This window comes from Taudactylus pleione, unplaced genomic scaffold, assembly GCF_031769625.1.
Source record: "Taudactylus pleione unplaced genomic scaffold, aTauple2 ptg000256l, whole genome shotgun sequence".
NCBI classification, from domain to species: domain Eukaryota; kingdom Metazoa; phylum Chordata; class Amphibia; order Anura; family Myobatrachidae; genus Taudactylus; species Taudactylus pleione.
Genome location: NW_028284658.1, coordinates 21525510 through 21645895, shown reverse-complemented (window position 1 = coordinate 21645895; position 120386 = coordinate 21525510). Strand labels below are relative to the sequence as shown.

Sequence of the window (120386 nt, the reverse complement as noted above, 5' to 3'; positions counted from 1 at the left end):
CTGTTTAGCTGAAATCAGGGCTCTTCTCTGCTTTGTGCTATTCATGGAGCTAATATACAGTGGAGAAGTGTGTTACTTCTCCAGAGGCACCCCCGCTCCATGCCTGCAGGGCATCCCCATACTATTGTATGGTGAGTGCGATTCATGAAGGAACCCGCTCCTGCGGTACAGATTTGCCATCTGAGGATACTTCTTGCTGTCTGCCCGGCACTGGCTCCGCCCCCTTTTCCCAGCGTCCATTGCAGCAGGTCTGACCTGCTGCTCTCAGACACCGGGGCATGCGCAGTGAGGAGCAGCACCCGATATTTCTTTTCTGTTTTCTCATTGCATACAGGAGATCGTGGAGTACCCGGACAGGTAAGTCTACATGAATGGCTACTAAATATCACTATATGTCGCATCGATGTGATGCGATATATAGTTAAATCTGTTGGTAGCCACTTCATGTTGTACATGAATAGACACCTAAATCTCTGTCCATTTTAGCTCTCTTCAAGGCTTAGGGCCTGATTCAGAGCCGGTCGCTATTTGCGCTCGCTCGTCCAGAAAATAGGGGTGGCTATTCAAATGAACCGTTCGCTGTTTTCGGTCTGTTCACGCCTCTAGGTCTGAACGAGCGAACAAAACTTGCGTTCGTTTTTTGGGAAAATACGCCCCCTGGCCACTCGCATCCTACGTCATGTCCGCTATTTATTAGATTAATCGAGTACATCAAACAGGGTATGAGCTGCTTGCTATTCTTGTGGTTGGTTTTTGCTACCACAATTTTGCGAGCAGTTCTGGCTCTAAAATAACCCAGTGACGTGGTCAATGACGCTGCTGTTTTAAATATGCACACCCATAAAACGCTCGTTTTGACCTTTAAACACGCCTGCGATCGGATCTCCACTCCCCGTTTTCAAGCACCTTCCCCTGTTACCACCCACATACGCCTCATCCTGTCACTCAAATTATCAGGCATTCCCAGGCAGTCACCCACAGCTATGCGAGCGGCCAAGAGGCCGATCCAAAGATCCAAAAAAAAAAAAAGCCCGGCCCTGATTCAGAGCGAGCGCTCTGTCAGAGTGAGCGGCTCTGAATCAGGCCCTATGTTAGGAAAAAGTCTACTGAGGTGACAAATCACAACCTCAGTCTCTAATCACAACTGATATCTATCTATTATTCTATTTTGGTTAAAATAAGCTTTCCTTACACTGTGAGATATGATAGCAGCAAAAACAGCTGATGAATGACAGATCTATGGATTTTTTTTATTTTAATACCAAAGCTGAGTGACATCACAAAACCTGTTTATAATATTAAAAAAGTCACATGATCATCCTACGTAGGTGATAAATCTCAACCTGCCTGCATTTCACCAAGGCTATTAATCATTTTATTTATCTAACGTTATTTTTCATAAAACATTTCAATAAAGAAATAAGCATACTTTACTCTGTAAAATATCATGTCATAACAGTACATACAACTGTGTGACATCACAAATGTTGTTTTTGATATTAAACAGTAGCATGATCATTCTAATGCGGAGGTAAAACTCAACCTGCCTACTATATACCCATCTCTATACATCTAACACTATATATAACATTTGTTTTAAATACACCTACCTTACACTGTGAGAATATACAGCTGGTAAATTACAAATTTATAATCAACAGTGTGTCATGATCCTGACTTATTTCCCTCATATTCTACTAGTATGTCCTGTGACTTACCTCTGCCACCTGTTCTGCAGGTTATTAGGATATCCAGATTTTCCCTGCGAGATCTGTTCAGCATACAAGCTGCAGTATGCATTAAGATGGGCATACACGGCCAGATAAAATGCCTGTCAGACCGACAGACATTTTATCTGGTAGCATGCCAGCCGCAGATGTCCGCGGCATATACTGTGAGATCACTCACAGTGTATCAGCCCGACATCTGCACTCCGCCCCCTTCCAGGAAATGTCTGTCTGTCGGCCGCGGCTGGACATACACTGCCCGATGCGGCCGACAGTTTACCCTATAAATATTGCATCGGACGGGCATGCTAGACAATCCGGCATGCCCAACCGAGCAAAAATGGCCAGCTTAACTAATTGTTGGATTTCCTTCTAGACTGACTATGCACCTAAGAGTCTCTTTGTGTGAGGTCTGCAGGTTCTCTTGATTACAGTAGAGTTTGCAGTCCAGCTGGTATGCTGGGCCTGAACTGAAGAGATCATGTGGATGTATTGTTTCCAGTCCTTTAGTGCTTGCCATTCTCTCTGCATGTCCACAGTGTGCTCCACGCCTAAGTTCTCTCCAAAATCAGAGATGGGCACATCCATGACAGTCTGGATCAGGTGATTAGCTAAACACCAACCAGAAGCCAGGCTGCAATCACATGATACTCTTGGCCAGTCCCTGGACAGCCATGAGTATATAGGGAGCTTCTAGGAAACTCCCAATCTGCCAGTGTTTTGTTGTCTGTACAGGGCTGGCCCTAGCCCAAATTTTTTGGTAAGCGAGTCTATTTTTTGGCGCCCCCCTATGCAGTGCCCCTTTTACAGTGCCACCGGTATTGGTCCCCCCTGTGCAGTGCCCCTTGTGCCCCCAGTAGTATTCCCCTTATATAGTGCCCCCAGTAGTAGTCCCCCTATACAGTGCCCCTTTTACAGCACCACCGGTGGTTCCCCATGTGCAGTGCCCCTTGTGCCCCCAGTACTATTCCCCTTATATAGTGCCCCCAGTAGTATACCCCCCCTTGTAGTGCCCCAGTAGTATTCCCCCCCTTGTAGTGCCCCCAGTAGTAATCCCCCCTTGTAGTGCCCCAGTAGTAATCCCCCCTTGTAGTGCCCCCAGTAGTAGCCCCCCTTGTAGTGCCCCCAGTAGTAATCCCCCCCTTGTAGTGCCCCCAGTAGTATTTCTCCCCCCTTGTAGTGCCCCCAGTAGTACTCCCCCTCCTTTTAGTGCCCCAAGTAGTATTCCCCCCCTTGTAGTGCCCCCAGTAGTAATCCTCCCTTGTAGTGCCCCCAGTAGTAATCCCCCCTTGTAGTGCCCCCAGTAGTAGCCCCCCCATAGTGCTCCCAGTAGTAGCCCCCCTTGTAGTGCCCCCAGTAGTAGTCCCCCCCTTGTAGTGCCCCCAGTAGTAGCCCCCCCTTGTGGTGCCACCAGTAGTAATCCACCTCCCCCCACCCGCAGTAGAGACGTAATAAAAAAATACAAAAAAAACCCCACTTACCTGAAACCCGCTCCTGCTCCTGGTCCCGCTGCCGATATCAGCTCCTCCGTCCGCCGCTTTGCATTATGGGAGTGACGTCATGACGTCACTCCCATTACCCACTGCGGGAGCCGGAAGATGTCCGGCTCTGGCAGTGGGAGCAGCAGCCGATGAGAGTCTGTCTGACTCTCATCAGCTGCTAAAGCAAACACACAGCTGCCTGCGCCGGTGGCTGTGTGTTTGTGCTGTGTAGCGCTGACCGAACTCCGTCTGGTCAGCGCTACACACGCGGTGCAGCTGTGTCACAGAGACACAGTCTGCCCGCGGTCCGCATGGTACGCAGCTGAGGCGCCCTTCACTATGTGGCGCCTTACGCAGCTGCGTACCATGCGTAACGGGAGAACCGGCCCTGTTTCTGTATCATGCTGTAAGCCAATAGAGGATTTGTGAAGGTTCTTCAGCACAGTGACTTCCAGCGTAGTTTCCATCTCCAACACTCCTGGCTCCAGTATTCCGGTTCAATTGCGGTGTCCAGTGTCCCGGTTCAATCCCGGTGTCCAGTATTCTGGTTTAATCCCAGTGTCCAGCATTCTGGTACAATCCTGGTGTCCATTATTCCAGTTCAATCCCGGTGTCCAGCATTATGGTTCAATCCCGGTGTCCAGCTTTCTAGCTCAATCCCAGTGTCCAGCTTTCTGGTTCAATCCCAGTGTCCAGCATTCCGGCTCAATCCCAGTGTCCAGCATTCTGGTTCAATCCCAGTGACAGCATCCTCATCGATTTTATCTCGGAAACTCACCAGTCCGCAATCCTGATCTGTTTCAGTGCATCACAAACCCTGAGTCCCCAGCGTCTGCAAACCTAGAACTGTCTCGTCTATGTATCCCCAGATAGCTATTCGTACAGTTCTTCATTATCCATCTCTCTCTCTCTCTAATCTCTTCACTGCATGTAGAAGAGTTATAATTGATTGCCCAGTTTCCGTCCAAAGCCTCCAGGACCACATTCCAGCTACAACACCTAGTCCGGATCCACAGCCAAACACATCCATGACACAGTGATTTTTATGGTATGCAGTCGGGATGCCGACCATTGGCATCCCGACTGTCTAATCCCGGCAAGGGTCTAATGACAGGCATCGAAATCCCGACGGCTGTCATTTTACGTACACCGGGAGCCCGACGCCCGGCATCCCAATCGAAGGTAAGCTGGGCGTCGGGCATGGTCAGCCGCGGGGGGGATGGTTAGGTTAGGGGCTCCCGGTGGGGGACTTAGGGTTAGGCAGCCCCCCGGGAGGGTTAGGGTTAGGCTAGGGGAAGGGGGGGTTATGGTTAGGCACCCCGGGGGGAGGTTAGGGTTAGGCACCCGGGGGGAGGTTGGGGTTAGGCTGCGGGGAAGGGGGGGTTAAGTTTAGGCACTTAGAGGGGGGTTAGGTTTAGGCACTTAGAGGGGGGTTAGGGTTAGGCACTTGGCGGGGAGGTTAGGGTTAGGCACCCCTAAGGGAGGGTTTTTTCACTAAAGCTAAAGGACATTACAAAGGATGTTTTTGATGTAAGACAGTTACATGATAAGCCTATTAAGGTGATAAATTACAACCTGTCTGCATTTTACCAGTGATATATATCTATACATCTAACATTTTTTATATAACATTTATTTAAAATTTGCCTAAGTTACACTATGAGATGTCAAATAGTCAAATACAGCTGATCATTGACAGTTGACACTATATGTGTAATTTTAAATAACATTAATATTGGTTTATAAGTGAGTGTATAACAATTTATCAATAAAAAAAACAAATGACTTAGAGTGTTGCAGACAGCTGTTTTATTTTATTTCTTGTGTACACAGTTAAGAGTTCCGATATAATTTACTTAGCATGTTCATGCGGGGACCATTTATTTAAAAAAATAAATACATTTGTGGGTTTAATGGTGATCTCTGGCTAGTGGTCTTGCATCCACCATCTATAGGCTATGTTGTGGCAGGTCTTCGTCCAGCTCATTGTTACGGACACCTAGTAGATACAAGACATCCAACCAAAGGAAAACACCACATGAATCCAGGGATATATTAAACCCATAGCTCCACAGCTACAGCAATCGCAGTATTACTAGGTGGAGAACTACCATGTTTCTAGCATGCACAACACATAGGCAGAGAATATAGATGATTCCAATTGCTGTATTCCAAAAAGGATTTATATGTTCTCTGAGCACCAGGGAAAATGTCCTGTTTTCATTCTTCACCACTGCTGGCTATACTGCACAGACTGTAAAAAAACAAACAAACATATTGAAATGTAAAAATTAAACCACCAGGACTCCTGTCTTTATTTACCCTACATGCAAAAAAAAGTTTGTCTTTGCACCCCTTGCATTGCAAAATGGTTTGTCCAGCCAGGTCGACAGTTACATAACCACTCAGGTTGGATTTGGTATTTGACTCTTTCTCAATATACTTATAATATTTTGTTATTTTTTAATATATATTTTTCCTATCTGCAATTTAGGTTTTTAAATTGTTAACCATGTAGCTGAGTATGAGTGTGAGTGAGTGCATGTGAAATAAAATATTACAACCTTCGGTGTCCATATAATATTTATTTTGCAAGTGAACTAGATGTATCAGCAAGCCCTTAATGCCTCGCATGCTGGTACTTGCTGGGACCTCTAATTCTACTGTAAAAGACAATATTTTTTATTCTATTTTTTACACAATCAACCTGGCAACCACCGCCCTGGGGTGCAGGGGATAACACCGGGTTATCAGCACAGGCCTGTGGTGCCCTGGAGAGAGGGGACCCCTTTATTGGGGGTTCCCTACCTCCCCAGGGATCCCCAGCCTGAGCTGACTAGCAGTCAGGTATAATGCTTTGGCCGGGGGACCGGTAAAAGGGTACCCCGGCTGTGACATTACAACCCTGCTAGAAAGAGTTCAGTGCTGGCTGTGGAAAATACAGGGGACCCCTACTCATTTTGTCCCCAGTATTTCCACAACCAGGACTGGCTCACTGAGCCCGGTGCAGGTTGATGAAAATACAGGGGAACCCTATGTTTTTTTCTCCTGTATTTTCACAAGTAGGACCTTCTCAAAATAGCCTGATGCTGTTTGTGCTTTTAGGGAGGAACCCAACGTCGATTTTTTACATTTGACTATTTTTTACATTTTACACAGAAGCATGCAATGATCTGTGCATGTTTCTGTGTAACTCGCACCTGCTCAGGCTATATTTGCTAGCCTGAAACAGGTCTATTTTTTATGCAAATGTTATTATGTGCAAGTTAAAACCATGCACGTATTTTTTACACAATCAACCCGCCACCCTCCGCCCTGGGGTGCCGGTGATAACAAAGGGCTATCAGCCCGGGCCTGTGGTGCCCGGGAGAGGAGGAACCCCTTTATTGGGGGGTCCCCATCTCCACAGGGATCCCCAGCCTGGACTGACTAGCAGTGCTTTGGCCAGGGGACCGGTGAAAGGGTACCTTGCCTCTGACATTACACCAATGCTAGCCTGAAACATGTCTTTTTTATGCAAGTTTTATTATGTGCAAGTTAAAACCATATACTATATTACATTGCCCGAGTTGTATCCTCACAATTGCAAAACACTGTGAGAAAACATGCGAGTTTGCATGTTCTTGCACCCTATTACATAGCGTGAGTTCTAAAAATGTGCGAGTATAGCTCTATACTGGCACATTTTCCATACTCAGTCCCTATTACATTTTGTCCTATATGTATCTTTTCCACCTTTTGCTATTTATAATTTACATCTATTTCTGATAAAATGTACTTTCTATACTAAAGACTTGTTTTTAATTTGCACGCATACTAACAATTTAAGTTGAATTCTGAGTATCAATTATAGATGTGTGTGTGTATGTATGTGTGTGTATATATATATATATATATATATATACATACAGTATACATCTATATATATGTATTTATGTATCCTGTTATATTTACTCCTATTTATATCTGATACCATGGGTTTTGTATACAGAATGATGCATAGGTTTTCCATATTTATATGCTCGGCTAAACTGAACAGAGATTTGTCTCATTTTGCATTTCACATCTATTGTTTACGCACATATGAATTTGTATCTGCAGTAAGTAGTACCTTCAGGTTGGGTAGCTGATACTTGCTTGTTATCTATAGTATCTTACATGCCCAATATTAATACACGGAGGTAATTTTGGTAGTTATAGCACTATTAGATTGGTTACCTAATTAGGCACATTGCTTGAGTTTATGGGGCTATGGGCCTGATTCAGAGCCGCTCGTAAGCAGCCGCTCGTTCGTTCCGAGCGATGTTCGCACATCTGCGCATGCGTATGGGTTGTAATTAGGGGTGAGCGGGTTCGGATTTCTGAAATCCGAACCCCCCCGAGCCCCCCCGATCCGAGTCCGATCCGAATCAGGCTCGACTTTTCCCGCCTGACTCGGATCTGAAATCGAGGCAAAACGTCATCATCCCGCCTTCCGAGTCTCGCGGGTTTTGGATCCTATATAAGGTACCCACGTCGGCGCCATTTTCTCACTCGGCTGTGGACAGTGAAGAGGGAGGGTGGGAGTTAGGGCTGTGTAGTGTAGTGTAGTGTAGTGCTGCTGTTGTCCACTACTTCAAAGTCCATAGGGGCTGGCTGTGTTGTGCTGTGCTGCTGTTGTTAATAGGGGCTGTGTCCACTACTTCAAAGTCCATAGGGGCTGGCTGGACTGTGTTGTGCAGTCAGTTCTCCATAGGGGCTGTGTCCACTCCAAAGTCCTGTGCAGTGTCCCAGTCCTAAAGGAGTGCTGCAGTGTTTTCCAGGGGGTGCTCTGTCCATCAGGGGTGCTCCCCCCAAGTGCTAAAAAAATAATATATTTTCTGTGTTTGTGAATTGTGTGCGCAGTAGCCGCACATGCATCAACAAAGTAGTGCCAAGCGTGCGCCTGTGTCATAAGTAAAGGGCCGGCTGGCTTGACCGTTAAGGGTGCTGTAACCCCCGAAAGTACACTCCAGTCCAAACCAAAAAAAAAATTATTTTCTGTGTTTGTGAATTGTGTGCGCAGTAGCCGCACGTGCATCAACAAAGTAGTGCCAAGCGTGCGCCTGTGTCATAAGTAAAGGGCCGGCTGGCTTGACCGTTAAGGGTGCTGTAACCCCCGAAAGTACACTCCAGTCCAAACCAAAAAAAAAATTATTTTCTGTGTTTGTGAATTGTGTGCGCAGTAGCCGCACGTGCATCAACAAAGTAGTGCCAAGCGTGCGCCTGTGTCATAAGTAAAGGGCCGGCTGGCTTGACCGTTAAGGGTGCTGTAACCCCCGAAAGTACACTCCAGTCCAAACCAAAAAAAAAATTATTTTCTGTGTTTGTGAATTGTGTGCGCAGTAGCCGCACGTGCATCAACAAAGTAGTGCCAAGCGTGCGCCTGTGTCATAAGTAAAGGGCCGGCTGGCTTGACCGTTAAGGGTGCTGTAACCCCCGAAAGTACACTCCAGTCCAAACCAAAAAAAAAATTATTTTCTGTGTTTGTGAATTGTGTGCGCAGTAGCCGCACGTGCATCAACAAAGTAGTGCCAAGCGTGCGCCTGTGTCATAAGTAAAGGGCCGGCTGGCTTGACCGTTAAGGGTGCTGTAACCCCCGAAAGTACACTCCAGTCCAAACCAAAAAAAAAATTATTTTCTGTGTTTGTGAATTGTGTGCGCAGTAGCCGCACGTGCATCAACAAAGTAGAGCCAAGCGTGCGCCTGTGTCATAAGTAAAGGGCCGGATGGCTTGACCGTTAAAGGGTGCTGTAACCCCCGAAAGTACACTCCAGTCCAAACCAAAAAAAAATTATTTTCTGTGTTTGTGAATTGTGTGCGCAGTAGCCGCACGTGCATCAACAAAGTAGTGCCAAGCGTGCGCCTGTATCATAAGTAAAGGGCCGGCTGGCTTGACCGTTAAGGGTGCTGTAACCCCCGAAAGTACACTCCAGTCCAAACCAAAAAAAAATTATTTTCTGTGTTTGTGAATTGTGTGCGCAGTAGCCGCACGTGCATCAACAAAGTAGTGCCAAGCGTGCGCCTGTGTCATAAGTAAAGGGCCGGCTGACTTGACCGTTAAGGGTGCTGTAACCCCCGAAAGTACACTCCAGTCCAAACCAAAAAAAAAATTATTTTCTGTGTTTGTGAATTGTGTGCGCAGTAGCCGCACGTGCATCAACAAAGTAGTGCCAAGCGTGCGCCTGTGTCATAAGTAAAGGGCCGGCTGGCTTGACCGTTAAGGGTGCTGTAACCCCCGAAAGTACACTCCAGTCCAAACCAAAAAAAAAATTATTTTCTGTGTTTGTGAATTGTGTGCGCAGTAGCCGCACGTGCATCAACAAAGTAGAGCCAAGCGTGCGCCTGTGTCATAAGTAAAGGGCCGGATGGCTTGACCGTTAAAGGGTGCTGTAACCCCCGAAAGTACACTCCAGTCCAAACCAAAAAAAAATTATTTTCTGTGTTTGTGAATTGTGTGCGCAGTAGCCGCACGTGCATCAACAAAGTAGTGCCAAGCGTGCGCCTGTGTCATAAGTAAAGGGCCGGCTGGCTTGACCGTTAAGGGTGCTGTAACCCCCGAAAGTACACTCCAGTCCAAACCAAAAAAAAATTATTTTCTGTGTTTGTGAATTGTGTGCGCAGTAGCCGCACGTGCATCAACAAAGTAGTGCCAAGAGTGCGCCTGTGTCATAAGTAAAGGGCCGGCTGGCTTGACCGTTAAAGGGTGCTGTAACCCCCGAAAGTACACTCCAGTCCAAACCAAAAAAAAATTATTTTCTGTGTTTGTGAATTGTGTGCGCAGTAGCCGCACGTGCATCAACAAAGTAGTGCCAAGCGTGCGCCTGTGTCATAAGTAAAGGGCCGGCTGGCTTGACCGTTAAGGGTGCTGTAACCCCCGAAAGTACACTCCAGTCCAAACCAAAAAAAAAATTATTTTCTGTGTTTGTGAATTGTGTGCGCAGTAGCCGCACGTGCATCAACAAAGTAGTGCCAAGAGTGCGCCTGTGTCATAAGTAAAGGGCCGGCTGGCTTGACCGTTAAAGGGTGCTGTAACCCACAAAGTACACTCCAGTCCAAACCAAAAAAAAAATTATTTTCTGTGTTTAGCCGCACGTATATATCAAATCGATATAACATAAATGGAGGACCAAACTTTCTCCGATAAAAATAAAATAGAGAAAGATCAAGAACCACTTCCTACTAGTGCTGAAGCTGCTGCCACTAGTCATGACATAGACGATAACATGCCATCAACGTCGTCTGCCAAGGCCGATGCCCAATGTCATAGTAGAGGGCACATACAATCCCAAATGGCAAAGTTCAGGAAAATGACCTTGAAAAAGACATTTAAATCAGCTGAAGAGAAACGTAAACTTGCCAATATGCCATTTACGACACGGAGTGGCAAGGAACGGCTAAGGTCGATCCCTAGTATGTTCATGACTAGTGGTTCAGCTTCACATGACGATGGAAGCCCTCCTCCCACTAAAAAAATCAAAAGAGTTAAGCTGGCAAAAGCACAGCGAAGAACTGTGCTTTCTAAGAAGATATCACAAATCCCCAAGGAGAGTCCAAGTGTGGTGGTGGTTGCGATGCCTGACCTTCCCAGCACTGGACGTGAAGAGGTGGCTCTTTCCACCATTTGCACGCCCCCTGCAAGTGCTGAAAGGAGCACCCACAGTCCACTTGCTGATATGCAAATTGAAGATGTCACTGTTGAAGTACAACAGGATGAGGATACTGGTGTAGCTGGCGCTGAGGAGGAAGTTGGCGAGGAGGATTCTGATGGTGATGTGGTTTGTTTAAATCAGGCTCCGGGGGAGACAGTTGTTGTCCGTGGGATGAAAAAGCCCATCACGGTCATGCCTGGGCAGAAGACCAAACATTCCACCTCTTTGGTCTGGCAATATTTCTATCCAAATCCGGACAACAACTGTCTTGCCATATGTACCATATGTAAAGGTGAAATAAGTAGGGGTAGGGACGTCAACCACCTAGGAACATCCTCCCTTATACGGCACCTGCAGCGCGTTCATAAAAAGTTACTGTCAAGTTCAGAAACTTTGGCTAAGACCGTAAGCAGTCCAGGGACACCTAAATCCCGTTGTCCTGTTGTATCCAAGCGCCTGCAAACCACACCGTCAACTCCCTCCTCGTCAATTTCCTCCTTAGTCAGGATCGGAAGTAGTCCTGCAGGCCATGTCACTGGCATGACTGACTCTCCTATCCGGGATTCCTCTGGAGGATCCTGCATTGCTACGCCTACTGCTGCCGCTGCTGCTGTTGCTGCTGCTGGGAGTCGTTCATCATCCCAGAGAGGAAGTAGGAACACCACTACTTTTACTAAACAATTGACCCTCCAACAGTCCTTAGCGAGGAGGATGAAGTACGACAGCAGTCATCCTGAAGCAAAACGTATAACTGAGGCCTTGACTGCTATGTTGGTGTTAGACGTGCGTCCGGTATCCGCCATTAGTGCAGTGGGATTTAGACAATTGATGGAGGTAGTGTGTCCCCGGTTCCAAATCCCGTCTAGATTCCACTTCACTAGGCAGGCGATACCGAGACTGTACAGAAACGTCAGAAAAAGTGTCCTCAGTGTCCTGAAAAATGCCATTGTACACAATGTCCACTTAACCACGGACATGTGGACAAGTGGAACAGGGCAGACTAAGGACTATATGACTGTGACAGCCCACTGGGTAGATGTATCACCTTACGCAGCAACAGCAGCAGCGTCACCAGTAGCAGCATCTCAGAAACGCCAGCTCGTTACAAGGCAGGCTACGCTGTGTATCACCGGTTTCAGTAAGAGGCACACCGCCGACAACCTCTTGGAGAAACTGAGGGAAATCATCGCCCAGTGGCTTACCCCACTTAGACTCTCCTGGGGATTTGTGATATCTGACAACGCCACCAATATTGTGCGGGCATTACATCTGGGCAAATTCCAGCACGTCCCATGTTTTGCTCACACAATAAACTTGGTGGTGCAGAATTTTCTGAAAAGCGACAGGGGCGTGCAGGAGACGCTTTGGGTGGCCCGAAAAATTTCTGGCCACTTTCGCCATTCAGCGACTGCGTGCCGAAGACTGGAGCGCCAGCAAACACTCTTGAACCTGCCCCGCCATCACCTGAAGCAAGAGGTTGTGACGCTGTGGAACTCAACCCTCTATATGCTTCAGAGGATGGAGGAGCAGCAAAAGGCCATACAAGCCTATACATCCACCTATGACATAGGCAAAGGAGGGGGTATGCACCTGACTCAAGCGCAGTGGAGAATGATTTCCGTGTTGTGCAAGGTTCTCCAGCCCTTCGAACTTGCCACACGTGAAGTCAGTTCAGACACAGCCAGCTTGAGTCAGGTAATTCCCCTCATCAGGCTTTTGCAGAAGCAGCTGGAGAAAGTGAAGGAGGAGCTAAGACGGAGCGATTCCGCTCGGCATGTGGGACTTGTGGATGAAGCCCTTCATTCGCTTTGCCAGGATTCCAGGGTGGTCAATCTGTTGAAATCAGACCACTACATTTTGGCCACCGTGCTTGATCCTAGGTTTAAAGCCTATGTGGTGTCTCTCTTTCCGGCCGACACAAGCCTGCAGAGGTGCAAAGACCTGCTGGTGAACACACTGTCAGCTGAAGCGGAACGTGACACGTCAACGGCTCCTTCTTCATTTTCTCCCGCAACTGGGGCTGCCAGGAAAAAACTTAGGTATCCTAAGCAACCCGCTGGCGGTGATGCAGGGCAGGCAGGACCAAGTTTGGACATCTGGTCCGGACTGAAGGACCTGGCAACAATTTCTGACATGTCTACTGTCACTGCATATGATACTGTCACCATTGACAGAATGGTGGAGGATTACATCGGTGACAGCATCCAAGTAGGCATGTCAGACAGTCCATACCTGTACTGGCAGGAAAAAGAGGCAATTTGGAGGCCCCTGTACAAGCTGGCTCTATTTTACCTGAGTTGCCCCCCCTCCAGTGTGTACTCCGAAAGAGTGTTTAGTGCAGCCGGGAACCTTGTCAGCGAAAGGCGTAGGAGGTTGCTTCCACAGAATGTGGAGAAGATGATGTTCATCAAAATGAATTATCAGCTCTTCCAGGCAGACCAGCCTCCAGAAGGTACAGAGGGACCTGTGGTGGTGGATTCAAGTGGGGACGAGTTAATACTTTGTGAGGATGAGGATGTACACACTGAAGAGGGTGAGGAATCGGTGGATGAGGAGGATGAGGATGACATCTTGCCTCCGTAGAGCCAGTTTGTGCAGGGACACATTAATTGCCAGCTTGTTTTGTGGGGGCCCAAACGAACCAATCATTTCAGCCACAGTTGTGTGGCAGACCCTGGCGCTGAAATGATTGATTTGTTAAAGTGTGCATGTCCTGTTTATACAACATAAGGGTGGGTGGGAGGGCCCAAGGACAATTCCATCTTGCACTTCTTTTTTTTCTTTGCATTATGTACAGTTTGGGGCCTAGTTTTTCTAACTGCCATCCTGTCTGCCACTGCAGTGTCACTCCTAGATGGGTCACGTGTTTGTGCCGCCCACTCGTGTCGCTTAGCATAGTCATCCAGCTACCTCGGTGCAACCTTTTGGACATGAAAACACTATTGTGAGGTGTGAGGTGTTCAGAATAGACTGGAAATGAGTGGAAATTAAGGTTATTGAGGTTAATAATAGCATAGGAGCAGAGAAACCAACAAATTCTGTGATTTTAGCTGTTTTTATGCTTTTTAAAAAAAAAATACAGATCCAAAACACAAAACCCAGAACCCAAAACACGGAAGGGTGGTTTTGGCAAAACCAATCCAGATCCAAAACACGAAGAAAGATCCAGATCCAAAACCAAAACACAAAACACGAAAAGTGGCCGGTGCACACCCCTAGTTGTAATGCGCATGCACGAACCAGTCAGTGCGGTCGGAAATCGTGTGCTCACAAAATAGCGAATGCCTGCTAATTTGAGTGACAGAATGAGGCGTTTGTGGGTCGTAACAGGGGAAGGTGCTTGAAAACGGGGAGTGGAAATCCGAACGCAGGCGTGCCCAACGGTCAAAACGGGCGTTTTAAGGGTGTGCATAATTAACAAAGCAGCGTCATCGACCACGTCACTTGGTTGTTATGTAGCCTGAACTGCTCGCATGATTGCGGTAGGAAAATGCTACCACAAGAATAGCGAGCAGTTCATACGCCTTTTGATGTACTCGATTAATCTAATAAATAGCGGAGATGACGTATGATGCGAGCGGCCAGGGGGCGTCTTTACAAAATAACGAGCGCATGTTTCGTTCGCTCGTTCAGACATAGAGGCGTCAACAGACCGCAAAGAGCGAGCGCTCTATTTAAATATCCGGCCCCTTTTTCTGAACGAGCGAGCGCAAATAGCGTCTAGCTCTGAATCAGGCCCTATGTACTAAGCAGTGATAAGTGACAGAGTGAAAAGTGATGTCTGTGATAAGGTGCCAGCCAATCAGCTCCCAACTGTCATTTTTCAAACACAGCCTGTGAGATGACAGTTGGAAGCTGATTGGCTGGCACTTATCACAGACTTATCACTTTTCACTCTGTCACTTATCACTGCTTAGTACATAGACCCCTGTGTGTCTTTTGTGTGTTTGTTTTGGGAGTCTTTATTGAATTAAGTAACTTTTTATTCATAGTGTAAGAGTGCCTCAGAAAAAGAGTTCTCTTTTTTTCTTGTACTATAAATCTTATGTTAGTCAGGAATCATATAAAATGAGATATTTTCTCAACTGTGGTATTAATCAATACGTGGGCCGACTATTCACCCAGTTGAAGCTAAGTTCCTGGAATGTCATAGGAAAATTCTAAATATGTTTCCTGTACACAATGTTTCATGACATTTTCATCATTCCCTTCCCAAAAATCTAAAAATTAGAGGCAGAGGTTGTTTAGAAGATTATCTATTAGAGAGAAATGTATGTTTTTTTATGGAAAATGTTAGTTAAATGCAGACATATGAAGACTATTAAAAATGCATGTTTTTTCTAGGATAGTCATATTTGAGAATCAGTTTGAAACTATTTGTTTCATGTCAAATTAAGGCCATACAGGCACAGTTTAATTTGCATATTTTGGATCATGTTGACATGCCATGCCATGGTTTGCATATTGGTTTCTTATTTTTGCTTATTTTTCCTTTTTATTTGCAAGTTTAAGAAATATATTTTAAAAGATAATATGCCATTTTCATCTTTTGCTGGTTTTCACAAAGAAAGCATGCATGCTAGCCTTGAGGCAGTAGCGTAACTAGGGCAGGGCCGCAGGGGATTGTGCTGTGGGTGCCGTGGGACTGGCAGCGTGGGGGGGGGGGGCGCCGCCGGCCGCGGTACAGGCCCACCCTAGTCAGCCAGTGTAGTGCAGACTGCAGTGAGTGCGGTCCGCACTACACAGTTACACACACATCGCCGCCGGCGCTGCGGCGATGTGTGTGTTTCAGAAGCCAATGAGAGTCAGACAGACTCTCATTGGCTGCTGCGCCCACTGCCAGAGCTGGGCTGGAGCTCACTCATGAGCTCCGCCTTCCAGCTCCTGCAGTGGGTGATGGGAGAGACGTCAAGACGTCTCTCCCATAGTACCGTGAGGGACCGAGTGGGAGGACGGAGGAGCAGACAGCGGCAGGAGTGGGGATTCAAGTAAGTCAGTGTCAGCATATTCTGTTTTTTGTGTTTATGTCTGTGTGTGTTATGTAAGGGGCACTACTGGCACTGTACCCCTACTGGGGGCACTGAATAGGGAAGACCACTACAGGGGCACTGTATAAGGGGCACTGCATAGGTGGGATCACTGCTGGGGGCCTGCATAAGGGGAACAACTACTGGGGGCACTGTATAAGGGCCACTAATGGGGGCCTGCATAAGGGGCACTACTACTGGGGGCACTGTATAAGGGGTAATAATGGGGGCCTGCATAAGGGGGACCACTACTGAGGGCACTGTATACGGGGTAATAATGGGGTCTGCATAAGGGGGACCACTACTGGGTGCACTGTATAAGGGGCACTACTGGGGGCTTGCAAGGGAGCACTGTATAAGGGGCACTAATGGGGGCCTGCATAAGGGGGACCACTACTGGGGGTACTGTATAAAGGGCACTACTGGGGGCCTGTATAAGGGGGACCACTACTGGGGGCACTGCTTTAAGGTACATATGGAAAGGAATGTTCCCAGAGTGACGAGAAAGGGGTGTGTATCAAATTTAATGCCCCATTTTTCAGTGACCACGCCCCTTGTGGCATGTGACCACGGCAATTTTGGGGGGCGCACGCATATAGGGAGTGGACTCCATTTTTCAACTTGCCCTGGGCTCCAAATACCCTAGTTATGCCACTGCCAGGACATTCTAACGTCATATCTGCCAGTGAGAAAGTAGCTGAGTGGGTGTATTACCGGTGTATGACTGTAGATGACACTGTAAACAAATAAAGTCAGAGTCAGATGCACTGGTGCTAAGCGATTTTTTTCTTCTGCATGTGTCTAAGTCGCACTGCACAGTTGTAATTCAGATGCATGGGAGACACGCACCGGAGACGGTCTCAGAAATACGTACTGATTGCTCCTGTGTGCTGACAGGGAGGTGGCTAAGAGGCGCATGGATATGGTCCACTTTATGGACACGTTATACAGTTTTCGCAGGTGTGTCTGTGTAGTGGTTGTGAATTCAGATGCACAAACGTTCACATTGGAGGCCATACTTTGACGGACACGATGTACCTATCGTGGGTTTGGTGCAAGTTTTGATGGTGCGAGCGGTGGTTACGTCTAAATTTGCACCAAGCAGTATTTGAGCATCTAAAGCGTGGATGGGGAACCTCAGGCCCAGGGGCCGTATAAGGCCCCCGGAGTCAGTTGGTCTGGCCCTCAGAGCTTTTTTCTGCTAGCCTCACCTGGCTAACAGGGTGCCTAGAATGGTGCCCTGCGACCAGAATCTATGCAGCAGTGCCGTGTGGAGCGTCCTTAGGATGCTTCAGGCGGTCACACCGCTGCCCTTACAGCTCCCCGTAGCATGCTCAGGATGCTTCGGGCATTGCTGTAATCACCGGCAATTGTGTCCCCGTCCGACATCACACGGAGGGGGCGTGGCCTGCACCAGGCCCGCAAATAATGTTATATATATCAAAATGGCTCTCTGCAGAAAAAAGGTTCCCCACCCCTGATCTAAAGGCACACAAAGTGGCATCTCAGTCCTTGAACATGCAGTCACATATATATTTACAAGGGGTGGGTCTATATCAGTATTTGCATAAAGTCACAGAAGCAATACCAGCAAAAGATACACACATGGACACTGCAGTGTCTGGCTCAGAATCAGAATGCTTCTCAGTGTGGAACTTCATGTTGAATAAACTGTGTTGGATCAGCCTGGCTTCTGTACAGCACTGAGATATGGCTAAACGCATGCCCAGGCTTCTGAAGAGGTGGTCTCATTTGTTTTAAGTGAAATAGCCCTATTTTATGAGTGGATAACACTATTCCAGCACAGTACACACAGAAGCGTACTCACATTGTATCTGCTATGCAGTTTTGCTGTGTAGTCCTCTTCATTACAGGTTTTTGGTGGGTAGTATGTTCCCTGAGCGCAATGCTTGCAAATCTTATCTGGTGGAAAAGTCAGCACAGAAATTCTGTTAGGTGTAGACTATCATATTTGGGGGGTAATCCAATTACAATAGGTGCGAGCTGGCTTGTGCCAGCGGTTCTCACGGACTTGCAGTTGCAACCACATTCCAAACTCGCATTTTTTTTTTAGGGGAAAATCGGATCCCTGAGGGTGTGAAAAGGTAGGGAAAATCTCTATTTTAATATTTTATTATATTATTGTAAAAATGTTGGGACACAGTGCAGGACCCAATGGACACCCCCTCCCCTATTAACTAATTAATCATTTGGAAGTTTTCTATTAGCTTAATTGGGTCAATAACTATATGTAATTTTTGGGTGTTAAAAAAAATGGCCTCAAATTACCACCAAATCAACTTTTTCACTAGTTTAGGCACCTCAAATTTAATTAAAGTATATTTTTTTCTGAAACATTTAGTGGCCTCAAAATAATACAAAATCACAGCATTTTTCTGTTTCATTTGCTTGTGATTAAACAAAAATTTAGCTTTTTATAATTATTATTTTTTTTTTATAAATGCACAAATCAGCCATTTTACACTGTTTAAAAGCCTCTAGTACTCTCCTTATGCCCACTAACAGCCTTCTATATGATTCTGTTAAAGTTGTCACTTTTTGGGGGTCCAGGCTGGTTTCCCCACTTTTCATGCCCTTTTCCCAAGTCACATGTTATAGTAAATTTGCACACCCTCTCTGTGTGTAGCGCAAATAGGCATTTCTAATTGTATCTCGCATTTCTAGGGAGTACACATTTGTGTGATGTTTGCAAATTTCATATAACATACTCACTTTTGCAAACACACCTAATTGGATTGCCCCCTTAGTATCTTGTTAATACTGATCTTGGTGGTGCTGGGTAAGGACTACTGACAAAATGTAAGCACTTCTCACCTGGCATTGGCTTGGAGAGTTCCGCAAACTTGCTCATTTGTTTGGAGGAGTGTGCAGGGGGCTGAACTGTATTTTCCAGCTGTCAAAATAAATTATTATATGTCACTTCTCTAAAGCAAGTGCATATTATTTACTAACAGGCACTGAAAAACTGGTACTATGCAATAGCATGGGAACACATGAAAACTCACACTACACAAAATAAAGATCATATCAGATGCTTTCAGACATGGATTCTACATTAAAATAATACATTCAAATTCTCATTGTTCCTAAAATGTTCGGATTAATTAGTCTAAGTTACTCATATTTCTTAGGAAGGTAGCCTACTGACTGGATATGGGGGGAATTATATCAAATTGGCAGAAAACATTTTGCAAATTCCAAAATTTCCAAATCTATAGAAGTGGTGAGATGATCAGAGACAATCATATCATTAAAAAAGGTACAAGCTCATTAAAATGATGAGGTGTTAATATACATAATGAAAGACAATGCTCTTTAGAGGTTAATTCAATAGAAATTTTTCCTTTTAATCTCCTGTTATGTATTGTATAGAGCTCAGCATGCATTGCTAGTTGCATCATATTGGAAGACGTACCATAGTGATAAAGTCTGGTGGCACTCTCAAAGTACGCTTTCTGTTGATAACCATTTTCACTGTTACACCTTCCTGACAGGACCATGCTTGGAAGGAAGGGGGGTGGGGGGCTTTCTGTTGGCCAGTAACTTTCCCTGGCTACTTTTTATAGCATGTATTAAGAAGCTGCATTTATGAATGGCTAGGGCAGTCTGTGACTCTGCCAATGTTTCAGCCCAGTTATATGAAAAATGAGCCGGCAGTTCGTAGAAAGAGCAGAGATAAAATCAACTTCCTCTCTTATAGCAACAGGTAAGAAACTTCTCTATTGACTGTTTTACACAGGATAAACATGAAGGGGACAGTCAAGTTCTCTATGCCGGAGGTTCCCAGACGTGTTCCTCAAAGTTCTCCAACAGTTCAGGTTTTAGAGATATCCATGGTTGAGCACAGGTGGTTGAATCAAATTGACTGAGGTACTAATTAATTCACCTGTGGTCAACCATGGATATATCTAAAACCTGCACTGTTGGGGGGCCTTGAGGACCGTGTTTGGGAACCTCTGGCCTAAGCATTTGTTTTTATAGTGCATTTGTAATACCCGGGCCGCAACTATTGGTGTGCAATTGGTGCCGCTGCTCATTGTGCAAGGCCAAGGTGGTGGCACTGTCACTGCCCCGGTGGCACCTGTATTTGACTTCCCGGTGGAATTGTACCCTACAGCCTGGAGAGCTGCAGAAGAGCCACTCAATGAGTCCTTAGTATGTATCCAGTGCTCAGCTTCCTATTTCAGCTTCCTCTTCCATGATATCATGATGTCACATGTATAGAGGGCGTAGGGTTACCACTCATCCAGTATTCCTGCGTTGGAAAATCATCAACACTGTCCGAAGTTTGGAGGCTGTCCAATCCTGGATGGGTGGTGTCCAGAATTCTTAAAGCAGCCAGGGCTGGATCAGCACAGTGGGCCAGTCGGTAACAACCTTACAGTAACATTATCAGCCAGTCCCCTGTGCTGGTCCAACCCACCCCTTGGCCTGTCTCCTCCTCTGTGTTGTGGCACAGCAAAAGTGATGTCATGATGTCATGCCATGCCTCTGAAACTCAGAGGACTGTTCAAAGAAGAGCCATGAGGAAATGCAGAGGGCTGGAGCTTTAGAGACAGAGGGAGGCTGGAGCTGGAGAGACACAGGGGAGCTATAGCGACACAGGGTGGCTGGAGCTGGAGAGATACAGGGGGCTGGAGCTGGAGAGACACAGGGTCTGGAGCCAGAGAGATATAGGGGAATGGTTCTGGAAAGACATGGGACTGGGACAGGAGAGACACAGGGGTGCTTTGAGGCATATAATAGGTCATGAGAGGACTCTGGGCTGGCATGTAAGGGCATTAGGAGCCTGCAGGAAAGAAAAAAATATGCAGTGCAAACTCTAAACACTAAGAATACTGATAGTCAAAACAATTATGATAAAGGATACAATTAACATGGTGTACAAAAGAGGGTGGTAACACGTTTGCCCAAAAATACAGGCCCATCTACTACATCAAGGTGAACCCTAGCAGATGGGTCCGTAACATCCCTAACACTAACACATTATGTGAAGTTATCAAATACTTACTATAATAGTGCCTGTTCTAATTAGAGATGTTTTGGATCTGGATTTACCCTGGTATTGGATCTGGATTGGTTTGCTAAAACCTCATCTCCATGTTTTGATTTTCGGTTTTTTTTTGGGATCTGGATTTTTTCTTAAAAAATCATAAAAATAGCTAAAATCACATAAAATGGGCCTGTTTTTGTTCTTACAGTATTATTAACCTCAATAACATTTATTTCCACTCATTTCAAGACAATTTTGATCACCTCACCTCACAGCTCATAATATTGATTTTTTTTCATCTAATTAAGGGCCAAAAGGTCGCATCCAGCTAGCTGGCTCAAAACTGAGTGATAAATAGAGTTGAGGACGTGCAAAGATGATGGTTGGGGTACCCCTTGAGGATTGAAGAATTGATAGTTGATAATTAATACAGTCACTGACTGAAGGAGGAATTGATAGTTGATAATTGGTGCAGCCACTGGCTGAAGTAAGAATTGATAGTTGGTGCAGCCACTGGCTGAAGTAAGAATAGTTGATACTTGAAAATTGGTGAATTGGTGCAGCCACTGGCTGTAGTAAGAATAGTTGATACTTGATTATTGGTGGCGCCACTAGCTGAAGAATTGATAGTTGGCACAGCCACTAGCTGAAGTAAGAAGAGTTGATACTTGATAATTGGTGCAGCCACTGGCTGAAGTAAGAATTGATAATTGATATTTAATTGTTGATGCAGCCTTCGGGCAGAGTACTACTGGAATACAGAGTTATGATTAGGAACCAGTCCTGCAACAGCCTTGAGGGCTGGAACTCTTGGCAAGTTGCAGCCATTACAGCCTTGAGGGCTAGTGAGGAGTGACGACAGGTAGCCTTTGGGCCATAAAGCAGGACGTGGCCTTTGGGCCGTGTAGCAGCTTTGAAGAATTTTCTTTCAAAAAAATGAATGGGGCATGCAGGAGATGCTGTCTGTGGCCATTACAATTTCTGGACATTCATAAACCAGAACATTAAAAATGTCAGGCAGCAATGCCCCAAACAGCACATAATGGAAAGGAAAAAAGTGCAAGAAGGAATTGTCTTTGGGCCCTCCCACCCACCCCACTAAACAAGCTGCCAATGCGCAGTGGACATTGGTGGCAATGATCCCATACACAAAATTGCTTTACAACATGGGTAAGATCAGATGTCGTCATTGTCATAGTCATTCCCATCAGTGTGTACATCCTCATCTTCACACAATATTAATTTGTCCCCGCTGGAATCCACCATTACAGACACTTCTGCAGTTTTTTTACTTAATTGCTGATAAAGGTCTTCCTCATGGAATTTGTAATTCATTTTGATGAATATCATCTTTTCCACAGTTTGGGGAAGTAATCTCCTACGCCGATCACTGACAAGGTTCACGGCTGTGCTAAAAACTCTTTCAGAGTACACACTGGAGAAGTGAGTGAAGGGCTTGATCTACCAGTCCGACATATCTAGCAGAATCACTCTGTTTCAGCTACTCCTTCAGTTTCTCCAGCTGCTTTTGCAAAAGTGTGATTAGAGGAATGACCTAACTCAAGCTGGCAGTGTCTGAACTAACTTCACATGTGGTAAGTTCAAAAAGTTTGAGAACCTTGCACTACACGGCAATTATTCTCCTGTGCACTTGACTAAGGTTCATTCCCACTCCTCTCCCTATGTCATAGGCCATAGTGTAGCCTTGGATGGCCTTTTCCTGCTCCTCCATCTGCTCAAGCATATAGAGGGTACAATTCCACCTAGTTACTAACTCTTGCTTCAGCTGATGGCAGCACAAATTCAACAGTTCTTGCTGGTTCTGCAATCTTCAACATGCATTTGCTGAATGTCGAAAATGTCCAGAAATCTTACGGGCCACCAAGAGCATCTCCTGCACGCCCCTGTCATTTTTAAAAAAATGTTGCACCACCAAATTAATTGTGTGAGCAAAACATGGGATGTGTTCGAATTCGCACAATATTGCTGGCATTGTCACAAATCACAAAATCCTGAGGAGAGTCCAAGTATGGTAAGCCATTTTGCAATGATAAGTTTTTCTAAGAGGTTCTCTTATTTAAACCGGTGATACACAGAGTAGCCTGCCTCTGAATGAGCTGGCATTTATTAGATGCTGCTGCTGCTGTTTGCACTGTTGGAGGCAATACACCTACCCAGTGGGCTGTCACAGTCATGTAATCTTTAGTTTGCCCTGTCCCACTTGTCCACATATCTGTGGTTAAGTGAACAGTGGGCACAACGGCATTTCGGAGGACATTAATAAGGTTTTTTTTAATGTCCTTGTACAGATTGGGAATTTCTAATCTAGAGAAGTGGAATCTAGAAGGGACATGGTAGCAGGGACACAGGACCTCCTTTAACTGTCTAAAACCCACTGCATTAATGGCGTAGCTGTTATGGCATCAGTAATCCGCTGTGCAACTGGGTGTTTGCTGTCATACTTGCTCGCAAATGCAAAGGATTGTTTGACAGTTAATTGGTTGAACTACTAATTGTAGTCTTCTTCCTGGTCCCTTTCTGAGATGAAGATCCACTGACAGCAGCAGCAGACATAGCACTGAAGGATCCTTCTGAGGAACAATGGATAGGAGAGGAGTCAGTTCTTATGAAACTGGATGCAGAACTACTACCTATCACAAATGAGGATGTTGATGATGATGCAGGTGTTGGTGGTGGAGATTGCAGGCACTTGGATCCAGATAGAAGGGAACAGCTAGGTGACACTGGACTGATTGTTGTTCAGTTTTTTTATCCCCAAAGTTTCAGAATTTTAAATACCCTTTCCAATTTGATGAATGCGCTGTAAGTGACATAACAGGGAGGAGGTTCCAAGATGGTTAAGGTCCTTACCTCTACTCAGTGTTACATGGCAAAGGTTGTCTGGATTTGGGTGGAAATGATTCCACACATGAGAAGTGGATTTTTTGGTCCTTTTCCCAGGCATGGCAACAATGGGATGTTTCCCACCATGGGCAACAACTGTTGCCTGATTTACAGTTTTTACACAAACATCCTCGGCATCAACATCCTCATCATCAACATCTTCATCATCATCCTTGTTGTTATCGCCAACTATATAAATATCCTCCTCATCCTCCTGGTGCAATTCCACAGAAGCATCCTCGATTTCTACGTCAGCATGTTGACTTGTGCTGCTCATCCCCACATTTGCAGAGGGCACACAAATGGTGGAAGGAGGATCCTTTTCAAGTACATTATTAGAAAGGTCAGGCTTACACATGGCAACCGCAGACACACTTGGACTCTCCTGAGGGATCTGTGACTTTTGGAGACAATTTAAAAAAAAATTTGTACCTATTCTACAAGCAGAAGGCTTAAATCATCACAACTAGGGCCAGCTGTCATAAATAAAGGCCCAAGCCTTATCCTTTCCTTGCCACATCATGTAGTGAATGGCATATTGCCAATTTTTTGTTTCTCTAAAGCTGACTTAGCTTTAGATTTTTTTTCTTTAACAGGGTAAAAGTTGAATTTTTTACATGGCCTGACTTAAGCCCTGGTGCATCGGCGTTCATAGATGACATTGACGGCCTTGCATCGTCATCATGACTACTGCCGCCAGCTACAAGACTGGTATGTGGATCCTGCTCTCCTGTCATGTGACTGTCCTCCATACTCACTGCGGTCTTACAGCAGTGTCACCAAGCAATTATAGCGCAGCTAACGCACACGACTACATACACCCCTGAACGAGGCAGCAGCCCCTTCGTATATGACACAGGCAGCACCCCTGCGCATCTACATTACTGATAAGTGTGGCTAATGCTTACATATACACAGAAAAAATAGTTTTTATATTTTTTTCACACTGGGGGTGAAGAGCACCCCTGAAAGAGGCAGCAGCCCCTTGATAAATGACACAGGCAGCACAGCACCTCTGCGCACTTACGTTGCTGATAAGTGTGGCTAACACGCACACACATAGAAAAAATTGTTTTTATTTTTTTTACACTGGGGGTAAGAGTAGTCCTGAAAGAGGCAGCAGCCCCTTGATAAATGACACCGGCAGCACCCCTGCGCACCTACCTTGCTGATAAGTGTGGCTAACGCACACGCACACACAGAAATAAAATACTTAATTTTTTTCACACAGGGAGCACCCCTGAACGAGACAGCAGCCCCATAATAAATGACACAGGCAGCACCCCTGCGCACCTACATTGCTGATAAGTGTGGCTAACGCGCACACACACGCAGAAATAAAATATATATTTTTTTCACACTGGGGGTGAAGAGCACCCCTGATGGACAGAGCACCCCCTGGACAACACAGCAGCACAACCAGCCAGCCCCTATGGACAGGACAACAGCCAGCCAGCCCCTAAATGGACAACAGCCAGCCAGCCTTTATGGAGTGGACAGGACAACAGCCAGCCACGCCCTATATATGGACAAAAGCCAACCCCCCCTATGGACATTAGCAGCCAGCCCCGGAGTGACCACAGTAGCCAGCCCCTATGCACAGCATCAGCAACAGCTCAGCACAGCGATCACATTTACACACAGCCCCCTCCCTCTTCATTCTCCACAGACAGAATCCGACAACGGGATGATGACATTTTGCCTCCTTTTGAGATCCGAGTCAGGTGGAAAAACCCGAGCCGGCTTGGATCCGACTCGGATCTGCAAAGTTCGGGTGGGTTCGGATCTCTGGACTCTGAACCCTCTCATCTCTAGTTCTAATATGTAGAAATGAATGCAGGAACCTTTTCTGACTAAAATCACCAGGCAGATGGGAGGGGTGGTAGTTGCAGGAAGAAGAAATTTATACCTTCCTTCAAGTCTACTTTATATACACAAACAAAGAGGAAAGGGGGAAGGGTCTACTGCACATTCTAATTTTAAACATAAGACGCGCTACATATTTACGGGCATAAGTGGGAAGAAAATGTTCTGAAATCTCACAAATAAAATGGTTATAACTAGGGGTGAGCGGGTTCGGATTTCTGAAATCCGAACCCCCCCGAGCACCCCCGATCCGAGGCCGATCCGAGTCAGGCTCGACTTTTCCGGCCTGACTCGGATCTGAAATCGAGGCAAAACGTCATCATCCCGCCTTCCGGGTCTCGTGGGTTTTGGACTCTATATAAGGTACCCGCGTCAGCGCCATTTTCTCAATCGGCTGTGGACAGTGAAGAGGGAGGGTGGGAGTTAGGGCTGGCTGGGCTGTGTAGTGTAGTGCAGTGTAGTGTTGTGCTGTGCTGTGCTGCACTGTGCTGCTGTTGGCCATAGGGGCTGTGTCCACTCCTCCAAAGTCCATAGGGGCTGGCTGTGTTGTGCTGTGCTGCTGTTGTCCATAGGGGCTGTGTCCACTCCTCCAAAGTCCATAGGGGCTGGCTGTGTTGTGCTGTGCTGCTGTTGTCCATAGGGGCTGTGTCCATTCCTCCAAAGTGCACAGGGGCTGGCTGTACTGTGTTGTGCAGTCAGTTGTCCATAGGGGCTGTGTCCACTCCAAAGTCCTGTGCAGTGTCCCAGTCCTAAAGGGGTGCTGTAGTGTTGCCCAGGGGGTGCTCTGTCCATCAGGGGTGCTCCCCCTAAGTGCAAAAAAATAAATAATTTTTCTGTGTTTGTGAATTGTGTGCGCAGTAGCCACACGTGCATCAACAAAGTAGTGCCAAGCGTGCGCCTGTGTCATAAGTAAAGAGCCAGCTGGCTTGACCGTTAAAGGGTGCTGTAACCCCCAAAGTGTACTCCAAACCAAATAAAAAAATATTTTCTGTGTTTGTGAATTGTGTGCACTGTGGCTGCACGTGCATCAACAAAGGAGCAGCGCCAAGCGTGAGCCTGTGTCCGATAAGTAAAGGGCCTGCTGGCTTGTCCATTAAAGGGTGCTGTAACCCCCAAAGGGCACTCCAAACAAAATAAAAAATATATTTTCTGTGTTTGTGAATTGTGTGCACTGTGGCTGCACGTGCATCAACAAAGGAGCGCCAAGCATGAGCCTGTGCCATAGGTAAAGGGCCAGCTGGCTTGACCGTTAAAGGGTGCTGTAACCCCCAAAGTGCACTCCAAAAAAAAAAATGTTTTTGTGTTTGTGAATTGTGTGCGCAGTAGCCGCACATGCATCAACAAAGTAGCGCCAAGCGTGAGCCTGTGTCATAGGTAAAGGGCCGGCTGGCTTGTACATTAAAGGGTGCTGTAACCCCCAAAGTACACTCCAAACAAAATAAAAAAATATTTTCTGTGTTTGTGAATTGTGTGCACTGTGGCTGCACGTGCATCAACAAAGAAGCAGCGCCAAGCGTGTGCGCCTGTGTCCCATAAGTAGAGGGCCGGTTGGCTTGTCCGTTAAGGGGTGCTGTAACCCCCAAAGGGCACTCCAAACAAAATATAAAAATATTTTCTGTGTTTGTGAATTGTGTGCACTGTGGCTGCACATGCATCAACAAAGGAGCAGCGCCAAGCGTGCGCCTGTGTCCCATAAGTAAAGGGCCGGCTGGCTCATTTCTTAAAGGGTGGTGTAACCCACAAAGTGCACTAGTCTCCAACAAAAATAAAAAATTATTTTCTGTGTTTGTGTGCGCCTTAGCCGCACATATATATCAATATAACATAAATGGAGGACTAAACTTTCTCCGATAAAAATAAAATAGGGAAAGATCAAGAACCACTTCCTCCTAGTGCTGTTGCTGCTGCTGGGAGTTGTTCATCATCCCAGAGAGGAAATAGGCACACCACTACTTTTACTAAACAATTGACCCTCCAACAGTCCTTAACGAGGAGGATGAAGTACGACAGCAGTCATCCTGAAGCAAAATGTATAACTGAGGCCTTGACTGCTCTGTTGGTGTTAGACGTGCGTCCGGTATCCGCCATTAGTGCTGTGGGATTTAGACAATTGATGGAGGTAGTGTGTCCCTGGTTCCAAATCCCGCCTAGATTCCACCTGCATCCTCAAAGCAGCAGCGACAAGCGTGCGTCTGTCTGTTAAAGGGTGGTGTAACCCTCAAAGTGCACTCCACAAACAACAAAACAAATTCTTCTTTTTTTTTCTCTTTGTGAATTGTGTGGGCTGTAGCCACACCTGCATCCTTAAAGCAGCAGCGACAAGCGTGCGTCTGTCTGTTAAAGGGTGGTGTAACCCTCAAAGTGCGCTCCACAACAATAAAAAAATTATTCTTTTTTTTCTGTCTTTGTGAATTGTGTGGGCTGTAGCCGCGCCTGCATCCTCAAAGCAGCAGCGACAAGCGTGCGTCTGTCTGTTAAAGGCTGGTGTAACCCTCAAAGTGTGCTCCAACCAAAATAATATAATCTTCTTTTTTTCTGTTTGTGTGTGAAATGTATGCGCAGTAGCCGCACCTGCATCCTCAAAGCAGCAGTGACAAGCGTGCATCTGTCTGTTAAAGGGTGGTGTAACCCTCAAAGCGCGCTCCACAAAAAATAAAAAATTCGTCTTTTTTTTTCTGTCTTTGTGAATTGTGTGGGCTGTAGCCGCACCTGCATCCTCAAAGCAGCAGCGACAAACGTGCGTCTGTCTGTTAAAGGATTACATCGGTGACAGCATCCAAGTAGGCATGTCAGACAGTCCGTACCTGTACTGGCAGGAAAAAGAGGCAATTTGGTGGCCCCTGTATAAACTGGCTCTATTTTACCTGAGTTGCCCCCCCTCCAGTGTGTACTCCGAAAGTATGTTTAGTGCAGCCGGGAACCTTGTCAGCGAAAGGCGTATGAGGTTGCTTCCACAAAATGTGGAGAAGATGATGTTCATAAAATGAATTATCAACTCTTCCAGGGAGACCAGCCTCCAGAACGTACAGAGGGACCTGTGGTTGTGGATTCCAGCGGGGACTAATTAATACTCTGTGAGGATGAGGATGTACATAACACTGGAGAGGGTGAGGAATCGGTGGATGAGGAGGATGAGGACGACATCTTGCCTCCGTAGAGCCAGTTTGTGCAGGGACAGATTAATTGCCAGCTTATTTTGTGGGGGCCCAAACGAACCAATCTTTTCAGCCACAGTCGTGTGGCAGATCCTGGCGCTGAAATGATTGGTTTGTTAAAGTGTGCATGTCCTGTTTATACAACATAAGGGTGGGTGGGAGGGCCCAAAGACAATTCCATCTTGCACCTCTTTTTTTTTCTTTGCATTATGTACTGTTTGGGGCCTAGTTTTTCAAACTGCCATCCTGTCTGCCACTGCAGTGTCACTCCTAGATGGACCATGTGTTTGTGCCGCCCACTCGTGTCGCTTAGCATAGTCATCCAGCTACCTCGTGCAACCTTTTGGACTTAAAAACACTATTGTGAGGTGTTCATAATAGACTGGAAATGAGTGGAAATTAAGGTTATTGAGGTTAATAATAGCAAAGGAGCAGAAAAATCCACAAATTCTGTGATTTTTTTAGCTGTTTTTATGCTTTTTAAAAAAAAAAAATACAGATCCAAAACACAAAACCCAGAACCCAAAATACGGAAGGGTGGTTTTGGCAAAACCAATCCAGATCCAAAACACGAAGAAAGATCCAGATCCAAAACCAAAACACGAAAAGTGGCCGGTGCACACCCCTAGTTATAACCCGACTGCAGTTTTACCCTTTGCCTCCTGGTCATGCCCCCTGTCCAGGAATTTAAAAATGAAAAGATGGTAACCTTAGGGGGCGGGGGTCAGTGAGGATGACCAAGGCCATATTAGTGCTCAGCTATGTGAGTATGGTGGAATGCATGTCATTAGCATAAGATAGTATTAGTAACATTATGTGATTAAATTGGTATGTGGCTTGTTGCATGTATTTGGAAGTGTATTTAGCAGTAGCAAGTACTAATGATGATAGGTGCAAATGTGAACTAGACAATAGCAACCAAACTGCACTTCTAGTAAATAACACTCACTGACTTTTTGTGAGGTCCAGTGCTCATTATGTGCTCTACTGTGATACAATAACATACCATTCAATATATTGCCATGCTATAAATTGTACCACTGTAGATTGATATAAGATATCAGGCTGCATGTCACGTTTGGTGTCTGAGAGTTACCTGACTCAGGTGATGAACTGGAAGAACTTGGGCTTTGACTCCAGACTGGAGTGACGTGGATTGAACTGAAGAACTTGGGCTTTGACTCCGGATTGGAGTGACGTGGATTGAACTGAAGAACTTGGGCTTTGACTCCGGATTGGAGTGACGTGGATTGAACTGAACTTGGGCTTTGACTCCGGACTGGAGTGACGTGGAATTGAACAGAATCCGGATTGGGACTGGAACGGGCAGAATCCGGACCGGAACCGGAACGGGCTCGGAACTTGACTCTGGACTGGAAAAATGTGACAATGGCTGAAGGGAAATCAGGTAATGCTGAGACGAGGGCTAAACAGGGTAATCCGGAAATGCTGTGCAAAGGTTGGAAGTCAGGAAGGCAGGCTGGATTGGGTAATTGGGAATAACAGGTTCAGGAAGGAATAGGTAGGTTTCGGAATTTAAGGTTCAGGGAGGACTGGGTAGGTAGAGGGAGCAGGAGTTGATCCACAGGGTCATGACAGTACCCCCCTCTTTATGGGTGGACTCCGGACACCAAAAAAACTTTCTTCAGACATCTTCCCAATTCTCAATTTTGTTGGGATACTTGGAGTGGACTGTCTACAAAGGAGATAGTTCAAGACCTTCGCCGATTCTTCTTTTTGCTACGAGAACGTTTTTTGCCAACCAACGGACATGGAATCTCTGGTAACTCCTGTGGAAATATGTGACTGGGAAGGACAGGATCGGAATTTTGGGAGGTACAGTAGTACAAAGGGGACAAGGAGGTGTGCGACCAAGTCATGTTCAGGGTTACAGATTCAAAAGTGCTGCTTTCTTGGGATGCTTGGAATTCAGCATGCTGGCCCTTGAAAACTTGACCTTGTTCGGACTTCAGGGGAGTAGAGGACGAATTCTTGGTAGCACGAACAGACTGTTTGGACAATATTTTGGAACTGAGAACTTCGCTAGAATTTTGGTTTACAGGGTAAGGACCAAATTCTTTGACAACAGCTTCACTGAAAGTTTATATTTAGAAGCATTGGATAATTGGAGTCGCAAATAGGGGCAACCCAGTCCCAAGCTTTACCTTGAAAAGATGGGATAATAAACTCTACAATATTAGTAGACTTGACTCCACACGGCAAAGAAGAATTCATAATAGCGAAGAATTGTTTCAATAAAGCATAGTATTGAGATAAGTCCCCATCAAAATAAATACATGCTGGAGTATCCGACGAATCCTGTGTGTTCGAGGATTGCGGAGCACATTCAGGTGCAGGGCTGGAGGAAACTTGAGGATGCTCCGATTGATGAGGAGTCGAAATAACTGAAGCTGACAGGTATTCGGAATTCAGACCAATTGATGGAACTGGAAGGAGTCCTGGGTAGCTAGAGATAGTAACATCAACAATCAAAGCTGAGAACAGACTACAGAGATTGTCGTCCTCTGGAACGATATTTTCAGGAGATGCTGAACAGGAACCATGATCAGGATTAGTAGTACACGACACTCCTCCCTGGGAACTGGAGCCTGAAACCCGCTCCTGAGGTACGAGACTTGGAACCCCCTCCTGGGGAATGAGACTTGAGACTCCCTCCTGGGGTGCGAGACCTGAGACCCTCTCATGGGGTGCAAGACTTGAGACCCCCTCCTGGGGTGCGAGACTTGAGACCCCCTCCTGGGGTGCGAGACTTGAAACCCCCTCGCTGGGGTGTGAGACTTGAGGCCCCTCCTGGGGCTGAGGCTCTGGAGACCCCTCCTGGGGTTGCCAACTGGAGTAACCTGCTGGGACAAGCAGAATCCAGGCTGGGACCGGAAGGGGCAGAATCCGGTACGGGACCGGAAGGGGCAGATACCGGGACGGGACAGGAACGGGCAGAATCCGGGACGGGTCCGCAACGGGCAGAATCCGGGACGGGACCGGAATGGGCAGAATCCGGGCTGGGACCGGAATGGGCAGAATCCGGGCTGGGCCCGGAATGGGCAGAATCCAGGCTGGGACCGGAACGGCCAGAATCCGGGCTGGGACCGGAACGGCAAGTGAGACGTTGGCACTTGGGATTACAGTTGGAATTGCAAAGGGAACAGTCTTTAATGAAGTGGTCTGAACCCCCACAATAGAGACAGAGCTGTAAATCTTTGCACCGCTGGCGTTCAACCACAGAAAGCTTAGGACGCTGGTAACTACGATGTCTCACATTACTTGGTTTGGAAGAGTCCTTGTTTCTTAGGGATTCCAAGGCAGAGATTTTAGTTGAGTGAGGGGTAGCACTAAAAACCTCGGGAATGGTCCAAAAAATTTTGATGAGTAAAGACTGTAGCTGCTCCAGCAGTTGTTGGAACATAGTTAGAGGTTCAGGTGTGATTTGAATGTAATTTCGTTGACTAGTCAGAGTTTGCAAAAGCTGAAAAGCTGTAACACTTGATGCTGTACTGCCTCCTGTGAATCCAAGCGAGCGACCAGGTTACGGAAAGCATTTGGTCCCTTATTAGATACTTGATCCGCCACCATCGTTGGGCCTGAACATTCTGTCATGTTTGGTGTCTGAGAGTTACCTGACTCAGGTGATGAACTGGTTTCAACAGAGTGCGGCATGACAGGAATCACAGATGAGGTAGATAGCTCTATTGCAAGACTTATGTGGCAGTGAGAACTGCCTTTGATGATAAATGACAGGAACTTGGAACCAGTAGAAAACTCGGAGGAACCGGACTGGGGCCAGCAGGAGACTTGCTGAGTTGAACTGGTGAACTGAAGAACTTGGGCTTTGACTCCGGACTGGAGTGACGTGGATTGAACTGAAGATCTTGGGCTTTGACTCCGGACTGGAGTGACATGGTTTGAACTGAAGAACTTGGGCTTTGCTCTGGACTGGAGTGACGTGGATTGAACTGAAGAACTTGGGCTTTGACTCTGGACTGGAGTGACGTGGATTGAACTGAAGAACTTGGGCTTTGACTCCGGACTGGAGTGACGTGGATTGAACTGAAGAACTTGGGCTTTGACTCCGACTGGAGTGACGTGGATTGAACTGAAGAACTTGCGCTTTGACTCCGGACTGGAGTGACGTGGAATTGAACAGAATCCGGATTGGGACAGGAACGGGCTCGGAACTTGACTCTGGACTGGAATAATGTGACAATGGCTGAAGGGAAATCAGGTAATGCTGAGATGAGGGCTAAACAGCTTAATCCGGAAATGCTGTGACAAAGGCTGGAAGTCAGGAGCAGGCTGGATTGGATAATTGGGAATAACAGGTTCAGGACGGAATAGGTAAGTTTGGGAATTTAAGGTTCAGGGAGAACTGGGTAGGTAAAGGGAGCAGGAGTTGATCCATAGCAGGAAGCAAGGCAGGGTAACATGGTGCAGGTTCGCAGGGAGCCAGGGACCAACCAGCAGTAGGGCAAGCAGCGGAGCACAAGACTAAGGTCAGGAGTGCAGGAACTCTCTTATAGCTTATGCTGAAACACACGATTTGCACTGGCCTGGGAACTAGCAGGATTTCTGGATGCTCCAGGTATTGCTGTAGCAGGACTTCTGGATTTGCCAGGTATTGCTGTAAACAGGATTTCTGGACTGCCAGGTATTGCTGTAAGCAGGACTTCTGGATTTGCCAGGTATTGCTGTAAGCAGGATTTCTGGATTGCCAGGTATTGCTCTAAGCAGGACTTCTGGATTGCCAGGTATTGCTGTAAACAGGATTACCGGATGAGCTGGTCTAGGAACCAGCAGGAGCCTGGGATACACTTGTACTCAGAAGTAGCACAAACTATACACCACGGGAAGTAACAAGATGTTCAGGCCCAGCATGCTATCAGAGGAGGATGTTTATACCCTGTGTCTCACAGGAATTGGTGGATACAGCCAAGTGGTCTGGCAGTACTAAGAGTCAGAACCACACCTGCAATTCAAATTAAGACTAGCAGTGTTCACAGACAGGAAAGGACCCAGGTGAATAATCACTGTGGAAAGGAATGCATTCCCAGCATGACCAGAGCAGATTTCCCAGGCGAACTACACACACAGATCCATGAGACAGTTGACAGGGGTAAGTCTACAGGCAAAAAGGTGAAAACTAGACAGGGTTGTGACACTGCACAGCTGTATGTGGTGAACATGTCACTATTACAGTCATTAAAGCAAACTGTATGGCATATTTGTTTACTCTCCCATAATGTATGGAAAGCTCCTGTTCTTGGCTGGCTTCCCAGAAGCCAGGAAGAACAATCAAGGCTCCCATAGGCTGCCTGTGGTCTCAGCTGACTTGGGAAATAGGTGGTCCAGGCAGCTTAAGGATGTGGTTTGTGCTGAATTGCTTCATTATAGATCCACCCCCATTGACAGTGTCGGTAATAGCGGCATTGCATATTGGGGATGGGGCTACATTGACACAATAGCACCATTAAGCCCCACAATGCCCACTCGGCTGTGCCACACACCCCGCATCACGGACCTGGCTGTCCCCTCCAGGGGAAGAGGGAGCCAGGAAGTTGGCAAGTATGCTGCTTGGTATTACCACTCTATATAGCAATATTATTTTCAAAAATAATGTGAAAATGGATGTTTTCACACCCTTTTCACATTATTTTAGTATCACTTAAATGTATGAAAGGGCTTATGGAGTAGTTTTTGTAAAAAAAACAACTACTCTTAGCCCTTAAATTTGCATATTTTTTAGTAAGCAGATCGCATTTTCCATGCTTGTAATGGGAAATGCTATCTGCTTCTTATTTACTAATGTTCATTTGTAAAAAAAATATCGGAGAAAGCCCTGTGTTAATAATGCTATCTTCAGATGGCATTATGCAGGCTTCCCTCCAGTTCCCCGACTCCTTCTCTGCTCTGCCTGACATCTGAAAGGCAGAGCTAAGCCTGAAGCTGGTGCCTGTCATCAGCCTGTGTGTCTAAATAGACCACAGGCTGATCAAAGAGGTGTAGGTATAGAAAATAAATAAAATAAAACTTACTTGCCGATACTTTCACAGAATCTCAGCTGACTTCACACAGGAGTTCGCTAATGAGCCGTCTGGTGCAGGTAAGTTTTATTTTATTTATTTTCTACACCAGGGCCAAGGGCAGGGAGTGAGAGGGCAGAAGGGGGTTCAGCAGGGACAGGAGAGGACACAGGGAGCCGTGCTGCAGCATGGTGCCGTGGATCACCGTTACCTGCACTGGACAGCTGATCGGCAGTCTCCAGTGTGCAGGCAGCTGAGATGCAGTGAAAGTACTGGCCGACACTTTACTGCATCTCATTGACTGCACACATCAGCTGATCGGGAGGAGAGAGGAGATCACCAATCAGCCGTCGGTGTAGGTAAGTTTTAATTTATTTATTTTCAACACCAGGGGCAGGGGAGCTAGGAAAGGGATGGGGGGGCAGCGGGGACAGGAGGGAAGGCAGGAAGCTGGGCTGCAACAGGGAGACACATACGCAGACACAGTATTTTTTCTGAAATCTACAGTAAGAATTGTGCAGAGGGGATTCGCAGGGATAGAGCTTTCTCTCAAGCTCCTGTGATTTATGATAAATTCAAGTGATATTTCCTAAATTTGCAATGCGAATTTAGGCAAAAATATCACACTACAACCGCATTTTAAATGTGGATTGTAGTAAATATGCCTCTTAGAGATAAAGTTAGACAGAAAATAAGTTCTTATTTAATGGAAATAACTTGAATAAATTGTTTATGTATGTATACATAATAATGGTCATTTTTTTTCACAACCATTGCTGTTTACGTGCCCTTTGCATCTAAAATGACTGTTGTGAACACACAGAACATAGGGCCTGATTCAGTACCTGTGAATACGCATGCAATCTGCCGATTGTTTCGCAGTGCGCATGCGTACACATCGCAGTGCGCAAAACGGTTGCTGCGATCGGGACTGTCGCAGAGTGATTGACAGGAAGTGCCGTTTGTGGGTGGTAATGGGGGGTGGTTGGCCAAACGCAGGCGTGCCAGTGCATTCGCACGTCATTGCAGGGGCGTGCATAAATTAGCCACTGCGATGCCATACGCAGCCTGAGGTCTTATAGCGTGCATGGTTGTTAGCAATTCCTGAGTAAGTAAATGTGCGTGAGGCTGCGATGGTACTCGATTGTACCAATGGTTTTGCTATTCTGCCAAGTATTACGGATGTGTGCAATGTAAAGTGGGCATCCTTATGAAGTGCTGGATTAGCATACTATCGCAGTTGAACTGCGTGCGTATGCAAAATTGCATTTCGTACTGAATCAGGCCCATACACTGTAAAGACACTGACAAATCTTGTTAATTTTGTATTATGAGTCCTTTGTGAAGTATTTAGTTACTGAAACACTCCTATAGTTTTCAGAGCTGAAAATGATAGCCCTCCTGTTGTATTGTATGTCAAAGCAGTTTGCTTGCTGTGGTGGCTAGGTGCTATATTGGAACAACGACTGAAAGTGCTATGACTTGTAATGTGATTCTGTCATTGTAACAAAATTCCACCACTTGGAAGAGCATGACTAATCTAATCACAATACTATTCATTCAATATTACCCATAATGCTCTCTTGCAAATTAACCAATATATGTCAAAAATAAGGAATTGGACTAGCTAAACTATTGTATAAAAGATAAAAGGGTAGAGAGGGCATATTTTCAGGGTGTTCCTCCCTGTGCATTGCTGATCCCCCTCTGCAAAATTACTGCTGGATTAGCGCAGAACTAGCAGAGATTAGTTTATTCGTTCATTATACCAATGGAGTAAAAAGCTCATTATAAGCTCAATAAATGGCTCAAAAATTACCCCAAAACCCTAATCATACGAGGCCATCACTATGTGGAAGTTAGGTTACAGTTATATGGTTTTGTTTTTCCTTTTTTACTCTTATCGTGTGGCACATATCTTAGGGACTTCTGTCACTTATAATTTCTTGCAAACTACTCCAACCCCACAGTTTAGCTGGGGTTTGGAGACCCTCTTGCTGGTAGCCTTTGATTCAGGGCTACCCTGTTTATTTTATTCAGTATAGCAGGGAATGTTACAAAAATAAATGACTGTCATTTATTGTTTCCAAATCTCTCCAAAGCACAATGGTAAGAGTCATCTTTCTTTTAACGATAAAAGAATCCTGCTGAATTTCTTGTTCGTCAATTGAACAATGGAAGGTGCAGCTTGCTGTTCATGCTTTTGCAGTACTGTTTCAACTTGTGCAGTTTAATGTATATGAAAAAAATCTGCAGGGACCTGTAATCAGTATGATCAGGGAGATACATGTGTATGACAGTTTGTCAACAACTTTTCTTTACAAATTGTCTTTTATATAAAAGGCACCAAAGCTGGCTGCAGATGTTTACCTGCAAAAGTCAGTGGAGGTGTATGATCCAATCTAAATCAAATTGCCCTAATAGTGAGTCATGGGATGTTTTATGTAACTTATTACTGTTACTTTGTTCATATAAAATGATTCACCAATAATAAAGTTACGCAAAGTATGTTGGCACTATATAAATAAATGTAATAATAATAATAATAATAATAATAATAATAATAATAATAATAATAATAACAGTATCAATGATAAGTGCAGATCACTTACCGCATTCTCAAGATTGGATCTCCTCCTGTCCAATGCATGCTGCCGCCTCCTCGCTTCCCAGTGATAAGCTGACATAGTGTGAAGTGTTCTGTATGAGACAATATCAAATACAAGCTATGAACAAAAAAGTAACAGAAAATGTAGCAACAAATACAAAGTAGTAACTAATCTCTTCTAATTGTATCCTATAACTTAGCAGACATATTAAGGGGGCATTTTTCCCAGTGTAACAATAATTACCCCAAGAAGTCAGGCTCAGCACACTGGTAATCATTAGAATGCAGTTTGATAGACACAAGCCTGCAGTACGAAGCTGACAAGCCAATGTCTCCTCCCTACACTGCCCCAGGCTGATCTCCCAGGATGCCTGTAATTAACATCACAATGCAGTGTCCAGGCAACTGGACACAATGAGCAAGCTTCACCAGGAGATAGCATGCTAACAAAATAGAGAGAATTTGTATGCTGAAATTACAGTCTATGCTGTGTCATAGGAACAATATCAGCATGTTAGCTATTCCTTTCATTTTCAGCTTATTTGCACGTACAGAAATTGTGGGGATATATTTGCGTTGTTTGTGATATACACTACTAGCACCTCTGTATGGACAGTGCACTTTTCATATTGTGCCTGATTCTGATTCAGAGGGCAGCCAGATATTCTACCTTACGCTAATGCCAGTATCCCTATGGCTTCATGTGTATGGTCGCAGCACCCTGCTTTTCCATCCAGCCATCATCATTAGTATCAGTGTCAAATGCAGGATTTTGATAGGGGGGTTTCCAAATCCTTGGTTACCAAAACAATGAACATCTAGCCAGAAATAAAAACATAGATAGATAGATAGATAGATAGATAGATAGATAGATAAATGGATAGATAGAAACAGCTTACAGAGGATTTAGGACCACTACAGTAAAATATACCACTCAGCCTATAATGAGGTACACACACACTGACTGCCACAGACACACACACCTCTATAACTTAGAAACATTAATGCAGCAGGCAAATAAATACAGCCAGCATGATTTATTAAAGACCCCCCTTCCCCCAAGTAGCAGTCCCCCATTTGCAGTGCCACCACTAGTAGTCCCCCCTTATGCAGTGGCCCCAGTACTGCCCCTTATATAGAGCCTGAAGTAGTAGTCCCCCCAATGCAGTGCCCCCAGTAGTACCGCTTATGTAGTTTCCCAAGTAGCAGTCCTCCAGTAGTGCCCCTTATATAGTCCCCCAGTAGTAGTCCACCCTGTAGTAGTCCCCCCAATAGTGCCCATTATGTAGTTCCCCCAGCAGTAGTTCCCCTATTCAGTGCCCCCCAGAACGGGTCACCCCTCTATTCAGTGCCCCCAGTAGCGGCCCCCCCTATACAGTGACCCCCGTAGTGGCTACCCCCTCTATGCAGTGCCCCCAGTAGCGGTCCCTCCTATACAGTGCCCCTAGCAGCGGCCACCCCTCCTTTAAAGTGCCCCCAGTAGCGCCCCCCCTTACAGTGCCCCTTACATATACACACACAAAAAAAAACCACAACTTACCTGAATACCTACACTTAGTGATCGGCGGGCAGGGTTTTTTTGGGGTACTCAGAAATCCCCCTCCGTGCGCACCTGAGTATCAGCACTTACACCAGACCCATGCTGGGTGCTAAAGATTCATCAGAAAGAGGCTTCCCTTCTCCATCCGCATGCCTCAAGCTGGCACAGAGTTCCAGCTACACATCTATGATGCTCCCATGAGACGGATCTTTTTTATGTGTTCACAAGGCAGAGGCAGGTTTCTACCTAGAAACCCTTATTTCACAGACCGATGTGCATATGCATAGTGGGGCACATGAGCAGTCTGCAATTGCTTTTTGTGCCACATACACAGTCTGCACATATACTGTATGTGCTGTATTCGCTGAGTGTATCCTTTGGTACATGTGTCTAACAGAATCAGGCCCATTTCTTCTTCAGGGTCCATAGGGATCCATACGGATACCATGGGGTAAAGTGGTTGGAGAGATCCAGGACACCAAACAGTTACAGCTTTCAGCTCCCAGGATGCACTTGGTCCTCCTCCATATATACCCCACCCCTAGCCACAGGCCTTCAGTTGTTCATTTGGTGCGGCAGAATCAAGACACACCTTTGTAACGGGACTGCTTTGGCTAAGCTTTTTATTTTCTTATGTTTGAGTCAGCAGTACTCAGCGTCTGTATTAAGATGCAGATAAAGCGACTCCATCTACCTCCGCCGGGCCAAAACATCAGTAATTGTGATGGTGATTTCGGCGGGTCTCTGCTTAGCTTGCTAGCCGCGATGCTAAGACCTGGACTGCTACCGGACTCACAGAGATGACAGGTAAGGCGATTCCTCGCTTACGGGTTAGAGATGCACCAGAAGCCACTGCAGTCAGGGCCCGTGATTGTCTGTGTCCTCACTACACCACCGGGGCCTTATTGTCTGACACCGGGGATCGGCATCAGACGCTATCTGCTGCCATGAGGCCAGCGTACCTGGCTGGTTAATTCAGCTTAGGGGAAGTAGGCGCTCCCCAGGCAGCTCCTCCCCAACCCATATGTAGACCTCAATAAGCTTTCATGCATCTGGGTCGCTCCGCTTACACTCCACGTGTATTTGAGACACTCGCAGCCCACAATCGGTGCGCTACTGTTTGTCTCAGGAGGGTTTGAGAGAGTCTCCATGTATACCTCTCCCATGGTTAAGGTATACAGTGAGTATATTGCGATTATATTGCCATTATTTACATATGCATTGTATGTGACTGTTTGCTAGCTGCTGTGTTTGATACTGTCCTTTATTTCTGACTATCAATTATAACTATCACTGTGTTTTCTCTCCATCCCCCATAGCTCTTCAGCTGTTGTGAAACTACAACTCCCAGCATGCTTTACCAGCTGATCGGTGGGATGGTATGCAGCTGGAGAGTCACAGATTGGCCATACCTGGTATATATGAACACGGTTGAGCCACCAACCATGAATCTGCTTATCACATCCAGAAGAGAAGGATGGAAAAGCATAAAGAAGGCAGACGTAGAAGAAGAGGGGGAAGAAGGAATAATGCTAGACATGGGATAAATATAAAGGGCCAAATGTAAGAGTTTTGCAATAAACTCTCACATTGGAGTTTTATCTCCAAAATATGAAAAAAACTGGATGAGTTTAAATCATAAAATTTTTTTGTGTAAAAACATGCGAGTTTTCATGTTCTCGGACTCTTACATTGGCCAAGTTTAAAAAGTGTCAGAGTTTACTGTTAAACTCTCACATTTTCTAAAATTTCACCCTATTACATTTGGCCCAAAAAAGTGAAGAAAGAAAATAACAGATGTACACAAAAGGCCAAAGACACATATGGTGAAGGTGGACAGAAGCACACATGGGGATGGGAACAGAGGCACACATGTGGATGGGGACAGAGGCACACATGGGGATGGGAACAGAGGCACACATGGAGCTAATGGGTATAGGCACACATGGGGATGGGAACAGAAGCACACATGTGGATGGGGACAGAGGCACACATGGGGATGGGGACAGAAGCACACATGTGGATGGGGACAGAGGCACACATGGAGATAGGGACAGAAGCATAAATGGGGTAAAGGAGCAGAGGCATAAATGAGACAAAGGGGCAGAGGCACACATGGAGTTAACGGGCAGAGGCATACATGTGATGAAGGGGCAGAGGCATAAATGGGGTAAAGGAGCAGAGACATAAATGAGACAAAGGGGCAGAGGCACACATAGGCAGACAGGTAGAGAGAGTTACACCTACAAAACTGTACACAGAGACAATTATAAAGGGGGAGACAGTGTCGAAGCTGGATTATTGGCTGAGACAAGATCAGTTTAAAATTGAATCCACTGTCCGCAAGACGCCATTTTGCGAATGACCGCCTAAGCGCCATTTTAGATAAACTCACTCTTTAGTACATGTGGCGATATTACTATTAGTATTAGCATCATGCAATTGCATCTGTGACCATCGCCATAAGTTACGGCAATTCACCAAAAGTCCATTTCATGACTTTACGTAGTTTTGGTGCTCTGGATAAAGTGTATATTATTTGCATTAGCTGAACAGAGCAAATGGCCACGTGACAACTAGTCTGTGTAGACAAGCTTCCTGGATACAACGTCTGCTCTCACTGCAGGTGGCCCTGCTCGAATACACACCTTACATTAGCAGGCTTCCTGCAATAAAAATACCTTCAAAGCCAAGAGTGTTATCTTAGGTTTTGGGTCTTGTAGCTGTGCTAATTTGCATTTTTCACAAGAGTCTGGGAGAACAAAGGACATTACTTTTGAGCCTGGGAAGGGTGGGGGCTGCTGAGAGAGGGGGGCGTGTGGAACTATAAGGATCAGAATTTCACACTGCTAGGTGTTCACTTAGTTTAAATGAGATGTAAGTGCACCATTTCTCATACACACATTAATACGCACAATTGCGCTGGTAACTAATCGCATATTAGCGAATGCATAAGATCGTATATGAAAATGCTGTTCATTAGCTTTATGCGCACGCATCTGCTCCAAGTTAACTAGCGTCTTTATATCAAACCCCGCATACTCACACATTACATATCCACATACAAGGTTCCATAAGCTTTAAGGGATAAGATTTACGTTCGTTCATTTAGTATAAATGCTGTGAAATAAAGATTATTTGGTAACTAAAGTTTCATACATGCTAAATAAGCCGTGTTTGGTTTTGTACAGATGCGTACTCTTTCCACAGTATTCTGGTATTATCGGTGTGGAGATCGCATCATGCATTCTCAACTTATGGACCGCAGAGACTTCAAGCAACAAAATGTATATAATATGAACAACTGTTAGGATGTTACATGGGGGGGGAAACCAGAGACCTTCAGTTTTTGGAGGCTGGGTTGTGTCTATTTGAGTCAGCCTGTTAAATGCTCTGTAACAGATATATCCCCCTTGGGAACCAATGGCATCAGCAACAAACTTCTCTATTGTGTTGTCTATTTCTGGGGGGTATAAATATATGTGCTCCAACACTGGATCTTAGTCTTCTTGCTGAATGCTGATTGACGAAGGGGTTTCTTGCTGATGCCTAACATCTGGTCCGGAAGCGCTGCGTATGTATACTGTACTTGGGTCTGTATAATTCCTTTGCACCGAATTGTGTCTGTATCAATAGCGTGTAACTGACTGTACTTTTACTTGAATAATACTTGTGCTTTGGAACCACAGATTCCAGGTCTGAAGTCCGTACGCAAATTAGCGTCATCCTTAGAAGGTATAGGCAGTATATTAGAAGGTATAGGAAGGAGTGTATAGAGGTTCTAATATAGATTTATTAGTTGGGGGCTCATAGTGAAGTCACTTACCTACTCACACGGTACATACTGCTATCGATATTTCAGCAAAGGGTGGAGTGGCCACAATAAGGGTTTACCTGCAACTGCTTTGTGCTGAAAGATTGCTATCCGTTTCCGTGTGAGCCAAGGAAGCTGACTAGAATCCAGAGACAAGAGAGGAAAAAGTTTGTTTTCCTTTGTTGATAGAACCTAACGTTTAAAAGGGGTGCCGTAGTATTGAGCATGTGGCTGAGTCGCAGTTTTGCGCACAGTAAAGACGCACTTTTGCGTACGCAGCTAAAAAAAGGTTGTCATACGGTTGTGTGGTAGTCGCATTATTGTGTATGTGACTGGTCGCACAATAGTGTATAAAAGCCGTTGAGGTTTACATTTTTCAATTGTTATCAATATCTGGGTTAACGTGTGTTTTTCTGCGCAGAAAAAAAGTGTGTAACAGTGAATATGTGTTGGTAGGGGTAACTTGTTCCCTACAGTTAAGGGTATCGTATGATCCTTAAGGGCTAGGTGCAAGGGATAGTCTAGCCGCTCGGTAAGTAGCTTTACCATTCTATACACAGTAGCAGGTGTACATGTTGTCTTTGTTGTAGAGAGGTGCGTGGAAGTAGCTGACATACAAACTTCCATAGGTGTGGAAGTTGTCTTACTAAATCTTATCCGGGTGTGGAAGTTGCCTTTTTCAAATCTTATCCAGGTGTGTGGGCGCTGCCGACTTAAATCGTCCACAGGTAAGTGAAAGTATCTTGTTTGTCTTTCACCAGTTTAAATCTTTATTGAAAAGCGTAGGATTTTGTCTCAGAATGGGAGCCGCGCAAACAGTAGAGATGTTAGACAATGATGTGCTGCTAATGGAGGCGCCGATCGGATCGGCTTGTCGTATTATGCATACTAAATACGGTACTTATGCGATAAGGTATTGTGATGTATGGTTTAAAATGATTATGAAGAGTGTTAGACCGTTTCCCAGAATTGGTAGTTTTGATAAAAATGTACTAGATAATGTCTGGGATCACATCAGTCTGATGCGCTCCCCAGAAAAAAGGTTAAATATTATGAGTGTTTAAAAACTGTGGCAGCATGAAGGGGATGCGTGGCTTAAAAATGTGCAAGCGATGCAAACTAGCATATCGAGCACATTGCCAGAGAATACATCCGCGACGCTAAATTGCAATACGGGCGAGCCGCCAAATGGCGCGCACGTGCAGCAAGGTAGCATTGTGGAGAGTATTGCCAGCAGTTCACGCTCACCTCCCCCACCTTATTTGGATGGAGGTGCAAGTACAGTTACCAAAAATACCCATAAAAATGTAACAAGCAACTTGTATCCTCTCTTAAGCAACCATAAAGAAAATGTTTATGATGTGGATGATGAGCCTATTGTAATGTCTGCCATTTCCCATGCTGTGCAAATGATAGATGATGCATCACCACAATCACGAGTGGTGCCGCAATCTCCATCGGTAACAGCAAGGGAAGTGTTAACACCCTCTGCACCCGTAGAGGAAGTTATTAATACCATATGTAGCAGCAACAGATTAAACCCTCAGCCAGGTAACAAGGTCAAAGGTAGCAGCGCTACCGGTCTGCATCCTATTCGAACGATAACTGTTCCGAATGGAAATGCAGATGCGAACGGTGTAGTGCCCTCGAGGGAAGTAGTAATGCATTGTCCTTGGACAAGAGCAGAACTAAATTCCATCATAAATGATTTCCCCGATCCCAAAAAGGACCTAGCCAAATGTCAAAGATTTTTGAGAAATTTGGGTAGTTCACATGAGCCAACTAATAAAGATTGGCGGGTGGTGTTAAGAAGGGCCTGTCTACCACGCAATATATTTCCCAGTAGTAGTTACCTGGAACAACATTTTCACCATTAAGCAAAAGGAGAGTGAATCTGCAGTAGATTATTGCGACCGGGCTCTGCAGGCTATCACCCAGTACACTGGGATAGAAGATATTAAAGATAGCACTCACCACAGGGAAATGATAGTCACGGTACTCGTGGACGGTCTGAAAGAAAATTTAAAGACCCGGGTTCAGACCTCACAGCCTGGCTGGCGTGGACTCACAATAGATACCCTCATAGAATCTGCCATTGAACATGATAAAAACATCTAAAAAAAGAGAGAGACCCAGAGCGAAAAACTAATGGCTGTCAGTATCCAAGCTCTGGAGGGAATGACAATAACATCACAGCCAACCGACACACCTGCACCCACACACACACACCTGCACCTGAACAGTTATGTGCCCTCACCAATCCCACACCACAGCAAACACATCCTTACCCCACATATCATACACAACCACAGGTCTCATGCTACCCACAAACTTCATACCTCCCACCATACCCTTATCCTCCATATCCTTACCCATACCCACCATCTTTTCCTCTTGCTCAACTCCCACAAAAATCCTTTCATCCACCCCGTTCAAAAAGATGTTTTAACTGTCTCCAAGTGGGACACATAAGTAAGTACTGCAAAGTGAAGAACACCACACATGAACACGAGTTTCCCATGGGTTCATAGGCAACCCCAGTATCTTCTCCCAGGCCTTATATGACTGTTTACAATCTTTTCAACCTGCCGATTGATCTGTTCTAGTGTAAGATGTGGACTATTTATTGTTGCATTTAGGTCATGTTTAAATGATATTAAACTGTTGTGCTTTGTCTCCCACTCACAGGACACAAGGTTGCTAAGGATAAACGGCAGCCATGCCAGGCTAAGGTCGAATACTCGGAATACTATCCAACCCAGTGGCCCAGGCATTATTTAGAGCAGTAGCTATTAATAACAAGATTTAATTGCAGGAACCTGTATGCAGATACTATGGACCTCATTCAGAGTCGGTCGTTGCGGCCGCACGGTCGTACGCCACCGATGTTCGCTATACTGCGCATGCGTAAAGTTCGCAATGCACGTGCGCAAACTAGCCGCTACGATCAGAAATTTCTCTCTCCTTGAACACAGCCAGGTCGGTAGTTTGAGTGACAGATGGAGGCGTTTGTGGGTGGTAACACTGGAAGGTGCTTGAAAACGGGGGAGTGGAGATCCGAATGCAGACGTGCCTGATTATGCGAACAGCGTTTTACGGGAGTGCATACGGATTATGGGAGTGCATAATTAACAAAGTAGCGTCATGGCACATGTGACATGATCGTAGAGCTTAAGAGTGGGCATGGTCAACCTTAAACTCTACGACCAGTTCTGATGGTTCCCGATGGTCTCGATTAATCCTTATATGCCCGGAGATGACGTGCAATGCGTACGAGAAGGGGTGTATTTTTTCGTCTTCCGGACGCTTCCTCCCCTTGGTCGGCCAACTACCGATCCGAACTTAGGGACGCAACTTGTGAGGGAATCATTTGCATATCCGGCCCCTTTTTCCGTACGACCGTGCGGCCACTTCGACCGACTCTGAATGAGGTACTATATCCCTAGAATTATTAAAAAAATGATAGGGGGACTTATTTTACAGGTGACGTTTCCAAGAACATGTGTAAGATGATGGGTAACAACACTAAGATTATCCCAGACTGTCTTTTCCTTTATTTGCCCCCCCTTTGAGATACTGTTCAAACAGGCAGCCTCATGTGAAACTATGATAATGAGGTTACTGTGCAGGGTCTCATGAAGATGAATGAGAATAACTGAAATTGAAAATTGTATTTTCCAACATGTCTGATGCAAACTGTCATGATGTCGAACCTACAGTGAGCGGAATGGGTCCATTCCACTCACTGTAGGGAGGTTAACCGGCCGGTGGAGATACAAGGCGGAGACAGGGCCGATGGCGTGGACCTGTCGATTGCGAGCTTGTGCCGGGAGGATTGAAAAGGTGACAGTGAGATATCTGAGCTAAAGAAATGTGTAGATCAGTGCTTCCAGCAATGGAGTGGTCTGCTGTGGTCATCCTAGTTCTGTTTTTCCAGAGTTTCTGTCGTGATGATCTGTTTGGGGATACCCAGTGTCTGTGATGGAGGACCAATTGAGGAAATGGGAGCTGATGGCAGTGCTGATGGAGTGGAATCAGGAGGAGCGCAATGCCAATCAGGGGAGTGTCTGACCAATCTTAGTACTGTTATTGTGTTACCTGGGAAGAGTAGCCCCAGAAGTTATGACCCGCACACATGTTGAAATGCTTGGTATACATATACTTAGACATGCATAGAATGTATTATTGAAATGTTATTTTTAAAACACCTCAGATAATGTAAAGTCTAAATTCCCCTTCAAGACTGCTTTTATAAGACTGGTGCATCCCCACACCTTTCACATGATCTTCCAAGATCCACGGTGTGCGTATAATAGTAGTTTTATGTCCCCACTCAGAGACACATTATTGATGAATTAAGAACAACCTTGTGCCATCCCATAATAACACTAAATAATATGTAAATGTAAGCCTAAATTAAATTCTAATAGCAGATTGTGATAGCATGTTGTTCGCTATAAAAGGGTGGACTGTCGAAGCTGGATTATTGGCTGAGACAAGATCAGTTTAAAATTGAATCGCAGCGACACCATCTTGCGACTGGCCGCAAGACGCCATTTTGCGAATGACCACCTAAGCGCCATTTTAGATAAACTCACTCTTTAGTACATGTGGCGTTATTACTACCGTATTAGCATCATACGATTGCATCTGTGACCAACGCCATAAGTTACGGCGATTCACCAAAAGCCCATTTCATGACTTTACGTAGTTTGGGTGCTCTGGATAAAGTGTATATTATTTGCATTAGCTGAACAGAGCAAATGGCCACGTGACAACTAGTCTGTGTAGACAAGCTTGCTGGATACAACGTCTGCTCTCACTGCAGGTGGCCCTGCTTGAATACACACCTTACATTAGCAGGCTTCCTGCAATAAAAATACCTTCAAAGCCAAGAGTGTTATCTTAGGTTTTGGGTCTTGTAGCTGTGCTAATTTGCATTTTTCACAAGAGTCTGGGAGAACAAAGGACGTTACTTTTGAGCCTGGGAAGGGTGGGGGCTGCTGAGAGAGGGGGGCATGTGGAACTATAAGGATCAGCATTTCACACTGCTAGGTGTTCACTTAGTTTAAATGAGATGTAAGTGCACCATTTCTCATACACACATTAATACACACAATTGCGCTGGTAACTAATCGCATATTAGCAAATGCATAAGATCCTATATGAAAACGCTGTTCATTAGCTTTATGCGCACGCCTCTGCTCCAAGTTAACTAGCGTCTTTCTATCAAACCCCGCATACTCACACATTACATATCCACATACAAGGTTCCATAAGCTTTAAGGGATAAGATTTAAGTTTGTTCATTTAGTATAAATGCTGTGAAATAAAGATTATTTGGTAACTAAGGTTTTATACATGCTAAGTAAGCCGTGTTTGGTTTTGTACAGATGCGTACTCTTTCAACAGAATTCCAGTATTATCGGTGTGGAGATCGCATCATGCATTCTCAACTTATGAACCGCAGAGACTTCAAGCAACAAAATGTATATAATATGAACAACTGTTAGGATGTTACATGGGGCGGGAAACCAGAGACCCTCAGTTGTTGGAGGCTGGGTTGTGTCTATTTGAATCAGCCTGTTAAATGCTCTGTAACAGATGTATCCCCCTTGGGAACCAATGGCATCAGTAACAAACTTCTCTATTGTGTTGTCTATTTCTGGGGGGTATAAATATGTGTGCTCCAACACTGGATCTTAGTCTTCTTGCTGAATGCTGATTGACGAAGGGGTTTCTTGCTGATGCCTAACATCTGGTCCGGAAGCGCTGCGTATGTATACTGTACTTGGGTCTGTATAATTCCTTTGCGCCGAATTGTGTATGGATCAATAGCGTGTAACTGACTGTACTTTTACTTGAATAATACTTGTGCTTTGGAACCACAGATTCCAGGTCTGAAGTCTTTATTTACTGTATGACTGCGTACGCAAATTAGCGTCATCCTTAGAAGGTATAGGCAGGATATTAGAAGGTATAGGAAGGAGTGTATAGAGGTTCTAATATAGATTTATTAACAGAAACACACAAACTGAGATGTGAGCATAAGCTGGGTGCACACTACAATATTAATAATGCCCCCAATAGTAGTGCTGCCTGAGTATTGCCCCCAGTAATAGTGCCCCCTGAGTAATGCCTCCAGTAGTAGTGCCCCAAGTGTAATGCCTGCAGTAGTAGTGCTGCCTGAGTATTGCCCCCAATAGTAATGTCCCATGAGTAATGTCCCCAGTAGTAGTGCCCCCAATAGTAGTGCCACCTGAGTAATGCCCCCAATAGTTATGCCCCAGTAGTAGTGCCTCCAATAGTAATGTCCCTTGAGTAATGACCCCAGTAGTAATGCCCCCAATAGTAATGTCCCCTGGGTAATGTCCTCAGTAGTAGTGCCCCCAATAGTAGTGCCACCTGAGTAATGCCCCCAATAGTTATGCCCCAGTAGTAGTGCCCTCAATAGTAATGCTGCCTGAGTATTGCCCCCAATAGTAATGTCCCCTGAGTAATGCCCCCAGTAGTAGTGCCCCCTGAGTAATGCTCCCAGTAGTAGGGTCCCCAATAGTGGTGCCACCTGAGTTATGCCCCCAGTAGTAGTGCCCCCTGAGTAATACCCCCAATAGTAATGTCCCCTGAGTAATGCCTCCAGTAGTAGTGCTGCCTGAGTATTGCCCCCCAATAGGAAGGTCCCCTGAGTAATGCCCCCAGTAGTATTGCCCCCTGAGTAATGCCCCCAGTAGTAGTGCCCCCAATAGTAGTGCCATCTGAGTAATGCCCCCAATAGTAATGTCCCCTGAGTAATGCCCCCAGTAGTAGTGCCATCTGAGTAATTCCCCAATAGTTGTGCCCCAGTAGTAATGCTCCCAGTAGTAGTGCCCCCTGAGTAATGCTCCCAGTAGTAGTGCCACCTGAGTAATGCCCCAGTAGTAGTGCCCCCTGAGTAATGCCCCCAGTAGTAGTGCTCCCAGTAGTAATGCCCCTATAATGAAGCCGTTTACACAAAAAAAAATAATCTAATGCTTACCTTAAGCCCCGCTCCCACGTCTGCTGCTGTCTGGTCTGCTTGGCTGCTCCTCTGAATTATGGGAGAGATGTCATGATGCCTCTCCCATAGTGCACTGCACACTGCAGGAGCCGGAAGCCGAAGCTCAGGTGTGAGCTCCAGCCTCCGGCTGCCGCTGGTGCTGCGGGGATGAAGCTGGGGGCTGCTCAGTGGGTGCCCAGCAAATGGAGCCTGGGGCCAGGGTTAGGTGGGTCGGAGGAGGAGGAACTGGGTGCCCAGCAAATGGAGCCTGGGGCCAGGGTTAGGTGGGTCGGAGGAGGAACTGGTTCCTTCTCCAAATAGAAGTGAAAGAATGCAGTTCCACCCCGTTCCGGCCCACTATAACCCCTGGTGCAGTAACATTAATCCAGTAACGATATATTGTGTCACCATGTGGCTGATTGTGTAGTGTGAACACCATCATAATTTATCATTACATTGGATTTGATTGTCGCAAGATTGCTGGGTCGTGTGTATCCACCTTAACATGAAGGTGGAAATGGAGAAGTGGTGGACAGGGGAGTAGAGAAGAGATCAAAGTAGGTGGGTGGGCCATGGCCACTGCCATTTGGGATTCACATTGCCTCCTACTTTTGGGAGGGTGTGGTGCAGACTAAGCAAAGGAGTATAAAGGTGTAGGGGGCAGGGATGCACATGGAGAGGCAATAGACAGTCTTTGCTAAAAGGGCACGCTGAGGGCAGTGGTGAGGTCTGCTGAGAGAGTAGGGACTGGGCAAGTGCTCCTCCTTAATGTAGCGTCGCTTTTCTGATAATCCTGAATGCAAACTGCTTCTGATACACTGGCAGTCTGTTAGTGGCAGACATCATCAACTACTGACAACTGTTGCTCATAGCGCGATATTCAGGCTTCTGAGTCACGCCTTGGAACATTGCGTGATGGCTGTACTGTGGCTCACCCTGGCGTTTACAATTTAAGAGACTCCACATAATTCACCGCTTAACAGCTGGGTGGCAAGTGCTCCACTGATGAAATTTGTACTACTGAAAACCATACTCTAGCAGTGGATGATTATCCCTGACAAGCGGGCCAATCACGTTCACGCAGTGTATTTGCATGCTGCATGTGCGGACAACCAATCTTTTTAATAATAACGCAGAAGTTTGTTGAACGGGACACAAATCAGTACTGTACGGTAGTGTAATTGCCATGTTGTTATGACGGTATAACCAATACATTAACGAGACGCATGCACGCATAGCTTTCACTAATGCTGGGGTTATGTGTTTACATGTACTAGTATAATATTTTGAAAGGAAGACACATTTTTATTATTATTAACATTATTATTATGCTTCTCTCACTGCGCCCTCCCAAATGGCAGCAGGTGGGTAGAGTGTACAAAGATTAACAATAAATGGATGTGAAATCCTTCTTGGCCTAGTGGTAGAGTGGTGGTTTTACATTGCCATGGTCCAGTGTTCAAATCTCACCACAGCCCAATAATATTTTGTAATCATGATTACTTTAGATTCATTCTTTTATATATTTTTTTATCCATCCGCACAAATCGAGTTTCAGATGCACCCATAGGTGTTGGGGCTTAGGGACTCAAATGCAATCTCAGTTTTAAATAAGACCACATTATTTCCTGTTCAATAATGTTGCAGTAGTGTATTGAAGGAAGGCACTACATTGCTCTGAAACCCGACACTCGAGCCCCTGCACCCCATAACTGTTTGGGTGTGTCATTGCAGGGTGCGGGGGAGTTGTGGAGCAATGTAGTGCCTTCAATACACTACTGCAACATTATTGAACAGGAAATCATTTGGTCTTATTTAAAACTGAGGTTGCGTTTGAGTCCCTGAACCCCAACACCTGTGGGTGCGTCTGAAACTCGATTAGTGCGGATGGATCCACCACTGTACTTTATAAAAAAAAAATATAGAGGAATGAATCTAAAGTAATCATAGTTACGAAATATTATTGAGCTGTGTGTGAACTGAACCCGGACCCGTGGCGTACGACTGCTGTAACCACTAGGCCAAGAAGGCTTTCACATCTATCTACTGAATCCTTGTGCATTCCACCCAGCCACTGGAGTTATTCTTTAAAGCTTAGGTGGAGGGCACAGTGAGGGAAGGGCCGGAGGGGGAGCACGGGACATCGCTGGGTGCCGAGATACTTACAGAGGATGGGGGAAGGTAAACACAGTGACATACACTGTAAGCATTAATTTTATTTTTGTGGTGTGGTAGGGTAGGTGCCAGGGGCGTCTTAAGAGAGGAGGGGGCCCATGTGCACTCCCCGTGTTGGGCCCCCTCCTCTCTCCCTGGTGGCTGGCAGCCGACTGACGCGGCTAGCCAGCTACCGGAGCCTTAGTAGACTCCGGGCACTAGAGTGTGCCCGGAGTCTACTGCGAATGCGCAGAACACCGGAAAAATGGCCGCACTCTAGTGCCCGGAGTCTACTGCGCATGGGCAGAACACCGGAGAAATGGCGGCGGCGGCCATTTTTCGGTGTTCTGAGCAGCGCTGACACCCGACGTGGGACAACAGACAGGTAAGTCTAAAATAATATGGGTGCAGTGTCTGCGGTGCGGGGGGACCCGGGGGCCCGTGTGCCCCGCACACACTGCACCCATTATAGATACGCCACTGGTAGGTGCATAGCCAGCCCTTAAGTTACAAGTTACGTAAACTATTGTAAAAGGATCTGAGAAGCGCCTGTGAGGGAGGGTGGGGGAAGGTAAAAAAATTTACCTACTTTTATTTAATACAAAAACTATTTGCATCCCTTTTACAGCAAGTTACTGTACTACAGTATACCGTACGTACCCATCTGTAAATTAATCAGCATTTTGCAGTTGTGACGCACTAATGTGAACTCATTAGCTTCTAATGTATCGGTTATATCGTCATAACACCATGGCAATTGCACTACTGTACAGTACTGTGTGCTGATTTGCGTCTCGTTCAACGAGCTTCTGCAATATCATTAAAGATTGGTTGTACGAACATGTGACATACAAATACACTGCAAAAGTGTCCCGAATGTGCTTGGGCACTTGTCAGGGGTATCCATCCACTTTTACATCATGGATCGATGGGTACAAATGGCCAACATGGTAAAAATTTCAACACAAAAATGGCACATGATTTTTTTTTATTATTATAAAAAAATTTCAGGGTTGGGGTTTGGTCAAATGGTCGACACTAAAATGGTCGCCACTGTAATTTAAAAAAAATATATTTTTATTTGGTTAAGGGGTTAGTGAAAATGTCAACACGAAAATGGTCGACACATAATAAATTTAAAAAAATATTTCTACTTCAGGGTCCATAGGGTATCCACAGGATACCTTGGGGTATAGGTGTGACGTCAGTCGCTGGGCACCATAGAGTTAAGCTTTTCAGCCTCCCAGGATGCACTAGGGTCCCCCTCCTATACCCCGCCCCCGAGCCAAGGCACCTCAGTTTAGTTTGGTGCCCGGCCGGCGTCGGGTGCACTTGTCGGAGTGGGGGCTAGAAGAGCCCCTGAAGCTTTCTTCAGTGCAGCTGTGGCTGCACATCTGGATGTACAGCATGGACAGTCAGTCCTGATGTCCATGCTGTCTTCCCCACACCCCCGCCGGTACCAGAACGCCGGTACCGATCCGGGGATGCTGGTGAGCATCTGGGGTCACAGCTAGCGGTGACCCCAGATGTTCCGGACCATGGCCGGATCCAAGGGGGACAAAGGTAAGCAGCGGGGTCCCGCGGTGGGTCCCCGCTGGTCACATGGTCCTAAGTACCCAGGCAGGGGGCTCCCTGGGGACTGGCTGCAGCGTGGAGCCAGGCGACCAACCTGCGCTTTCCACTACCCCCTGGGACAGCGGACCGCAGCAGAGCGGTAGCGCTGCGGCATCCCAGGGGTTAAATGCATGCCAGGGGAGCGCGCCTTCCCTGTCTCACAGCCGGCGCCTCCCCCGCTGCACACAGCCCTCTCTGCATGCTGCCGACTGGTCCTGTGGCAGCGCTCCTCCCCCAGGCCAGCCTCCTCTCTGCTCCTCGGCGGCCATCTTCTCCAGAACGCATGGTGAACGCTGCTGGAAGCGCTGGACGGAAGCATCGTGGTCTGGATCCCCCCGCATATCTCTCCTCCGCTGTGGTCAGGTCTGTGTATGCAGCGCTGTGTCCTACCAGGCCCTGTGTCTGCGTAGTTGAGTGATCAGCGCTGTTAGTGCAGGAATTGATTTTCTTTGCATTGTATGTGACTGTGCTAGCGCTGCTGCCTGTAACTTTTCTCTAAACTGTCAGCTTTATTACTGTCCCTGTTCTTTCTGCTAAGCCCTTGCGGTGCGGTGCTGCAGGGTGGTCTCTCACCTATTTAAGTTATAATTGGTGAGAGAGGTCACATACGTGGTGCCATCATGTCCAAAAGTGATTTTCCCCTCCGGCTACAGTGTACTACGTGTAAAGTACCGTTAGCGGAGGGGGAGGGTAGCGCGGAGGGCCTTTGCCGGCAGTGTTTGTCCATGGCACGGCCTCTTACGGTTACAGCACCGGTACAGGAGCCGCCCTGTGCTTGTTTCGCTCAGCGCTTACAGCCTTGGTGGGCCAGTTAGCTCCGCTGCCTGCGTTTACACCAATGGGTTTATCCCAGCAGTCAGTGGTGTCGTCACCCATGCAGGGTTTCCCACGACAATTGGTGGTGCCCCACAGTCTCCCTATTTCCCCGCTCCCGGTTTCTCAGGAGCCAGCGTGGGTTAACTCCCTGACGAGTTCTGTACAGCACTTGTCGGATGTGTTGCAAGGGGAGTCTGTGATGCGGCCGCATAAACGGCTGGTGGCGTCTCTGTCGGCTCCTTATGAGGATGACGAGGGGACGTCTGATGATGGGGAGATTCTGGATCCTTACGATCAGGAACCTCTCCATACTAAGGACGCTGATGCTAAGTCCAAAGTATATATTCCTGGACTTATTCGGGCGGTCCGCACAGCCTTGGTGATTGAGGACGAAGTTCCCCCAGCGGCTAAATCTAAGTATGCCTTTTTCAAGGATGTGAAGGGTGATGCCACAGTCTTTCCTCTTTCGGGTCAGTTGGTGGACCATTTAGAGGAGGCGTGGAAACAGCCTGGCAAAAGATACCAGCCGCAGAGACGCCTGGCGGTGGCTTATCCGTTCGCGGATAATTATTTTGCAAAGTGGGAATCCCCTCCACAGGTGGATTCTCACGTGACCCGTCTTGTCCGTAGTGCCACATTGCCGATGCCATCCATGTCCTCCCTTAAGGATGCTACGGACCGCAAGGTGGAAATCTGCCTGAAGTCCGCTTATTCCCTTGCGGGGGGGGGGGGCAGCACAGCCGGCTATGGCCATTTGCTGGGTTGCCAGAGCGATGGAGCGCTGGGCGGATTCATTAGAGGCTTCTTTTGATTCCGACTGTCCGGCCGAACAGGCGGAGTTGATTGGCAATCTCCGTGATTCGGCCACCTACATCAACGAGGCAGCCCTAGACATTAGTACTCTGGTGTCTAGGATTTCTTCAGCAGCGGTAGCTGCTCGTCGCACCTTGTGGCTGCGATCCTGGAAGGCGGACGCAGATTCCAAAAAGGGTCTGGAGGCGTTGCTGTTTAGCGGAGAAGTTCTCTTCGGTTCGGATCTGGATAAGATTGTGGCCACGCTGGCGGCAGCCAAATCGGCTTGTCTCCCGTCGGCCGCTGCTCCTTCTGGTTCTGGACCTTCGTCCTTTCGGTCATCTAGGGCCCAGGGCAGGCCCAAACCACAGTCGTTTCCTCGACAGGCTGGTCCTAAGAAATCGGCCAAGCCCCGGAAGCAGGCATGGAGTACCAGACGTCCGGCCCCCAAGCCAGATGACAAGCCTGCGGCCTGACGGTCCGGGCCTCCCTTTGGGGGATCCCAGGGTGGGAGGCCGCCTGCTACAGTTCGCCCAGTGTTGGTCGACCACTACGACAGACACTTGGGTTCTGGAGGTGGTTTCCCACGGATACGCCCTCTCCTTCCGGCACAGACCCCTGGCTCGATTCTTCACCACGGGTCTGCCATCAGACCGGAACAAGGCTACGGAGCTGCGGAAGGTATTGCACACTATGCTCCAGGCTGGAGTTATAGTGCCTGTTCCATTCTCCCAGAGGGGCCAGGGTTTCTATTCAAATCTATTTTTGGTACAGAAACCCAACGGGTCATATCGTCCGATTCTCAACCTCAAAGCACTCAACAAGTCTTTGCGGGTCCCGAAGTTTCGGATGGAGACCCTACGGTCCATCATTCTGGCACTGGAACCTGGGGACTACATGGTGTCATTGGACATACAGGACGCTTACCTGCATGTCCCTATTCTTTTGCGCCATCAACAGTTCCTCAGGTTTGCAATCCGCAGCGACCACAGTTTCGGGCGTTACCTTTTGGCCTGGCGACAGCACCACGTGTTTTCACCAAGGTGATGGCGGTCATGGCGGCTTCTCTGCGGCTGCAGGGAGTCCGCATGTTGCCGTACTTGGACGACCTGTTATTGGTGGCAGGATCTCCAGAGCTCCTGTTACGCCACTTGGACTTGACCATTGCACTGCTGCAACGGCACGGCTGGTTAATCAACTGGCAGAAGTCCACTCTAATCCCGTCTCGGAGGATTCTGCATCTTGGAGCCTTATTGGACTCGGGACAGCAAAGGATCTTCGTGACGGAGGACAAGATCTCTGCTTTACAGTCAAGGGTGCGCAGTTGTCTGCACAGCCGCCGGGTGTCCTTACACTCGGAGATGAGGTTACTGGGCTCCATGGTGTCGGTGTTCGACATGGTGGAATACGCCCAGTTTCACTCCAGACCTCTGCAGCACCTGATCCTGTCCAAGTGGAACGGGCTGCCTCAGTCTCTGAAGTCCCAGACGATTGTGATCACCCCGGAGGTTCGCCTGTCCCTTGCGTGGTGGTTACAGACGACCCACCTCAACAAGGGACGTCCGTTCTGGGTTCCAAATTGGGTCCTGTTGACAACGGACGCCAGTCTTCGGGGCTGGGGAGCAGTTTCGGGTCCACACTTGTTCCAGGGCAGGTGGACGCCGACAGAAGCGGAGCTTCCAATAAATATCTTGGAACTCCGTGCGGTCTTCAATGCTCTCCAGCAGGCACAGCGGTTTCTCCAGGGTCACCCGGTGCAGGTCCAGTTGGACAATGCTACCACCGTGGCCTACATAAACAGGCAAGGAGGAACTCGCAGTCGGGCGGCTCTCGTAGAGGTCTCTCGGATCCTGGTTTGGGCGGAGCGCAATCTTCCGGCCATATCAGCGGTCTTCTTCCCGGGAGTGCTAAATTGGGAGGCGGACTTTCTAAGTCGCCAGGACGTTCATCCGGGGGAATGGTCCCTGCACCCGGACGTTTTTCAACTACTGGTGGACAGGTGGGGTCTTCCAGAAATTGACCTCATGGCGTCCCGGCACAACAACAAGTTGCCGGTGTACGGGTCTCGCACAAGAGACGAAGGGGCATCTCCGGTGGATGCTCTGTCCGTCCGGTGGACGTTCCGGTTCGCATACCTGTTCCCTCCGGTCTCCCTTCTTCCACGGGTAATCCGGAAATTCAAACAGGAAGGAGGGACGCTCCTGTTGATAGCTCCCGCGTGGCCCAGACGGCACTGGTTCTCAGACCTTCAGGGTCTGTCCGTGGACAGTCCTCTGCGGTTGCCGCTACGACCGGACCTTCTGTCTCAGGGTCCTTCCCTTCACCCGGATCTGACTCGGCTGTCTTTGACGGCGTGGCTGTTGAGACGGCCATGCTGAGGTCCCGGGGGTTTTCCAGCTCTGTGGTGCGTACCATGTTACGAGCTCGGAAACCGTCTTCCGCGAGGATATACCATCGCGTGTGGCATACGTTCTTCCAGTGGTGTCGACCGAGAGGTTATGCACCGCGGGAGTTTCGTCTGTCTCGGATTCTCGCCTTCCTGCAAGCGGGACTAGATCATGGGCTTCGCCTTGCTTCTTTGAAGGTACAGGTTTCGGCCCTATCTGTCTGGTTTCACCGTAGGATTGCTACAATCCCGGATGTGCGCACCTTTATGCAAGGTGTTCTCCGCATTCAGCCGCCCTTTGTTCCACCTGTGGCGCCTTGGGATTTGGCTGTGGTCCTGAGGGCTCTCCAAGGACCGCCGTTTGAACCACTGGGCTCAGTGGATCTTAAATGGCTAACAGCTAAGACTGTTTTCCTTCTGGCCATTGCTTCGGCCAGACGTGTTTCTGAGTTAGGGGCTCTTTCTTGTAGACCCCCTTTCTTGGTTTTTCATGGGAACAGGGCAGTGCTCCGCACTCGGCCCGAGTTTCTTCCCAAAGTTGTTTCCCAGTTTCATGTTAACGAGGAAATAGTTGTTCCGGCCTTTAACTCACCGGGTCTTTCTGTGGGTGAGGCCTCTTTGAATGTTGTGCGGGCCTTAAAACTTATGTTGACCGCACTTCTTCGTTTAGGAAGTCGGACGCTTTGTTTGTCCTCTATGGCTTCCGTAAAAAGGGTTGGCCTGCTTCAAAGCAAACTTTGGCAGCCTGGATCCGTATGGCTATTTCTGAAGCTTATCTTCATGAAGGCCTACCAGTCCCTCCTTCTCTGAAGGCTCATTCCACTAGGTCTGTGGGTCCTTCGTGGAGAGCTCGACGTGGTGCCTCGGCAGTTCAGATCTGCAAGGCTGCTACGTGGTCCTCTGTCCATACCTTCGTGAGGTATTACAGGTTTGACACCTTCGCCTCTCAGGATTCTTCCTTCGGGCGGCGGATTCTCCTTTCTGCACAGGAGTGTCCCCACCCTTAAAGGATACTGCTTTGGGACATCCCAAAGGTATCCTGTGGATACCCTATGGACCCTGAAGTAGAAAATATGAGATATGGTAAGAACTTACCCTTGTTATCTCTATTTCTACGAAGTCCATAGGGTTCCACAGGACTCCCGCCCTGTCGCACCTGTGCTGCAGATGGGCTTTGCTCTGGTCACCGGTTTTCCGTCTCCCTCTGGTGAGAATGTGATTCTTGTATGTGTCCAGATCTTTTTTCTCTCTCTTCCTTCTCCTCCTCCGGCCTATGGCTTGATAACTAATTGAGGTGCCTTGGCTCGGGGGCGGGGTATAGGAGGGGGACCCTAGTGCATCCTGGGAGGCTGAAAAGCTTAACTCTATGGTGCCCAGCAACTGACGTCACACCTATACCCCAAGGTATCCTGTGGAACCCTATGGACTTCGTAGAAATAGAGATAACAAGGGTAAGTTCTTACCATATCTCATATTATTCTGTTATGGATTGTTTAAAATTTTGACACAAAATGGTCGGCACATTGTTATTTTTAAGATTGATATCAATTTTTTATGGTTAAAGTTTGCTCAAAAGGTAGACACAAAATTGGTCGACACAGGATGATTATGTTTCTTTAGGGTTTTGGTTAGGGTTAGGGATAATTCAACTCATTGAAAGCTGTGCGTGCGTCTGACCCCTTTCTAAGCCCCTGAATCCTAATACACTTTACAAGCGTCTGAGACCTCTTTGAGCCCCTAAAACCTGACACTTGAGCCCCTGCACCCCATATCTGTATAGGTGTGTCATTGCAGGGTGCAAGGAATTATGGAGCAATGTAGTGCCTTCAATACACTACTGCAACATTATTGAACAGGAAATCATGTGGTCTTATTTAAAACTGAGGTTGCTTTTGAGTCCTTGAACCCCAACACCTGTGGTGCACCTGAAACTCGATTAGTGCGGATGGATCCACCACTATACTTTACAAAGAAAATAAATAGAGGAACAAATCTAAAGTAATCATGATTATAAAATAATATTGGGCTGTGGTGAGATTTGAACCCTGGACATATAAAACCACCACTCTACCACTAGGCCAAGAAGGATTTCACATCCATCTACTGAATCCTTGTGCACTCCTGTGCACTCCTACACCTGTTGCCGTTAGGGAGGACGCAGTGAGGGAAGCATAACAATAATAATAATAATAATAATAATAATAATAATAATACTAAATAATAATAATAATAAAAATGTGTCTTCCTTTCTAAATAGCATACTAGTACCTGTAAGCACAGTACCCAAGCAGTTACTCGAATATTAAATCATCCCCTCTCATTGAAAGCTGTGCGTGCGTGTGACCCCTGTCTGAGCCCCTGACATATATATTTTTAAAAGTACAGGGCTCACACACATACTGTACTGTAATGATTTAAAACTTTATTACATATTCTTCAACAGCCCTGATTCCATGATGAAATTGCTGTACTATAGTGTACCGAATCACAGGTTCTGTCAGCCAATCATCGGGCGGTGATACAGAAAATGCATTGGATATCGGACGCATGCACAGTATAGTTTAGGAAAAGCGACACCTGGTGGACAAAAAGTTGTATTACACGCTATGACCTTTTTCAGCGGCAAGGTACATTCTGTTGCTATTAATACTGAAAGGTGTACTGTGTGCTGCAAGATGCAGGGCGCGCTACATGGTGTATGGAGCAACAAACTAGCTGGGCCCATCTGTATTATTGCAGGCACTGCTACTTTTGTTTTAACAGAGTGATTTTGTGACTAACTGAATCTGTCACTTGTCTGACAGTGCTTTGTGTGTGTGTTTGTGCAGCAGTAGGTGCTTTGTTTGAGCTATTACTGGAAAAGCCTCCTACCCTACAGGTACTGTATTAGGGCCTGATGCTGAGTTACACGCAACTCTACTGAAATTCTGTATATGCTCTGTGAATGAAATATTAGTATCTGCCCTGAATCTAAAGGCGGGTATCCACTACCCGATTAAAATTAGCGATTGAACGATAACGATAACGATATCATTATCGTTCAATCGTTCACAAATCGGCCATGAAAATGTTGAAAACAGCCAGCGATGCGCGCTCTTGCTGGTAGTTTTTGACATCTATCCTCGCCTCAACATGCAGGTGAATCTGCCAATAACAACAGATTGCCCATGTTCGTGCAGTCGTTTCACAGTCTGCTAGAGGATACGCACCTTAAGACTGCACCGCTACTAGCCCTGCTTAAGTTAAAACAGCCAGCACCTACACCAACCCTGCAGAGTGCAACTGAAATGGGCATCTCCTTGACACGATACAAAATATGGTGTAATTCTGTCTACCTCCCACGAGATGGTTCTTTTACATGCATATGTACAATTGCCACCCACTAGATAGCTAGTGATGCTCATTTCACTGATAGAGAGAAATTTCCTATATGAGGCTACATTCGTTCTTGTGTGCAACTTATACGGCATACACACTAGACAATTTTATGAACGATATGAATGATAACGATATTATCATTCATATCGCCCAGTGTGTATGGACTGAACAACCAAGGATGTGTGCTCCTGCAGGTCGTTAACGATATACCCAGTCGGCTGAACATGCAGCTCAATCTGGGGATATCATTAATAATGCCATGCTGCCGAATGCAGCATGCCCGCCCCCCCCTCGCCCTTCGTCGTGGCCAACATTAGTAAGTGTGGAATCACTTAACAATGTTGGTACCCCCGCTGGGTCCCACTGCAGATGATATCGCCGCATACACACATTGTCTAGTGTGTATGCGGCATTAGAATAATAATGTGTCCACAATGTACATAGTGTAGTACTCTAACCTGCAAAGCAGCTGATTCAAGAGTCATTTGAACTGCTGTACTGTATATTATGTTAGTCTGTGTCTATACTTTACTTTGTGATAAAAAAAAACACCACCCTTGATCCTGACACTCTCTCTAATTAGTGCCCCATCTCTCTCCTCCCCTTTGCCTCCAAACTCCTTGAGAGGATTGTCTACAACCGCCTTAATGCCTTTCTTTCCTCCCACTCCCTGCTTGACCTACTTCAGTCTGGCTTCCATCCTCTCCACTCCACAGAAACTGCCCTCACTAAAGACCTCATTGCTGCCAAAACCAAGAGTCACTACTCTCTGCTCATTCTAATCGACCTCTCTGCTACTTATGACACCATGTACTATCCTCACCTCCTGCAAATCCCTTACTCCCAGCAGTCCGCATGAAATTGCCCTCTCCTGGCTGTCCTCCTACTTCTCTGTTTTGGACCTCTCCTATTCTATGTTTCCCCGTTTTCTGCATTATTAACAGCGCCACCATCTCCTCTTGCTGTGGTTATTCTTGACTCCTTCTTCTACTTCAAACCACATATTCAGTACCTTTTGCAGTCTTGCCATTTCCATCTCAAAAATATTTCCAGGATAAGACCCTTTCTCACCCCAGAGGCAACTAAAACCCTCATCCACTCACGGGTCAACTCCTGGCTAGACTAATGTAACCTCCTCTTATCTAGCATCCCTGTTCCCTGTCTCCCACCTCTATCCTCTCCAATCTGTGCTCAATGCTGCTCCCGACTCATCTTCCTCTCTAAACATACTCCATCTGTCTCCCCTCTCCTACAAGCCCCACACTGGCTCCCCCTCCCCTTCAGAATCCAATTCATATTTCTCACACTCACTTACAAAGCCTTTACACAGTCCTCTCATATTTACATCTCTGACCTTCCCTCCCTCCACACTCACACCCGCCCACTGGGCTCCACAAATTAATGAATGCTGCCTCTCTTTCCAAGTGATTACTTACACTCCCGCCCCCAAGATTTTGCCTGTGCTGCTCCCTACCTCTGGAACTCTCTACCTCCCCTATCAGACAACAAACTTTAAACATCTCTCAAGACCCACTTCTTTATCAAAGCCTTGCAGGTCTCATCCTATCCCAATAATCCATGCTCCTTGCTCTTTGTCTCTCCCCTCTTTGTCATCCATGTCTGCCTGCCCCTACCCTTTAGATTATAAGTTCTCATGAGCAGGGCACTCTTCCCTCATGTGATCCTTCTTCCCTCACTTATACCATCATCTCCTAACCCACTAGCTACAGCAGCACATAACACTTGCGGTCTGTTGCCCTGCTAGTTATTTGGGTATTATGACTGCTGATGCAGAAATGTTTACAAACCATGTCCATGTCCTTCAATGTTCTGTACTGTATATCACTTTTTCTTGTTTTGCTCATATTTCTGTACTTTTGTAAAGGACAATAATACTAATCTGTGATTCCCTTACCTTACCTGAGGTTAGAGTTTGAGAGATTAGGGGGCCTATTTATAAATTAATATTTTTGGGATATTACCCTAAAACAAACATTTTCAGGGAGTGCCCACAAATACTAAGTATCCCCCGAATGTTTGTACAAGGGACAACAGCAGATTTTGGAGAGGAATCCGTAGGATCCCTCCCTAGCCATGGCCACCCACGTATGTCTGGTCAGCAGAATGTGCATGCGCAGTAGTTCCACAAGGTGCCAACAAAGTCATTGCATTGCTAGTTTATTTAGCATATAAAATAATAATAATAATAATAATAATATATAATAATATAACTAAAATGATGTGATGAAAAATTATCTGACTTGTTAATTGAAGTAATTTATTTATATAAAGGATTCTGGATTTGAACCTCTATACACTCCTGCCTATACCTTCTAATATCATGCCTATAAACCTCTAAGGTTGACGCAATTTGCGTATGCTGTCATACAGCAAATAAAGACTCCAGACCTTGAACCTGTGGTTCCAAAGCACAAAGTATTATTCAAGTAAAAGTACAGTCAGTTACACGCTATGATCTAAGTACAATTTAGCGCAAAGAAATTATACAGACCCAAGTACAGTTATACATATGCAAGCGCTCTGGACCAGATCCCGGCATCAGCAAGATAACCTCCGTCAATCAGCAATCAGCAAGAAGACTAGAAACCCAGGGTCAGAGCACACATATTTATACCCCCCCAGAAATAGACAACATAATAGAGGAGTTTGTTGCTGATCCCATTGGTTCCCAGTGCGGGTGCATTTGTTACAGGGCATTTAACAGGTTGGTTCAAATGGACACAGAACAGCCTCTAACAGCTTGTTGCCTCCTCTATTTCCCCTGCATGCACAAAAATACATTTTGGTTCTTTACGTCTTTACGGTCCATAAGTTGCGAACGCATGTTTTGATCTTCATACCGTTGATACCAGAAAGAGTTTCAAACTGCAATACAAATGTGTTACCCCCAGCTGTGAAGCCGGGGCCATTCTGTCTGGGTGTGGGACTAAAACCTGTTTAGGATTCAGACAAATTTAATTGTGTAGATCAATGTCTGGGTTATATTTCAATTGCCACAACTATACATGTCTATATACAGGGATTCCCAATTTGTATGTAAAACACTCACAGTATTCTGGTGTATTGTCTATTCTATTTACTTTTCTCAGGAGGCTGTTTTTCTAGTTGTTTTTGGTGGATTATCAAAAACATTGCCATCTGTACTTAGCTCGTGAGTTGTAACTTAAAATGGCGCTGGTCGCAAAATGGCATCTTGCAGATTCTTGTTTCTAAAATGGAGTCTAGCTGCCATTCGCAAGATGGCATCGCGCACGCTAATTTTTATGCTGATTCCGTCTCAGCCACTAATCCAGCTTCGACAATATATGTTGTGATAGGATCACTGGTAAAGTGGTCTGTAGCAGGTACATTTGTCCCAGATTCCTGTCTTTTGTGTTTTAAACCCCCAGGAGAAAGTCTGCAGTGTAGCAGGCTTGAGTTTCAGCTTTTTGAAAAGCCGGTTTGGGACCTGGGGGTTGTGGGTGAGAGGAGAGGGAGGGCTCCACCCACGGCCACTCCAGGTTTTGGTTCTCGCAGCCTGGTAACAGGATTGTTAGTTTTCCACCTGAGAGTGGCCAATATAAGCCTAGTTTGTTTAGGGCTGATTGTCTCACCTGGGAGAGCAGGCAGGGAGTTTGCTCAGAGACACTTGGAAACCTAACCGTGAGCGTTGTGTTGTGCTGTGCTTTTGTTGCTGGTGAGGGCATTAGGCCCTGCCAGGTTCTGGTAGTGAGGGAACTACCTGTGAAGTTAGTGCCCCAACAGGGCTAGGATTTATATTTATGTTTTCTTTATGTTTCTGACATTGTACAATAAAGACTGGCGCCGACCAGCTTGTACTTGCATCCAGACTGGTGTGCTGCTTCCCTGCTGCTGTGTGTGTGTGTAAGGAAGGAGTCCTCTACCCAGGAGAGGGACCCCCTAACCTAACTGTGTCACAATATGGTGGAGAATGCGGGCACCCACACACACTGAAGTTGCAGCAAGAGGAAAACTTTCCATTTAAAAATTAAAGGGACAGACACCCAATTTGTGAGTGTGGAAATAACACTGTGTCCTTGGAGTCACATAGAGGAGGCGTCAGCCAATGCTCAGAGAGGCAAGGTTCAGCTTCCAACCTACACCCCGGGATAAAATGGAGGACATTATTAAATCCTTGCTCCAAGCTACAGCAGCTCAGCAGGAGACAAACAAACTTCAGCAGGAATCTACCAGGGCTCAGCAGGAAGCTACAGCAGCTCAGCAGGAATCTACCAGGGCTCAGCAGGAATCCACCAGGGTGCAACTGTTGGCCTTGGAGACAGCCCAGAGACAACAACAGGTCGCCATTGAGGAAACCTGCCAGGCCTTAGCGGAAAACAGCCAGGCCATAAGAGAGGTGGTACAGCACCTGGTCGCCCGGCCCAGAGATGTTAATACTGGTCCTCCCACCACCACTCACTCCATACGAGCCAGTCACTTCCTCCAAAAGATGACTTCGGGCGATGATGTGGAGGCCTATCTCGCCGCATTTGAAAGAACGGCCGAAAGGGAGAGTTGGCCCAAGGAGCAGTGGGCAAGTCTGGTGGCACCTTTTTTGTCTGGGGAGCCACAAAAAGCATATTTCGACTTATGCCTGGCTGATGCCAAGGACTATAAAAAACTAAAACAGGAGATCCTAACTCGCTTGGGAGTCACCACCTTTGTTCGTGCCCAATGGGTCCACCGCTGGGAGTTCCATAAGGACAAGCCTCCACGTTCACAGATGCATGACCTCGTCCATCTGTCCTCAAAATGGCTACAGCCCGAGACGCTGATGGGACCACAGATCGTGGAAAGGGTCGTGATGGACCGGTACCTGCGATCATTACCTGTGGCTCTGCGCAAGTGGGTGAGCCATGCAGACCCTAAGTCCGCGGACCAGTTGGTCGAGCTGGTGGAGAGGTACGTGGCGGCTGAGGAGCTGATGAGTATGCCCCCCCGAGCCCCGATGGCACACCGGCGAACTCCCAGAGACACTGGTAAGACTGTTCCAGGGGAGGAGGGTGCTGGGCGGTGGAATGTACCTAAGACTGAGGGTGTAGAACCTGGAGACAGGCCTGCCAGGCCGGGAAGGTTCTTGCCCCGTAAACGACTAGACATTAATATGACTCAGTGTTTCCGATGTGGTGGCTTCGGCCATATTGCCGCTAATTGTGCACTTACAACTGAACCTATGCAATGTGATACTGCTCATGTCTACCGCAGGGGGTCTTTCTTTGCACAGATAGCCTGTACGGCTAACCGGCAGGCTGAGACTGATAAGCACATGTGTGTACTCACTGTAGATGGCAACCGAGTAGAGGCACTGTTAGACTCTGGTAGCTTGGTGACACTTATAAAAGCTGAGCTGGTGAACCCCTTGAGGCATACAGGGAAAACTGTTGGTGTGACCTGCATACATGGGGATACTCGATATTATGTTACGGCCGAGGTGAACATCGAGACACCATGTGGCTCTGCTATAGTTTCTGTGGGATTGGTGCATGGTCTGGTGTACGATGCAATATTGGGGAGAGACTTTGCTCACTTCTGGAAGTTGTGGGAAAGCTGTTTTGTTCCAGAGGTGAACAACCCCGATCCATTTGAGAAGGTTGTCGATGTAGTGGAGGAGGGAGTTTCTTCTGAGTCAGAGTTATTCCCTTTTTCTACTATGGTTGGCGAACTAGAGAATGCGGAACGTGATGGTGACCCGCCAACTGATGTGCCTCCCATTGAGGTGGGAAGTGTTGTTGGGCCAGGTGATCGTCTGCCTGATTTAGAGGTCAGAAGAGAGGTCTTTGCCGTCGAGCAGTTGAATGACCCTACTTTGGTAAAAGCCAGGGAGAATGTAAAAGTAGTTGATGGTAAACCCGTAGACCCTGATAGTCCTTTGTCCTATCCCCACATGGCAATGTGTCAGGATTTGTTATATCAGGTGACTAAGAAGGGGGAAGATGTTGTGGAACAACTAATAGTTCCCAAAGCCTACAGAAGAACAGTGTTGAATCTGGCCCATGGTCATATAACGGCAGGCCATCTAGGGGTAGAGAAAACCACTGAGCGAATAATGCAGAGGTTTTTCTGGCCCGGGCTTCATAAAGAGGTATCTGACTTTTGCACATCCTGCCCTGAGTGTCAGTATCATGCTCCCAGGCCACATTTTAAGGGTCCACTAGTTCCATTGCCTATCATAGAGGTGCCGTTTGAAAGAATAGCGATGGATTTGGTTGGACCCTTAATGAAGTCTGCCAGGGGACACCAGCATATTCTGGTCATAATGGATTACGCTACCAGGTACCCGGAAGCGATCCCGTTGCGCAATACGTCAACCAAGACCATTGCCAGAGAGCTAGTTCATGTCTTTAGCAGGCTGGGTATACCTAAGGAGATACTAACTGACCAGGGTACACCGTTTATGTCCAAAGTCATGAAAGAGTTATGCCGCCTGTTCAAAATCGAACAGTTAAGAACTTCGGTTTATCACCCCCAAACCGATGGGCTGGTCGAGAGGTTTAACAAGACGTTAAAACACATGCTTAGGAAAGTGGTCGACAAGGATGGTAGGGATTGGGACTACTTATTGCCGTATTTATTGTTGGCCATAAGAGAAGTTCCCCAGTCCTCCACCAGGTTTTCACCCTTCGACTTGTTGTATGGGAGACACCCAAGGGGGTTACTAGACATTGCCAAAGAGACATGGGAGGGGCAGTCTAGTCCTTACAAAACAGTGATTGAGTATGTTTCTCAAATGCAGGAGAGAATTGCTGCGGTAGTGCCGATAGTGAGAGAGCACCTGGAACAGGCTCAACAGGCACAGCTGAGGGTATACAACCGCAATGCTCGGTTACGCAGCTTTGCTCCTGGGGACAGAGTGTTAGTATTGGTTCCCACTGTGGAAAATAAACTTTTGGCTAAATGGCAAGGGCCCTTTGAAATCTTAGAAAGAGTGGGGCAGGTCAATTACAAAGTTTACCAGCTGGGGAAAAGAAAGCCGGAACAGATATACCATATAAATCTGTTAAAGCCCTGGAAAGATAGAATGGTACTGTCGGCCGTCTGAGACCCTCCAGTAAGTCCAGGGCCCTTAGTTCCCGAAGTGACAGTGGCAAAAACCCTGTCGGCAATTCAACAACAAGAGGTCAAGGAGTTTCTGATTAGAAATAGGGTGCTGTTCTCTGACGTACCTGGGAAAACCTCGGTCATTAAACATGACATCATCACTGACCCAGGGGTTAAAGTTAATCTAAAGCCCTATAGGTTACCAGAAGCACAAAGAGAATCGGTGTCGAAAGAAATTAAAAATATGCTAGAGTTAGGGGTTATTGAAGAATCACATAGTGAATGGTCAAGTCCCATTGTGTTGATTCCAAAGCCCGACGGGAGTGTGCGTTTCTCCAATGATTTCCGAAAGTTGAACAGTGTTTCAAAATTCGATGCCTACCCGATGCCAAGAGTGGATGAACTGATTGAGAGACTAGGGACGGCCAGGTATTTAACCACTCTTGACCTAACCAAAGGGTATTGGCAAGTACCGTTAACCGAGAGCGCCAAACAAAAGACAGCTTTTTCAGCACCAGAGGGCTTGTTTCAGTACAAGATGTTGCCCTTCGGGCTACATGGGGCACCTGCTACCTTCCAAAGAATGATGGACAGGGTTCTAAGGCCCCATAGACGGTATGCGGCTGCTTATCTGGATGACGTGGTCGTTCATAGTCCTGATTGGCAGTCTCACTTACCCAGGGTGCAAGCAGTGTTGGACTCCATCTATAAGGCAGGTTTGACAGCCAACCCAAAAAAGTGTTGTCTAGGCATGGAGGAAGTAAAATATCTGGGATACACCATTGGCAGAGGCCTGATAAAGCCTCAGCTCAATAAAGTTGATGCCATACAAAACTGGCCACGGCCTCTGAATAAGAAGCAGGTGAGAGCCTTCTTGGGAATTACGGGGTACTACAGGAGGCTTATACCCAACTTTGCCACCATGGCAGTCCCACTGACTAACCTGACCAAAGGCAAACAAAAAGTCATGGTAGAATGGAGTCCTGAGGCAGAGAAAGCTTTTCATGAGTTGAAAGTAGCGTTGTGTTCCCAACCAGTCCTGATGACTCCTAATTTTGAAAGGGAATTCATAGTACAAACTGATGCATCAGAAGTAGGTATAGGAGCGGTCCTGTCCCAGAACAAGGAGGGTGAGGAACACCCTATTTTCTATCTTAGCAGAAAGTTGAATGTACATGAGAGAAACTATGCCACAGTGGAGAAGGAGGCGTTGGCCATAAAGTGGGTGTTAGAGGCTCTCAGGTACTACTTGGTCGGAAGAAAGTTCAAATTGATCACTGACCATGCCCCTCTGAAGTGGATGTCTGAAAATAAGGACAGTAATGCGAGAATTACAAGATGGTTCTTGGCGTTACAAACTTTTAAATTTTCAGTGGAACACAGGCCAGGAAGCCAGCTGGCCAATGCTGACGCATTGTCACGCGTTCATTGTTTGGGGGCTTCAGTTGTTCCGCCCCACAGGTCGAAACAAAGGGGGGGGATATGTGATAGGATCACTGGTAAAGTGGTCTGTGGCAGGTACATTTGTCCCAGATTCCTGTCTTATGTGTTTTAAACCCCCAGGAGAAAGTCTGCAGTGTAGCAGGCTTGAGTTTCGGCTTTTTGAAAAGCCGGTTTGGGACCTGGGGCTTGTGGGTGAGAGGAGAGGGAGGGCTCCACCCACGGCCACTCCAGGTTTTGGTTCTCGCAGCCTGGTAACAGGATTGTTAGTTTTCCACCTGAGAGTGGCCAATATAAGCCTAGTTAGTTTAGGGCTGATTGTCTCACCTGGGAGAACAGGCAGGGAGTTTGCTCAGAGACACTTGGTAACCTAACCGTGAGTGTTGTGTTGTGCTGTGCTTTTGTTGCTGGCGAGAGCATTAGGCCCTGCCAGGTTCTGGTAGTGAGGGAACTACCTGTGAAGTTAGTGCCCCGACAGGGATAGGATTTATATTTATGTTTTCTTTATGTTTCTGACATTGTACAATAAAGACTGGCGCCGACCAGCTTGTACGTGCATCCAGCTTCCCTGCTGCTGTGTGTGTGTGTAAGGAAGGAGTCCTCTACCCAGGAGAGGGACCCCCTAACCTAACTGTGTCACAATGTATATATATTTATATATATATATATATATATATATATGTTTGTACATAAGGTACGCAATTATATTAAACATAAATACAGGGAACATTTAAATAATACAACATAACACAGACAGAGTATACTGTACTGTATGTAGGTATTAATATTACAAGAGGGGCTTCTCAGTCCTTGCACATTCATATGCATGAAAGTACACCAGGAAATGGCTTTGTAGTGGCATTTGCATAAAGTAACGAACAAGGTTGTGTGAAACTGAATCAGCCCCTTTGTGACACTAACATGTTCTACAGTCTACACCAGGGGTGTCAACCTCATGCCCATCCAGCTGCTGTGGGACTACATATCCCAGCATGCCCTGCCACAGTTTTAGCATGCCCAAATAGCAAAACTGTGGCAGTGCATGTTGGGATGTGTAGTTCCACTGCAGATGGATGGCCATGAGTTTGACACCACTAGTCTTTACCAATAACCATCAGACAGACAGTCACTACTGTGTTTCTCTAAATAATGTCATGGAACACTGGGTTTCATGTATCAAGCAGTGGACCAGTAAAGAAGTTGCCCATAGCAACCAATTAGCATCAAGGTCACTCGATCTGCAGATATATCTGTTTAGTGTGTACCCAGCATTAGACTTTTTTTTTCAGAATATTTATTTTGTGCTCCAAAAAGCAAACCTTTAATTTATGGGTAGTGTGACCAATGTACAGCAAGCTGGTTTGCAAAAGCATAGTGTAACAGAAGGACCAGATTGTTCCACTAATATAAAAAAAATAATAAAAAACAAGAAAAACATAGATAGAAAGTGTGAAAATAAAACAAAAAATATATAATATATTTACAAATTAAAGAAGTGCTTTATTTGAATATACTTATTTAAACAAATCTATTATTGCATACCTTCCTACATTGGGAAATCAGGAGCCAGGAAGTGCCAACTTTGTGCGCGCATTAAAAAGGGGTGTAGCCAGAGCCTGGAGTCAAAAAGTACTACTAACTATTCATTCAAAGTGGCAAGGTTTCAAAGCCCTACAGCACAACATAAATTCTGGAACACCTTTATATAAGAGATCTCCACCCTGGCAGCTAATTTTAATATTTTATCCTGCAAAACAGCATCATCATATTATTCAGTTTTGGCTAATAGGTACATTAATGCAGGGCCATATCAGGGCTATAATCTGTGCCCCGAACATGTGACATCATGATGTCATGACAAGGGATGGGGCGCAGGGACCAGGAAGAAGCATATTTGCAGTGGTTACACAGGATACAGGATGCTGTTCTAATTCCAAGCACTCTGCAAACCAAATGCAGATGCCCTGGAGTGCCGCTCGGACACCTCTAGTTATGGCCCTGCATTGTGTGTACCTTTCAGCAGTAATCAATGACTCTGTATTTTGTCATCTACATTTACACCATACTTGTCAATTCTCCAAGAACATCCATAGAATTCTCAGTGGGGTTTAATGTTGCAAAATCAACAGCTTTGCACCCATATCATCCATCATCTGCATTTCAACCTCTGTGATCTCTCTATGAGAGTCAAATATAAAGTTAACAAGATCATGTGCAGTTACATAGAAACAACACATATTGTGCAAACAGACTTATGTGAAGCCACAATCATATGCTCAGTCCATGTTGGGCCTCAGTTTTGTAAAAGACCCTTGACCTATATGGACATTTTTCTAGGGTTTTTTGTCGAGCATAAGAATTTACAGAACCATGGAAAGGGAGTATTGCATCATTGTACATGCCCCAATAAGTGGCCATCAGCCTGAGAAAAATTAGTTTTCAAATGCGTGACACAATTCTTGGTGAGACTGGCAGTGCTCCAGGGGCATATGACCCATTTATCTATTGTATTTTCATATCTAGTTTGTGAACCTGTGCAATATAAATATTAAAGTTGACACTCGGTCAGGAGTGTTGTCTTATTCATGATATATATATATATATATATATATATATATTCCATAGTCAAAAAACCTTACGGTTTCACATGTCCCATTAAGGCTGCTTAGACATGATCTGAAAATTCACAAAACCTATTGATTTGCTGCCACTCAAACTTCAAAAACCAATGAAATTACGATCATTAAGGCTGACGCCTTAATGGGCATGTTCCTTGCACAATACAGATATGGTATGCCAACACACCCTGTGGTTAACTGCAGATTCAGAACTCTCACAGAATGAGATTCCTGTCACTCATAAAATGGTGGAGCTGCTAATTCACAGAATTGTTTTCGGGTTCTGTCCCCGGTTCTGGCCGCAGCTGACGCCCGCAACCCCCCCACGCCTTTCCACTGGCTCCCGCTGCAGCTAACGCCAGCTTCTTTCCCCCAAGCCCACCACCGCTAAAGCCCACAAACGATGGCCATCTTTGTGCACCCAAGTGAAGCCACAGTTATTACACCTGCTGGAGGCTCCTACTGCAGCTGTGCAACAAGTTGAAAAGTCCTATCTCTACAATGGCTCATTCTTGAGGTAATAGTTTACAAACTGTAACTTTCTAATTTACCTGAACCCCAAAAGCACGTACCCTGGCACATTAGCTACCTAATAAAACAAACCCCAAGTCTGAATTCCACCCCTACTCTGAGTTTTGACTTCCCAAAAAAAACCCATAGACTATAGCAGAAAAGTGGTCCTAATTGAGAAAGTCAGAAAAATGTGACAGTTGGAACTATAGATTACTCCCAAATCCTCATTTTTTTATGTTTTTGGCATGCAGCACCCAGTAACAGTTCTACTCGGCCATGCCAAATATCAGATCCGTACCTCTAATAGCTTTTGAGGCGTAGCCCCTTGAACACCCTGCCCTCCCCCCCTCCAGAATTCTCTATGGAGAAATAATTTTTTTTTAGATGCAGCCTTAATATAAGGGCACGATTGTGCCCTTATAATATATATATATATATATCTTGGAATTTCTGTTGTTTAATCTGTTAATAAACTAATCAACATATATATGACTGTTGTTTAATAAGGTGTTAATGACATACAGGTGTTAAATAAGACAGCAATTGATTGTGTCAGTCACTATTGTTAAAACAAAAGCCTGGGGAATGTCAAGTCTGTGTAATCAGATCAGAGATTAACCTGTCTACTGATTTGTAAATGACAATTAGTGCATAATATCTTTTCTTTTTGATGCTTAATAGCACATTGTTTAAATCTTAATCCCATTTACAGAGTACACTGCTGTCCAGATGCTATCTGAAATGAGAAAGTTCAAAGTTTATATTTTATGTAAGATCTGCAGGCTTCTGTAGATCCATGGTCTCAATCTCATGATTTTTTTCCCTTACCAGGATTCTTTATCTTCTTCTGTATTATTATTATTATTATTATTATTATTATTATTATTATTATTATTATGTGCATTACATTAGGATGTTACATATATTACATTTAATTGTAGGTGCCTAATAACTAAGTGCTCCTACAGCGCATGTGCAGGGATATGTATTGCAGGACGCCAATCAAATTATAATAAATATATCCCTAATCAACCAAACCACATGAAAAGAGAATGATGATTTTACATAATTAGCTTTGTGTGAATTCATGTACACACTGGACCATGACATTTCAAAGTGTACATTGTTTGTTGGCACGCATGACTCTGGCAATGTACAACACCTACAAAACAGGAAAAGGAAATTTATGTGAGCAGACAGTAAAGTTCACCTTCTAGCAAGCTTGCCAGGGCATGCTGTCATTTTTAGTTCTACAGCTGCAGAGCCAGTTCACAACCATGCTAAATTCATTTTTCAGTCTGTTTATAGAGTTTGAGGTTTAGTGCCAAACTGGGTTCTTCTAGTATGGAATGCCCTCACCCAAAGAATAAAGTCTGATTTTTCCATTTGATTAGCATAGAAAATATTAGACTGTGAATAAATGCTTTATCCATGTGCGCTCCATTCTTCATTTCTTTCAGAATGTATGAGGCCTTATAAGGAGGTTATTATTATGTGCATAAGGATCAGTCATCTGTTTGCAGTACACTTGTAGTCACATGAGTGTATCAGGAATAGATACAAAAATATTAAGAAACTGATCATTTCTTCTTCAGGGTCCATAGGGTCCACAGGAACTACCTTGGGGAATATGTGGTTTCGAGCAAACTCAGCACCAGTCAACTCTTTCCGGTCCCAGAATGCACTGGGTCCTCCCCCATATATTACCCGCCTCCGTCCACAGGTCCTCAGTTTTTCGTTTGGTGTGGCAGGAGACGCACCGCTATAACAGAGCAGTACTGCAGCAGTCCGAAGTTTTTGTTTTTTTCCCTTACTCTATGTGTTTAGCAGCAGGGTGTCTTATAAGAAGCCTGTCCTGCGACTCCATTTACCCCCGCCGGCGACGCAATGCCAGTAACCTATGTGATCTGGAGATTTCGGCAGGGTCGCGGCGGAGCTTGCTAGCCTGCGGTGCTGTGACCTGGACTGCAATTGGAGGACACGGGGAAGTCAGGTAAGAACGAGGCAGTGCTGAAGTGAGGACCAGGTTCTGTCCGCTCCCAAACTAGACCACCGGGGCCATATCGCCTGGCGCTGGGGACGAGCTTCAGACGCACCATGTTGCTGGGAGGCCAGCATTCCTGATTGGTTGTGCAGCACAGGGGAGGTAAGCTCCCACCCTGGCAGCCCCTCCCCCAACCCAGGTGCTGGGCTATGGAAGATTTGCGCGCCTGGGTCACTCCGCCAACCTCTGTATATGAGATGCTCACTGACCACATTTCTGTGCTCTGTGAAAGCGGTTTGGTCTCAGGAGGTATTGGGATCTCCCTGTATACCTCTCCCCCAGGGGTCAGGTAAATAACGCTCTATATCCTATCAATCAACTCTGTTAGGGTTTTGAGTAGTTGATTCAGAGCCCATTTGCATGGTGGGGTTGGAAGGAAACAGTCGCATTTGAATTACTTTGTATCTTTGCACCTTATATGTCTAAGGCCAAAGGGAAACATGAGGCTGAGGCCCCAGTGCTGGTATCATGTAAATCCTGTCAGTCAGGCCTGTCACCTCAGGATTTCATACACAATGGTTTGTGTATTTCTTGTTATAAGATTCCATCACATCAACCCAGTGTACCAGCTCCTGCGCAAGAGCCACCGTGGGTGCCCTCTTTTTCACAGGTTCTAACGCATTTAGTGGACCGATTGGCGGCACTTAGACTGCCTCCTACTATGGGATTTCCACAACAGTTGCAACCTGCTATGTGTGTACCCCTATACATCCGTCCTGGGTGGATGCTTATGCTCATTCTTCACAAAGTATGGTTCAACAGTCTGCCTCGATTGTGGCATGGAGAGCCCTCTGGTTAAGGTCCTGGAAGGCGGATGTGGGTTCCAAGAAAGCTCTGGAATCCCTGTCTTTTTTGGGATAAAGATAGTTTGGTCCAGAGTTGGATAAGATAGTGGCTAAGTTTGCAGCTTCAAAATCTGTTGGGTTGCCATTAACAAATACTTACAAGAGGCAGTTTTCCTTTTGGTCCTTTCACCCTCAGAAGGCAAAGGCACAGTCCTTTTCCAGGCATTTGAATTCCCGTAGGACTACCAAGACACAACAAGGGAGGAAGTCATGGTCAATCAGACGTCCAGCTGCCAAGCCAGACGACAAACCTTCAGCCTGATGAAGCGGGCCTCCCCCTTGGGGATTTCAGGGTGGGGGGCCGACTTCTTCTGTTTTGCGACACCTGGCATCAGACAACAAAAGAAGCCTGGGTTAGAGAATTGGTCTCTCAGGGATATGCAATCACCTTCAGGGACATCCTCCCCAGAAATTCTTTTGCACAAATCCCCCATCAAGCTCTGTCAAAGCCCTGGCCCTCAGACTTTGCTGGATTCAGGGGTTGTCATTCCAGTTCCCTTGGCTTAACAGGGTATCAGATATTATTCAAATCTGTTCTTGATTCAGAAACTGAATGCCCTATCCAGAATCTAAAGCATCTCAACAAATATATTCATTTACCCAAATTCCGTGTGGAAACCGTACGGTTAATTGTGCTGGCAATGGAACTTGGGGATTTTATGGTTTCCCCAGACATACAGGACGCATACCTGCATGTGCCTATAGCACTATCCCATCAAAGGTTTCTATGAATTTGCTGTTCCTCAGCAACATTACCAATTTCAGGCTCTACCCATTGGTCTGTCCACAGCTCCTTGGGTGTTTACCAAGATAATGGCAGTCATGACGGCTCATCTCAGACAACAAGGGGTCAGAATACTGCCATATTTGGCTGATGTCCTAATATTGGCACAATCTCAGGATGTTTTACATCATCATCTCCAGCTACAGTGGCCTGCCTAAAGGAGCATGGCTGGATTGTCAAATGGAAAAAGTCGTCACTTTTTCCAACTCAGCGGATGATACATCTGGGAGCGCTCCTGGATTCTCAGGCACAGAGTATCTTTTGCCATTTGAAAAGATTGAAGCTCTACATTTGCAATGTGTAAATTGCTCCACAATCAAAGAGTATCAGTCCACGCAGCAATGCAGGTCCTGGGGTCCATGGTTTCCACCTTCGAATTGGGGCAATATGCCCAGTTCCACTCCAGGCCCTTGCAGCTATTGATTCTGTCTTGTTGGAGCAGTCAGTATCAGTGGATAAAGTCTCAGACGTTCCTTCTCTCCCTAGAGGTTCGGCTCTCCCTGGCCTTGTGGCTTCAGATGGCTCATCTAAACAAAGGTCGCCCTCTGTGGATCCCAAGGTGGGTATTCCTCACCATGGATGGGGAGCAGTGACAAGTTATCGCACTTTCCAGGGAAGGTGGACATCTCAGGAATGTCACCTGCCCATAAGTATCTTGGAACTCCGGGCAGTATGCAGGGCGCTAGTTCTAGCACGAGGCATCCTTCATGGCAGGTCTGTCCAGATCCAGTCTGACAATGCAATTGCGGTAGCCTACCTCAACCATCAGGGAGGCCCGTGAAGTCAGGCAGGCATGTGGGAAGTGGAAAACATTCTGACTTGGGCAGAATGTCATCTTCCGGCAATTTCGTCAATATTCATCCCAGGAGTCCACAACTGGGAAGCAGAATTCCTGAGTCATCAGGACATACATGCTGGAGAATGGGCTCTCCACCCACAGGTCTTCCAGCTCCTAGTGGACAAGTGGGGACTACCAGATGTGGATCTCATGGCCTCACGGCACAATTATAAGATCCCCAGGTATGGGTCCAGGATTACCAACGCTGTGATTCATACGATGCTTGTGGCAAGAAAGCCTTCCTCTGCCCACATCTATTACAGAATTTGGCATTCCTTTTTTCTATGGTGTTCCAATAGAAAAGTTGATCCTAAGGTTTTTAGGGTCTGGCTTTTCTCCAGACTGGATTAGACCTTGGTCTCCACCTGGCCACATTGAGAGTACAGGTTTCTGCGCTGTCAGTTTGGTTACAGCATATAATTGCTTCTTTGCCGGATGTTAGAACGTTTTTGCAAGGTGTTCTACATCTGCAACCACCATTTGTTCCTCCGGTGGCACCATGGGATTTGTCTTTTGTTCTCAGGGAACTACAGGTTCCCCCCTTTGAACCTTCGAATACAGCGGACCTCAAGTTGTTGACAGCGAAGACACATTTTCTCCTCGATATCTCCTCAGCTCGCAGAGTCTCTGGTTTGGCAGCACTTTTGCGTTGCCCCCCCATATTTGATCTTCTACAAGGATAGAGCTGTCCTTCATATGCAGGCAGGCTATCTTCCAAAAGTGGTATCCCGTTTTCATATAAATGAAGAAATTGTAGTACTGTAGAAATTGTAGTACTGGCTTTCAAGTCTTCATGCCTTTCTGCTGGTGAAGCTTCATTGGATGTGGTTCGAGCCCTTCAGATCTATGTGGATCGTACTAACTTTATCAGGAAATCAGACGCACTTTTAGTTTTGTATGGCTTTCACAAACGTGGTTGGCCAGCTAACTAGCAGACTCTGACTCGCTGGCTGCGTATGACTATTTCTCAAGTTTATATGCAGGCTGATCTTTCTGTTCCCAGCAGGGTGACAGCACATTCAACTCGGTCTGTACGACCTTCATGGGCAGTTAGGCATAGCGCCTCAGCTGAATAGCTGTGCAAGGCTGTGGTCTTCCATCCATACCTTTATCAAATTCTATGCATATGATACTTTTGCCTCCCAAGATGCTTCCTTTGGGCGGCAGACCCTCCTGTCGGCTCAGGAGCGTCCCCAGCCTTAAGGGAACTGCTTTAGGACATCCCCAAGGTAGTTCCTGTGGACCCTATGGACCCTGATGAAGAAAATAGGAGTTATGGTAGACTTTCCTTTGATAACTCTGTTTCTTCGAGGTCCATAGGGTCCACAGGGCACCCTCCCTGATGCACCTGGCTTCAGTGGGATCTGCTCCTTCTTGTCACTGATTCCCTCTTCATTATATGAGTGTTTCTAGTGTAATGTGTACTTCCTTCTCCACTTTCATTCTCCTGCCAATGGACTTGTTTACAAACTGAGTACCTGTGGCCAGAGGTGGGGTATATATGGGGGAGGATCCAGTGCATCCTGGGACCGGAAAGAGTTGACTGTTTGGTGCCAGGTTTCCTCCAAACCACATATTCCCCAAGGTAGTTCCTGTGAACCCTATGGACCTCGAAGAAAAAGAGTTATCAAAGGTAAGTCTACCATAACTCTTATTTTTGCTCTGTTTGGCTCAGAGGTATATTTCATGAGTGTATAGCGTAGGAGTCAATAATATCTATAATCACATCCTCAGTATAACACCATTGCACATTCCAAGAGGAATACGGAAACTGACTGCACACAGCTGTAATACATATTTGTTCTCAATATACAAAGTACAATTCCACTATTACCGTATTTTTATATTAAGTAATATTTCCATATTGTTTTTACCTAAAACAGTGAATGGTCTTAACTCAAAGCTTTTCACATATTCAGCAACAAGCACATGCGTTAATTAACACTGTCTGGTGCACACCTGCCTGCGGTAACATTATACTCTACAACCTTGTGTTCTCCGTTACCATAGCAAGAATAGTCTACTGTATATGTGTAGTGACAGTACATAATTAAGGACAATCCTCTTAGGTGAAAAAAATGGTTAACACTTTAATCGCAGTACATTGTGGCTAAGCTTGAAAAGATCATAATGAAACTAAATAAATATTACATGGGTAACACATGTCACATAAGCTGTACAGGAGTACACTATCACGTACTATTATTTTATGTAAAGTATACTAATTTCCTAACATCACATTGTGCTAGAGCTTAAGTAACTGAGAAGGTAAATAAGTTTTAGATAACTATTATATTTATTATTAATCAGTTTGTATAGTTCCAACATATAATGCAGATTACAGAGAATGTTTATATAATGTACAGCAGAGTAAAGCAATGCCCTCTTTCTGAGCCGTCACAGCATATGCTCATAGCATGAAAATGTAGCACCTAACTTTATTACAGTGCTATCTACAGTAATATTTCATATATCAGAAAAAAGAAAGCAGATTAGTGAAAATAAGATATCTTCTTGTCAATCTGTCAGTCAACAAGTCAATCTATCTCATATATTGAAAAGGATTACAAAATCAGACTTCTTGATATGCATTATGTAAATTAGATATACTAACTGTGTGGAGTTTGTATATTCTCCTAATGCTTGTTTGGGTTTCCTCCGGGTGCTCCGGTTTCCTCCCACAATACAAAATTATACTGGTAGGTTAATTTTCATGCGCGCATCATCCACACTGTGCCGAGACTAGGGAGAGGCTGAGGGCTGTCCAGCATCTCCCGGATCGCTGGGCAAATCACCTGCGTAACAAAAACAGGGGTGTGACGTGGTAACACCCTCAAAATGTCATACGCCAGGGGGCGTGGCATTACTGGATGACACTAAGTCAGGTGATGCCACTGCTGTAAAGCGCTGTGGAATATGTGTGCACTATATAAATAACTGATAATAAATAAATTAATAAATATACTGTATAAATAATTTGTTACATATAATTACAGAGGCCTAAGAAGGTCTAGTAACGTTTGTATATTTTGACATACTTTTGTTTGTGTATAGCAACACCTTTACTGCCTTTCTTGTATTAACAATATATACTAGACAATACAAAGCAAACAACACAACTAAACACTAAAGCTCGGTACACACTAGACAATGTGACGGCAGATGCGACAGCGAAATATAACGGGATTCGGGAGGTCCTTATACACTGCAAGATCTGGTGTATGACGGCCCGATATATCATTCCCCTGCCGCATCCAGAGGTATGGTTTTGGTCACCAGATCTTATGATCTGCCATGCATGCACAGGAGATCAGAAGATGCGTCAAATGACGCACGGGAGCGCGCAATAACCCGTACACACTCAGCGATCTGAGTTGGAATGATATATCGTCTGATATATCGCTTAGTGTGTACGCACCTTAACAGTGACATATAGCAGTGAAACTTGCAAAGCGTTAGATGGTCTTTATAAATATTTTCCCTAAAATGGGAATAAAACCCATGAGGTCTATTATGTAATATAGAGGCCTATGTATTATTAATCGCAGCACTACCACAATTATTAAGGATCCATATTACAGGGGATATTTTAATTTTTAATGAAAATATCCCTGCTGCGTACAAAGGGGAACTCGCAGGAACTTGTCCCTGCAAGTTTATATCACCGGCATATTGTAGAAGTCTTTTATAGAACTGAAAGACTTCTCCGGGGGAAGCTGACACTGCGCATGTGCACAGCGTCAGCTTCCGCTGCCAGCCGGGGGTTGCGGGAGACAGATGGAAAGGAGATCATGAAGCTTAAAGCAGTTTACACCATTTGAAGATGGTGTAAACTACCGGGCCAAACTCAGAAAAACTTTGCTTTTGGAGTTTGGTACATAGGGGTCAGATTATAGTCCCCATTTATAATAACAGGGACTGTGATCTGCAGTAATTATTAACACTCTGATGGAAATTTCACTGAAATATCCTGCATTGTGATATTAGTACATAGCTACAATACATAAAATTATGCAGTGACTGCAGTTTCTACATAATTTTATGAATAAAAGACTTGCTACATAGGCCCCATCATTTCTAACCTAACTTATATTGTTGGTGAGATATGAACTGTAGCAGAGTGTATCTAACATATGCAGTGTCTGCATTTTCATGGGACAGGTATTATATACAGTTTTTTTATCTATATATGATGTCAGTATATACTGTACGATTCCAAATATTCATATGGGCTGCATCTGAACCTAGATTATCAGAGATTCCCATAACAGGAAGGTTTAGATACACCATGGCACATTAACCAGCAATAAAAGAAAGGCTAGAAATTATGTTTACAAAATAGATCCAGCAATATGGCAAATGTATAAGGAAGAGAAGTACACATTATTATTACATTTTATTATAGGGTGCCACAAGTGGTCCGCAGCACCGTACATACAGTAAAGGGTACACAGAATATTACATTAAAATACAGTAAGCAAAATATAAACAGAACACAAGTAACAATTAGCAACACAATTCTCCATGCACAGTACAGCTCTGAAGGTGACGGCTGTCATAGAAGTGCTAGAGAAGAAGGCTGTGAGGCAGTGGGGAGGAGGACCCTGCTCCTAGGAGCTTAAACATGCGACTCAAGTACAATTTGGGGACCAAATAGGCACTTCAAGGACTGACATTTGTGTTTATCCTTGGGTTTGTATACCTATGGAATCATACCCACTGGCATTTAGCTACATAAGTTATCAAACTAAATTTCTATATAAAGTAACAATAGATTCTTAAAAACAAACAAACATTAAAACACAAATAGGGGATTTCAATATGGAGCGATAAGTCCGTTTTTTGCGTTAATATCGCACCTATGACGTCATTATCGCAGGTTTTAGTTTTACACTGTATTCAATTTCAAAGACTTTTCGCAGGTTCGAAAAGTCTTTGAAAAAAAAAAGAGGATAACTTTTCACCACTGAATAGGTGGCGAAAAAAAGTGCAGAATTGGGGTTTAGGGGTGCAGGCTTAAAAAAAATAGCCTGCACCCCTGGGAATGACATTTTAAAAAGAACTGTGTCAAACAAAAAATAAAAAAATAGGGACACCCCAAAAAATTAATTAAAAAATTAGGGTGAAAAAAAAAAATGGGAAAAAAGTGTTTAAAAATAGGGAAATAGGTTCAGGGCTATTCTGCAAGTATGCGGCAGGTGTATTCTAGAATAGGCTATTAGCGGCAGGTGCATAGATGCAGAATTTTTAAAAACTTACTTTAGGGACCTAAAAATATGCTAGTACCCATTTTCATGTACCCCAGATTTGATGGGACCACTTAAAAAAACGAAAAAAATAACCTAAGTGCTCTTCGGCAACACTTCTTCAATGTCGGGAAAAAAACACCTGCTGCGGCTATTTAAATCCCCGACTTTCATTTGCAGGCTAAAACGGGGGTACCCATAGTGATCCCCCATGTTTTTACAACTTTTTAACGGGTTCCTACAATTTTTTCAAGGAAAATTTCGTTTTTTTACGCAAATCCGACTTCGCACCTTCCCGTTTTTGTAGATTTGATATTGAATACGGGGATAAAGCGGGCGCACGCCCGATACTTTATCCCAGAAAAATCTCCGATATGAAACGTAAACTTCGACAGCGAAGTTTACGTTTCATATTGAATACCCCTCAAAGTGTAGTTTTACAAAGTGAGCACTAGATGGTGCCCAACTAATGTTCAAAGACTAATGTGAAGAATGCAGTGCTGTGTAAAAATATATTCACCTCTTTTCGGTTGTATAACAATGTGTGGTATAATAGGTTAATGGACTATGTGTAAATGATGCGACTAATTCTGAGCTGTCTCAGAGTTCGGGCATGCTAATATAAGTTGTAAGACGACTTAGTTATCATAAAATGCATTCCAGCAGCCTGCAGCCTTGCTACAGTGAAACAGACATTAGTCAACAATGGGATTATTGGTGTCTTTGCAATGATGATATCCATATACATAACAACAGCAGAACCTTCAATATTATATGTTTGACATTAAAACTATTGTTATGAAGAGTAATAAACAATAATAAACTTGTGATCTGTCCTATACTGACATCCTGATAATTTGCCCATATTAGTAGAGGTGGACAGATAAATTGCAATGCGCATACAGCATTTTCATATTAATAATGTAGTGAAATAATATATGTAATAATAACCTTTAGCTCAAGACTCACTATGCTCTAATTTGAGGAGCTGCAATATCTTCAAATAAATGTTTATACCAAAGAAGAGCCCAAAACATTCAAGCTTTATAGACAATAATAGCAACAGCACTATTTATAAAGTTCTTCCCAATTGCTTTACAAGACAGAATATACCAATACAAATATCATCAATTAACTATACAGTACGTCTAATCAGAGGCGGGCTGGGCAAATGGGCACGTGACATCTAGACTGGTCCCTTATTCATTGCATGATACCGACATTTGCAGAGGTCAGGTACATAAGTCAATGTAACACATAGTAAACTGCACAATATTCCTTTAAATAACAAAATATCTCAGAAAAGCTGTATAAAAATGTATACCATAACATCTACTTATAAATCACACAATACACAAGATAAAATTGAAAGCATATTAACTGTGAACTCATCTTATATACATAAATTTCATAAGTGAAGCAGCTTAGTGTCTAATCTGCACATTTGCTGAGATATTTTATTCTTTCCAGGAATATTGCGCAGGCTAATCTTTATTTCACAGTTAAGCCTGTGGAAAATTTTCCTTTTGATCAAGCAATATAAATTGGTACTACTGAGCCTAGGGCAATAAATGTGGTCAGGTCCATTAGTCGCAAGGGCTTCATACCTCACCATCAACTTGGGTCTACGGCAGCCTTTTTGCATTAGCAAGCTCCTGTAGGCAGAGTCATCCTCCACTCCCACAAGAGTTAGAGCCCAATGTGAGACCACATTTTCCCACACCAGAAATAGTCATTGTGACTTGGCTAGCCCAGGAAGAAAGACAGAAGAAAAAGAAGATATTTTAAAAGCTTTTGTTAAAGTGTATGCATTATGATGATGATTGTTATTACAGAATTATGCAAAGACACACCCTCACAGAGCCATAACAGGGCACAATTGCGTCCTTAGCAGGTGGCGTCATGACATCACGTTGCGCAAAAGGGGGCGTGACCTGCAGTTCCAGTAAGTGCAGCACTGGCCAGGCGTCCTCAGAACACCTGACTGGCTGCATATAATGTACAGGGTGCTCACAGGAAGCTCCGCGGGTGCTACAGCCAGAAGGAAAGGCCGATGGGTCAGCAATGGTGCTGCCCAGAGTGTCTCTGCGCTATGTGCAATGGCACCGATTCACCATAAACTAATTACATTTTGCACCTCTCGCAGCCCTCTTTCAGGCTGAACTTGCTCAATTTTGTACGTAGCCCTATGGGGCTGCGCAATGTTTTGAGCGAATTCAGGGGCACATTTATCAAAGATCATTTGAGGTAAATTCCCCGAAAACACCTGTTTTCGGGGGTTTACCTCAAATACTTAGTATCCCCCGAATGTATGATCCCTCCATTGCCGCCGGCAGCCGCCTCCCCCATAGGTTTCTATGGGGGATGCGATGCTGCCAAATGTATCAATATCGGGAATGCTTCGCACTCCCGATATTGACCCCAGCAGCTAACGCCATCTGCAGATAGCGTTAGCTGCTGTGTCCTATGGGCACTTACCGCATTTGAGCCGGCGGAGGGATCTTCCAGATCCCTCCGCCGGCAAAAGGCGCCGCTCATGTGCAGTCCGCGGGACTGCGCATGGGCAGCAGCCCGGAATGCGCTCCGGCCACATCGCAGGGACAGGCTCTTTTCGGAGCCCGTCTCCGTGCATGTGCCGGGTCATACATTCGGCCGGTATGATCGCATTTTGCAATGCGATCATGGGCGATACTGCATGCCCTGATCGCATTGCAAAATGCGGTCATTAATAAATGGGCCCCTCAGTCTGCCGTCAAGTGTGGCTGTTGTTGCGTTGGCTCACACCCGTGAGTGCATCCCTTTTAATTGGATTGACCACCTTGTGTTGTGTACCTAAAACCATGTTTTGATTTCTGTATTCTTCATACAGTATGCCTGCTTTTTATGGGAAGATACAGTTATTTATACCCTGCTATCAAAGGGTATGTAGTCGGGATGCCGATTATCTAAATCCCGACTGTCGGCATCCCGACTGTCTAATCCCGGCAAGTGTCTAATGACAGGCGTCGAAATCCCGACGCCTGTTATTAGACCTACGCTGGGAGCCCGACACCCGGCTTGCCGATCGAAGGTAAGCCGGGCGCGGGGGGGGAGGGTTAGGTTAGAGGCTCCCGGGGGGGGGACTTAGGGTTAGGCACCCCCCAGGGAGGTTAGGGTTAGGCTAGGGGAGGGGGGGGTTAGGGATTGCCCCCCCCCGTGGGGAGGTTAGGGGTAGGCACCCCCATGGGAGACTCGGGTTTAGGCAGCGGGGAAGGGGGGATAGGTTTAGGCACTTACAGGGGGGTTAGGGTTAGGCACTTGGGGTGGGGGGTTAAGGTTCAGCACCCCTAAGGGAGGTTTGGGATAGGGGGGGTTAGGTTAGTTTGTACTCACCTTACCTGCTGTCGGGATCTTCACCTCTGCCGGGCTTCTGCTGTCGGGATTTGAACCCCTATCAAAGCACTTCCCCTGTGATATAAAAAAAAAACAATGTTGTTTTGTCCAGTAAGAAAAAACAGCTGTACATAACAGCCCTACGCTAATATTGCATTTTATCACTAGAGGGCGCCCGCCGGACACATTCATTTTGGGGGAATCCTTGCTGGCTATACTGTATAGGTGACCAACTAAAACAAACCAATAAACTTGATTATCCACATTATCAATACGCGCTAGGAAATCCATTTATTAATGTTAATCTCCAACTACATAGTGTAATATGTAGATACAATTATATAATGGCATTGGCAATAGGTTAATTGGCATCTGATGAAATTTAACCTAGTCTGACCATCCGTCCGGACAGTAGATAGTATACAGTAAGCTACATAGTAATATATATATATATATATATATATATATATATATATATATATATACGCTGCGTAATATGCGAGTGTTATATAAATATTTCAGTTATTTGTTAATAAATCTACATTTACAATTGTGTTAAACAACAGGCATGGACTGTCTGTGTTTTATGTAAGCTGTTGTCCATGCATACAGTAGACTTAACAAAATAAGTATGTCAGTGTGTCCTGTTCTGATAGTAAATCCTATGTATTAGGGTGATATAATGCTAGCGTGAGCAGTAATCACTGGTACAGAAGGAGTTAATAAGTGGGAAGGAAATGGGCGTGGTCTCCAGGTGATGTCACGGGGCTGAGGGAAAGGCAGGGCTGCAGTGCAGACTCAGTGCAGCAGAGTTGGATGAGCAGCATTGGGGAGAGGACGGAGTTGTGTGATCGCCGGGCACACATCATACACAGCCCGTGTGTACAAGGTGATTACCTGCTTACTATTATGCGGCTCCGTGTGCTAATGTCATTCCTGCTGTGCAGCCTGTGTTGGAGACCAGTGCCATGTTTATATCTTGCTTGGTGTAGTAACTGTATTTAGAAAAGAACATTATAATTTAATATATCTTAATATCAAATGATTGTTACAAAATGACGGGGTAGGAGGGCGAATGCTGTGGCTGGATGTATAAGGAGTGTTTAGATCTGGTCTGAAGAGTAATCCGATACAGTTGTTTGCAAGAGATATTTTGACTGCAGTGTGTGAGTATAGCTGGAGGTTATATAGCTCTATATAGAAGAATACTGCATTTTACCATTGTACAGATTTAATTTTTTTTTAAATCCTGTAGTTTTGTTTCTAGCTATAAATTGTCTGAGAAATTGTCATGTAGAATATGCAGCTATATGGTGTCTCTTTGCCTGTAATGTATAGGAAATACCCCCTAATAGGATTCCTGACTGACTGCTGCTTGCACGCAGACTGCAGGGGATGTGTTATGGGGGATTACCTCCTGTATAGCTGATCATGGATGGATGGGAGAGGTACTTCCAATGTAATGAGACAGACTGCAGGGGATGTGTTATGGGGGATTACCTCCTGTATAGCTGATCATGGATGGGAGAGGTACTTCCAATGTAATGAGACAGACTGCAGGGGATGTGTTATGGGGGATTACCTCCTGTATAGCTGATCATGGATGGGAGAGGTACTTCCAATGTAATGAGACAGACTGCAGGGGATGTGTTATGGGGGATTACCTCCTGTATAGCTGATCATGGATGGGAGAGGTACTTCCAATGTAATGAGACAGACTGGGAGCAGATTATCAGTACGCTTGGGCAAATCTGATTTAAGAACACTGCTGGTAATTTCATTACACTAATGCCAGCAATTGTGAATTGCTCTCTATTGAGTGTGTGTGTATGTATATAATATATATATATAACACACACCGTATAAAGATTATCTGCGAGGGTGTGTATATAAATTTCTATTGCGCAAATCTGTTTCATTACTATTACTAGTTATATTGTGGTGTGTTGCTTTTTCATTTTGCATGTTGTATGCAGTTAATTCTCTATGCAGTTGTTACACATACGCAGCGTGCACCCACCCTCTCAATATTTACATATCCAGCTACACTGCTGCTTATTGCAGGCTTATAGATGACTTTCTTTCTTGAAAAAATGGGCTTTCAGCCCCTGGCCAAATCCATTGAATGTTGATGGAGTTGCCTGCAAGCTCCCAGTCTCCTGCAGATAGAGAAGCTTTTGTTCCCTGCAGAGGTGCGAATGGATAGTGTGCTGTGGGATCCCCATAAACAGTGTAAATCTAGTAAAGTAAATTTGTCAAACATTAGGTTTGTGAAAGGAGAGGCAGAGCATGAGTTACACTACTGCCCTTGGATACTGCAAACAGTAAGGCTATGTTTGTCTGTTCATTTTGTTCAGGCAAATAAACTGGTGACCAAGTTTTCAAGTGCACATTGTATCTCCTGATATCTTCAACACAACATCTGTCCCCCCTCCATGGAGTTGCAGAAATGTAATTTTTTAATAAGCAGATCTAATCGCAAAAGCACACAGATGATTTGTAAGACTTTTTTTGTATAGGAATTATTCTAGAAACAAAAAACTTTTTTTTTTTATATATATAATATTATACTTTTTTATTATTATTATATAACATATATATATTTTTTTAAAGTAAACAAACTGCATATATTATAAAAACCTGTGTGGCTTGTTCCCAGTCCACCCTACACGAAGTAATTTGTATGTGCAACCCCTTAACAAACAGTTGCCTCAACCAGCAAAATAAATCCATTCTCAAATTTCAAGATGTCAACAGACCGGTTCTGTAACCCCTATATAGAAAGTTAGACATACAGCAGTGAGTATACTTGTGCATAGTACACTTAACAATGAATTTCTAGTAATTGTATACCCAGGTCCCTACAAGAATTGCTTGGTTCCCTGCTTATCTTGGTTGAATGTCAGTCTCTTTTGTAGTCTGTGCACAGAGGCTGGGTAACAGCTGGGGGGAGGGTACTCACATTTCTTATGCTTGTTCTCTTTCAAATACCCCCATCCTCCTGTTTTCCTCAAATTATTTCTTTCTGTGCCAGATGTTGCCTAATAGTCTCCTCTTATTTTCCCTTTCAGATAAGGCTTTGAATGAACTTAACACCACACATCTTTGCTATGTGACTCCATTAAAGAACTTGAGTACCATCTTTGAAAAGTTCTTGAGAAATAATAACCAACACAAAAAAGCCATGGGGAATCATCTTACAGAGATTGCACCAAACACCTCCTTTCTTCCTACCTTTCAGACCCTACATGTGGTTGTCATAGGGTTGGATTCAGCTGGGAAGACCTCTTTGTTGTATAGACTAAAATTTAAGGAGTTTGTGAAATGTGTTCCCACCAAAGGCTTTAATATGGAAAAGATAAAGGCACCAGTTGGGAATTCCAGAGCAATCACTTTCCAAGTCTGGGATGTTGGTGGCCAGGAGAAACTGAGACCTTTATGGAAATCCTACACCAGGAGGACTGATGGCATGGTGTTTGTTGTGGACTCTTCAGAACAAGAACGAATGGAGGAAGCCAAGGTGGAGCTGCACAAAATTACCAGGACCTCTGAAAACCAAGGAGTGCCTGTTTTAGTCCTTGCTAACAAGCAAGACATCACTGATGCACTGTCTGTGACAGAGGTGGAGAAGTTGTTAGCCGTACATGAACTTGGCACATCTACCCTGAGTCACATTCAGGGCTGTAGTGCTGTAGATGGCAGAGGTTTGCATCAAGGACTTGAGAAACTCTATGATATGATTCTTAAGAGGAAGAAGATGCTGAGACACAGCAAAAAGAAGCGATGAACTGTATTAGGTCAATGAATGACAACTTCTCTGCATCTTTGAATAAAATCTATCATTCTACTGTACCAGTAAAACGGAACAATGACATTCTGGTGACTGACACTGGTGATCTGGTCAGCTTACAGAACAGTATTTGCTGTCCACATGGCGCAATCCTTCTAAATCGGAGTAAGAATATTTATTTACCGGTACGCTTCAGATACGAGGATATGGACACACGGGGGAAAGTTGTTTTCTAGCATCCATGCCTATCATTGGCTTTGGATGATCTGTGCTAAGGAATACAAAGACATTTGGGGGAATTTACTTATTTAATGAAAACAAGGGTAGCATATGTTTATATACTTTATCACTATTTGCTTATCACTTTCCCCCCCTCCCTTTCAGAGTATTTGGGTATTTTTAATCCCTCTACTCCTTAACACAGAATGAACTGTCTTATTTTGTACAAACCTTGTATATGTTTTGTAGAATGCTCACCTAAGTTATTTATAGTAAATAAATGAAAAGTAGATTACACTTGTCCTTGTGGTCTGTGTTTTAAAAGTTCAATTAATAACAAACCTTTATGCAATAAACATTGACTTATTTAAAGGGGCAGTGTGCATAAAAACTGTTGCGATCCTTGAAAGCCTGCACTAATTTTCCTAACTGCACTACAAACCGGACAAGCAATCTGCCTAGTTGCTATGGGTTGGATCACAGTTACTTACTAGTGCTGGAACTTTGGTTCCTACCAGGTGAGTATTCTACAAGTCTTTTCAGTAAAAACGGGTCTTGTTGGAAACATTATTTATAGAACAGAACCGATAATGTCAGAATTTTTACTTTAACCAGAAAAGGTGGCCTTCCCTCAGCAGAAAATGAAGGTCTTAGTACTCAGGGTTATAATACCACCTATGTAATTCTGAAATAAGATAAGTAATGGTAAAATAATGCTTGCTAAGTATTTAGTGTCCCATAATAATTGGCACTATGGCCATTAATATTTAAATGTCACCAATATGTAGCAGCTCTAATAGTAATGGGCAATATTACGATCATCAGTAGTAATGCCAGGTGTATGTAAATATAGTAGGTATAGTGCTTACTGTAATGTCTAACGGTAGCATTGCAACTACAGTACTGGATGACTGCAACACTGACAGTTTGCTCATTGGTAGCAAAAACACACTTGCATAGATGCTGCCTCCTCCTCTCTATGTGACTCTCTTCTTCCATTCCTGTTACCTTGTGGCTGAAGCCAATGACAGTGTGTCTGTGATTGTACTGGCCTCTAATTGGTCACAGCAAGCAGCGCTCTCGCTCCTGACACAATAGTTACTTGGTCCTTGCTGGGATTCGAATTTACTACAGAAGTAATTGTTACAATATTTTGTGTATATGCAGAATCTGGAATCTGCAGTAGTAATGAACCAGGATGACATGAGCTGGGTAACCATATATATATATTTTTTTTTCTTTAGTTTTGAGGGTGTTTACAAGCGATCTGTAGGAATGTTAAATCGATGTTTACTCTGTAGTAAGCAAATAGTCCAGTTTGGTTAGTGTCATGGAGTGGTAGTACATTATTGGTAGTGTGACAGTGTAGCAGAGTTAAGGGTTGTGCAAACACTATGGTGGAGGCATAATCATATCGTGCTGGGTGGTAGTAACTAATTTTGGTGGTGGAATGTTGTAGGTAGGTACTTTGTATGAAGTATAGTATTATAATATAGCATGCTTTCCCCAAATTAGCCTGTTTGTTTGAGTAACGTTTATGCAGAATAAGATCAGAAGCCAGTGGAGAGACCAGTTCAGGCTCTGGGGACCAACCACAAGAGCTCTGCTTGTACTGTGGGTAGTTTTTTATTTGTGGATGGCTCTTGCTGAAAGACTTTATCCAAAAGTTATGGCTTAATACAGCAGAGTGCAATCTGTGAAAGGTAGGTTCTGCCTAGGCTAAGCAAGATGGCACAAGAGTTGGAGCTTGTTATGGGAAGAGGCTATTTAGATCACTTCATGTCTGACACACACAAAATATAAATGGTTACTCCTTGATGTGCTTGCTGGTGTAAGGGCCACAACAATATGATTCATTGGTGTTTAAGTTGGAGGTCAAAGAGGATCACTATATGTGATGAGTTACTTCTCTTTGCACTTTGAAAACTTTAAATGGGATGATGTAACCTTCTTTAGTAGTTATATAATGTGCATTACCTTAATGGATACTTCTGTGTGAGTCAGTAACTTTCGCAATTCCCTCCGAAGTAGGTGAACACAGGTGTGCGTGTGCAATACATGAATGTTCTTGTACACCAAAATGAAGATCGCTTTAAATATGACCCGCTAAAGCTATTTTAGTATGAAGATCATGGCTATTAGAATTTTAAACTTTTTTTTTTTTTTTTTTTCTTTCTTTCCTCATTGGTGGCACCTTTAGGAAAACACAGGAACACCTATCTTATTTCAGTCATCTAATGCCAATCTGTTGGATTGTCTTGCAGAGCTTCAGTCTATTGCTTTGACCCACTGAAGCCTAATTCCCCAAATGGAGGCATACATAATCAGAGCCAGTCTTAGGTTTGTAATTACTAAACTGAAGTTTTTCAAAGCCGCAGATTATCTGCATTTTTACCCCGGGAATATAAAATTGCAATACTACATGTGTCCTCATACAGTATGGCTAATGTCACGCCAGATTGGTCCGGTTCCTTGCATGCAGGGAACCGGACCAATCAGCTGCGCCAAGTTTCTCATTCGCTCAAAATGCGCATCTTGTTAGCACTGCTAAAACAACTAGAGGCGAGGAAACTACATTGCTAGCGTACACTTACCACTGGGGCATGCGGTACTTGTACATCTGCATACCTCCCAACATGACCCTCTCCAGGAGGGACACAATGCTCTGGTCCTGGATTTCCCTGGTAAGAGGTGGGGCTTCAGCGCAGTTCAAAATTCAAATAGGGAACCACACCAACTGTCATTTCACACACTGCCAAATATCACTGGCTGTTACTCACTGGCACTTGGTGTGACTCCCCTATTTGAATTTTGGACTTGCTGCAGCCACACCTCGAGCCGCCACCAATCCTAAATTACCAGGTAAGTCCAGGACCAGAGCATTGTGTCCCTCCTGGAGAGGGTCATGTTGGGAGGTATGCATGTGTGTGCGACTGAGTCTCTAATCTGCGTAAAATGTGTTCCAATACAAGCAGGTGCTTCTACTCTTCCCACTACATTCCGTTCTTCATCCGCGACTTAGTATTTGTGTTTTATACTGATTCTTGTGTCGAGAAGTCAGTCTAGTGTGTCTGGTATACTGAGAGTGGCTTTGTCTGCGGCCTCACTGCTACTAGGATGCTAAATTTTAAAACATACTTTACGTTACTAGTGTTGGAGCATGCTAGGTGTCTCGCGCTATATATGACGCAAAGAAGCTGGGTATTTGAGGACACGTCTATATAAAGTGAAAAATCAGGTAGGTTTTGCACTTAATAATAATGTTTTGAATTCTAGGGCAAAAATGACAGTAGTTATCGGCTTTAAAAAGTCACCTTTTTAGTCATTAAAACATTTAGTTAAGACAGCTAGTCTACCCGTATCTATTGGGACCATGGGGGTTGAGGTATCAAGCAGTAAAAAAAAGACTGGAGAAATGGTCCAGTGGAGAGATTGCCCATAGCAACCAATCAGCATCTGCCTAACATTGTATAGAATGTACTTGATAAATGCTTCCTCAAAGCTGATTGGTTGCTATGGGCAACTTCTCCACTGGTCTGCTTCTCCATTTTTTTTTTTTTCTCTGTTTGATAAAGTGGATGTGATGGAGCTGGATTTCCATCCTTCCCATCCTCAAACTGAAGGTCTCCATGGTTGCAATCCCTACTTACTACATCATATATATGCAATACATTTATTATTTATAAATGGAGCTGGGATAATGAGCTATCCATTCTGCTCTGTGGTGAGGTTGGGGTTTAATATAGAAGTCTGGGCACAATAAAATTTATAGGGGGAGTTTCATATGTAACAAGGGGTCACAACAGCATGTTCTGTACAGAAATTCAGAACAGGTTTTTGTAAGTTGTTTTTTTTTTTTTTTTTGTTCATCTCAAAACAAAATGAGTGCACTTCTCTGTACTGTAGTATGTATCTTCTGATTCACTTTTTATACAGATTGTCTGCCCATTGGTATGAATGTAACAGATATTATTTATCCCAGTGACTGATGCACATTTTGGTAGGATTTTACAGGTCAGCATGGGAAAAGGGTGTAATGCTACCATCCTCACCTGTGGGCTGTAATGTGCTATTACACTCCAGCTGGTTTGTGCTGTAAACACTCTGCTAAAAGACCCATGGTTCCCTTATAGCAGGTCTTGCAACACTCAGGGAAAAACTGATTCTATTTAACAGTTCATTTTTATTTTCCCGCTGCTGTGCTTAATTTTAGGTTTTCTTCACCCACAGCTGGAACTGTATAGATTAAATATAAATATGATCTGAATTTCACAGGAACGTCTGTACAAGCATTCACACTTAGCTGAGGAAGTAAATGGACACTGAATTAAGTTAAGTTGCTTAAGAACCGTTTAGACAACCAAATTGTGAGTGGAATATTCATGATAATGCTGCATATCAATTCACAAGGAAGTCTGCTTTGTACCTCAGTGATGTCACTAGTTTGTAATAGGTTGCTTTCTCATTAGGGATGGCCATCAGTAGTTTTTCATCAATGGTGCCGTTGTTGATGACCATTGATAGTACAATAGCCATCTATGGTTAGCACCACTCAATGGCTACCGCTGTTGGGTGCACTGTAAGTCACGAGCCAATCAAAAACAAGGTTGGGCTTAGCGGGCTACCAGGGGGCAGGAAAAAACTCATCAGGGTCCACTTTGCCATCGATGGCATAAAACCATTGCCTCTCTACCATTGATGGTAAAACAATCAGCCATCGGTAGTAAACCATCAATGTTTGTTAACGGTCGATGGCCAACCATATTTCTCATAATATTGGTTCAGCCTACAAAATGGCTGCCTCCACTGTGTGCAGGTAGTGGGTATAGGTAATTATAATGCATATTTCTTAATAGAGAAGATTAGGTGATAAAACTTGTATATGTCAGGCATTATATGGGAGTAAAAGTCTCACTCATATAAAGGTCATCTACTCACTTTTATTTATTAACTAGAAAGAAGAGTTGTTGGTCAGTGCTGGGAAATGGCACAAAGAGTCTGGATTCATTCCTGCACAATGGTATGTTAACTAGAAGCTTAACAATCCAGACAGAGGGCCTGATTCAGATTTGGGAATAGAGTAAAAGGCTCATACACACTAGACGATGTGCTGCATGAAAGATATTGGTAAATGATTTCCCTTGAGCTTCCTGTAGTGCAGGACAAACTATACTAGGTGTACACACTGGAAGATATCTTTCAGTGAAGTCATCCTGCCACATCTCTGAACAGGCAATTCTTGATTATATCGTGAGATTGGCCTGCATGTACGGATGTCAAAAGACATAATTAACGACCCACGGGAGTGCGCATTGTTAGACGTTCATTGCATACACACTGAACGATATATTGTTGAACGTTATCGTTCATAAAAATAGTCTAGTGTGTATGCGGCTTAAAGATAGAGCAAGTAACTGTGTACCTGAACAAACCATGTTGCAATGCAAGGGGTGCAAATACATACATTTTTTTTTTTGCATGCAGGGTAAATACTGGCTGTTTTGCATGTAACCCACAAATTCTGGACAGCTTTATTTTTACACTGCAATTTAGATGTGAGTTTGGACACACCCCTGCCAAATGCAATCTTTCTGCACCTTTTATATCTGCCCTGCCTGCAGTGGAAAATGGTTTTACCAAGATGCACAGTCTTGTTCTTTCTTAAGGGGTCTATACTCTACCGACGGATTGCTGCGATCGGATCGGAAACGCTATCGATGTTCCCCGATCTGTCAGAGGATCTGTGAAATTCTCCATGTTAAATTTCACTGAGTTGCTAATCACGATCATATTTTGATTGGCAAATCAGTGAAATCCAACATGTTGGTTATCACAGATCCTGCAGCCCGGCATCTCTGGATAGTGTATGGGGCCCATAACTCTATTCCCAAATCTGAATCAGGCTTAGAGAAATCTATTTCTTGTTTAAATGTCCACAACATCACTTCATTTTTTCTTTTTAGAATATATAAAGATAAAATAACTGCTGGAGAATTGAAACCTACTGTGTGTTAACACACTTTAAGCTGAGTACACACTAGCATACCTCCCAACTGTCCCGCAGGGGGGAAGTTGGGGGAAATTAATGTCACCACTGCTCATGCATGAGCACGGCATCTCTTCACTGTGCGAGGAGAGTCGGGGGTAGCCCAGCATCTTCGGGGATGCTAGACTCGCCCCCAGGGTGTGTAAAAGGGGAGGTGCCTTGAGGCCACACCCACTTCTAGGTTCGCACGAGCGGGTGTCCTGATTTTGTCATTGACAAAGATGGGAGGTGTGCAGTGAGATGACAGATCTGCTGATCCACCGTCCTATCTGATGATTGGTAAGTGCATACACACTTACCAATTGTAAACCCGATGCATTGTGTTTGGCATCTCAACTGGGTGGGCATTTACATGTGCTCGTCTAGTTCAGCCGTCAATCACCGGCGGCCTCTGCAGCAAGGGTATGACTGCCCGTACACACAGCACAATGTGCCAATATATTGGGCATCGGCTGTGCTGCACAGGCGACTCAATGTCTGTAAAACAACGTCGTTTTGCACAGACATATGACTGGTACACACCTGCCGACGTGCCCACGAAATATCGACCATTCAATTGAACACCTAAAAGTCAGCCAGTCTGTACCCAGCATAAGTGATACTACGGCAGGTTTTCATGATAAGATATTCAGCAGTTACAATTGCCATTATTGGAATCCATCAATACAAAAAAATGTGCAGCTGTTTTTGGTTTCAGGATTTGTGAGGAAATATTATTCCTTAGTTTGCATAAAAAAGTAAATACAATTATTAAACAGCTTGCAAGCATATTGGCAGGAGAAGACTCCATGCATAGTAATATCTTGGGGGTCCCATGATCTGCATGCTTCGTATGTATGGCTGAAAATAACTCAAAAAGCTGTGTACAGAAAACCAAAACACCATTTAACATAAAAGGCAGCACTTGCATTGTTGTGGGTAAAAAGTACAGTCACCTTTATAAAAGATTATTTCCACCAATTTTTGGAATCTTCATACATCAGCTGCTGGAGTTCTAGAATAGTAATGTTACAATTAATTCTAGCATACCTCACAACTGTCTTCATTTCAACGGGTCAGTCCTAAATGGTTTCATCAAAGCAGGTGATTGTGGTTGGTCTTGGTGGGAATTGGCCATACCAGGCCTTATTTTGTCCTGCTTCTGTATGGTGAAATCTTGGGCGGTATTATATAATGATGGGATTACTGGTATCAATGTAATAATTACCACCTCCCATGAGTTTCATAAACAATTTATTTGCCTGGCTGTCAACTTACTACCCCCTACCATTATTCACTATGGGCCTGATTCAGACCCGCTCGCAAGCAGGTCGATGGTGGCCCAGTGCGCATGCGCACGACAGAGCTGGCTCCGTCGTGCGCATGCACGAGACCCGGATAGCGACGGGCAAGCCGTCGCTCCGGGTCTCGCACCAAAGGGAGCGTGCTGTCGATGGTGAGTGACAGCACGCCCCCTTTGGTGGTCGTGCCGGGGGCATGGCTGCTCAGACGGAAGCGTTCCCATGGGAACGCCTACCGTCTGAGGCCGACCCCACTGTGATGTCAGTGGAAGTGCTTCCGGCTCTGATAGAGCCAAAAGCACTCCAGGGCTTGCGGCAACGAGACCCTACCACAAGGGTCTCGTCTTGACCATCGCGACCATCTTCCTGGCCGCTTGCTATAGCTGTGGGTGGTTACCCACAGCTATACGAGCGGCCAGGAGGCCGCTCTAAAAATTAAGGACGGCCATGATTCAGAGTGAGCGCTCTGTCAGAGCGTCTGGCTCTGAATGAGGGCCTATGGCCCTCATTCAGAGCCGGACGCTCTGAGCAGAGCGCTCGCTCTGAATGAGGGCCGTCCTCCATAAAAATGGAGCGTCCTCCTGGATGCTCGTATAGCTGTGGGTCACCACCCACAGCACATACGAGCGTGCAGGATGATGGTCGCGATGGTCTTGATCATCGCGACCATCGCCAGTGCGACCAGAAGCCTGTGGTCAGGTTTTTCGACCACAAGCCCTGGAGTGATTTTGGCTCTATCAGAGCCAAAATCACTCCCACTGACATCACTAGTGATGTCAGTGGGCCGGCTTCTGACGGTAGGCGTTCCCTTGGGAACGCCCCCGTCTGGGAGGCACGCCCCCGGCACGCCCACCAAAGGGGGCGTGCTGTCAATCAACATCGACAGCACGCCCCCTTTGATCAGACACAACGAGCGAAGGAAAGTCCTTCGCTCGTCGCGTCTCGCGCATGCGCACGACGGAGCTCCCTCCGTCGTGCGCATGCTCAGTGCACACCATCGACCCACTTGCGAGCGGACAGCCGCTCGCGAGTGGGTCTGAATCGGGCCCAATATCCCTTATTTTTAAACTCTACTTCTCCATTCTTTGGGGTGTTTGCAATCTTTAAACAAAAATAAATAAATAAAAACAACAGATGTTATACTTATTTTACCCATTATAAAGTGGCTGCTTATGGCACTTCCTAGAAGGGTGTGGTATAAAAAGCCGACATTCAGAATGTAGACACCAAAATGTTGACAGGTTATGAATGTCGACATGGATATTAATTAGACAGGCAATATGTTCATAATAATAACATGTCTCCACCTTAATGTTGACTAATAGTTTTTTGCATATTTTAGCCTAAACATAACCCTAAAACTAACCCTTAACCCTAACCTAAATAACCCTAACTAAACCTAAGAATAACTCAAAAATGTACTGTCAACATCCTGGTTGACGTTATGTTCATGTCGACATTCTAACTATCCACATTCAGAACCAGACAGCATTCTGACCAGGTCCCTCCCAGCAACAACACATGCCTAACTATTCTGCCACATCAGTGAGCATGATGGAAATGTTTTCAGTGCATCTTGTTTTCATAGCAAACTTTTAACTGTTTTTTTTTTAATTATTATTATTTGTTACCGACGTAACTGATGACTTCTAGAGGTAACAACCAGATGGGAAAATCAGGAGCCACAGGAGCTCTGGTTTAAAGCAATGTCAATGCATCGGTCAATCGGAAATAAAAGACTATTAATTAGGTCAATTGCTCAGCGACATCGCATTAGAAAATGCTACCTAAGCTAAATCCAGACAGTAAGCAATCATTAAATGCAGGGCTAGCACGCTGTTACTGTCCCTTCCTCATCCATATTAATGTCATTTACACAGAAACCGCAGGATGCAATAGGCAAATAATCGTTCTTGCAGTAATGTAGCAGTAACTGGGGTGTAGCTAATGTTTCCTCCTGGGTGCTTTGAAAGAAAATCACTTTGTTCCTGTAACCCAAGATGATGCTGCATAATAACTACTGGACTATACAATAAAATTGTTAGCACAAGACCCATTTTTTAATCCCCATAGCCTGAAGTGGTTAAGATTTGCATTCTTAAGTCCTATCCTAAAACAATTCTTATTTATTTGTTGGCTGCTAAACATCATTCATATACAACATTTGAGTTACTTAAAAAGCAAACTGGACAAAAAAGAAAATAATTTCTAAATGGGACAAATTAATATAGGTGTCTGAAAAATATAATGTATAATATGATTCCACATGGTGAGCAGGGCCGTAGCTAGGGTAGTGCGGCTGGTGCCATGGCACAGGGTACCGCAGGGCAGGGGGCGCTGTTTGGGCCTGTCAATTTTCTGTTTATTATCATTCTCACTTGTAGCTTCCTCTTCTTTCATCCCCAGCATCTCCTGGCCTCCCCTATCTCTTCCCTGGCCCTTCCCCATGTGACATGGGCCTTTTTTGGGTGTTTCATCTTATGTCCCTATTTTAAAAAATAGGGGTGGGGGCGCCAATGCTCTTTCTGGCACAGGGCACCAAAAAGTCTAGTTACGGCTCTGATGGTGAGTAGGGTTATGCATGCAATAAAAATAAATCCTTACATTTGATGAGCTCATTCTGAAAGTGCTCAGTGACAGAATGTATGACTGTCAGCGATAAGAGAACCCACTAGAATATGAGGCGCTACCAGGGGATAGCAGTACTCTCTGATGCTGTGCTAGAATCTACTGTGCATGCACAGTTCTCCTGGAAAATGGAGCAGTGGCAAATTTCCCATTGCCCATGTGCAAATCACCGGGAAAATGGCCGCAGCACCATTTTTCCAGTGATTTGTACAGTGCTGCTGCTGCTGTGGGACTAAGTAAGTATTAAAGTTAAAGAACATGGGTGTAGGGTGTGCGGTGTGGGCCCCCTGGACCCAGGAGCCTGTTTGCACCACACAGCCTGCGCCCATTATAGATACGCCACTGGGAGCTACTATCACACCAAGAGTGTTACGGAACTAAGGTTGGAGTTCTGTGATCTGTATACAACCATTCATGATGACTTGTAGCATCCATATTTTTCTCATTAAGGGGTATGTTATTACCAGTAGAATAATCTGTTGGTGAAATTACTGTTATATAGTATAGTCCACAGGAAAATTATTTTATATTTCATTGTAGGGATGACCTTTTAAAACCGATGGTTGGCAACCATTAATGTTTGCAAATCAATGGAAATGCGTTTTCCATTCAATGCCAGGATTGCGATGGTTGCCACCATTTCATGCTTGCTTCTGATGGCTCATCCAATCCTACATTAAGTCCTTTCAGCTGCAGACATCTGTAAGCATTGTACGCAGCACAGTTCCATTGTGTTTTCACAAATTTCCAGCTTCTACTGTGCATGCACACTAAATAATCTTTTATAATTAAACCATACCTTGCAATGTCTACATGTCATTATTCTATGGCCTTCTTGTGATGGACATCTCTACAGCATTAGTACTTGTATACAGTTCATGGAATTCCTGAATGTACGTTTTCCTCTATGTAAAATCAGTCCATGGGTGTTGCCTACAGGAAATTGGTGTCTTCCTATTTCCTACTTCAGGTTGCTTGGAAGCTGCTGCAGTCAAGAATGGAGATCTGACATTAGCTTGTGCAAATTATACACATATATTTTACAGCGATGTCAGTGCAGTGGGACTAGGTACATTGATATGCATTATATGCAAATAATGTATATATTGGGTGATTTCTTGAAATTTGTGGTACTCTATTAAAATATATATGTTAAAGACAAAGTATAAAATATAGGAAGCATATTTACTAAACCAGGGGTGGAGAACCTTTTTTCTGCCGTGGGCCATTTTGATATATATAACATTATTTTCGGGCCTGGTTTAGGCCATGCCCCCTCCACGTGACGTCACATGGGGGTGGGGCCACAATCGCCGGTGATTACAGCAATGCCCGGAGCATCTTGAGGATGCTCCAGGTGGCACTGCTGCATAGATTCTGGCTGCAGTGTGCCATTCTAGGCACCCTGCTAGCCAAATGATAGCCAAATGAGGCTAGCAGAAAAAAGCTCTGAGGGCCAGACCAAATGATACCGAGGGCCTTATAAGGCCCCCTGGGCAGGAGGTTCCCCATCCTTGTACTAAACTATGAAATACATATAGTGAAACTGTAGACTGGTAAGTTTTCTTGAATCAAAATAACTTTGATTCTCTATACAAAAGTTTTACAACACAAAAATATAATCACAAGAACAAGAAATGCACAGCAACTCTTTGGGATGGATGCAGTGTGGGATGTGTACACCAGTTTGTGTAGTGTGTCTTGTGGCCAATTGCTCCGTGCATATCCAGTAAGATGTATATGTAGGTTTACCATATCATCGCTTTAAGCCGGGACACTCATGGATTACACAGGTTCTGTGGCTCAATAAAACCAGGTGAAATCCAGGCTTGAAGTCAGCCAGCCACAGAACCTGTGTAATTCATGAGTGTCCCGGTTTAAAGGGATAGTATGATAAGCCTATGTATATGAATATGTGTCTTAACAGAGGGGATGGATGCTCCAACATAGCCTTAGTACAGGAATTGTGTGTTTACACAAATGCGGGTCACTCAGACTTGCACAAATATATGACAGTTATATTGCATATTGCACAGGTTCTCAAACTCGGTCCTCAGGACCCCAAACAGTGCATGTTTTCCAGGTCTCCTCACAGAATCACAAGTCAAATAATTAGCTCCACCTGTGGATCTTTTAAAATGTGTCAGTGAGTAATGAATACACCTGTGCACCTCCTGGGTGACCTGCAAAATGTGAACTGTGTGGGGTCCCGAGGACCGAGTTTGAGAAACCACTGGCATATTGTTTGCACCTAAAACAAGGTGGGTGCAAATTTACTCTGATGACAGTTACTTCCATTGCAGAGGTAAAAGCATCCCTACACATGTATGTACACAGTATGTGAGCAAATACACTATCCTTCCTTGCTTTTAATTTTACATTTTTAGAGTCATTTAAGCAAACAGCGCCACATCAGCCCCATTGTGTTTTTAGCATAGTCCAGTAACTAGCTAGGCTTACACAGGTTCTGTGGTTGGCTGACTTCATGTCTCCATTTCACCTGGTTTTAATCAGCCATATAACCTGTGTAATTCACATGTGTATCGAATTAAAGGGATGATATGGCAAGCCTATAACTAGGTCTTTCTGCAGCAAGAAACAGGACCTGACTAGCTGCTTACTACTGCCTGACTAGGAAAAAAAACCCAAAATGACTGCACAGAAATTGACCCACCACCCAAAACCAGTACAGATGGACACAGAAACAAAACAAAAAAAAAAATAGTGTGTAAATTTGTACAATAAAGGACTGTCCTTCATTGCACAATGGGGGTCATTCAGACCCACTCGCGAGTGGCAGTACGCTCGCAAGTGGGTCGATGTTCCCCACTGTGCATGCGCACGACGGAGGGAGCTCCGTCGTGCGCATGCGCGAGACCCGGCGAGCGAAGGACTTTCCTTCGCTTGGAGTGTCTCACCAAAGGGGGCGTGCTGTCGATGGTGACTGACAGCACGCCCCCTTTGGTGGGCGTGCTGGGGGCGTGCCTGCCAGACGGAGGCGTTCCCATGGGAACGCCTACCGTCTGAAGCCTGCCCCACTGACATCACTAGTGATGTCAGTGGGAGTGATTTTGGCTCTGATAGAGCCAAAATGACTCCAGGGCTTGCGGTTGAGAAACCCGACCACAGGGTTTCACTCACAAGTCCGATGGTCGCGATGGTCAAGACCATCGCGACCATCTTGTTGGACGCTCGTATATGCTGTGGGTGGTGACCCACAGCTATACGAGCGTCCAGGAGGACGCTCCATTTTAATGGAGGTGGGCCCTGATCAGAGCATCCGGCTCTGAATCAGGGCCAATATTCACTTTATTTTCTTTAGATTTATTTTCTAGGTGTTGGGCTTACAGTAAAGGTTACATATTGCTGGCTACACAGATATTATGAAAAATGTTTTCATTTTTGCACAAATTGCGAAACTATTGCACAGTGTACACGCCACTAACATTTTCAACTATCAAAATCCATATTTGATCTGTGAGATGACATAGCACAAAGCCAGATTGCAACGTGTGGCCCAACAGCGATTTCCCAATAGAGTACAGCTAAATATTGGGTCTCCATGCACAATACACCAGGGCTTCAAAGTTATTACAATTGTCCTGATGTAACACAGCTTTATTGATCCATTTTGAATTCACAGGCACAAGAGAAACAAGTGCAAATCTCTTGCAGGTCAGTGTGAATGAGAGAGCCACAACCCAGCTGTCTGACTTTGGCATTAAATTAGCCCTTGTTAGCAGCCTGTGTCTGGATAGATGTGAGCTACGTAGCATTCACAACTAATCTGATGAGCTGCTGCACTGTATTAATGAGTAGGGAGTGGCTCCTCAAGGTCATTACATGCAGTCATAAACTAGCCATAAAGGTCTTTCATTCACTGCAACGTACATTGAAAGTGAACTATAGTAAGGTTAATATAGACTATAATAAGCTAAATCAGTGAAAATATTTTTTTTTGTTAAAGATTGCATACATTTGCTTTTCCTGTGTAATCTAAATTGTTCTTCATTTGTAAGCAGTATCAGTTATGTTACCCCACATTGTACAGTCTCACTCCAGAGTTAGGATTATATGAAAAAGAATAAGAAAAATGTGTAAAAATGTCAATAAACTTATGGGCACAGATTAACCCAAAATTAAGGGCAAGCATTGCCACAAATTGCTAAAACTACTAGTATACACAATAACACAAAGTAACTTTAAAACTCATAGTAATATAGAGTAAAAATGATATATTGCAATAATGCATAGTACCAGCACAAGTCTTAATAATATAATTTAAGAGTCAGGCATCATTTTTGAGAGTAGACGTCATCAGACCAGTTAGGATATATAAATGTAGACGTCTTCAAGCACAGGTGGTAATAAAGGAGTTAATAACAGCCCAGTAGGAATTCCGCTGCCACTTAAAGTTGTAATCCCTTACTGTAAAATGGATGTGACTGTGTCATTTAGTCACCTATACCTTGTTTTACTGCAGAGAAGAGGAACCGTGACTCAGTGCAGGAGACTGGCAAATTGACAGGAAGTATTATTTCCAGCTCTCACAGGACACATGCCCTCATCTACAAACTGATATAAAAGATAGGTACTGTATGCCAGAAACAGACTGAAATATTGTTTAGGTAAAAGTTTTGTGTAATATACCCTTATATCATGTGAGATGGGCCCTTAGCATCTGTATAAACTAGCACACTTTTCACTGTTTTCATAAATACCACTGCGCAACCAACCGAAAAACAAAACCCGACAAAAAATGTCCTGAATTTTAGAAATATACAAGGCAAAACGGGCAGGAGCCATGGCTGAATTATCGGAAACAGGGACGAGCAGCCACCAGTGATTATTCTTTTGCCCAGTGTTATGTGTTCACAGGAAATTGTATTAACCTCTGCAATGTTGGTACACAATACATTCCACAACATGCACATTTACATATACAAAGTAGAAATGAAAGATGTATCGTTAGAATTTGACACCTTCGGCCTGTTGCAGCACAGACCTCTGTTGCGTGAAACGACTTTGTACAGTTATTCATAGCTACCTAGAGTCACATGTTCCAATATATTATTACCATTCATATATTACATACACTGGCTGCAGTAGGACCATGGGAGGCTATGACATTGGTTGTAGGAGATTATGGTGAAGAAATAAAAGCATTAAGGCCAAAAATGTAAATCCACACTTGTTACCAAGAAAGCAGCTTAGGGAGAATTCAAAGCAATTAGCAAATATAATGAGTTCTATATTTGGCACTTTTACACTATAGTGAGTGTAAGTATAAAGCCAACTGTACTGGACTTTGCACTTGACCTTGTGCTCAGTTTTGCTTTTCTGTTTGTTTGTCACGTGTGCAAAGGTGGTGGCCCTACCCCTGTGAAGTCTGCTTAACCCTTGCCTGGAGCGCTCAATAATCTGAAGCAATAAACCAAACAAACATGTATTTTCCTCAGTCTACAATGGCCATAACTTAGATCCTTTTAGGGGTTGTGTTGTAGAACAAACGAACTTAGGTGACAATTTTCAGCTGACAGTCCTGTAACTTCAAGAACCAGAATTCTATAAACTGGTGCACTTCTGGTGTCTATCTAGTAAGAGCAAATACAATTATACAATACATATAAAGTACAGCTTTGACACCAGCACACAAACACACGCTAGATAATTATTCGGAAGGAAAAATGGTGTAAGAACCTATAAGTAGCACAGTGTTTTATATTGCAGCTATTGGGCCGGATTCATTACGGATCGCAATTGCGGTCACTGCTGCGATTATGCACGCAGATCTGCTGCGAAAATATGCTAATGAATGCAATCGCAAAGCCAGCATAGAGACGCCCACTACCGCTATCTCACATCCGTAATACCTTCCAGTCCTACGTATATATCAGGAACATTGAGTAACATCGGACCCTCGCGCACAATTACAATAGGTTTGACATTACTCATAAATTGCTAACCTCATCGCATGCAGTATGTACACAAGCTGTGTATGGCGTTGCAGTGGCTAATTTATGCATGCCCATGCAACGGTGGTTGAACAGACTGCCATGCCTGTGTTTCTCCTACCACTCCCCCGTTACCACCTCCAAACACTGACGTCCCGTCACTCACTCTGCGATGGCTTTGTATCTGCGTGGGTGATAGCAGTGAGATCGCAATGCTAACTCACATATGCGCAGTACGCACCATCAGCCGATCTGCGTATGCTGTTGCAGTTGTGATCTGTAATGAATCAGGCCCATTGTACCTTTTATTACAATACTTGTGAATGTGCACTTTTACATTTGTGGGGATGTGCACTTTTGGAGATTTTTTAATAAGATGTCAGGAAGCTGCCATTTTGCCCTTGACAGTGCTAGGCAGGGCCCTGAGACATCCTTACACAGAGAGCGAAAATATTCTGCACTTGATGTTGTATTGCTATGTACTTTCCTGCATGGGAACCTGGAACCTGTGTCAGTGATACATCATGCATGAGGCAGCCCCACAAAAAGGTGATTGCTTCTATCTCGCCCCCATTTCTTAAAAATGTATGTCATCTATGTTCTATATCACCATGTTAACCATTGTCTTGCTGTCACCCATAAACAGTAGACTGTAAAAACAAATTAAACAAATACAGGGAGACAGAAATTCAGAAATGTCCAGTGCAATATGACCAAAGTTCTCAAATATCTAATTCTCTTTCCCAGGTGGAGTATCAGTAGTAAGGTGGCGCATGCCTCTATCTATTAGGCTTCAGATTCTCTAGGAGTATAATCTATAAGGGGGCGTACAATGGGAAGATAATGTACAAAATCACAACTTTAATTGTAGTAAATACATACATCTAAGTTTCCAAATAAATGTATTCAACAGACCACCAATCCCCAGAACCTTAATAGTACTGATTCTTCCTGGCCTCTGATTTATCCTCCACCAGATCACTGCTCAATGCATTGTGTTTTCCAGGAGCAGTAAAGTGAAAGAGAAGAGGATATTTGGGAACTTTGGTCATATTGCTCTGGACATTTCTTAACATTTGCAGGGAGACACTTGTTAAATGTAGGTCACAATCAAGATAACAACTTCATTTAAACTAGAAAATACAAGAAAATGGAGGTCATAGGGCCTCATTCACTACGGAATGCAACTGCAAATGCAATAGCGATTACGCACGCAGTTCAACTGCGATAGTATGCTAATCCATTGCAATCGCTATGCCATCGCTGCACTACCTAAGGATGCCCACTTTACCTTAAATATATCCGTAATGTTTAGCAAGACTGCAAAACCAGCAGTAACATCAAGTACCATCGCAGCCTCACACACATTTGCACAAGCCCTGACCTTACTGAGAAACTGATAACTTCCACACATGCTAGCAGGCCTCAGGATGTGTATGGCATTGCAGTGGATAATTTATGCATGCCCCTGCAACGGTGTTCAAACGCACTGGCACGTCTGCGTTCGGCCGATCACCCCCGTCACCACCCACAAACGTCACTTCCTGTCAATCACTCTGCGATGGGTCTGTGTAGTCACTGAGAACACAGTCCTGATCGCAATGGCTAGTTCACTCAAGCGCACTGATAAGCATATGCATGCGCAGTACGCAACAATCGGCCAATTGCGTGCGTAATCGCAGTTGCGTTCCTTGCTGAATCAGGCCCATAGTTTAAATAGTTTTCTTGACCTGTCAGTAATTCATTTTGATAAGTGTAGCACTAGTTAAACAATGAAAGCACTGTGTTCCTAAACATATACTTTCTTATTAAATAACCCCTCTATATATGTTATTTGTAACATAATCATAATAGCTGTGTGGGTCTATCAATATAACTTACTAGCTGGGATACCTGGTGTTGTGCGAGTTGAAGACTGGACCCTGAAGTGCACCTGCAGCCTTAATTTTTTTACATTGTCCTTGCCTATAGTCTGGATAACTATGAAAATTAGGAGTAAATGACAGTGCAGGCAGGCAGGCGTATTCTTATACTGTTTGGAATGGGGTATATCAGGAGCAGACTGACTTACAGAACAGAAATCAGTATAGCTTCCAAAATCACTTGAGTTTCAGAAATCGTTGCAGAACAGAGGGGGTGATTCAGCTGCAGACGGATATGCTATCAAGCTGCGATAGCTGTAATATGGTAATGCAGCAGGAGGCATCACGCCTCCTGCATGCATTACTGATCCAACCTGCATCCAAGGACGCAGCATCGATTCATCTGCGATCCATTCGGCCAACTGGGTGACCATGGGGTCACGCAAGCTCGCTGCTGCAGAGGATTAAAATAGGCCTGGAAATCTCAGTCCGCCAACGGAGTTCCTGGCCTCTCCACTCCCCTTAAATGGTGAGGCCACGCCTCTGTTTTGGGAAATGGAGGCCGTCGCCACCCCCTCCATGTGCAGAAATGGCAGCAGACTTTCAATCACTGATAGTCTGCTGCTGGACTGTGTGTGAGTTCACAGACCCATACTACACATGAGCAGCTCGGGTCAGGTGCATGTGCAGATTCCCAAAAATCAGAAATCTGCGTGATTCCTGCCACTGTGTCAGCAGCTGAATCACTCCCTGAAATTACTCTGCAGACAAACATTGAAGACCATATCTAGCAGTGCTGCCATCAGGGGGGGAATGCCAAGACTGGAGTCCTGTTACCAGACAGAAGGTGGCCCGCCCATAGTGGCACTGTGTGGCTGCGGTCAATTTCCTCTGCTGTTTGTATCCTCTGTATGCTAATCTTTGCCAGGATCAAAGATTGTGGATTGATTATGCCTTCTGCCACAGTCTGAGTTGCTGAGCTGCACATGAGCCTGCCAGGCACTCAGCTAAGACCACTGGGGCAGCTGCTGTAAGGTGTGACAATGAGTGAAATGCTAATATTACACACTGTTTAATGTCAAAATTTATCATGCAAGCACAGTGGGCTGACTAACTTCATATTTCATGTATGCGGCTGTTGGAAAAGTGATATAACACAGCATTTTGGAAGAGATGAGAGTGTGACAGTGTGTGTATGATGCCAGCCCCAGAACCTGTGTAATATAAGAGTGTCCCGGTTTTATGGGATTGTGTGACTGTGTGGCCCTGACAAATGTTAAACCTAGGCAAAAACCTAATACTGGTCAAGCTACACCACCATGCCAAATTTGGTGGAGCTAGGTACAGACAGACACACACATTTTATCCATTATAATAAATTATAAATAATAAAATCTATATATTTTATTATTAATAAAACATTGTTTGCAATACTAATAAAATAGACTTGGCATATGCCTGGTCACTGCAGTCCGTTCCTGTGCCTCCCCTCCCTGCTATTCTTAACAATGTTTTATTAATAATGATGATGCTAATATACAATAAAAAAATATAATAAAATATATAGATTTTATTATTTTAGCCCTGTTGTCTGCGCATCGGTTCTCGTCTCCTGCTGGTCTGCTCTGTCGCTGCAGTGGGTGCATTTTGGGGGTAGCACCAGCCCTCTCCCTGAACATGACAGTGACAGGTCAAATCAAAAAAGCTTATTGTAGATGTCTTCAGACTAGAAAGGTCTGTTTGCTATATACAAAATGTAATTGAAGCATTAATAGCATCTACAATATATTAATGTAGTCATAGAAATGGACGTTTTTTATAACATATGTTATGTGCTTTCCCTAGTATATGATAGAAAATTATAACTGTGTACACAGAATATTGTTTCATAGAATACAATAAGAATTTTCGACCATATTACATTTTTAGTATATATGTTATTCAAGTTGACAAACAATATTTATATTTTATAGGCTAATTTGTGTTAGAAATACAGACTTGTTTATTGTAGATGTTTAGAGATAATTCTCCATTAATGCAGCACTTTTCTCTACTGTGATCAAAGAATACACGTCTCCCTGAATTAGTGACTTGTGAATGGGTTGTGTATCAAGACATTTCTTCATTAGGCAAATATACATATCTAATTAGAATAGATTAGGATGGGCAACAAATTACCATAATTAACCTTATGTTGATTGCATGCAAAACCAGTGAAAAGGCTATTAGCAAGGCGACTGGCACCTTAGGATGGGTCAGTGAATTATTACAATACACTTGTCTGCATCCAAACAACATTTTGCCAGCCTGTCAGTCTGTGGGCGTTGTTTCCCCCCCTCGCCCCCAAGAAAATCTGTTACTCTCAGCACTAGCAGACAGTGCACACAGAACATGAGGCAGGGAATGGCAGGATCCTGTGTATTTTTCATGTTCTATATCTATAGAATACTTCTAAACACATTTTTATAACTGTAACTGTTACAAAGTGTAGATAAACGAATAAGAGCTCATAGATTAACTACAATCTGACCTTCATAAGGAAATTTGCACCAAACACAATGCTGTGTGTGTCACATATAACATATCATTTCCCTACAAATTAACACCAGAAATAATAATTAACACCAGAAATAAATATCAGGACCTCCAAATGAATTAAATAACAATGAAATGCAGTATTTAAAACAAAAAACACGATAGTACCTGTCAATGTCTTAGGTGACACAAAAAGGTTTTATTATTTGTATGAGGATGTCCATCATCCCCTATCAATATAGGATTAAAATAGACCTAGTTACTGCAGACCTGCCCCATCCTCAGTTCCTTCAAATGCTGGTGCCTTTGGCAGCACAATCTTTCAATATTAACTTGACAGGAGACTGATATTACTGCTCTGTGCTGTTGGAGGAGCATGCTTATTCTACTAGCAAGTTATGTCGCAACATGCACATTTCACTTGTTGTCTTACCCTCTTTTTGGTGATTTTGATTTTGCAATTTATACTAGTAGATCGCCAAAATTACGGGACATTGTCGTGCCTGTGAAAAGTCCTGTTTGAGCACTGAAAGGGGTCACTTTTCAGTCATTTCTGCTTGGCAGCAGGGGGGGGCTGTGAGTTGAAATGTTAGCGCCGGTGGCTGTGCATGCCTGAACGGAGCAACAATTAAATCGCTCCTTTGGGTGCCTTCTCGTGGGCGCCGCCGCGCAACACACTTGAATTCCATCCATGGAGGTGTGGAGCCATGTTAGCCTGAAAATTGTCGCAGACACGAAAATTCCAGTTTAATTTCTGCTCGCCAGCTCGGGGGACTGCAAGTCAAAATGTCAGTGTTGTCGGCTGTGCGCAACTGAACAGAGTAAAAATTGAGTCGCTCCACCGGGCGCCATCTAGTGGTCACCTGCACGCTACTCACTTGAATTCCCCCCATAGAGGTGAAGAGCAGCATTAGCCTATATATATATATATATATATATATATATATATATATAATTATATATATATATATATATAATGTCTTCTGATATTCTACTATCATTAATGATGATGTTTGGGTTTGGGTTTAGTATGTATTTGGGTTGAAATGTACCCAGTTGTTCTGAACAAACTTATAATTCCAGTAATTAAATAAATTTAGCTTATAGTAAAATCAAGAAAGCAATTTCTTGCATTTTTCTTAAATTCAGCTGAAATATTTTGTGTTATGCTGGGTACACATTTAAAGATGTAGTTGTACGTTTACAGTTGGCCACAAACACACAGATCTGATTGGTCAATATAACAGAATGTTTACTTTTGGCAGTAATCCACAGACAGGCGCTAATCAGGTATGAGTGGATTAATATTGGGCTTCTAATTTGTTCTTAGCCCACACATTCTGTTATATCCAGTTAGTTCAAACAAAAAGTATGGCGGTCGCTCACATCAACTTAATGACATTGCACAGGTGCTCGTAAAGGGTGGGGTTTACACTGAGCTACAGAAAAAAAAAAAGAAAAAAAAAGGGGATTTTCCCTCCAGCACACTGCAGCAAAAACAAAAATACTTGAATCCTACATGATAATAGAAATTCAGAGGTATTGGTTTACATACATTTGCAAATATATGAATAAGCGCTGGGCCAAACGTCAAGGCTCCTCTATACCAGCGTCCCTAACATTATGGGGTTCACGTCCGAGACGCAGGGAACCCCAAAAGAATCCAGCCAAGGACCATCCCCAGGGCATCACACGAATAATGGAAAAAAGGGTGAAAGTGAAGTGTAAAGTATAGTTGTGTAAAGATAAATCAATAAGTGTATGGTAAGGGGTTAAAATGACATAAATAATAGACAAACAAATAGAAAGGTGATAAAAAAATATCTATGTGAATTAAGTGGTGATGCCCTGAAAAAAGGCCCAGCCAGAGCAACCTTGGGGGCCCCACGCCCAAACGCTCACCGCAAAATAATTGTTGCTACCTAATAGTAGCACCCACTCTGGGTCATATAATTACAAATTAATGTACTGCATAATAACAGTACATGTATAAGCTGAGAGCAGACTCACCTAGAAGGTACCCCAGAAACCTTCTAATGGCACTATTCAGACCAACACATCCTCCCAATGCTGGCTCCTTTCATGCCTCACAGAACTGCAAACAAAAAGTATGGCGGTCGCTCACATCAACTTAATGACATTGCACAGGTGCTCGTAAAGGGTGGGGTTTACACTGAGCTACAGAAAAAAAAAGGGGATTTTCCCTCCAGCACACTGCAGCAAAAACAAAAATACTTGAATCCTACATGATAATAGAAATTCAGAGGTATTGGTTTACATACATTTGCAAATATATGAATAAGCGCTGGGCCAAACGTCAAGGCTCCTCTATACCAGCGTCCCTAACATTATGGGGTTCACGTCCGAGACGCAGGATGTGAACCCCATAATGTTAGGGACGCTGGTATAGAGGAGCCTTGACGTTTGGCCCAGCGCTTATTCATATATTTGCAAATGTATGTAAACCAATACCTCTGAATTTCTATTATCATGTAGGATTCAAGTATTTTTGTTTTTGCTGCAGTGTGCTGGAGGGAAAATCCCCTTTTTCTTTTCTGTAGCTCAGTGTAAACCCCACCCTTTACGAGCACCTGTGCAATGTCATTAAGTTGATGTGAGCGACCACCATACATTTTGTTTGCAGTTCTGTGAGGCATGAAAGGAGCCAGAATTGGGAGGATGTGTTGGTCTGAATAGTGCCATTAGGAGGTTTCTGGGGTACCTTCTAGGTGAGTCTGCTCTCAGCTTATACATGTACTGTTATTATGCAGTACATTAGTTTGTAATTATATGACCCAGAGTGGGTGCTACTATTAGGTAGCAACAATTATTTTGGGGTGAGCGTTTGGGCGTGGGGCCCCCAAGGTTGCTCTGGCTGGGCCTTTTTTCAGGGCATCACCACTTAATTCACATAGATATTATTTTATCACCTTTCTATTTGTTTGTCTATTATTTATGTCATTTTAACCCCTTACCATTAACACTTATTGATTTATCTTTACACAACTATACTTTACACTTCACTTTCACCCTTTTTTCCATTATTCGTGTGATGCCCTGGGGATGGTCCTTGGCTGGATTCTTTTGGGGTTCCCTGCGTCTCGAACGTGAACCCCATAATGTTAGGGACGCTGGTATAGAGGAGCCTTGACGTTTGGCCCAGCGCTTATTCATATATTTGCAAATGTATGTAAACCAATACCTCTGAATTTCTATTATCATGTAGGATTCAAGTATTTTTGTTTTTGCTGCAGTGTGCTGGAGGGAAAATCCCCTTTTTTTTTCTATATCCAGTTAGTTGCCTGATATCAACTGTTAAATTGTAACATAAATGGACAGCTCTAAGTTTTCTCAAAGGGCATTGTTGTCTGAATTCCTGTACCACAACAGAAGTAGAAATTCTGGTTGGGAAAGAATGCACTCTAGTAGAGCCGTAACTAGACATTTTGGTGCCTCCCCATATTTTAATTAAGGTCAATCCAAAAAAGGGTTGTGGTCTCATGGGGAAAGAGCGTGGCCACACAATAGTACCCCTATTCAAATTATGCCACACAGTAGTGCAACCTTATGCACATTACACCATACTGTAAGGCCCCTTATTCACAATACGCCACACAGTAGTGTCCCTTGTTCGCATTACGCAACACAGTAGTGTCCCTTTTCACGTTACAGCACACTGTAGTACCCATTTTACATGTTACGCCACACAGTAGAGCCCCTTATTGACATTGTTCCACACAGTAGTACCCCTTATACATATCATGCCATATAATAATGATCTTTACACATTATGCTGCACAGTAATACCCCTTACAAATTATGCCACACAGTTGCAGGGGTGTGTGGTTACAGGTTGCAAGGGTGGAAGTTACAGGGTGCAGTGTGTCACTTGTATGGGGAGCAGTTACAGCGTGCACAGGTGGCAGATGGAGGGGGTGCAGTTACAATATGTACTGGAGACAGTTACAGGGTGCAGAAGGAGGCAGTATCAGGGTGTGGGAGTTCCAGTTGCAGGGGGGACAGTTGGACGTTACACTGTGCTGGGGTGCAAGGTCCAGGAGTGGTAGTTAATTGAATGTGTGAAAGGAACGGGGTGGGGGGGTGTTAATATGTGTGCAACCTCTTTAATCTTATTTCTAGATCTCAGCACTACCCCACCTCCCAATCCTGCACTAAGCCTTCCCCCCACCCATCTCCTTTACCTGCTGCTTCAACATACTGTATATTGACTTTAGTGGCTAGGGAATAGGGGGTTGCTATTGTTACTTACCGGTGGCGGGACTCTGCTGCTGCAGCTGCTGTAGAGTTAAAAACAGAATTTCAGGATCCAGAGAAGAAGAATAGAGGGAGCAGAGCTGGAGTTGATGCACCCAAGTGATGACAGGAGGGGCTTTGTCAGAAGCTCAGAGCCCCTCTGCCGCGCTGTGGGCCGCTGGCAGGCTGCCAATGTTTCACATATTAGAATGCTGAGTGATGCGCGACTGGGGGCGGGGCTTCATACTATATTCGGCTCCACAGTCTGTCCGAGCGGAACCTTCCTGGTTAATTTAATACCCTATCTGTGCCACAGGGTGCACCGCTAGTAACAACATCCTAGCGGGCGCCCGACATATGGTCATTGTGGGGGTGGCCGTTTCTGCCCCAAAGCATCCTGCGCTCTGTGCGGAGGCACCAGGCCCTAGTTACAGTCCTGCACTCTAGTAATATGAAACAGAGGGTTGTCTTAATAGGCGCCTATTAAGACATCCCCCTGTTTCTCTTTCCCTTTTTTGTAACTGATCTATTTGGTTGTTTAGGCCGCATCTGCATGCATCTATATGTTGATAACATTTAACGGGGTACCGATAAGACATTCTATAGTCACACATTTTTTGTATAGGATTCTTGTGTGCAGATATATAACCCTTTACACTCTAGTAATATGTACAGAGATTTATTAATACAAAACAGGAGACCGGTAACTACAGACAACAGATAGGATTAACCTGTGTCAGGAATCATTATCTTGAATATATATGAAGGTCCACGGACAGATAGGTGTGAAGATTTTGCGGTAGAGATATGGAGTCGTCTCTGGGAGCATTATCTCCAATATGTGTATTTGTGAGTAAAATTTGTGAGACACAATATGTAAGGTGCTTACTAGCTCTCCTGTGAAATAATCAAGTCAGACCTGTTTAGGTTATCTGTAGCCAGAGGAAACAGAGTTTTTGGCAAATTGTCAGCTGTTTCTGATAAACCATGAAAGCTACGTGTACAACTGAGATCACTTGTACTAACAATGCTTCTCTGCCCCAAGGGCTGACACTTGACAGGCTCTACACAGCATTAAAGTTACACCATATTTGCTGTTGTTGTTTTGAATAGGAATCAGTGTTTCCTTTCCTTTATCTTTTTATTCAGTTCAAGTGCCCTCTGTAGCTTATGCATGTCAATCCTGATTGGCACACAGGGCAAATTTGATCAGCTGGAAATTTAGGGTCGGAATAATCCAGATATAGACTATATTAAAAAATAAACATAACTCTTTAATAACTTCTTGATTTCATTGTATGCTACATATTTTATTATTACAATTGGATACATATGCCAACCCTATTTATGCAAAAACCACCAAGAAACATTATCATTACTGATAACAGAACTGCTAACGCTTGGTGGCTGCTGCTAATAGAGAAAACATGATGATACGACCTTCCACTTCACCCCTAATCCCAAGAAAATTCACCATCCCTGCTACAGGCTATACTCAACTGTTCACACATAGGGGCTGAGGCAGACTTGGATGCAAGCAATGCTTTTATGCAGATTTGGTTGTAACTTACACTTAATTCTTCTTACACTTATGCTGGGTACCACCTTAGTGACCCAGCAGCCAGCCAACTGTCACGCAGACCGAGCGTCTGATTTGGTAAGCATACACACTTACGAATTGGCTCCTCAATATGTCGGGTCAGACATTATAACTGGGCAGGCATTTAAATTTGCACACCCAATTGTGATGTCAGTGTCGGCGGTTCCTGCAGCCAGTGTAACGGGTGGTGCACACCAGTAGATGTTCACATTATATCTGCAAGATATATTGCATCTATGGTGCAGCACAGCCAACATGATATATCTTTTGTGAACTACGTCGTTCACAGGTACATGATGTGTATACATGAGCTGACTCACTTAACAATATATTTGGCTGAACGAACTATATATTGCATAGTGTGTACCCAGCATTAGAGAAGTGGAATGGGGAAGGGATGGGGCATGCAAGCATATGCTGAGTACTATACCGACATGTTTATGCAAATGTAATATAGCCAGACTACAATACAGACGCATATGGACCTGCCAGGAGGCATTTATCTTGTGTGCGGTCAACCCCTGGTGCAAATACAAACTGATGAAGATGACAATCTGTAGCCACTTCTGATTGGCTGATTGCATCTTTGTTGAGGTGTGGCCGACTTAGTATACTGCACAAAATGCATATTATTGGTGAGCGCATTTTACACTTGCATATGTTGTATTAAACTTGTTGACCTTACACCAGCTACTTAGCCTTCAACATATTAAATCTACTGTATAGGATCATAGAGGGCATGCTGTAGTGATGTAGATATTAGCATGCCATTTAAAAAATGGTCCATTTTGAACATGATATGGAGCAGGGGCGTTTCTAAAGAGGAGGGGGCCCGTGACCAGTCTCTGACACGGGCCCCCTCCTCTCCGTCTGGCAGCGCACTGAACTGTGCGTGGCCAGCGCCAGATTTGTAGTCTCTGGGCACTAGAGTGTGCCCAGAGTCTATAGTGTATGCACAGGTCATCGGGAAAATGACTGCGGCGGCCATTTTCCCTGTACTGCATATAGCAAACAACGGAAATAATGGCCGCTGCAGCTATTTTCCAGTCGTTTTACAGTGCCGGACCCCCGTGCCAACATGGGGACTCTGGAGAGGTAAGTAATATTATGGGTGCAGGGTGTGCGGTGCGGGGCCCCCTGGACCCAGGGGCTCATGTTCCCCACACCCATTATAGTTACACCTCTGATACAGAGATAGCTGACCTGAGACTTTCCAGCAGTAGTGGGATTATATCCAGAGTCTGACAGGGCAGTATTCTGGGCTGTGTAGTTCCACAGCATCTGTAGACATACACAGTGTGCTTAAATGTGCCATGACCAATTAAAAGTATACCTTTAGTCCACACTGGGATGTAAAGTACAATAATTTATTTTGTATTATTTCTGTAAGTAGTTTTTGGGGAATCTGGGATTCATAATCCACCAACTCATTAATTTGTATTTAAACACTACTGTTCTAAACGGTTGCAGCAATCCTTGTACTGAACAAATACCATCACCTGTGTACGACAAAGGAAAGGAACTACGCAGCTTAACCCCTGGTGTCAGGACTTATTTTGGATGTATGTAAAAGTCAGGTCTCTTTATTTGGTTATAATAAACATAGAGGTGCACACAGTTCTCTGCAACCCTTAATTATTTACGTAATTATTTTTTCCCTTCTGCTAATGATCTAAATAACCATTTTGCTTTTTAACAATTTCAATGTCACCTTTTTGCATGACATTAGTGCAGCCTAAATATAAGAAGAATATTCAGCATCTGTTGTACTTTTACAGTGAATAGTTTTAGTTGTATTCCCATGTTGTATCCTTATAGCTTCTATGATGAATGTCCACTGCTATGGAATTTTTGGTGTCATATAAATAAATGTTGATGATAATCTGTATTTCGAATATATATTTGGGACACGGAACTATATTCAACAATAAGGAAGGTCTAAACATATATTGCCTGTGAGTAAGGACCATGTGTGTTGCTAAATGTTCATTTTTCTACTGTGCATGCATGTACTTACTTTTGCTATGTACAGTATGTCAGTTCACATATCCTGGGCCCCAAGGTCTAATCCTGTCACCTTGGGGACCAATTTCATCACCTTTCCTCTACAATATCTCTACGCAGCAATAAGGAAAAATAATTGTAAACCATGGGCTCAAATTTCATAACCATACAGATGACAGCCAACTGTGTGTAACATAACAGACCGAATGTGACAGCTAGATGACTTGCATTGTATCAGACACGAACGCATGCTTTGATGATACAAGGTAGAAAGTGAAATGGAGAAAATAAAATATCATGTAATTATTAAAAATAATAAAAATATTACAAATTGAGGGGCCCTTAGGATTCGATATAAATCTACAGGACAAACACGCCAGATCTCTTTTTTTTTTTCAATATCCCCTACTTATTTCCACTGCTGTGATCGGAGGCTGCTGCCTCTTCCAGTTACTTGTGTCTGCCATTCTCACCTTAAACTCTGAAAGAACCTTACATCAAAGCTCAAAAACCCCTCCCACATACGGCACAATCTTTTAAGACAATTAGGTATTGCAGTTTGAAGCTTAATGATCAAACATTACCCCAATCTGCAGTACAGAAACCCACAAAGATTGTGCAGTTTGTTATTGTGAAGCTGCAGCATATATTATATACCAATACAAATTATTTTAAAATAAAAAAGGGACTATAATAAAAAATGACTATACTTTAAAATATACTCTTTGTATTTCTTGCTCCCACTGAATTACACAGGGTTAAACAAGTCCATGAATCTTTCCATTATAATTTGTACACAGTAATAAATCATTTTGGATACATTTGTAAGTATTGCTGCTTACATTAACCAAGAATAACTATTTTCACTGGTAACATTCTGATCCTGTTAGTGAATTAGTTGCAGATGAAAGCAAGTTCCTTATTTTAATCTCCTGATAACAACATGTTAATGTACTGTAAGACAGCAGCAGCAATCTGTAGGACTGTGAAATGTAACATAACATTGACATGAGATTACATTTACACTCACACCACAGGTGTCAGATTTATGGGGACAGAAGTAACAGCCCTTTTGTATCCTGTGTTCTGTAGATCACTAGACTAGTTTATCCTGGCACTGAAGTATACATTTTAATTACTTTTAACACTTTACATAATTGATATGTTTAGCTAATGCATCTGCAGAAAAGAATACATGTATGTTTACCAATATTAGCCAGAGAAACATATCTTGAATTTTATGTTAATATAATCATTTGGACATCTTAAGATGTTTATTGCCTCAACTGTCTGGAGGCCTAGGGGTAAATTTACTAAAGTGTGAGTTTTTAGCAACCAATCAGATTCTACTGCACATTTAACTAGCACATCCTAGAAGATAATAGCTAGAATCTGATTGGTTTCTATGGGCAACCTCACTTTTAAAACTCACTTCTAAAAACTCTCACTTTAGTAAATTTACCCCCTTTAGTGAATTTTCAATCACGGCACACTAGGGTAATTAGCATTTTTTTCACGACACCACTAGGCCAAAAAAATAATTCAGCAAAAATAAATGAATTAAGTATATAGTGCTTACCTCTCTTCCTTTTCAGTTACAGTACAGTGCATCAGGAAAGTATTCACAACGCTTCACTTTTTCCACATTTTGTTATGTTACAGCCTTATTCCAAAATGGAATAAATTCATTTTTGTCCTCAAAATTCTACACACAATACCCCATAATGACAACATGTAAAAATTTTTTTGAGATTTTTGCAAATTTAATAAAAAAACAACAACTAAGAAATCACACTTACATAAGTATTCACAATCTTTTCTCAATACTTTGTTGATGCACATTTGGCAGCAATTACAGCCTCAATTCTTTTTGAATATGATGCCACAAGCTTGGCATACCTATCTTTGGGCAGTTTCACCAATTCCTCTTTGCAGCACATCTCAAGCTCCATCAGGTTGGATGGGAAGCATCGGTGTACAGCCATTTTCAGATCTCTCCAGAGATGTTCAATTGGATTCAAGTCTGGGCTCTGGCTGGGCCACTCAAGGACATTCACAGAGTTGTCCTAAAGCCACTCCTTTGATATCTTGGCTGTGTGCTTAGGGTCATTGTCCTGCTTAAAGATGAACTGTCGCCCCAGTCTGAGGTCAAGAGCTCTCTGGAGCAGGTTTTCATCCAGGATGTCTCTGTACATTGCTGCATTCATCTTTCCCTATATCCTGATTAGTTTCCCAGTTCCTGCCACTGAAAAACATCCCCACAGCATGATGCTGCCACCACCATGCTTCACTGTTGGGATGGTATTGGCCTGGTGATGAGCAGTTTGCTCCAAACATAACACCTGACATTCACGCCAAAGAGTTCAGTCTTTGTCTCATCAGACCAGAGAGTTCATCAGGTGCATTTTGGCAAACTCCAGGTGGGCTGCCATGTGCTTTTTAATAAGGAGTGGCTTCCG

At 44.5% G+C, this 120386-nt stretch overlaps 2 protein-coding genes across 4 annotated transcripts; one reads left to right on the top strand and one right to left on the bottom strand.

Moving 5' to 3' along the window:
- Positions 1–4994: 4994 nt before the first annotated feature.
- On the bottom strand, positions 4995–85831 carry CCDC200 (coiled-coil domain containing 200). 3 transcript variants are annotated; one of them, XM_088480837.1, is made up of 5 exons: positions 85761–85831; positions 37492–37579; positions 18741–18819; positions 17734–17828; positions 4995–5462 (listed from the first exon to the last, which is right to left on the bottom strand). In XM_088480837.1, the coding sequence occupies exons 2-5, from the start codon at positions 37564–37566 to the stop codon at positions 5436–5438; spliced, it is 276 nt and encodes a 91-aa protein (XP_088336963.1). In that variant the 5' UTR covers positions 37567–37579; positions 85761–85831; the 3' UTR covers positions 4995–5435. The 3 variants fall into 3 exon arrangements, with proteins under 3 accessions (XP_088336963.1, XP_088336962.1, XP_088336961.1); XM_088480836.1 differs by having other exon boundaries at positions 85756–85815; XM_088480835.1 differs by lacking the exon at positions 85761–85831 and adding an exon at positions 37732–37788.
- A 698-nt stretch (positions 85832–86529) lies between these two features.
- Positions 86530–90061, top strand: ARL4D (ARF like GTPase 4D). The gene is made up of 2 exons (XM_088480834.1): positions 86530–86644; positions 88827–90061. Exons 1-2 carry the CDS (start codon positions 86572–86574, stop codon positions 89540–89542), a joined length of 789 nt encoding a protein of 262 aa, XP_088336960.1. The 5' UTR covers positions 86530–86571; the 3' UTR covers positions 89543–90061.
- Positions 90062–120386: the final 30325 nt, after the last annotated feature.

Bases quoted from the DNA above. Each gene is read 5' to 3' on its own strand.
- CCDC200 (XM_088480837.1), bottom strand. From the start codon at position 37,566: ATGTCAGCTTATCACTGGGAAGCGAGGAGGCGGCAGCATGCATTGGAC. The intron at 17,829-18,740 runs GTGAGAAGTGCT...CTTTTCCACCAG, and splicing joins ACTCTCCAAGCCAATGCCAG to ATAAGATTTGCAAGCATTGC. The intron at 5,463-17,733 runs GTGAGTACGCTT...GTTTTTTTACAG, and splicing joins AACTGCATAGCAGATACAAT to TCTGTGCAGTATAGCCAGCA.
- ARL4D (XM_088480834.1), top strand. From the start codon at position 86,572: ATGAGCAGCATTGGGGAGAGGACGGAGTTGTGTGATCGCCGGGCACAC. The intron at 86,645-88,826 runs GTGATTACCTGC...TTTCCCTTTCAG, and splicing joins ACACAGCCCGTGTGTACAAG to ATAAGGCTTTGAATGAACTT.